Here is a 144,179-nt window from a genome sequence, read left to right on the forward strand (position 1 = left end):
CAACCAGTGAGTGGTTTGTCCTATATAAAGCCCTAGTTGGTTATTACTTTGAAATTACTTTGTGTTAATTAATTTGTATGCACATGCACATATGTATATATACATATACATTTGTGTACATGTACACATATACACACATGTATATGCATACATATATATGCTATATCTTTCTGCCCAAGCAGAATATAAATATTTATAAAAATATTTATAGTTCCAGGAATATAATAAAAGAAGTTTAATAAAAACTTGTTGATTGATTAATGATTATATGTTATAAAGAAGAAAAATACATTGCATCATATGCCCTATCAAACTGGCTCCTGGAGGCTTTGCTATCTCTGTTAAACCTTGTATACAGAGATAGAGTAAAATGTTCCTTTTTAGTCTGCCAATACACTGTATCTTCAGTGTCTTTTCCAGAAAGTATTTCTGGTGAGAAGCTTTTTGGAATCATAAGAGAGGTCTCCTGGGAGAGTCAATGAAAACTTCCAACATGGTTCTAAAACAGAATAAGCTTTAGTCATAATGTTTATATATAACAATAACTAAATCATTAATTCCATTGTCTAATTTGCAACAACTGTCCTTCCTATGGTCCCCAAAGCTGATTGAGGTTGTAGAATGTCAATTCTTCCATATCAGGAAACTCTCAGATATTTCCCCCCATCATCTGAAGTTCTAATTATTATTTTTTAAAAAGTTATTGGTATCTTTTTTCTTCTTTTTTTAGTATTCATTGAATCTTTGCCCAATATACTCTCTCTCAAATCCTACCTGACTTTCTAACAAAGAAAAACAATTAAGCAAAACCAGTACCAAAATGGCCAGTTCTGATAGGATATGCAACATTCTGCATTTCTAGTATTCCCACTCTTGTACTGAAAGAAGAGAGATATGTTTTATCCTCCGCTTTTTGAGTATGGTTGAAACTTTTCAAAATTCTAGGCTTGGCTCAGAATGGCCTCTTTAGAAGGTTACTAATAAAGTTATTTTAGTGTGGTTTTGGGGAGCAATTGGGAAAGAGGGAGTAACTAAATATTATTTATGAGAGAGACTAGAATATATGGGACTCAGTGTCTTCTCTTTTATGTGAGATTTTTCTATGGAGAAAGAAAAAACAGTTTTATTATAGGGGTTTTTGTGACAGTCATTCCTTAATAATTCAAATTTCTAATACTTTTCAATTCAATAAACATTTTATTAAGTACCTAATGCATATGTGTTATATACATTATGTGCTAAGCTTTGGGATTATGAATTGTATGCTCCTTGAGAGGAGCATACAATCTAATGGAAAAAAGACAAATGGTCGAGGTACCATTACTTTGATCATTTCACTGAATGACATACTCTGAGAAAATTGCCTATAATTAAAAGTAAGTGTTGAGGATAATTGCAGAGAACTGAATAAAGGAAAAAAAAAGTCAGGGTATGTTGAAGCTCCACCTGGGTCAAGGTAAATGTGAGAAGCAGCAGAACCTAAGTGAATAATGGGAGCTGGTTCTAATCTCAGGAGAATCTTTATCTCACTTGTGATGATTGCGGGAGCCTGAGCAAGTCACTTGAATAGTTAAGCAACCTTCTAAAAGTATAATTGACAGATTAAGTGCTTATCTATTTTAAAGTATAGCAAGGATTTCCCATCTCTTACCTAACAAAACTAATTTATTACAGTTATGTTCAATGGAAATTATTGTCATTTAAATCAAACATAATGCTTTTAAATAGTAATTTAGTACACTAAAGAACTCTGTACCCAGTAGTCTGACCCTTTTCAGAGATGAAAGTCCATGTTCTTGCAATTCTATGTTTACTTTGATAATTATGTATCTGATGGAACACCAAGAAATATTGGAAACAATCCTGAGCTATGGTTTCCTTACTGCATCCTTTTTGAAGTTGCTACCTCTACCAACAGCTTGTCCTTGGTGAATAATAGCTTCTAACTTTAGAGTCAAAGGGTGTATGGCTAATGTGGACTTAACCAATTAGAATCTGAATTTCAACCTGTCAAGGAAATGCTGCCTTCTTTTCTCATTCATTGTATTTCAGTGAATCTTTATCACATGAACATTGTTATTACAAGTCAACCATAAGTATGGTTTATTTGTACATAGTCTTAACTTAAGGATTTAAGTTACTCCTTAACTTAAGGAATGTAAAGGATTAAAATAAGATACTACAAAACAAATACCCAATGAACTATATGCCAGCTACTATCAGATCTTGTAACATACACCTAGTCTATATAGACATGCTGCCAAAGCAGATCTCAGATACAGTCTTTTAAGTCTAGTCTTAGCTGGTCCCATTGTGTTTTGCAAGCATTCCAAGCATTAGATTTACCAAATAATAGAAACTGTGGGAAATGTTTAAATCTGATAAACCAATAGATGGATGGAAGGCATATTCATGGTCTAAATTTTCTTCTGAAGAGTGACAGTAAAGATAGTGCCCAAACTTATTGATTCCCAGTTCTTTGTTTTCTGTTAATCATTACTTTTAGTTACATGATGTCATTTATATTTGTTTTGGGATTATATTCAGGGTGAGGAAATTGATGCTTGACATTAAGGGTCTGCCTACTCTCTTCTGTCTTTGTGATGGATGTTACGTGCTCCAAGTATGACTGTGATGGACCTGTTGGAGAAGCAAGAGAAGAGGGAGGTATTAGGGGTTCAAGATTTTTTGTGAAGGGAACATTTTGGAGAATGGGATTGAAGAACTCTTCTTGGATGCCAGTCTCTCCTCTCTATGTCTATGGCAGCTGGTGGGGCTCAGGGGTGGGATGTGGAACTCAAGCTATCAGGGCTTAAGTACTTTCAAGGGGTAGAGACAGCTCCCTAATTTCCTTTGGAAGGGTTGTCCAGATGTAGACAAGGTGACAAATGGATCTGCTTATACTGCCTCAGGCATCTCTTAATCTAGACTCTAGGGGACAAAAAGTCAAGGATGAAATTAAGAGGAACTTCACTGCCCCAATGTGTGCTTCCAGAGAATCCTGTAATAGAGCTAAGTTCTCCATAGAACTATAGTTGCTAGGACCTCTGGGAGCAACAAAGACAGGAAGATCATGGAGTGTCAAGGAAGAAGAAGTTGGCTGAGATAAGTAATCTTGGGTGGTAAGATCTGAAGTATGAGCTTCATCACTTAGGGCAAGACAATTACTAAAGGTGGATTGGACTTGAGGGGAAAGGGCAGATCTCAGTTAGGAACATAAATATTCTTGCTCACTCTTGCTTTTGCTCAACTAGGATTCTTTTCCTTTCAGGTAAGTAACCCTCAAGAGACAGGAGTGTGCCTATCAGATCTTGATTTAATGAATCTCTTACCTTGTGGGTATTAGGGAGGGGAAGGGGGATAGATACACTAACTCTCCTGCACAATGGCTGCTGTCATCATGAAGTCCCTGTGAATCAGGAGTCCACCACAGTTGTACCAGATATCATCCCTTTTGGTTTTCAGAAATGCCATGTTAGGAATGTGGCCTTGATTCTTCACCTCCAATGATCTCATCAGAAAGAGACCCCTCCCCCCCACATGTACTTATCCCAAATATATAGATACATACAATTAGAACAAAACATCAGGTTCCTGGAAGTAGACTTAAAACTAATAGCCATACAATCAATATGTAGCGGAAGCCCAACCCTCCCCCCCAGGCTTTCCCTCAATCATTATTGCTGGTCAGATCTTATTTTTTTCTGATTTGGAAATAATTCCTAGCTTGTGACCCTGAAATATCATCATCAGTACATTTCCTATATCCCCTTACAATCTCCATCTTAGTTTCATCATAGGGCAAGATCTACAAGCTTGAATCCCAACCTTTTATGGGTTTTACCTTTTCTTAACCTTATCCAAGGACTAGGGTCAGGGCATAACCTCTCTTTTGAGTGTGAGAACCTAAGACTTTGAATAAATTTGAAAAAGGAGAATCTCTCTGAAAAGAGATTGGCCCAGTAAGACATGTCTACTGCCACAGGTACTCCTGGGAGTGTATGTGGAACTCTGACTCAAGCCTGTTTCTTTGGGAAAAAGGAGACTCACTAATTCCAATCTTATGAAACTGAAGAAAAGTCAGCAGTAGTAGTAGGAGGAAGAGGAAGAGCTTCATCTTCTCAGAGAAGATGCACAGAGCAGATGCTCCAGCTCTCTCCTACCTTCTGAGATTTGTTGCTAAGGCAGGTAGAAGAGGGAGGAGCACACTGACCACAGGTACTTACAAGTCATGATTTTTTTCAATAGGATAGAGATAGTTGTCTGATTTATCATTATTTCTTCTGCCCTTGTTCTTGACTTCCCTCTGTGTTGAGCTGGGTTCCCAAGTTAATACTTGGACCAATCAACCCACAAACTAAAGCACTTTTTATGTGCCAGGTGCTAGGGCTACAAAATACCAAAAAGCCAATAAAAATAATAAACCTCCCCCTAACCAAACCAATTCTTGTTTTTAAGGTTTTTTTCATTGTCCTTGTTTTCAACTTTTTAATATTATCAACAATATTTACACTCTATCAGAATGAGTTATTCTGAGTAAATATGAGTCTGAAACCCCCAATAAGGTGCAGACTGTTGTAGACACTAAGAACCAGGCACTTTTGGCTATTCGATAGATTAGTTGAAGAAAGGATAGAATGATAGACTTGTAGTGGTAAGGGGGATAAATTAAGGTTGTGTGGGAGTGAGGAAGTAGTGTAAAATGACAGAAGAGAAAGGATAGGAAAAACTTGACATGGCAAGAGGAATGTGGTGGAATTGTGGGACAGAAGACAATAAAGTGAAAGTAAGAATATTTATATGGGGGAAATGAAGGCTAATTCCTTTCTCATTCTGTATCTCACTTGGCTTGTTGAGTCCTGACTCAGGAGCATGCCCATCCATGACTATTTAGGAGTATTACTCCTGTCCACTAAGAACCAAAAGAAATCCAGACAAATCACCAAATGGGCCAAGATCATAAGTGAAGGGATCTTTTGTTTCTATTGAGTCTGGGAACAGTAATGGGGAAACACAGGGGGAAAATATTTTCCATTAACTCATCCACCTGATTTTTGTCTTTGCCTCCATCTCACATCCACATACTCTTGGTTTGATCACTGATTGGACACTGCAGTCTCTTAAGCTCTGAGGGTCTCATGGTGCTAACTAAAGCCTTCCTTCATTGGAGACTATTCTTGTATTTCAATAAGGACATTCTAGAGAAAGAATGTAAGGGAAAAGGAGAATTTTAACATTAGAAACTGAGATCAGTTGAGATGTGGGGTGAGAGGAGAAATACATGTCTTATAATTGAAGGGGTCAGGCAATAAGCAGGAACCAACTACTATATCAGGAATTCTTTATTAAAGAATAAAATGGGTTGAAAGTAATAACTGTTTAATTGGGAGGATGGGTCAAAACCAGCATTACAACCAAGGCTTGGAAAATTATGCCTTGAGGAAATAGAATTTTGTTAAGCAACAAGTTGTGGTTCTTTCCCCATACCCTCCTGTCTGAATATATATGTTTCATCTTGTGCCTCTAGACATCATCTTTGTCAAGGAATAGGAAGCATATTCACCATCAGTCTTCTAAAGTGTTATGATTACTTATTATATTTGTGAGAGTTCTTAAGTTTTCCAAGTTCTTCCATTGAAGTCACTGCATACAATTGTTCTCTCATTTCTGCTTATCTCTCTCAAGTAATTCTTACTAGTTTTCCAAGATTTCTTTGAATTAGTTCCATACATAATTTTTTATGAAAGAATAATATCCCATCACATTCATATGACATAATTTATTCAGCCATTCCTCAGTTGATGGACATTCACCTTGTTACCAATTCTTTGCTACAACAAAAGTGTTGCTAAAACTATTTAAGAAACTAGGTTTTGATAGAAATAAGGACAGTTGCAATTTGCTACTATTGGTATAGGAATTTTTAAGCATTGTCTTTTGTGGTCTGACAAGCTCTCAGAGGATTTTCACACTTTGGTGGGGATAACACAGGATTCCATGTCTGGTCCTTGGCTTTTTTCCTACACTTTGGTGGGGATACCACAGGATTTCAAATCTGGTCCTTGGCTTTTTTCTAATTAAAAACTTGATTTTTATGAATTTTCTCAGAAGCAATCAACTTCTGAAAAGGTGACTTGTGCTAATGAAACTCACAAGTGATAGATCAACAGGCAGAATGAAATCATCATTAGGTTATTGCTTCCTCTAGCTATGGATAGCACTTTTGAATAGATCTAACTCAGGAAATCACAGAAAGAAACTCATTAGCCATCTGGTTCAACCTATATATAAAAGGAATGAATCTCTGCACCTGACATAGCAAATCTGATCATATAATCTTTCTTTGAAGATCTCCAAGAAGGGTAACCTACAAGTTCTTGATCTTTTTACTTTTGTTAGGCAGCTACTACTGATATTTAGCCTAAATTATAAGACGTCTAACTTATATGGAGCCAAAATCTTGAAAATAGCTGTCATGCCCTTAAATCTTTTCTTCCTGAGGTTAACTTTTAAATTTCTTCAAGTGGCCTTGGGTATGCATACTTTATAATGGGCACCTACTGATAGGAATCCAGAAGTTCTAAAAAAATTACTGTCATTGCTGATTTTATATATATATATATATATATATATATATATATATATATGTGTGTGTGTGTGTGTGTGTGTGTGTGTGTGTGTGTGTGTATATGTGTGTGTGTATAAACAATTCTTAAATTGAATTTTGAAACACTTACACATTCTAGGTTTGGCTTCACAAATTAGGTAATCATGCTGCAATTGAAAGAATAATACTTTTAGAGTCTGAACACAAATCTTTGGTTCTGGAAACCAATAGGTTTATATTTTTAACACTGCGATCCCAAATAAGCCATTTCAGTTCCAAGTCTCAGTTTCCTTCCTGTGGCTATCTTATCAGCTGATAAAACTTCACAATCCTAGAAACATTCATATTTTTCACTGTGTACTCTTAAGACCAAAAGACTGGACCTTTTTGATTCCATACAGGAACAAGTAGCCTTTCTCCCTAATCTTGCATACCCTCACCTTACTCACTTATAGGCATAGACTCTGAGACCAGTTTTGCCTAATACAACAAAAACTATATTACAATAAACATGAGGATATGTAAGATGTGACTGAAACATCAAGAGCATCACCAAACTGAAAGTTCCTTGAAGGTGTCATTGCAAACATCTAAGATAAACTTAGATTATAGGACCCAGCTTATTCCCTTGTGGATATATTTTCTCTGTAGTGAATCTTTCCAGTCATCCTAAACTCAGCCAACTATTTATTGTACATGAAATATTTTCCATAAGGAAGGTTCTCCTGACACTAAATAGGTTGACATATTATAAGTATGTGAAATATAGATTTGTAGAGAACTCCCAGAAAGCTAGATACTTTAATAATTGGGATGTTTCCCTCCTCCTTAGATAAATCAAGAGTACATTTAAGCTTGAAATCATGAGAAAACATAAAGTCCTGGCATATTTCCTGGGGCACTGTGAACTTTATATGAAATTGAGTTTCTAGAAAATCAGTATATGTTTTTGGAACTAAGACCTGAGAAAAACAGGGACTAGGGTTGGCTGCAGAACAATGTTTCAAATAATAACCTATGGTTTTTCATGTATTTTTTGGGTATGATCGCATTAATTTCTGTTTTAGCTTTCAGTGTCTTGCTTCCTATGTCTCTTACCACTGATCAAAATCAAGTGGTTCAAGCTAGCTGTTTGTATGAACTTATTCTGAACATTTCTAATGGATTTGCTATACATAATAAAATTAATAAGGAGTTTTATGAAGGTATAAATCAATTGAAGGAGGATGTCCTCGAAATAGGACAAGAAGAAGAAATATTGAGAATTAGACAAAGATTGGTATGCGATTATAGGTTCACTAGTTTCTGTTTGATTAACAAGGAATACAATGATTCAGAGTGGGAATGGGATAATATCAGAAATAACCTTAATGGATTATGGGCAAAGTCAAATGTTACATTGGATATTGAGGATCTTCAAAAAATTGTTGATATGTTAGATAAAGAATCATATGAAAATTTAGAACCTGACCAGATTGGCCAAATAATTGTTGATTGGATTAAGAGAGCACAAGGGACATTCAGTGCCATTGTGCATGAAATTATACTCATAGCACTTGCTGTAATTTTACTTAATTGTATCTGTATTTGTGAACCTACTTTGGTAGGTTGTTTTCTGACCATTATTAAAAGAATCGTGGAGAATGTCCACAGGCAGGACCTCAGATTTCAAAACTTGAGAGTATCTACATAAACAAAAAGGAGGGAAATGTAGAAATCTAAAATCTAAAATGTAAAAGTAATGTAAAATGTAAAATCTAGCTTCCCAGGAAGCCAGAGACTTCAATAACTGGGATGTTCTCCTCCTCCTAAGATAAATTAAGGGTGCATTTAAGCTTGAAATCATGAGAAAACTTAAGGTGCTGGCATATTATCCGGGGCACTTTGAACTTTGTGAAGATTTTATTTGCAGAAAATCACAAAATATTTCAGGAACTAAGACCTGAGGGAAAAAAGTGCTGTGTTGCTCACAGAACAATGTTTCAAATAACAAACTATGGTTTTAAGATATAGAGGCAGCATGAATTCTCTCAATAAACAGCTCTGTTGAAATATCAGCAACCCCGGCTCCTTATTTTCAACCACCACTAGCCCACTTGTATAGTGCTGGTCACAACATAGATTCTAGGTTTTTCCTGCCTAACACAAAAATATACCTTCTATATTAAATTCCTTGAAATAGGAATAGTTGTATTAAATAGCTTTAATTAGGCTAGGTGGGCTCTGGTCATTGAGGGGGACATGCCTGACTCCGAAGTCTATAAGCAAGATTGAATGATCTGATAATGAAGTCAAATGAATAATGAGTGGGAGAGGGAAGGCATTTATGTGATATATTTTCTCAAGCTCCCTATTATAGTGGTCTTCTAGAGAAAACAACTCACTTAAATTTCTTTACTGCCTTAATCCCATTCCTCCTAGATGGAAGTCAGTTTGGCCAGTATGTGCATTCACTAATCTCTTTTGCCTTTCTCATTTCATAATGGATTGTGCCAAACTTATTATTCTCTTTCTCAAGAGGACCTTGTTATTTGATCATTCACCTTATCAAATTTCATCACCAGGATGGGGAACAGTGATGGGGGAGACAAGCATCACCATCTCTGATCAAATACTGCAGCTGGAACTGGAAATAATGCTATTGGTGGGGAATCTGTGTTGGAAAAGTGCTTACAGAATGGCAAGGTAGTTGGGCTATGGAGGAGAAAGTTGAAGGGTAGGGGAGAGAAGCTTGCCTGGGATTTATTTGGCTAGGAGAGGCAGTCACCAGTTTGCATATCAGTATTCCAAGATGAATATATTCTGTCCTTGAGCTGTGCTGACTGCTAATGTGCACTGTAAGCATTTACACCTTGGAAATCCACAAGCAGTTCAAATCAGAGCTTGACTTATTATTTTGTTGAATATTATTATAGGGCAATGACATATAACTTAAATGGAAACAGGACAAATAAATTATGTGATAAGGATTCTTGTGGACCATATTTTGATTTAGAAAACCCAATATTTTATAGATTTTTTTTGATTAATATATTAACACATTAAAATCAGATAGGAACTCTTTTTATTTGGTCTGGTTTGGGCCATTGGAGTTTATTTACTGCGTGTGTGTGTGTGTGTGTGTGTGTGTGTGTGTGTGTGTGACATAGATCTATACTTTAGGAGGACCACTTTTGTAGTAGAAGGATGGACTAGAGTGGGGAGAGACTTGAGGCAGAAAGGCCAATTAGCAGGTTTCTTGCAATAGCCTAAACATGAGGTAATGAGTGACTGCAGGGATAGCAGGGTTAGTAACTCAGGAAGAGACTTAATCTCAATTTTGTGCTCACAAAAAGGGCAAAAGCAGTAATATTTTTTGAAGCAAAATCCTTTACCTATTACTTTAATAGTAAAAGAATTCTCTGAAATATTTGCTGTATATGATGAATTTTTCCCAGGCTAGGTTTAGAATTCTTACTTATACACCTAGAAAGAGGGGATGACCTTTTGCATTACTTGGTATCCGATTGGTTGGGATTGTGGCAATTTAGATTTTACTTCTTATCAGTATCTCTATCAAACCAGAAGAGAGTTACAGTTGATTCTGATTTAGAGATGATTTTTTCCTCTTTCCCATCACTTCCCCAAACGGTTGCTGCTTAAAGGTGATAAAAGGAAATCAGACATTTTACAAAGTAAATAAGAAATATTTTAGTGATAAAGATGATGTTCAAGACCTTCATGGTTCAGGAACTTCTTTACACTGCTGCCTGAATTCAGTTGTTCAACTGGAAAGTGGGGATCACAAATCTAATGGTAGAACTAATAGACTTTTGCACTTCTGGTTTCTATAGAGATTTACTAATCCCCATGAAATCCCTATGAGCAATGTTAGGAAAGTAGAGAGTCTAAATACTTCTGATCCTTCATCTCTTACTTAACTTTGTTTCTTTTCTATCTTCCCTCCTCCATCCCTCTTTTGATTCACTTTTAGTGTTTGACTTGGATTATAAGGATCTGGATTGAAGGGAATTATTAAAAATAATTCCACTTCTTCATATCTCCCTCTCTTTATCATTGATATTTTGACCTGTATTCCCAACCCCAAGAGGTCAGGTGAACAGGGAAAAAGAAGGTTGGAGCACTTTCATTAAGGGGGCCTCTTATTTTTTCCCATTCTTCAATCTGCTTTAAAAATTAAATCAATTGTAGACTAGCATAGAGTTAAAGGATCTGACCCTGGGAAGACCCTAGGCTGGGATTTGAGGACAGGATGTTTTTCAGGGTTATCTTCTGAAAGTCAGTGTAAACTCAAGAGAGATAAAATATGACAATGTGCATGAACCCATCCACATGCACACTGGAGACAAGTCATAGTATTAAAAAATTTTAAAGGTGTTCAGAAGCAGTCATTTAGACTACACTTCCTTGAGAATCATTCCTATGACAGCTCTAACAAATGATTGATTTGATTCTTCTTTAAGAACCCCATTAAGAAGAAACCCTCTACACTACCTTCATCTCAAAGAATGAGTTTCTATCACTTAAATATAAAAAATCAAAGACCTGAAAGATTTATGATAAAGTGGAGCACCCTTCCCAAGGATTATTGCCAGATTTTAAGACTGTCATTTGTACCATCACTTATTATTGACTATTATTGATTAATTTTATATTTCTACCATCCAAAGATAAATATGGGAGGAGGGTAGAGAGCAGGGTACTTCCCCTCTGAAGACAATATTCTTACAACCAAGTCTTCCTCATTTTTCCTCTTATACATAACCTCTTTTCCCTCTGACTCTGCACTATATATAGATGGTTCAAGTATACAGCTTCTTCAATGTGATGGAATTTTAGCACTCAAGCTAATTCAATACCCTTAAGATAACTCATCAGATAAGTTACTATTATGTAGATTGTTGCATGGATTTGGAACATTAAATAAACTCACTTGGTTTCTCTTGCCTTCCTCTGTACTGTCTATTCCAACCTCCATTTGTTGTCTTCTCCACAGTCCTTTCCTTTCCTGGATTATTTAGTTGTTTATATTCTCTTTACCTCCTTAGAATATCTTATATCACACTTATTTATGCACACACTTTGTACCCCAGTAAATAATGTCTCTAAAGGTATGGGCTTTCATTTTTATTCCTATGGTATAGTGAGCTCACATACTCTGCCATCCAATAGTATTGTCTTCTTTCTTGCTGTTCCTAGCACAGGGCACCCTATCTCTAGACTTGGGACACTTTTGCTGACTGCTCTCTATGCCTGGACTACTCTCTCCTCATTTTTGCCTTGCAGATTTCTTCAGTGTTCAGCTAAAATCCCATCTTCCTCAAGAAATCGTTTCCAATCACCCTTAATGCTAGTGCCTCCACTGCAATCTATCCTACACACACTTTATTTATTTATTTATTTTTCATTAGGCTGCAAGATTCTTGAGGGCAAGGACTTTTTTTTTTTTTTTTTTGCTTTTCTTTGTATCCTATGCCTGGCACATAGTAGGTGTTGCTTATGGACTGACTGCCCTGCATATGGTCAGTATTTAATAAATGTTGAATTGAGTGAATTGAGTGAAAAGCAACTGTTTCATGTTATCACCAGAATACAATTTTTTATCGTTAAGGTTAAAACAAAAAAGCTGTATTTATGTGATACATCCTGAAAAATATGTTATTTAAGAAATCTACTCCACCTCATCGTTAGAGCTGGGTTATAGAGGAGATAGTAACTGTTGTCTAAATTTAATGAGTTGCTTAGAATTGCTTAATAAATCCTTTAAAGGCTAGATCATGAGAGGAGAAAGTGACTTTATGGAAAGTCTCATAGTACAATATCTTTTCTTGCAGGTGATGTATGAAAAGAAATTCATGGTAGATAAAAAATAAATCAGCTTTAGGAAAAAGATTCCTGGTGAATCCCTTGGCTTTAACTTTACCTTTTCTCAGGGAAAAGAACCCACATGTGCAAAAATATTTGTACACTCATTTTTATAGTGGCAAGGATTGAATTGATTGTCCATCAATTGGAAAATGGCTATATAAGTTATGGTATATGAATCTTTTGAAATGTTGTTCTATTAGAAATGATCAGCAGGAGGATTTCAGAAAGTCTTGGAGAGACTTACATAAACTGATGCTAAGTGAAGTGAGTAGAGCCAAGAGAACTTTGTACATAGTAACAAGATCATATGATGATCAATTCTGATGGATATGGCTCTTTTCAAGAGCAAGGTGATTCAGACCAATTCCAAGCGTCTTGTGATGGAGAGAACCATCTGCATTCAGGGAGAGGAATGTGGGGACTGAATCTGGATCACAACATAGTATTTTAACTTTTTTGTAATTTGCTTGCATTTTGTTTTCTTTCTCATTTTTTTCCTGATTTTTCTTGTGCAGCATGACAATTGTGGAAATATGTATAGAAGAATTATGTATGTTTAACATGTATTGGTTGGGGAGAAGAGAGGGATGAAAAAAATTGGAACACAAGGTTTTGCAAGAGTGAATGTTGAAAACTATTTATGCATATGCTTTGAAAATAAAAAAAAGCTTTAGTAAAAATAAAATAAAATTAAAAAAAAAAACTGGCTCCAGAGTCAGGAGAACCTGCATCTCACATGTGATGACTTTGTGAACCTGAGTCACTTGACTACTTAAGCAACGCTCTAAGACTGCAATTTGCAGAGTAGGTGCTTATCTGCTTTGGTAGAAATCATAGATTGTATTTATAAAAAGGAAGGCTATGTGTTTTCTACATTATAAAATGATTACTTTAAAGTATAGCAAGACCTTCCCATCTTTTACTTAAAAAGGCTAATTTATTAATTGAAGTTATGTTCAATGGAAGTTATTGTCATTTATATCAAACAATGCTTTTAAAGAGTTACTTAATACACCAAAGAGCTCTGGACCCAGATGTGTGACCCTTTTAAGGAATGAAAACCCAAGTTTTTGTAATTACTTGTTTACTTTAATAGTTATGTGTCTGATCCAATACCAGGGAGCATTAGGGACAGGGACTCTAAGTTTAGAGTCAAATGATGTGTGGGTAATGAGGATTTAATCCAGTTAAAATCTGGGTTCCAACCTATCAAGGAAACTCTACCTTCTATTCTCATTCATTATATTTCAGTGAATCCTAATCACATGAACATAGTATTACAAGTCAATCACAATATGATTTACTTGTACATGGTCTTTTTTTTTTTTTTTTTTTTTTTTGAGGCTGGGGTTAAGTGACTTGCCCAGGGTCACACAGCTAGGAAGTGTTAAGTGTCTGAGATCAGATTTGAACTCCGGTCCTCCCAAATTCAAGGCTGGTGCTCTATCCACTGCGCCACCTAGCTGCCCCCTACATGGTCTTAATTTAAGGAGTTAAGGTACTCTTTAATTTAAGGATTGTAAAGGATTGCAGTAAAAAAGGATTAAAAAAATACTACAAAACAAATACCAAGTGGGCTACATGACAGCCACTTTCAGATCTTGTGGCCCACATCTAATCCATAATGACATGCTCCCAAAGTAAAAGCTCTCAGATACACTCTAGACTCAGTCTAGACTCAGTTGGTTTGCAAACATCCCAAGTGTTGGATTTAGCAAATATCCATAATTGCCAAAAAACAAAAACCAGAGACTGGTTCAAATATGATGAACCAGTAGATGAATGGGGAGGGATACTTAAGGGCTAACCTTTTTTTTTTTTTTTTTTCCTGGAGAGTTAAAGTAAAGATAGTTGGGAACCTGGAACAACTTGACTCCTCTCTGGCTCCTCCAGAATAGGTCCTGGCAATCTAGGTTAAGACCCTGTTCTTCCTCACACTTCTTTTCTTCAATGCCAGCTCTTTGTTAGCTTTTACTTCATTACTCAACTCCTGTGAGGAAGTGAAGCCTTCATGGGATAATCCTGTCCTGGGACAGAAGCAAGGGAGCCAGAGCTGGCCTTCTGTCTAATGACTATACAGAATTTTCCTTGCCCCTACTCCTCTGTTCTTGAAAAATGTGCATATCTCCTTGCCTTGTCTTACACACACAAACACATGCAAGCACACACATTTGTGTTTATCTCCAGCTCTCTCTGTAGCCTTTTTTGGCAGCCAAATCAGCTCCCATCTTCTTAGTCATGGCATGAGTAGAGTGAAGAAAGTGTGCTATAGTGTAAACTTTAAAATATAAATAGGAAAACGGAAAAGTTAATGGTTACAAAGTGAGTAGTTAAATTCTCTTCTTTTGGACCTGTAGAAGTATATCAGTATATCTTTCAGAGTTCTGACAGGAGGCTATATACACCATCTATTCCTTCTTCCTCTGAAAGTTTAGATTAACATCAGTAAACTCCTCAATGTACAGTTAAAACAAAATTTATTTCCATGGACACAAGCAAATAGATATTTAAAATAAATAGTCAATGACAGATTTAACCCATTGCAGAAGAGAGAGAGAAGTGGGTGGTGGGAGGAGAGAAAATCTTTGATTTTTTGCTCTTACCTTATAGTTTGGAGGCAGAGCTTTATTTTATTTTTATATTTTAAAAATATTATTTCTTTGATTAGCACTTTTGTAGGGACTTGAAATGTGAGAAACTAGTAAATGGACACTTCAATAGTCCTTCTTCCTTCTCCATTTCTCTTATTCTAGTGGTCTTTGGGGAATACTGGCTGTAAACTCATCAGGTTCATCTCTCAGGAACTGTTGGTGCTGTTTGGGGCTATAAAAGCAAAGGTGAATGGAAAAAGAAAGCTGGAGCTTTTAGGACTGGGGAGCTCCTGGTTATAGTGAAGGACAGGAAGAGAATAGCAGTGATGGGATGGATTGAGGAAATAATACCTTAGTTACACTTACTTTTTCTGCCTAGCCTTGGTGTGGAGAAGGGGCACTAAAAATCTTTTTAGATAGACATCTTTTGTATCACCTCAATTTTTGAATAGATTCTTCCTCTTCCTTCCCTCTTCCCCATTAATCCATCATTTATAATATTAATAACAATAATCATACAGTTTATTACTGTGCTTAAGTTTTGCAGGAGAAAATTTTGTTGTGTGCATGTGTTGTAGGTGGCTATGTGTTGGCTGAGGAATTGACAAGTTGCATTTACCAAATGCTTCAACAGGTAAGATAGATGCTATTGTTCAGTTGTTCCTTTTGCATCTGGCTCTTTGTGACTCATTATCAGATTTTCTTAGCAGACTAGAGTAGTTTTTTAGTTCTTTCTTCAGCTCATTTTGCTGATGAGAAAACTGAGGCAAAGAAAGTTAAGTAACTTGACCAGGATCACATAGCTACTAAGTATATGACGTTGAATTTGAATTTAGTGCTTCTTGCCTCCAAGCTCTGCTAGCATCCTATCCACTGTACCACTTAGCTGCCTTATACTTTTGATTATAATATAGCTTTAAATCAGGTACACTTAGACCACCTTCCTCTGACTTTTTTTTTCATTAGTTCCCTTGCAATTCTCGACCTTTTATTCTTCCATATGAATTTTGTTGTTATTTTTTCTAGGTCATTAAAATAGTTTCTTGGGAGTCTGATTGGTATAGCACTAAATAAATAGATTAGTTTGGGGAGTATTGTCATCTTTATTATATTCGCTCGGCCTATCCAAGAACACTGAATGTCTTTCCAATTATTTAAATCTGACTTTATTTTTGTGGCAAGTGTTTTGTAATTTTGTAGCATATGATTGTAATAAAAAATTATTTTGCTATAGGAAATAATGAGCAAGATAGATTCAGAAAAACCTGGAAAAACTTAGATGAACTGGTGCAAACTGAAATGAGCAGAATGAGAAGAATATTGTACAAAATAACAACAATATTGTATGATGTTCAACTGTGAGTAAATTAACAATTTTCAGCAATACAATGGTGTAAGAAAATTCCAAAGGACTTTTCATGAAAAATGCTATCCATTCTAGTAAAAGAACTAGTGGAGTTGAATGACAATTGTGGGAAGCACACATAAAGATATATAAGTGTGTGTGTGTGTGTGTGTGTGTGTGTATCTATATCTATATCTATATATCTGTGTGTACATCCACATAGATGTGCATATGCACATCCACATATATGTGTATATATACATATAGTATAAACTTTGTTATCCTTTTTTACATTTACATGGTTAATATGAAAATGTTTTGCATAGTTCTATGTGTATAATTAAATCAAGCTGCCTTTTTAAAGGGTGAAAAGGGGAAGGAGGAAGAAAAAGAATTTGAATTCAAAATTAAAAAATAAAATTTTTGTTTATGTATAATTGAAAAAATAAAAAAATAAACAAGAAAAATTTTAAAAGTATGAGTAGTGAAAAGTATGTGTAGTATTCTGACTACAGTATGAATGTCTGGTTTTTTACCTATTTCTGCTCTGATTATCCAGAGGAAAAAAGAAGTTGAAATGAGAGATGTATCACAGAGAAAAAAAAAAAAAAAACAAACAAAACTATTTGCTCAACTGTACCTTTATCATTAACATTTTTAGAGAACTACTGTGTTTGGTCATGTAAATGTTTGTTCTGGTTATACTCTAATAAACTGAGTTCTTGTGATATTTTCAATGTTTGATTTTCAATGCCTATTTTATGCATTTTTTATATGTACAGAATCGATCTTGGTGCCAAAGGAGATAAAAAAAAAAAAAAAAGAAGTAGTTGTGGTCCATGTTCTCAGCAAATTTAAAATATATTTGAGAAAATTTTGTTAAAAATTTGTTTCATTGATGCCTTTTGATTTTACATCAGAATAATTTTTGGAAATCTCATATCTCTCTGAAAACTAAACCCTCCTTTATAAGAAAGAAAACCAATTAAACTTAATTGTGGAGTCTTAATATAGTGTTGAATCTGATGACATATGTAACCTTTTCCCCTCTCTGCTACAAAGGGAGAGGTATGTCTTATGATCTGTTTTCTGGAACCCTTTGTTTTTTAAGTTATTCAGAGTTTGTATCCTTTCAATGATTTTGTTTACATTGTAGTCATTGTGTACATGGTCATTTTGGTTTGTTTATTCTACTCTATCTTAGTTCCTGCCAAATTTTTCTGAATTCTTCATCTTCATAGTTACTTAATGGATCATATTTTATTATGGCATTTCCTATATTACACTTATTAACATATTTCTTGATTGATGAACAGCCATTTTGTTTCTGGTCTTGCCTTCCAAAAAATAGTAATATTATAGATATTTTGGTATATATGGGGCTTCTATTTCTGCTTTTGATGTCCTTAGAGAGAGATACTCAGGAAGAGGATTAGTATCTCAAAATTGTAAGAAAAATTAATAATTTTCTGGACAATTTCAAGCTGATACACAGAATTACTTGTATTAATCCTTAGTCCTACTTACAGTGCATTTGTATGTTTTTTATTCCGAATATCATGCCCCTCCCAATATCAATGGTTTCCATTTTTGTCAAGTTAAAAAAATATAAGGTAAAACCTTCAAACTGGGGAAGATTTAAAATATAGATGAAGCAACACTTACTATTATTCAATCATTGGTTACTAATAATCCAGACTTGGAACCTTCTAGTCATATTGCACTCTTTTTTTCTTCATTGTATTCCTTCCCTCCCTCCCAATATCTAATTAGTTGTTCGGTCCTGCCAATTTTACCTTCTGGATATCTTCCCTTCCTTTCATTTCCTTTTTTCTTCCTTGACCTTCCTGAAGCACCATCATCACCTGGTACAAATTTCTAACAATTTCTAATTGTTTCCCCTGCCTCTATTTTCTCTCGTTTCTATCTTCTCTATTTTGGCAGGGTAAGTTGTCTAATATCAGATTGAAATTTTCTACTTCCTTACTCAAAAAACCTTTCACTAAATTTTTCCCATTGCTTATAGAATAGAAGGCAAGCAACTTAGCTTGTCATTCAGTGCTTGCTTAGGCCAGTTCCAAATTCTCATTTTAATCATAGACTTTCTATTCTCCTAAACTGCTTGTTGCTGTGTCCTGACTTTGTGCTCCCTTTCCCTGTCTTAATATTCCCTGTCTTAATATTATTAAATAACTTAATTTCCTGACAGGCTTTCCTCCATGGCTACAAAGCCACCTTTGCTGAAATCTTTGACTTCTTTCAGGGCCCAGCTCTGTTGCCTCTTTTAAGTAACTTTGAGCTTGCTAAGGGCTAGTTTAATATTAGAGAAACTATTAGCATAATTGACTATCTCAGTAACAAAACTAACAAAAATCATATGATTATCTCAATAGATGCAGAAAAGGCATTTGACAAAATCCATCAGCCATTCCAATTAAAAACACTAGAGAGTATATTCTTATATAGAGAGTATATTCTTAAAATGATCAGTAGCATTTATCTGAAACTATCAGCAAGTATCATATGTAATGGAGATAAACTAAACCATTCCCAATAAGATCAGTAGTGAAACAAGGTTGCCCACTATCACCATTACTATTCAATATTGTATTAGAAATGTTAACTTTGGCAATGAGAAGAAAAGGAGAATAAAGGAATTAGAGTAGGTAAGGAGGAAACCAAATTATCATTCTTTGCAGATGATATGATGGTGTACTTAGAGAAGCCTAGAAAATCAACTAAAAAATTCCTAGAAACAATTTACAACTTTAGCAAAGTTGCAGGATACAAAATAAATCCACACAAATCATCAGCATTTTTATATATTACTCACAAACTCCAGCAGCAAGGGATACAAAGAAAAATTCCATTTAAAATACCTGTAGAAAATGTAAAATATTTGAGAATCTATATGCCAAGAGAAAGTCAGAAACTATATGAAAACAACTACAAAACACTTCCATACAAAGTCAGATCTAATCAACTGAAGAAATATCAAGTGCTCATGTTCATGGATAGACTGAGTGAATATAATAAAAATGACAGTATTACCTAAATTAATCTACTTATTTAGTGCCATATCAATCAAACTCCCAAGAAGTTATTTTGCAGATCTAGGAAAAAATTAACAAAGTTCATCTGGAAGTACAAAAGATCAAGAATGTCAAGGGAATTAATGAAAAAATGTCAATGAAGGTGGCCTAGTTGTACCAAACCTAAAACTATATTATAAAGTAGTGGTCATCAAACCATTTGTTACTGGCTAAGAAATACAGTAGTCAATCAGTAGAATAGATTAGGTTCACAGGGCAAAATAATCAATGACTATGGTAATCTAATGATTGACAAACCCTAAGACTCCAGTGAGTCTTATTTAATAATATTAAGACAGGGAATATTAAGACAGGGAAAGGGAGCACAAAGTCAGGACACAGCAACAAGCAGTTTAGGAGAATAGAAAGTCTATGATTAAAATGAGAATTTGGAACTGGCCTAAGCAAGCACTGAATGACAAGCTAAGTTGCTTGCCTTCTATTCTATAAGCAATGGGAAAAATTTAGTGAAAGGTTTTTTGAGTAAGGAAGTAGAAAATTTCAATCTGATATTAGACAACTTACCCTGCCAAAATAGAGAAGATAGAAACGAGAGAAAATAGAGGCAGGGGAAACAATTAGAAATTGTTAGAAATTTGTACCAGGTGATGATGGTGCTTCAGGAAGGTCAAGGAAGAAAAAAGGAAATGAAAGGAAGGGAAGATATCCAGAAGGTAAAATTGGCAGGACCGAACAACTAATTAGATATTGGGAGGGAGGGAAGGAATACAATGAAGAAAAAAAGAGTGCAATATGACTAGAAGGTTCCAAGTCTGGATTATTAGTAACCAATGATTGAATAATAGTAAGTGGAGAACCCAGTGTTTGACAAAAACTTTTCCAAAAACAATTGGAAACTAGTATGACAGAAACTAGGCATTGACCCTCATTTAACACCATATGCCAAGATAAGATCAAAATGGGTTTATGATTTAGACATAAAGAGTGATATTATAAGCAAATTAGAACAACATAAGATAGTTTACCTCTTAGAACTATGGAGAAGGAAGGAAATTGTGACCAAAGAAGTGGAGTTCATTATTGAACACAAAAAAGATAATTTTGGTTATATTAAGTTAAAAAGTTTTTGTACAAACAAAACCAGTGCAAAGAAGAAGCAAAGCAATAAACTAGGAACACATTTTTACATTCAAAAGTTCTGATAAATGACTCATTTCTAAAATAAAGAATTGACTCAAATTTATAAAAATTCAAGCCATTCCCCAATTGATAAATGGTTAAAGAATATGAATAATTTTCAGATGAAGAAATTGAAACTCTTTATAGTCATATGAAAAGATGCTCCAAATCACTATTGATCAGAGAAATGCAAATTAAGACAACTTGGAGATACCACTAGACACCTGTCAGATTGGCTAAGATGACAGGAAAATATAATGATGAATGTTAGAGGGCATGTGAGAAAACTGGGACACAGATGCATTGTTGGTTGAATTGTGAATGGATCTAGTCATTTTGGAGAGCAATTTGGAATGATGCTTAAAAGGTTATGAAAAGGTTATTAAACTGACCCAGAAGTGTTTCTCCTGGGCTTATATCCCAAAGAGATCTTAAAAATGTTTGTGGCAGCCCTTTTTGTAGTAGCAAGAAACTGGAAACTGAGTGGATGCTCATCAGTTGGAGAACGGCTGAATAATTTATGTCATATGAATCTTATGGAATATTATTGTTCTATAAGAAAATTAGCAGGATGATTGCAGAAAGACCTGGAGGGACTTATATGAACTGATGCTGAGTGAAATGAGCAGAACCAGGAGATCATTATACATGGCAACAATTAGGTTATATGATGATCAATTCTGATGGACATGGCTCTTTTTCTTTTTTATATTTTATTATTTTTTAAATTTTTTATTAAAGCTTTTTATTTACAAAGCATATGCAGGGGTAATTTTTCCAACATTGACCCTTGTATAACCTTTTGTTGCAACTTTTCCCCTCCTTCCCCTAACACCCTCCCCTAGCTGGCAGGTAGTCCAATGCATGTTAAATGTGTTAAAATACATGTTGAATCCAATATATGTATACATATTTATACAGTTATTTTGCTGTACAAGAAAAATCTGATCAAGAAGGAAGAAAAATAAAAACTGAGAAAGAAAAATATACTTTTAATTCTTGGTGATTCATAAGAATAGGGTAGCTATGTGGCTCAGTAATGGAGTGTCAGGAAGACATCCTCCTGAGTTCAAATGTGGCCTCAGATGCTTACTAGCTATGTGACCCTGGGTAAACCATTTAACCCTATTTGCCCCAGTTTCCTAATCTGTAAAATGAGCTGGAGAAGGAAATGGCAAAGGAATCTAGGATCTCTGCCAGGAAAACTCCAAATGGGGTCTCAAAGAGTCAGACACACCTGAAAAAGATTGAATAAATTAACAGTCAGAAGGTTATTGCCCAGGAGTTGGATGATTTCTTAAAAGTAATTTAGTAAAAAAAAAAAAAAAAAAAAAGGTAATTTAGTATAACTTCTTTACTTTAAAGATTAAGAAATTAAGGGCCAGAGAGGTTAATAAGGTTGCTCAAGATTTCATTGTATTTTGGAAGTAACAAGAAGCTACTGAACTGAAGCATGCAGCTATGATTTCCAGATTTTGCCAAGCTGGGTAAGGTTAAGTAACCCTGCCTCTAAGGTTCTTATCATACTGAGATTTTGTGCTTCTGTCAGAACCTATAAAGAACAAATCTTCTTTTGTACTTTATAATCCTTTATAAGATTCAGGAACATATCAAGTAAGTAAAATTGTTGAAGTAGATTTTAATAATTATTAACATTCCCAAGAGTACACAACCACAGCTAATCCAGTTCTTGTAAATCTTGGATGCTTTCTGATCCTCTCCAGTCCATATAAGATATATCCCCCAGGTCAGTGTAATCAGTTACATATTAATGCATGGCATAAAATCTGTAGAAAGAGTGTAAGTGCTAATGTTGGTTGATCTTGATGAACCAACTTCTGCATTGTGATCTTCATTTAGCTAGATGATACCATAGAGCACAGGGAGCTGGGCTTAGAGTCAGGAAGACCATAGTTCAAAGCTGACCTCAGATACTTAATTGCTCAGTGACATTGGCAAGACCTTAATCTGCTTATCTATAAAATAGAAATAATAACAGCACATATCTTTTAGGTTGTTGTGAAGATTAAATGAGATAATCTGGCACATAGGTGCTTTATAAATTTAGTGTTTATTATTATTTATTATTATTATTATTACCATTATTTCTCTGCTTCAAGACCTATGTTTTGGAGCTTTGGGGCATTTTGACCTACAAAAAGGGGTTAGAAGGGAGCCAGCCCAGGCTGTTTTTAATCTTATGATTATTATATTCAGTACACATATGGAATTTGTGTTGCTGTAGGCTTCAAAAGTCTCTTTGTTTTATACCCTTAAATAGTTCTACAGGATGAGATCCTTGTATAATATAGTTTTGTATAAGATTCAGGGACATATCAAGCTAGCAAAATTGTCGAAATAAATTTTAATATTTATTAATACATTAATATATAAATTTTAAATTTATCAATATTTTAGATTTGAATAATATGTAAATGTTTCAATTTTATTTGATATCTTTGCAGATTTAGGCTCTTTATGGCTATATTACTCATGTGATAGAATGTAAGCTCCTTAAGTTCAGGAGCTAATTTAATTTTTCTCTTTGTATATGTTATGCCTAATTGATTAATCAAAATATGAAGCCAACTCAACCCTCATTCCTTTGGCCTATAATTCTATACTCATTATACCTTTTCCTTTCTTCAATCTCAATTTCTTATTGAGTAATTTCAGTTGTATCTTACTGTGACCCAAACTGGGGTTTTCTTGGCAAAGATACTGGAGTGGTCTGCCATTTCTTTTTGCAGATCATTTTTCATATGAGGAAACTGAGGCAAAAAGGGTTAAGTTACTTTTCACTCTAATTGGACATTTCTTCTTTTCAGCCTAGGGCAGGAACAAATGCTTTCTTCCCTTCTGAGACTTCTTCCCTTTACATCATGCTACCTATTAGGGACAAAGGCAATGAAAGAATTGGAAGAACAACACAGGCATAGATTGAGGAGCAAGGGTATGGTGGGCAGGGGTAGAGACATTGGACAGAAGGTTGGCATTTGTATTTTTTCATTAAACATTTGTAGGGAGGTCAGTAATGCAAAAATGGAAGTTTAAAGCAAGTAGAGCCAATAATGCAAGAGTAACAGCCAGATGGATAGGACTGGTTCAGTAACCTGGGAGGCAAAATGCAAAGGAAAGCTGAGTGAGCTATAAGATTTTCAATAAGCCTCCAAGGAATGATTTAATTTGGCACGGAGCGAACTTGGCCGGTTTGGGACAGTGGAATGGAGAGCACTTTAAGGATCTGCAGGATAGTGCCCTCTGGGAAACTGAATGGATATTGCAGCAGTTTTAAAAGTTTTTTACTTGTGCACTAGTTACTGTCTGAGGAAACTCTTTGGCTGGTGGCTTGAGGGTAGTGCCATCTGCTGACCACATTATACATTGCATTTTCTTGTTAAATAATCAATCCATGCTTTTCTGGGGGCAGTTAGCTGGTGCAATGATGAAAAAGACCAAGGTTTAAATGTGGTTTCAAATACTTAGTTGTGTAGCTCAGGGCAAGACATTTTTTTTTTAAAGATAAACTTTTTATTTTAAAAACAAATGCATGGATAATTTTTCAACATTGACCCTAGCAAAACCTTATGTTCCAAATTTCCCCCCTCTTATCCCTATTCTCTCTCTTAAATGGGATGTAAGCCAATATATGTTAAACATGTTAAAATATATGTTAAACCCAATATATCTATATATGCATACTTATACCGTTATCTTGCTACACAAGAAAAATCAAAACAAAAAGGAAAAAAAATGAGAAAGAAGAAAATGCAAACAAAAAAAAAGAGTGAAAATCTACGTTGTTAACCACCCTCAGTTCCCAAAATCCTCTCTCCAGATGTAGATGGCTCCGGATGTAGATCATTGGAAATGGCCTGGAGCATCTCATTATTGAAAAGAGTCACATCCATCAGAATTGATCACCATACAATCTTGTTGTTCCCATGTACAATGATCTCCTGTTGCTGCTCATTTCCTTCAGCATCAATTCATATAAGTCTCCCCCAACCTCTCTGAAATCATACCACTTATCATCGCTTATAGAGAAAAAATATTCCATAACATTCATATACCATAAGTTATTCAGCCATTCTCCAACTGATGGGCATCCACTCAGTTTCCAGTTTCTAGTTACTATAAAAAGAGTTGCCATAAACATTTTTGCACATTTGGGTTCCTTTAACTCCTTTATGATCTCTTTCGTATATAAGCCCAGTAGAAACACTGTTGGGTCAATGGGTATGCACAGTTTGATAGCTCTTTGGACATAATTCCAAATTACTCTCCAGAATGGTTGGTTCAGTTCATAACTCCACCAACAATACATTAGTGTCCCAGTTTTCGACATTCCCTCCAATATTCATCATTATTTTTTTCTGTCATCTTACCCAATCTGAGAGGTATGTAGTGGTACCTCAGAATTGTCTTAATTTGCATTTCTCTGATCAATAGTGATTTAGAGAATCTTTTTTCTATGGCTAGAAATGGTTTCAATTTCATCTGAAAATTGTTCATATCCTTTGATCATTTATCAGTTGGAGAATGGCTTGAATTCTTATAAATTTGAGTCAATTCTCTACATATTTTAGAAATGAGGTTTTTTTTTTAATCAGAACCCTTGAATGTAAAAATTGTTTACCAGTTTATTGCTTTGCTTCTTATCTTGTCTGCATTGATTTGTTTGTACAAAACCTTTTTAACTTAATATAACCAAAATTCTCTCTTTTGTGTTCAATAATGAATTCCAGGTCTTCCTTGGCCTCAAATTCCTTTCTTCTCCACAGATCTGAGAGGTAAACTATCCTTTGTTCTTCTAATTTGCTTATAATATCACTCTTTAAGTATAAATTATGAACTCATTTTGACCTTATCTTGGTATATGGTATTTGGTGAGGGTCAATGTCTGATATCTACCATATTAATTTCCAATTTTCCCAACAATCTGTGTCAAATAGTGAGTTTTTATCCCCAAAGCTGGGGCCTTTGGGTTTATCAAACAGTAGATTACTCTGGTCATTGACTGTTTTGTTCTGTGAACCTAATCTATTCCACTGATTGACTACTCTTTTTCTTAACTAGTACCAAATAGGTTTGATGACTGTTGCTTTATAATATAGTTTTTGGTCTGGTATAGCTAGGCCACCTTCACTGGCATTTTTTTTTTTTTTAATTAATTCTCTTGAATTTTTTTGACCTTTTGTACTTCCAGATGAACTTTGTTATTATTTTTTTTCTAGATCTTTAAAATAATTTTTCAGGAGTTTGATTGGTATGGCACTGAATAAGTACATTAATTTAGTAGTATTGTCATTTTTATTATATTCACTCTGCCTATCCATGAGCACTTGATATTATTCCAATTGATTAGATCTGACTTTATCTGTGTGGAAAGTTTTTTATAGCTGTATATGGTTCCTGACTTTGTCTTAGCAGGTAAATTTCCAAATATTTTATTTTATCTACAGGTATTTTAAATAGAATTTCTCTTTGTATCCCTTGCTGCTAGACTTTATGGGTAATATATAAAAATTCTGATGATCTGTGCGGATTTGTATTGTATCCTTCCACTTTGCTAAAGTTGTGAATTGTTTCTAATAGGTTTTTAGTTGATTCTCTAGGATTCTCTAAGTATACCATCATATATCTGCAAAGAGTGATAATTTGGTTTCTTCATTACCTACTCTAATTTCTTTAATCTCTTTTTCTTATTGCCAAAGTTAACATTTTCTACTACAATATTGAATTGTATGGTGATAGTGGCCAACCTTGCTTCACCCCTGATCTTATTGGGAAGGCTTCTAGTTTGTCCCCATTACATATGATGTTTGCCATATGGATACTACTGCTCATTTTAAAGAAAACTCCATTTATTCCTATACTCTCTAGTGTTTTTAATAAGAATAGGTGTTGGGTTTTGTGAAGTGTCTTTTCTGCATCTATTGAAATAATCATATGATTTTTGTTAGTTTAGTTATATAGTCAATTATGCTAATAGTTTTCCTAATATTAAACCAGCCCTGCATTCTTGGTACATATCCTACTTGGTCATGGTGTATTATCCTGGGAATGACTTGTTGTAATCTCTTTGCTAATATTTTATTTAAGATTTTTGTCTCAATATCCATTAATGAAATTGGTCTATAATTTTATTTCTCTGTTTTCACCCTACCTGATTTAGGTATCAGAACCATATCTGTGTCATAAAAGTAATTTGGTGTAGGACTCCTTCTTTCCCTATTTTTTCAAATATTTTGCATGATATTTGGAATTAATTGTTTAAATATTTGGTAGCATTTACATGTAAACCTGTCTGGCCCTGGGGATTTTTTCTTAGGGAACTGGTTAATAGCTTGTGAATTTCTTTTTCTAAAATCAGACTAAGTAATTTATTTCCTCTTCTTTTAATTTGGGCAATCTTCATTTCACTTAGATTATCAAATTTATTGACATATAGTGGGGCCAAATAACTCCTAATTATTGCTCTAATTTCCTCTTTATTGGTGCAAAATTCTCCCTTTTCATTTTTGATCATAATCATAAGAATTTGATTTTCTTCTTTCCTTTTTCTAAAAAAATTAAGTAAAGGTTTATCTGTTTCATTGGTTTTTTCATAAAACCAACTCTTACTTTTGTTTAATAATTCAATAGTTTTCTTACTTTCAACTTTATTAATTTCTCCTTTTATTTTCAGAATTTCAAATTTGATATTTAATTGAGGGTTTTAAATTTGTTCTTGTTCTAGGTTTTTTTATTTGCAAGCCCAATTGATCTTCTCTTTCTCTATTTTATGCAAGTAAGCCTCTAGTGATATTAAACTTCCCCTAAGAACTTCTTTGGCTGTATTCCATAAATTTTGGTATATTGTCTCATTATTGTCATTCTCTTGGATGAAAGTATTGAATGAGTCTATGATTTGTTGTTTTACCCACTCATCCCTTAGGATTAGATTATTTAGTTTTTTTGTTCTATTTTCTCCTGGCCTTCTATTGCATGTAATTTTTATTGCATGATGATCTGAAAAAAATGCATTTACTATTTTTGCCTTTCTGCATTTGATTTTGAAGTTTTTGTGCCCTAATGAATGGCTTTTTTTTTTTTTATAGGTTCCATGAATTGCCAAGGAAAAGTTTATTTCTTTCTAATTTCATTCAATTTTCTCCCAAGGTCTATCATACCTAACTTTTCTAGAATTCTATATTTATTTTGTTCTGAGAGAACAAGATTGAGATCCCCCACTAGTATAGTTTTGTTGTCTAATTATTCTTACAGCTCTCTTAACTTTGGAATTTGGATGCTATATCACTTAGTACATATATGTTTAGTATTGATATTACTTCATTATCTATGGTACTTTTTAGTAGGATATAGTTTCCTTCCTTATCTCTTTTAATTAGATCTATTTTTCTTTTGCTTGATCTGAGATCAGGATTCCTACCCCTGCTTTTTTTTTTTTTTTTTTTAACTTTGGTAGAAGCATAGTAGATTCTGCTCTAGCCTTTTGCCTTTACCCTGAATGTATCATTCTGCTTTAAATGTGTTTCTTGTAAACAAAAAATTGTAGGCTTCTGGCTTTTAATCCAGTTTGCTATCCACTTCTGTTTTATGGGAGTGTTCATCCCATTCACATTCACAGTAATTATGCTATATGGATAATATGTAGGGGAGGATTAGATGGAGAGGAGGGCTGGTAGTTCTGAAAACTTACATTGGGAATGAGTTAAATAGGGAATGACAGACACACACACACACACACACACACACACACACACCATGAAAGGTATAGCACTTTCCAATTTTATTATTGCAAAATGTGTATATTAATGGGAAAAGGATAAAGAGGGATGGAAAAGCTGGGGAGAGAAAATAAGGGAGGGATCTGTAGATGGGAGAAGGTTAAGGAGTTAAGTTAAGGAGTAGAATTAAAGTAATTAGCAGGGATAGGAAATGAGAAATATATACAACACTATAATAAGAACCAGGAGTAGAATTCATTAGAAAAATACATAGGGCTAGTAATCATTGATCTCAGACAAAATTAAACTTAAAGATTCATTCAGGAGAAAAATCTAAATTATATATCAGCCATATTGATATTGTATTATACACATCTCTACATATGTATAAATAGGTATGTACATATGTGTGTGAGTATATGTATACATTTGAACAGAAATTAATAATTTGGAACAAGAGGTATAAACCTTGGTAAGCCGCGAATTCTAAAAATTAGAATAGACAAAATAGAATCGAATAATCCCATGAGACATCAAGAAATATTTTTTAAAAATAAAAAGACTGAACAAGTGGAAGAAAATTTAAGGTATCAAATAGCAAAAAATAAAAAATAAAAAAATCTGGAAATCAGGTTGATTAGAAACAACAAGAGTCATTAGACTGCAAGGATGCTGTGACCAAAGCAAGAGCCTGGGCATCGTATTTCAAGGAATTTTCATAGAAAATTGCCCAGAGCTCTTGGAACCAGAAGATAAAGTGAAAATAGAAAAAAGTCACCATTAATCTTCTGAAAGAACCTCTCAAATGAAAATTCCCAGGAACATTATGATCAAAATACAGAATTTCCAAGTCAAAGAAAAATAGTTCAAGCATACAGAAAGAAAGAATTCAAGTAGGGAGGAATTACAGTCAGGTTCACAAACAATTTAGAAGTTAGTACTATTAAGGAGTGGATAGTATAGAATGTCATATTCAAAAAAGCAAAGGATATAGGCTTATAACAATAATCTATCCAGCAAAGGTGAATATAATATCAAAGAAGAAAAAAGATCTTTATTGAAAAAGAGGATATCTAAGCATTTCTAATTAAAAAAAAACCAGCTGTATAGAAGTTTTCACATTCTAGCACAGAAATTATGAAAAAGCAAAACATTAATGAAAAATAATAAAGAACTAAACAAAAACAAACTATATATTCTAATATGGGGAAATGATACATATAGCCCATATCCTCATCAGATGTCATAGAGGAAGTCTAATCAGACAGAAGAGAATAGTATATATCCTCATAAACAAAGTTTGGGAATATATGTATATATATACATATATATATATATATATATGTATATATATATATATATATATATATCATTCAGCATTCTGAGGAAGGCAGTTTAAAGGAAAGATTAATCTTAAGGAAAGCCAAAAAATGCAAATATATTTCTAGAACTTTTTGATATGAAAAAAAATTAGGAATCTAAGAGGATATCCATAAATTGGAGAATAGTAGGAAAAGTAAGGTATATAAATATGATGGAATGTTATTGTGCTATAAAAATGATGGTGTTACCTTCAGAGAAAACTAGGAAGACATCCAAATGATGCAAAGTGGAAAAGAGAGAACTATTTATAGAGTGCCCACATGGTAAAGACAAACAACTCTGAAAGAATTAGAAATTCTGATTGTACAATAACTAAACATAATTCTAGAGATGAAACATGCTACCTACCTACAGATAGAGAATCAAAGGACTCAAAATCAGAGACAGAGAAACAAAGCCAAAGAGAGAGAGAGAGAGAGAGAGAGAGAGAGAGAGAGAGAGAGAGAGAGAGAAAGAGAGAGAGAGACAGAGAGAGAGAGAATACATATTTTATTGTAAATGCCCAATGTCTTTGTATACACACATATATGTATGGAGGAAAAAAAGAAAGGAATGGAGGAAGAAAGAAAGGAAGAGCGGAAAGGAAGAAAGAAGGGGGAAATTAAGGGATGGATTTCTGTTCTTCCACCCTCATTCCCAGAGGCTCATCATATTAATATCAAACTTACTGTGATGTTATCCACTCCAGGTATAAATATGCCAGAATAAAAACTGAAGAATGTTTTTTTCTCTTTCTTTTTCTTGTTTTTAGTTGGGGGAGAAAGGAGATATGGCTGATAAGGATATTTGTTTTATGTGACTATTCATATTTTTAATAGATTTTATTTTTTCTAGCCTTCTCAATGGGTGGATGAAAAGACAAGGGAAGAGAGAGAATGTGGAACTAAAAATAAATTATGTGTTTAAAAAAAATGTGTGAAAAAATACCAACTTAATATGGCCACCTGATCAGCTTAGACTATCGGCTTAGGACTGAAGAGTTCTGATAAACAAGCCAATGCCACTGCAACTATCATATCTCTGTTTCAGTTTCCGTGAATATATCTCTTTATAACTCCTTCAATTTGTCTGTGTAACCTTAAACTCTACTTCAGTTTTCTCAATTAGAAAATAGTATGGTCAAAGCTTTCAACTTTCATAAACACTTAGTGCTATACATCATGCCATTTAATGATGGACTAGAAAATATCGACATAATAAGCACAAAGAAGAAAAATGTTAGAGATAGGATAGTAATAACTCTCTTCACTAATAGGCTATTATGTTGAATAAGGATTGAACCTCCTGGGCTTTTTTCTGCCCTCAGAAGGCCAAAATAGACATTTTACTGATTGCTCTCACTTCATAGAGTTGCTTTTAGGATTTGTTAGTGCCTTTCAGAAATAATATTCACATTTTGTTAATCAAAATGCTACTTTTAAAAAAGAAAAGTTAAGCTTAAATACAAAATAGCAAAAGAAAAATCATTGTCATGTGCAGAGAAGAACATATGAAAGGATTCAAAATATGAAAGAAAGCCTAGGTAATTACTACACATTGTGCTCAGAGCTGTCCCTCATTTTTTTTTCCTTCCTTGTAGGTTTTCTTTTGTTTTCTGCTGTGCACTTTTTTACTTTATTCTTTTCCCCCCTTCCATTCTTCCCACCTTCCCCAAGAAGGCTGCAACTAATGTGGATATGTTTATAGATACATACTTTATATTTCATATATATATACATACATAAACATAAATATCTATAATCATACATTTATAGACACATATACAGCAAATATATCTATGTGAGAAAGGCCATACTATGCTTGCTTGTCCTCTGTTTTTCTGATGGTGGATAACATCATTCTTCATAAGTCCAACTTTTTTCATATTTTTCTAAATCCACTAATTCATTTCTTATGCCATTCCAACCTTATACTATTTTAAAGCAATATTAATATGGTTAATTAATATATAGTGAAGATTCCTTATTTTTCTTTTCTCATTAAATATGCTTTGGCTTTAACCTTGTCTTGAGATGATTACTACCACTTTTCTAATAATTTCTATTCCTATCATTTTGTTTGTATTTCTTTTCCCTTATATTCTATCTTCTTTCCTATCCCTGCTAACTTACTCTATTTCACTTCTACCTGCTACCTTGACAGACTATTATTTAACCTACCCCTTTCTCTAAGGATCTCTCCCTTTTCTTCTCTCCTCATCTTTTCCCTTTCTCTTTATCCCATTCCTATTAATCTATACACCCTTCTGTAACTCTCCTTATCCTATTTCATCGCCTTCTTGTATCTTTATAAAGTTAGAAGACTTTTATACCCTTCTAGATAGATAGATAATATTGTTCACTTTTTAACCCATTCTCAATGACAATAGGGTTTCAGATCTACCAGTCTGCCTCCCTATCTAATTACTCTATGTCACATCTTGTTCTCACACTTATTCCCTTAACATTTTTTTTTTACCTTTTCCTACATGGTTTTGCTTTTTTAGAATCAAATTATAATCATTTCTATACCAATCTTTTGTTCAAACTATCAAATTACTAATGACAATTTTAGACATATTTTACATTAGCCTGTATAAGACAGTTTATCCCTTGATAAGGATATTAGTCTTTGATTTTACCTTATATTTCTCATGAGTCATTATGTCAAATTTTTTGTTAAGCTCAGGTTTTGTTGCAACAAAATCCTTAAAAGACTGGGAATTCATTTAATAATATATTTTTTTAAATTCAGGGTAATCCTTACACTCATTGGGTATTATATTTTCAGCTGCAGTGCCAGCTCTTTTGTTCTTCAGTATAATCTATTCTAAGACCTTCAGTCTTTTGTTGTAATTCTAACTGTGGCTCCACCATGTTTTAATTTATTTTTCTTATTGCTTGTAATATTTTCAAATTGAACTGGAGGTTTCAGAATTTGTCTATGCAGGATGATATTCTTAAACCTATTTCCATAACCTTGGGCTACATTTTCCATCATAAGTAATATCCCCAAGCAGCTGGTATCATTGAATAGTAGAATGGTTTTATTCGATCATATTCTAGTCATCATATCTCTTAGATTATTGGGGTTGGGTGACCTATCTTCCAGCTATTGTATCTTTATCTAAATCTTTTCCCTAAGAAAGGGAAAGAAATTTCCAGTCCAGAAGTTTCTTAAATCTGGCTGTAAAAAGCACTTACAATGGACTATTTTTGATATAGCTCTAGCTAACCTTCTCCGATCTTTTTTTTTTCCCCATTCTCCAAGCAGAATTGCCTGAGGCCTTGGATATTTTGCCACCACCAGAAAGTTCTATACAGCTGAGGGAAATACTTCAGGTCCCCTTTTCATTTATGTTGCCTTTTTCTTTAAAAACAAAACAAAACAAAAACAAAAACAAAACAGTATTTTTTCTAATTACATATAAAACAATTCTAAGCTTTAATTTTTACAAGAGTTTGAGTGCCAAGTTTTTCTCTCCCTCCTCCTTTTCCCTCTTAAAATGGTAAGCAATTTGAAACAAGTTAAATCTATGTATACAATCATGTAAAGCATCTTTTCATAGTAGCCACAGTTGTGAAAGAAGAAACAGGGGAAAAATATGAAAAAAGGTATGCTTAAATCTAAAATCAAAGTCTATAAGTTCTTTATCTGAATGTAGTTAGTATTTAAAAGCTAAGTCATTTATAGTGGATCACACAGTGCAGCTTTTACTGTGTACAATGTTTTCCTGATTCAGCTCATTTCACTTTGCTTCAATTTTTCTGAAATCTGCCTGCTTATTTTTTGCTGCACAATAGTATGCTATTATATTCATATGCCACCAATTGTTTAACCATTCCACAATTGATAGATATCTCTTCCATTTCCAATATTTTGCCACCTTAAAAAGAGCTGCTGCCAATATTTTTTTGCATTTGTAGGTCCTTTTCCCTTTCTTATGATAAAGACTTAGTAGAGGTATTTTTGGATCAAAGAGTATGCATACAATACATATATCTTTATATATACATATATATCATATCAATACCTGATTTTTCCCCTCTAGTAGTATCATTTCATGAACAAATGTATCTTTTAGTTCCTTTTTTTTTTTTACCAGATTTTTACTTAACATTCCAGAAATTTTAGTAGAATTATTGTTAATAGTTTTTCTTTTTTTTTTGTGAGCCATATTTAGTATTCTATTTTTCTTCAGTTACATGTAAAAACAGTTTTTAATGTTTATTTTTGAATTTTTGAGTTCCAAATTCTTTGTCTTCCTCCCTTCCTCCCCCCAACCCCCCACTGCACTGAAAAGGCAAACAATATGATACACATTATAATTGTATAGTCATTTAACATTTCCATTATAGTCATGTTGTAAATATATATATATATATATATATATATATATATATATATATATATATATATATATATATATATATATATAAAACTCAAGAAAAAATAATTAAAAATATGCTTCTATCAGTTGTCTCTATGGGCACAGATAGCATTCCTCATAATAAGTCCTTCAGAGTTGTCGTGGATTATTGCTTGTTGAGAAAATTATGTTGTGTTTTTCTTTAAGGCCTTATTTGCAGGTATTTTAGGAGTCATTTTCTGCTTTTGGGTTTGTTTCTTGAGCATCATTGTCACCGTTATAGCATTTTATAAGGGGACTCCTTTTTTTCTCCCTCATTCCTTCAGCCAACTTTTTGACTTTGGCCTTGATTGTTATGACCAGATTCTGTGAACTTCTGGAGGGAAGATCTAGGCTGGTTCCGTTGCCACTTTTTTGGGCCATTAAATGTTATTCCAAGTTCTTAGGAACAGTTGGAGCTGGGTGGGTATCTGTAAACTTTCAGAGCTCCCAGAGTAATTTCATTCAAAGTGAAGTCTGACTGTTGCCCTCTTGGTCTAATCTCAACAAGTTCCTGACCTGAGTTTGAGTCTTGTAACTATAGACTGTGGCTGGGCTCAGCTACTATGAGTCAGCTGGGAAGCTCTATCAGTTCAGAGACACGGAAATGTGCGTTTCCCTTTGATCTGACATTCTTGACCTGATTATTTTTCTGTCGGCTTCAGAGGCATATGTCTGCTTCTAGATTCTGGGTTTCCTTTTTTGGTTCATTAACTAAAACCTTTGTATCTGGGAATGCCATTCATCTTCCAACAGGTCCCTCAACCAGTCTACCCCAGTCAGTGGGTGATGAAGCTGCCAACTGTCACCTGTCCTTATCAATGTCTTGGTATCTCTGCTAATTCTAGTAAATAGAATTCTCTGTATTCTGGCTAGACCCTGTCCTTAATGTCTACAGACCTCTCTAGGTCTCTTCCTATGACTTCCTGGGTTTTAAAAATGAGTCACTGTGACAATGTCTTTCATTTTCCAATAAAGTTGCAATCTGGTGAATTTCCTAGATCTGTTTGGGGGCATTGTTTTTCTTTCTATCACATGATCTTGGCTCTTCCTTCTGTAAATCTTTTTCATGAAAACTATTGTTGAGGGAGGATTCTGGGATAGTGGTGGAGTAGGTCAGTAAATTTCAAGCTCTCCAGATTTCCCCAGAAATGGAACAAACGTTTGCCTCAGGATGAACACAGACTGGTGAAAAATCAAGAAGACTTGGGACAGGACAGGGGACCTCTGGGAAACTCAAATAGACCAGGAGAAAGATCTCCCCTCCCAAGCTGGGATTAACTGGTGTGAAGTACAAATACCTCTAGGCCACAGAAACACCTGCTGGGGACTCCTGTGAGCAGCTGGGATTGGCTGGAGCCTAAGAATGAACCATAGAAACTTTTACACCTAGAACTGAGCAAGGAGACAGAGGTCTGAGTCTGGGAAGAGTGGGAACCTTGGCTGATTGGGAATGCCAGGCCCAGCAGTGCTGCAGAGACACGGTTCTAGGAGAGAAGGAGCCAGCACAGTGGGAGTGCAGAGGCAGTGGGGCAGAGATGCTGCTGGCTACAGGCACTTGCAGAAGGGGGGAGCTCTTGGTTTGGGGTTCTAGGTCAAAAAGGAGAGCAGAAGTGAAGCTAGAGGCATCAGCCCCACACCCCACAATTAGAGGTGCTTACACTAATACTTCTCATTAAAAATGAATTGGCAAAGAAGAAAGAATTTTACTATGGGAATAGGAAAGACCAGGGTTCATCTTCAGATGAGGACACTGAAGTAAAAAAAAAAAAAAAAAAAAAAAAAAAAAAAAAAGCTGCTTCTAGCCAAAAGAGTAATGTTAAATGGCTCCTTGCCCAGAGAGGAAGTATAAAAGAACTCAGAAAAGAATTTTTTTTTAATTTTTTATTATTATTATATATATATATATATATATATATATTTTATAATATTATCCCTTGTATTCATTTTTCCAAATTATCCCCCCCTCCCTTTATTCCCTCCCCCCGATGACAGGCAATCCCATACATTTTACATGTGTTACAATATAGTCTAGGTACAATACATGTGTGTGAATATCATTTTCTTGTTGCACAATAAACATTAGAATCCGAAGGTACATGCAACCTGGGCAGACAGATGTTAGTGCTAACAATTTACATTCACTTCCCAGTGTTCCTTCTCTGGGTGTAGCTACCTCTGTCCATCATTGATCAACTGGAAGTGAGTTGGATCTTCTTTATGTTGAAGATTTCCACTTCCATCAGAATACATCCTCATACAGTATTGTTGTTGAAGTGTACAGTGATCTTCTGGTTCTGCTCATTTCACTCAGCATCAGTTGGTTTAAGTCTCTCCAGGCCTCTCTGTAATCCTCCTGCTGGTCATTTCTTACAGAGCAATAATATTCCATAACCTTCATATACCACAATTTACCCAACCATTCTCCAACTGATGGACATCCATTCATCTTCCAGTTTCTAGCTACAACAAAAAGAGCTGCCACAAACATTTTGGCACATATATGTCTCTTTCCGCTCTTTAGTATTTCTTTGGGATATAAGCCCAATAACAGCAATGCTGTGTCAAAGGGTATGCACAGTTTGATAACTTTTTGGGCATAGTTCCATATTGCTCTCCAGAATGGCTGGATTCTTTCACAACTCCACCAGCAATGTATTAGTGGCCCAGTTTCCCCACATCCCCTCCAACATTCATCATTATTTGTTCCTGTCATCTTAGCCAGTCTGACAGGTGTGTAGTGGTATCTCAGAGTGGTCTTAATTTGCATTTCTCTGATCAGTAGTGATTTGGAACACTCTTTCATGTGAGTGGATATAGTTTCAATTTCTTCCTCTGAGAATTGTCTGTTCATATCCTTTGACCATTTATCAATTGGAGAATGGTTCGGTTTCTTTTTTTTTTATTTTTTTTTTATTTTTTATTTTTTATTATATATATATATATATATATATATATATATATATATATATTTTATAATATTATCCCTTGTATTCATTTTTCCAATTTACCCCCCCTCCCTCTATTCCCTCCCCCCGACGACAGGCAATACCATACATTTTACATGTGTTACAATATAGTCTAGGTACAATACATGTGTGCGAATATCACTTTCTTGTTGCACAATAAACATTAGATTCCGAAGGTACATGCAACCTGGGCAGACAGATATTAGTGCTAACAATTTTCATTCCCCTCCCAGTGTTTCTTCTCTGGGTGCAGCTACCTCTGTCCATCATTGATCAACTGGAAGTGAGTTGGATCTTCTTAATTGTTGAAGATTTCCACTTCCATCAGAATACATCCTCATACAGCATTGTTGTTGAAGTGTACAGTGATCTTCTGGTTCTGCTCATTTCACTCAGCATCAGTTGATTTAAGTCTCTCCAGGCCTCTCTATATTCCTCCTGCTGTTCATTTCTTACCGAGCAATAATATTCCATAACCTTCATATACCACAATTTACCCAACCATTCTCCAACTGATGGACATCCATTCATCCTCCAGTTTCTAGCTACAACAAAAAGAGCTGCCACAAACATTTTGGCACATATATGTCTCTTTCCGCTCTTTAGTATTTCTTTGGGATATAATCCCAGTAGTAGCGCTGCTGGGTCAAAGGGTATGCACAGTTTGATAACTTTTTGGGCATAATTCCAGATTGCTCTCCAGAATGGCTGGATTCTTTCACAACTCCACCAGCAATGTATTAGTGTCCCAGTTTCCCCACATCCCCTCCAACATTTGTCATTATTTGTTCCTGTCATCTTAGCCAATCTGACAGGTGTGTAGTGGTATCTCAGAGTGGTCTTAATTTGCATTTCTCTGATCAGTAGTGATTTGGAACACTCTTTCATGTGAGTGGATATAGTTTCAATTTCTTCCTCTGAGAATTGTCTGTTCATATCCTTTGACCATTTATCAATTGGAGAATGGTTCGGTTTCTTATAAATTTGGGTCAGTTCTCTATATATTTTGGAAATGAGACCTTTGTCAGAACCTTTGTTTTTAAAAATATTTTCCCAATTTGTTATTTCCCTTCTAATCTTGTTTGCATTAGTATTATTTGTACAGAAACTTTTTAGTTTGATGTAATCAAAATCTTCTATTTTGTGATCAATAATGATCTCTAGTTCTCCTCTGGTCATAAATTCCTTCCTCCTCCACAAGTCTGAGAGGTAGATTATCCTCTGTTCCTCTAATCTATTTATTATCTCCCTCTTTATGCCTAAATCATGGACCCATTTTGATCTTATCTTGGTATATGGTGTTCAGTGTGGATCCATATCTAATTTCTGCCATACTAATTTCCAGTTTTCCCAACAGTTTTTTCCGAATAATGAATTTTTATCCCTAATGTTGGTATCTTTGGGTTTGTCAAAGATTAGGTTGCTATATATGTATCCTTTTTTGTCCTTTGTATCTAATCTGTTCCACTGATCTACCGGTCTATTTCTTAGCCAATACCAAATGGTTTTGGTGACTGCTGCTATATAATATAGCTTTAGATCAGGTACACTTAGACCACCTTCCTCTGAGTTTTTTTTCATTAGTTCCCTTGCAATTCTCGACCTTTTATTCTTCCATATGAATTTTGTTGTTATTTTTTCTAGGTCATTGAAATAGTTTCTTGGGAGTCTGATTGGTATAGCACTAAATAAATAGATTAGTTTGGGGAGTATCTTTATTATATTCGCTCGGCCTATCCAAGAGCACTGAATGTCTTTCCAATTATTTAAATCTGATTTTATTTTTGTGGCAAGTGTTTTGTAATTTTTCTCATATAATTCCTGACTTTTCTTTGGTAGATGGATTCCCAAATACTTTATACTCTCGACATTTGTTTGGAATGGAATTTCTCTTTGTATCTCTTGCTGTTGCATTTTGTTAGTGATATATAAAAATGCCGAGGATTTATGTGGATTTATTTTGTATCCTGCCACTTTGCTGAAATTTTGAATTATTTCTAGTAGCTTTTTAGCAGAGTCTTTGGGGTTCTCTAAGTATACCATCATGTCATCTGCAAAAAGTGATAGTTTAATTTCCTCATTTCCTACTCTAATTCCTTGAATCTCTTTCTCGGCTCTTATTGCCGAGGCTAGCGTTTCTAGTACTATATTGAATAGTAATGGTGATAGTGGGCAACCTTGTTTCACTCCTGATCTTACTGGGAAAGGTTGCAGTTTATTTCTATTGCATATTATGCTTACTGAAGGTCTTAAATATATGCTCCTGATTATTCTAAGGAATAGTCCATTTATTCCTATACTCTCAAGAGTTTTTAGTAGGAATGGATGTTGGATTTTGTCAAATGCTTTTTCTGCATCTATTGAGATGATTATATGGTTCTTATTAATTTGATTATTAATATGGTCAATTATATTAATAGTTTTCCTAATATTAAACCAGCCCTGCATTCCTGGAATAAATCCTACTTGATCATAGTGTATTATCCTGGAGATGATTTTCTGAAATCTTTTTGCTAATATCTTATTTAAGATTTTAGCATCAATATTCATTAAGGAGATTGGTCTATAATTTTCTTTCTCAGTTTTCGATCTACCTGGTTTAGGTATCAGTACCATGTCTGTGTCATAAAAGGAGTTTGGTAGGACTCCTTCATCCCCTATTTTTTCAAATAATTTATATAACATTGGGACTAATTGTTCTTTAAATGTTTGGTAGAATTCACATGTGAATCCATCTGGCCCTGGGGATTTTTTCCTGGGGAGTTGATTAATAGCTTGTTCTATTTCTTTTTCTGAAATGGGACTATTTAAGCAATTTATCTCCTCCTCTGTTAATCTAGGGAGCCTATATTTTTGGAGGAAGTCATCCATTTCACTTAAGTTATCAAATTTATTGGCATAAAGTTGGGCAAAGTAACTCCTTATTATTTCTCTAATTTCCTCTTCATTGGTGGAAAGATCCCCCTTTTCATTTGTAAGACTATCAATTTGATTTTCCTCTTTCTTTTTTTTTGATCAAATTTACCAAAGGTTTATCTATTTTATTGGCTTTTTCATAAAACCAACTCTTGGTTTTATTTATTAATTCAATAGTTTTTTTACTTTCAATATTATTGATTTCTCCTTTTAATTTTTGTATTTCAAGTTTAATTTTTGGTTGGGGGTTTATAATTTGGTCTTTTTCTAGCCTTTTAAGTTGTAAGCCCAATTCGTTAATCTTCTCTTTCTCTATTTTCTTCAAATAAGCCTCTAAAGATATAAAATTTCCCCTTATTACTGCTTTAGCTGCATCCCACAAATTTTGATATGATGTCTCATCATTGTCATTATCTTGGGTGAAATTGTTAATTGTTTCTATAATTTGCTCTTTCACCCAGTCATTCTTTAAGATGAGATTATTCAGTTTCCAATTACTTTTTGTTCCATTTACCCCTAACTTTTTACTGAATGTAGCTTTTATTGCATTGTGATCTGAGAAGAAAGCATTTATTATTTCTGCCTTCCTACATTTAATTTTGAGATCTTTATGTCCTAATATATGGTCTATTTTTGTATAGGATCCATGAACTGCTGAGAAGAAAGTATATTCCTTCAGAAAAGAATTTAAAAATAAAATGAGAGACATTAAGGAAAAACTAAAAAACTAAAAAATAATTCTAAGAAAAACAAAAAAGATTGAAAGAAGAGTTAACCAACTAGAAAAGAAGATATAGAGTCTTAAAGAGGAAAATTAGAATTGTGCAAGGGGAAAGCAGTGAAGTCATAAGAGACCAAGAAATAACAAAACAATATAAAGAATAAAATAATAGTACATAATCTGAAACATAAGGAAAATAACAGATAAAGAAGAGAAATATAAGAATAACAGTACTATCTAAAAGCTGTAATCAAATAAAAGGACTTTGATACAACATTGCAAGAAATAATCCAAGAAAATTGTCTTGGAGTGAGAGAACAAGAGAGGAAAATAGAAAGAGAAAAAAAAAAACCCTGCTAATCACCACCTCAGAGAGATCCTTTGTGAAAAATATATAGGAATATTATTGCCAAATTTTGAAACCTCTAGATCAAAGAGAAAATTTTGCAAGAAACAAACAAAAAAATTTAAATATGCTGGTGTTACAATTAGATTTGTACAGAACTTATCAAGTCACAATAAAAGACCACAGGTCTTGGAACCATATATACCAGCAACAAAAGGAACTAGGCCTGTGGCCAAAAATATCATATCCAGCAAAATTATCCATAATATTGAATAAAAAATGGACATTCAATGAATTTGCAGATTTTCAGGACTTTCAACCAAACCCAAACTCAATAGAAAATGAAATATCTAAGAGCCAATATCAAAGATTAATTTCAAGGAATTTAACATAAACAAATTGTTTTTGCTTTTTATATGGAAATTTATACCATATGTTTAAGATTGACATCAGCTGTTGGGCAGATCAAAAGAAAGAATGAGGCAGAGTTGAGTATGATCTAACTCTAAAAAGAAAAACCACCTAGGAAGAAGCAAAAATAGTTATTGTGTTATAGAAATGAGATGCAGAGGAAAAATAAACACAGAGGCATTACAGGGGGGAGGAAGACTTATGTTCTGAAAACTAGTCACATTAAGAATGGGTTAAATAGGCAACATTACAAATATACTATGAAGGATATAGCACCTTCCAAAATAAATAAATAAGAGGGGAGGGATGATCAGAGAGGAAAGCAAAAGATGAAGGAAGAAGACAATAGAGTGATCCTTGGGTGGGGGAATTAAGTAATAGCAAAGCAGGTTAAGGACTAGAATTATACCAAAAGATTTAGCAGGGATAGGAAAGAAGAGATATAAACAAACACTAAAACAAGGATCAGGAGTAGAATTTATTAGGAAAAAATTACGGTAGTAATTATTGATCTCAGACAATGTAAAACTTTTTTTAATTTTTTATTAATTTTTATAATTATAACATTTTCTTTGACAGTAGGTAATTTTTTTTTTTTTACAACATTATCCGTTGTACTCCCTTCTGTTCCAAATTTTACCCCTCCTTCCCTCCACCCTCTCCCCTAGATGGCAGGCATTCCCATACATATTAAATATTTTATAGTATATCCTAGGTACAATATATATGTGTAGAACCGAATTTTGTTGTTGTTGTTGCAAAGGAAGAATTGTATTCTGAAGCTAAAAATAATCTGGGAAAAAAACAAAACAAAACAAAACAGTGCTCACAGTTTATACTCATTTCCCAGTGTTCCTTTTCTGGGTGTAGCTGATTCTGTCCATCATTGATCAATTGGAATTGCATTAGCTCTTCTCTATGTTGAAGATATCCACTTCCATCAGAATACATCCTCATACAGTATCATTGTTGAAGTGTATAATGATCCCCTAGTTCTGCTCGTTTCACTCAGCATCAGCTGATGTAAGTCTCTCCAAGCCTCTCTGTATTCCTCCTGCTGGTCATTTCTTTTCTTTTTTTTTAATTTTTTATTTTATTTTATAATTATAACATTTTTGGACAGTACATATGCATGGGTAATTTTTTACAACATTATCCCTTGCACTTACTTCTATTCAGATTTTTTCCCTTCCTCCCCCAACCCCCTCCCCCAGATGGCAAGCAGTCTTATATATGTTAAATATATTACAGTATAATTTAGATACAATATATGTGTGTAGAACCGAATTTTTTGTTGCACAGGAAAAATTGGATTCAGAAGGTAAAAATAACAGTTTACATTCATTTCCCAGTGTTCCTTTTCTGGATGTAGCTGGTTCTGTCCATCATTAATCAATTGGAATTGGATTAGTTCTTCTCTATGTTGAAGAAATCCACTTCCATCAGCATACATCCTCGTACAGTATCATTGTTGAAGTGTATAATGATCTTCTGGTTCTGCTCGTTTCACTCAGCATCAGTTGATGTAAGTCTCTCCAAGCCTCTCTGTATTTCTCCTGTTGGTCATTTCTTATAGAACAATAATATTCCATAACATTCATATACCATAGTTTACCCAACCATTCTCCAATTGATGGACATCCATTCATCTTCCAGCTTCTAGCCACTATGAAAAGGGCTGCCACAAACATTTTGGCACATACAGGACCCTTTCCCTTCTCTAGTAGTTCCTTGGGGTATAAGCCCAGTAGTAGTATGGCTGGGTCAAAGGGTATGCACATTTTGATAACTTTTTGGGCATAATTCCAGATTGCTCTCCAGAATGGTTGGATTCTTTCACAACTCCACCAACAATGCATCAGTGTCCCAGTTTTCCCACAGCCCCTCCAACATTCATCGTTATTTGTTCCTGTCATCTTAGCCAATCTGACAGGTGTGTAATGATACCTCAGAGTTGTCTTAATTTGCATTTCTCTGATCAATAGTGATTTGGAACACTCTTTCATATGAGTGGAAATAGTTTTAATTTCATCATCTGAAAATTGTCTGTTCATATCCTTTGACCATTTATCAATTGGAGAATGGCTTGATTTCTTATAAATTAAAGTCAATTCTCTGTATATTTTGGAGATGAGGCCTTTATCAGAACCTTTAACTGTAAAAATTTTTTCCCAATTTGTTACTTCCCTTCTAATCTTGTTTGCATTAGTTTTGTTTGTGCAGAAACTTTTTAATTTGGTGTAATCAAAATGTTCTATTTTGTGATCAATAATGGTCTCTAGTTCTCCCTTGGACACAAACTCCTTCCTCCTCCACAAGTCTGAGAGGTAAACCATCCCATGTTCCTCCAATTTATTTATGATTTCGTTCTTTATGCCTAAATCTTGGACCCATTTTGATCTAATCTTAGTATGTGGTGTTAAATGTGGGTCCATGCCTAGTTTCTGCCATACTAATTTCCAGTTTTCCCAGCAGTTTTTGTCAAATAATGAATTCTTATCCCAAAATTTGGGATCTTTGGGTTTGTCAAAGATTAGATTGCTATTTTTATTCACTATCTTGTCCTGTTAACCTAACCTCTGCCACTGATCAACTAGTCTATTTCTTAGCCAATACCAAATGGTTTTGGTGACTGTTGCTTTATAATATAGCTTTAAATCAGGTACACTTAGACCACTTTCCTCTGACTTTTTTTTCATTAGTTCCCTTGCAATTCTCGACCTTTTATTCTTCCATATGAATTTTGTTGTTATTTTTTCTAGGTCATTAAAATAGTTTCTTGGGAGTCTGATTGGTATAGCACTAAATAAATAGATTAGTTTGGGGAGTATTGTCATCTTTATTATATTCGCTCGGCCTATCCAAGAACATTGAATGTCTTTCCAATTATTTAAATCTGACTTTATTTTTGTGGCAAATGTTTTGTAATTTTGCTCGTATAATTCCTGACTCTCCTTTGGTGGATATATTCCCAAATATTTGATACTATCGACTGTTATTTTGAATGGAATTTCTCTTTGTATCTCTTGCTGTTGGATTGTGTTGGTAATGTATAAAAATCCTGAGGATTTATGTGGATTTATTTTGTATCCTGCGACTTTGCTAAAATTCTGAATTATTTCTAATAGCTTTTTAGCAGAGTCTTTGGGGTTCTCTAAGTATACCATCATGTCATCTGCGAAAAGTGACAATTTGATTTCTTCATTTCCTACTCTAATTCCTTGGATCTCTTTCTCGGCTCTTATTGCCAAGGCTAGAGTTTCTAGTACTATATTGAATAGTAATGGTGATAGTGGGCAACCTTGTTTCACTCCTGATCTTACAGGGAAAGGTTCTAGTTTATCACCATTACATATGATGTTTATTGAAGGTTTTAAATATATGCTCCTTATTATTTTAAGGAATAGTCCGTTTATTCCTATACTCTCAAGTGTTTTTAGTAGGAATGGATGTTGGATTTTATCAAATGCCTTTTCTGCATCTATTGAGATGATCATATGGTTTTTATTAATTTGATTATTAATATGGTCAATTATACTAATAGTTTTCCTAATATTAAACCAGCCCTGCATTCCTGGTATAAATCCCACTTGGTCATAGTGTATTATCCTGGGGATGATTTTCTGAAGTCTATTTGCTAATATCTTATTTAAGATTTTAGCATCAATATTCATTAAGGAAATTGGTCTATAGTTTTCTTTCTCAGTTTTCGATCTACCTGGTTTAGGTATCAGTACCATGTCTGTGTCATAGAAGGAATTTGGTAGGACTCCTTCAATCCCTATTTTTTCAAATAGTTTACATAGCATTGGAGTTAGTTGTTCTTTAAATGTTTGGTAGAATTCACCTGTAAATCCATCTGGTCCTGGGGACTTTTTCTTAGGAAGTTGGTTAATAGCTTGGTCTATTTCTTTTTCTAAGATGGGACTATTTAGACTACTTACTTCTTCCTCTGTTAATCTGGGCAAGCTATATTTTTGAAGGTATTCTTCCATTTCATTTAAGTTATCGAATTTATCGGCATAAAGTTGAGCAAAGTAGCTCCTAACTATTGTTCTAATTTCCTCTTCATTAGTGGTGAGTTCACCCTTTTCATTTTCAAGACTATCAATTTGCTTTTTCTCTTTCCTTTTTTTAATCAGGTTTACTAAGGGTTTGTCTATTTTGTTGGTTTTTTCATAAAACCAACTCTTAGTTTTATTAATTAATTCAATAGTTTTTTTACTTTCAATTTTATTAATCTCACCTTTTATTTTTTGAATTTCAAGTTTTGTGTTTGTCTGGGGGTTTTTAATTTGTTCCTTTTCTAGCAATTTTAGTTGTAAACCCAATTCGTTGGCCCTCTCTTTCTCTATTTTATGCAGGTAGGCCTGTAGAGATATAAAACTTCCCCTAATTACTGCTTTGGCTGTATCCCACACATTTTGGTATGATGTCTCATTATTGTCATTTTCTTGGGTAAAGTTATTAATTATGTCTATGATTTGCTGTTTTACCCAATCATTCTTTAGTATAAGATTATTTAGTTTCCAATTATTTTTTGGTCTATTTTCCCCTGGCTTTTTATTAAATGTTATTTTGATTGCATTATGGTCTGAAAAGGATGCATTTACTATTTCTGCCTTACTGCATTTGATTTTGAGGTTTTTATGCCCTAGTATATGATCAATTTTTGTATAGGTTCCATGAACTGCTGAGAAGAAAGTATATTCCTTTCTGTCTCCATTTAGCTTTCGCCAAAGATCTATCATATCAAACTTTTCTAGTATTCTATTTACCTCTTTGACTTCTTTCTTATTTATTTTGTGGTTTGATTTATCTAATTCTGATAGTGCAAGGTTGAGATCTCCCGCTATTATAGTTTTGCTATCTATTTCCTCTTGCAGCTCTCTTAATTTCTCTTTTAAGAATTTAGATGCTGCACCACTTGGTGCATACATGTTTAATATTGATACTGCTTCACTATTGATGCTTCCCTTTAGCAGGATATAATGCCCTTCCTTATCTCTTTTAATTAGATCAATTTTTGTTTTTGCTTGATCTGAGATGAGGATGGCTACTCCTGCTTTTTTGGTTTTGCCTGAAGCATAATAGATTCTGCTCCACCCTTTTACTTTTAGTTTGAATGTCTCATCCTGTTTCAGGTGTGTTTCCTGTAAACAACATATAGTAGGATTCTGACTTTTAATCCAGTCTGCTAACTGCTTCCTCTTTATGAGGCAGTTTGCCCCATTCACATTTATGGTTAGAAGGACTAATTCTATATTGCTTGCCATCCTATTAACCCCTACTTATGCTTTTCCCCTTTCCTTCCCTTTTACCCACCTATCCAGTATTCAACTGGTAAACACCACTTGCTTTTCACAGACCTCCCTTTTTAGGATCCCTCCCCCACCTTAAAGATCCTCCCCTTATTTTACCCCTTTTCCTCGAAATTACTGTATTCCCTTCCCCTTAGCTTACTCCTTCCCTTTCACTTTTCAATGAAGTGGAAGAAGTTTCACCATAAATCGAATATGTCGATTGATACACGCTATGTTCATCTCCTTCCTTTCTTTCTCTCAGATATAATAGGTTACCTTTGCCTCTTCATGAGATGTAGTACCACCACTTTATACTTTTTTATGATATAATCTCCTTTCCACCACTAGTTTCTAAGACAAATTGTACATATGTTCTTTACATATTTTTTTGACAGAAGTATAGTTCTCAAGATTTCTTTTTACCTTTTTTAGAAGTCTCTTGAGTTCTGTATTTGAAGATCAAACCTCTTATGTAGGTCTGGTTTTTTCATCAAAAATAGATGGAATTCATTTATTTCGTTAAATGTCCATCTTCTTCCCTGGAAAACGATGCTCATTCTTGCTGGGTAAGTTATTCTTGGCTGCATACCAAGTTCCTTAGCCTTTCGGAATATCATGTTCCAGGCCCTGCGTTCTTTTAATGTGGATGCTGCTAGATCCTGTGTTATCCTTATTGTGGATCCTCCATATCTGAATTGTTTTTTTCTAGCAGCTTCCAATATCTTTTCCTTTGTCTGATGGTTCTTGAACTTGGCCACTATATTTCTTGGCGTTTTGATTTTAGGGTCCCTTTCAGTAGGTGATCGATGAATTTTCTCAATGTCTATTTTACCCTCTGTTTCCAAAACGTCTGGGCAGTTCTCTTTGATAATTTCCTCGAAAATGGTGTCCAAGCTCTTTTTTTCCTCCCATTTTTCAGGGAGTCCGATTATTCTCAAATTGTCTCTCCTGGATCTGTTTTCCAGGTCTGTTGTCTTTCTGGTAAGGTACTTGACAGTCTTTTCAATTGTTTCATTTCTCTGGTTTTGCTTGACTCCCTCTTGGTTTCTCCTTGAGTCATTCATTTCTACTTGTTCCAGTCTAATTTTCAATGATGTATTTTCTTCACTCACTTTTTTTATATCTCTTTGTAATTGTCCAATTGAGTTTTTATCTTCTATGGAATTTTTTTCCATTTTATCCATTTTATTTTTTAGAGAGCTGATTTCTTTTTCCAGCTCACTAATCCTGTTTTCCTTGGAGTTGTTTACCTTTTCCAGCTCACTAATCCTGTTTTCCTTGGAGTTGTTTACCTTTTCCAGCTCACTAATCTTGTTTCTCAATGATTTGATTTCTTTATCCATTCTGTCTTTGAATGCATGGGATGACTTCTCCAGACTCTCTTGCCAAGCTTCCCTTTCCTTTTCCCATTTCTCTTCCAGCTCTCTTGTGAGAGCCTTTTTGATTTCCTCTATGAGGTTCTTTTGTATTGAGGAGCAGCTTATATCCCTCCCAGGGGATACATCTGGGGACATTCTGTTCCTAGTCTCCTCAGCATTTGAAGTCTGCTCCCTCTCCACACAGAAGCTGTCAATGGTTAGAGCCCTTTTGAATTTTTTGTTCATTTTGTCAGAGTAGGAATCAAAGAAAACAAACTGACAAGAGAAACAATTGGTCTGTTTTGCGGGGGATAGGGCTGGATGTTATTAATGGGCTTCCTCTACAGACTGGGGGTAGGGCAGCAGAGAGCCACTAACAGAACAGCAATGACTGTACTGAGTCTGCGCTCTGAGGCTCTGAGAAAGCACCGAGTCAGTCCAGGTGGGGGTTGGGGGTGGCCGGGCTCTGAGAGATGCTGGCTTTCTGGGGTTTTAATCTTCACCTCCGGTGTTTACACCCTCTCTGCTGCTCCTGGCTTGCTGCCAAGATGGAGCATCCACACTGGGGCAAAAGCCCTTTCTCAGAAATGGCAGAGATCACACCCCTCCCCCTCCGGTCTGAGCTGTGTGAGCTGCCTGTCTTGCTCTGGCTGTCTGCCCTCAGTCTGCGCCCAGTCTGATTGACCCTACCCCGAACAAACACAGACCTTTTCTGGCGACTTTCAAGGATGTCTTCTCTTGGTGATAATTTGTGGATTTCTTTCTGGGTCAAGCATTAAGTCAGAGGTACTTGTCATGAAGTAAGTTCTGAGAGAAAACGAGGAGCTCAAGCAGCTGTCTGCCTCCACGCCGCCATCTTGGCCGGAAGTCTGCTGGTCATTTCTTACAGAACAATAATATTCCATAACATTCATATACCATAATTTACCCAACCATTCTCCAATTGATGGGCATCCATTCATTTTTCAGTTTCTAGCCACTATGAAAAGGGCTGCCACAAACATTTTGGCACATACAGGTCCCTTTCCCTTCTTTAGTATTTCCTTGGGATATAAGCCCAGTAGTAACACTGCTGGGTCAAAGGGTATGCACATTTTGATAACTTTTTTGGGCATAATTCCAGATTGCTCTCCAGAATGGTTGGATTCTTTCACAACTCCACCAACAATGTATCAGTGTCCCAGTTTTCCCACAGCCCCTCCAACATTCATCATTATTTGTTCCTGTCATCTTAGCCAATCTGACAGGTGTGTAGTGGTATCTCAGAGTTGTCTTAATTTGCTTTTCTTTGATCAATAGTGATTTGGAACACTCTTTCATATGAGTGGAAATAGTTTCAATTTCATCATCTGAAAATTGTCTGTTCATATCCTTTGACCATTTATCAATTGGAGAATGGCTTGATTTCTTATAAATTAAAGTCAATTCTCTGTATATTTTGGAGATGAGGGCTTTATCAGAACCTTTAACTGTAAAAATGTTTTTCCAATTTGTTACTTCCCTTCTAATCTTGTTTGCATTAGTTTTGTTTGTGCAGAAACTTTTTAATTTGGTGTAATCAAAATTTTCTATTTTGTGATCAATAATGGTCTCTAGTTCTCCCTTGGACACAAACTCCTTCCTCCTCCACAAGTCTGAGAGGTAAACCATCCCATGTTCCTCCAATTTATTTATGATTTCGTTCTTTATGCCTAAATCTTGGACCCATTTTGATCTAATCTTAGTATGTGGTGTTAAATGTGGGTCCGACAATATAAAACTTAAAGATTGAATCAAGAGAGCAATCTACATTATATATCAGCCATACTAATACTGTTTTGGATGCATGTTTACACAAGGGTAAATGCAGGTGTGTATGTATGTGTATGTGTGTATACACATATATGAGTGTGTATATATATGTGGGTTTGTGGATGGGTGTGACTGTATATGTATATGTTTGTGTGTGTATGTGTGAGTGTTTAATTATAGCTTGCTTAGGATGTGGAGGGGAATGAAAGGGGGGAAAAGAATTTTAAAAAATGTAGCAGAGAACAAAAGAACAACCTACAAGGAAGCAGAGAAAAGATGGACACTCATGAATATAATTTCATCTACTATCTTTTCTTGAACTGGAAATTTGTTGTTATATATTTTGAATCTTCCCTGATGTTCTGCTGGGCATATAATAATCAATGTTCTGTTTTGTTTTGATTTATTTTCTTTTTCTGCCTTTCTTTTTTTTCCATTCTGTTTTTTTTTTTAATAAACAGAAACTAAGAAAAAAAAAAAAGAAAATTATTGTGTAGACACAATTTGTACCTGAGCCAGGAAGTTGATTTTTTTGAACATGGAAGTAAGACTTTAGATTTGTTCCTATTTCTACACACAAAATCCTTATATAGATTAAATTACATGTCTGATCCCCTCAAATGCTCACTTTCTCCCTGTTTTATTAGAATAAACCTATCATTAAAGCTTATAAAGATAATAGAATCTGAGTGCTTTTGGATCCAAAGTCATTTATTTAATGTATTTACTATCCTTAACTTTATTCCATTCTGTGTATTTTGTAGAGATGCCATCTATATGCCCATAAATTGGAGAATAGCTGAATAAGTTATGGTATATGAAAATAATGGAATATTATTGTTCTATAAAAATCATGAAAAGCCTGATTTTAGAAAGGTCTGGAAAGATTTACACGAAACAAGCAGAATGAAATGAATGAATGCTCAATGAAACAAGCAGAACCGGATAAATATCGTACCCAGCAACAGCAAGACTGTGCTGTGGTCAACTATGACAAACTTGATTCTTCTCAGTGGTTCAACACCAATAAACTTTGGATGGAAAATGCCATAGAAATATAGAAAAAGAAATTTACTGAATGTAAATGAATATATGCTATGTTTACTTTTTTTCTTTCTGTTTCTTTTTCTCTTTCATGGTTTTCCCCCTTTTTTCTGATATTTCTCTCCCAACATGACACATAAGGAAATATGTAAAAAATGAATGTTCATGTATAACCAGAGTTGTTTCTACATGTAATGGGGAAAATAAAAATGAAAAAAAAAAAGAGAGAAGACATTTATACCCTTATCCAAGTCAATGATGAAAGTATTTAACAGAAGAATACAAATAATAGATTCCAAGGACAATTCTCTATAGAGCAATATAGACTGATAGTTGATAATAAGGACTACCCTTTGGATTTAATCACTCAAGCAAAACCAAGCACATATAACATAAAATTTCACTATATTATAGTTTGGATGATTAATGTCATCTTGACCATAAGACTACCAAAAGAGATACTAAGGTAATAGGGATTTAGAATCAGAGAAGCTGGGTTTGTTTTTTAATACCTGTGTTAAATTGAGCAAGTAACTTAACCTTAATTTATGCCTCATTCTTGTAGAGAATGAAAGAGATGAACTACATATTCCCTAAGATCCCTTTGAGTTGTAAATCCTATCTTATCACTGTCAACTATCTGGATAAAATCTAAGACTATGGCTTTCCTCCTATCTATCAGTCTAGTAACCCAATCCAAAAAGAAACTATTGAGAATCTAGGATGAGCTATTCTTGATGAACCACTATTAAATCTTATGGAGGACTACTTCTCTTTCATTTTTTTTTCTTAATTAAAAAATATATCTTTTGGATTTTTTTTTTGTTTTTAACATTTTTATTTCCAAATGTATCCTTTCCTCTTCTTCACCCCAGAAGACCATTTCTTATAGCAAAGAATAAAAAAGAAAGAATGACAAAAGCTTTGCATTCCTTTTAAAATGTTCCCAAATGATTTTTAAAATAATATATGCCAGCATTTTGCTAAATATTGTAGTGAAGGTCAATAATTTATCATGTGAAGACTGTATTCTCTTCCCTTTTTTATTTTCAAAATGCATCCAACTTTTTTAGTGGAGTCCAGTTAAAATCTAAGGCAATGAGAAGTCATTAGAAAAAAGCCAAACAAGAATAATGAGGAACATTTACTTCCACTCAAAAACTGTAAATACTGACTCCCTCTTCTCTCTGAGGTCCTTTGCTGCTATGCTGACTACCTTGGGCAGGGAGAGAGGGGACTATAGAGAGAAGAGTGTGGTAGAAAGTAATCACGCACACAAACCTGGATGCTTAGATTTATTGCAATTACAGTCAACCTTCCGTTCAATGTCCAGAGTAATATTCTTCAACCCCTCCTCTCCTTCATGCATCTTATACTCTGGGATGAAGCGGACAGACAGGGGGACAGTCCTAGTGTGAGGGAAAGTCCTTGAGAGGAGGCTGGGCCCTAGGATGGAGATTCCTTTTTTCTGAGCCAGAGCCACAGAGCTAATTTGCTTTTAGTATTTGATTGATCCAGGGGCGGTAATGTGAAATTCGTGTGAAGATGCAAGGTGGTGTTGCATCATTTCGTCCATAGGAGACAATTCCTTGGGCCACACCAGAACAAATGAGGGGTCCTCCAGAATCTCCCTATTAGACAAAGAGGAGTAAGCAAGAAAGTAGATCCTACCTTCCCCCACTTAAGCCCTGGTTCTTTCTGAGTTGGTTTCAGAAATCCTAAATCTTCCTGGGTTCATAAGTTCTAGCACAGACTCTTTTCTTGGCTCATATCCAGATGCACTTTCCAGACTATCTTCTCTTCTTCCTATCAACATTCCCCTGAAATTCTGAGTAGGATCTGGGAGTAGGAAGCAGAGAATGTGTCTTCTACCCTACTCTGGGAAAATGAGAATTGGACTGGGGATTTGGAATATTTTCTTTTCTCACAGCTCTCATTTCTTCCCTCCCAGTTCCATTTTCCAATACCCTGCCCAAGTCCTGGACCAGTTGAAAGTTTTGATCTCATCCTTTATTAGGAGAGTTCTGACTCTTAGAAAGAGAGTGATTTCCAAAAAAGAGAAATATGAAATGCAGACTTACTTTGAATGGTGATTTACGTGACTTGGGATTCCCTACACACAACTGGAATCTCTCATCAAAAGATGGAAAGTGTTTGCAGTTTATGGGATTCATTAGTCTCACTTTCACCTCCTGTAAAGTGTCTGATGCTGGGGCAATTACTCCTGTCCTTCCCCAGCCAGTTGCTCGACATACTTTCCCAGGTAAGACAGAATTGAATCTTGAGGGCAGGGGGAGAGTCCCCACTGCCATTGTTAGTTTGGCTTTCTCTTCCAGCTGAGAAGGAAAGAAAAAGGCTTGTCAGTGCCAGGGACAGGTTATATGAGGTAAGTCAAAGGCTCAGGGAGATGCAGAGGCCTCAGATTCTTGAGAAAAGGAAGGCAAAAGAAAAGGAGGTGGAGTTAGTACCATAAAATGGAGGAAGAAAAAAAGCATAATTTCTTGTATTTATATACTATTTCATAAGTAGCAAAATGATTTGAATGAATGAAAAAAAATTATTAGGCAATATATGTTTCCCAGCCAGCATCAGCATGATCAGCTTTTCTCATAACTTTCTTATGTTGTAGGTAATATATTATTATTCCCTTTTTACATATTAGAAAGCTGAAGATCATAGAGCTGAAATAACTTTTCAATTGTCACCCAGGTGGTAAGTGTTTAGAACTAGAACATGATTTTATATTTTCTGATTTTGAATTCAGTGCTTTTTAGACCACACAATTCTCATAGAATATTGATCCTAAAACATAACTACCACAGTGTCTCAGAGTTAGAAGGGACTCCCAGACATCACAGTATGATTTGTTCCCAAATAGAAAGGTCCTCTTTGAAATCCAACTTTTGAAGACCTTCAGTAATGGGGAACTTACTACTTCCTGAATTGTTGGCTTATTGGTCTAATGGAATATTTCATGGAAGAGCTCTTGGATTTGAACTCTGGGAAGGCCTGATCTTGAGAGGCAGAAATGTTAGTGGATAGAGGGTTGAAATAGGAGCCAAGAAGACCTGGTTTCAAATATTGCCTCTAATTTTTAGTAGCTATGTAATCCTGGGTAAGGTGCTCAAACCTCTCTGAGCCATGGTTTGTTTCCTCATCTATAAATTGAAAGGATTGGACTAAATAGTCTCTAACATCCCTTTTAGGTCTAAACCTATGATCCTATGAAAGATACTTTTCCTTATTCAGATAGAACAGAAATATGCTCCCCCTTCTAATTTTTCACCAGTTACTAATGGTTCTGTTTTTGGGCATAAGTCAAACTTCTCTCACCCCTCCCCCATTTCTGAAAATTGAACAAGGAATACTGAAGCAAGAATGAACTTCAGCATCTTTTTGTTCAACTTCTCATGGTATAGATAAGAAAATTGGAGACATGAAAATTCAAGTTACCTGTACAAAGTGACACAGCTAAGGCAGGGGCCGAGATCAGATTAGTGGCCCAAACTTATTGATTCCCATTTCTTTGTTTTCTGTTAATCATTACCTTTAGTAACATGATGTCATTGAGAACTTTTCTGGGATTATATTCAGGGTGAGGAAATTGATGCTTAACATTAATGGTCTGCCAAGTCTCTTCTGTCTTTGTGATGTTATGTGCTCCAAGAATGACTTTGATGGAGCTGTTGGAGGAGCAAGAGAAGATGGACATATTAGGGATTCTAGATCGTTTGTGAAGAGAACATTTTGAGGAATGGGATCCAAGGACTCTCCTAGGATGCCAGTCTCTCCTCCCTGCTTTTATGGCAACTGGTGGGTTCAGGGTTGGGATGTGGGATTCAAGTAATCAAGGCTGAAGTATTTGCAAGGGTAGAGACAGTTCCCTAATTTCCTTTGGAAGGATTGTCCAGATGAGGACAGGGTGACACGTGATCTGCTTGTCTTTCCTCAGGCTGCTCTTGATCCAGCCTCTAGGAGACCGAAGTCCAGAAGGTCAAGGATGACATTAAGAGGCCTTCACGGCACCAATGTGTGCTTCCAAAGAATCCTCTGATAGAGATAAATTCTCCATAAAAGCATGGTTATTAAGGTTTCTGGGAGCAACAAAAACAGAAAGGTCATGATGTGTCAGAGAAGAAGTTGGGTGAGAGATGGAATCTTGGGTGGTAAGATTTGAATTAGGAGCTCCATCACTTAGGGCAGGACAGTTACTAAAGGTGGAATGGCCTTGAGAGGGGAGGGCAGACCTCAACTAGGAACATAAATATTCTTGCTCACTCTTGCTTTTACTTAAACTAGGATTTTTTTCCTTTCAGGTGAGTATTCTCCAAGAGATAGGAGTGCTCCTATCAGATTCTGATTTAACAAATTCCTCACCTGATGAGTATCAGGAAGGGGGAAGAGCGATAGATAAACTTACTCTCCTGCACAATGGGCTGCTGTCATCACGAAATCCCTGCGAATCAGGAATCCACCACAGTTGTACAAGAAACCATGATTTTTGATTTTCAGAAAAGCCATGTAAGGACGGGAATGGGGCCTTGATTCTTCACCCCCAATGATGTCATCTGAAAGAGACCCCCCATGCACATATCCCAAATATATATATATACACAATTGAGACAAAATATCTGGTCCATAAAACTAGGATTAAAACTAACAATCACACCACTTTGTATCAAGCTCATGCTGAAGCCCTCTAAGTCTTCTCTCTACTATTATTGCTCCTTAGCTCTTATTTTTTCTCTTCTGAAAATAACTCCCAGTTTGTGACTCTGAAATAGTATCATCATTATATTTCGTATATCCTCTTACAATATCCATCTGTATTTCAGCATAGGGCAAGATCTACAAGCTTGAATCCCAACCTTTTACCCCTTTACTTTTTCCTAACCTTTACCTTTAGTACTTTTGCAAGGACTAGGGTCAAGTCATAAGCTTCCCTCTTGAGGAGGAAAAACTAAGATTTTGAAGAAATTTAAATAAGGAGTCTCTCTCTGGAAAGAGACTGGGCTCAGTAAGAAATATCTGTCCTGGAACAAATGCACTCAAATGTACTTCTGTAGTATATGGGGAATTCTGACTCAAGCCTGTTTTTCTGGACAATAGGAGACTCACCAGCCCCAGTCTCATGAGACAGAAGAAAAGTCAGCAGCAGGAGGAAGAGGAGCTTCATCTTCTCAGAGAGAATACACATAGCAGATGCTGCTTCTGTTCCAGCTATCTCCTACCTTCTGGGATTTGTAGCTAAGGCAGGGAGAAAAGGGAGGGGCTCACTGACCACAGGAAATTCCTGGTCACAGTTTCTTCCATTGGGGTAGAACCAGTTATCTGATTAAACATAATTTCTCCTGCCCTTGCTCTTGGCTCCCCTCTATGTTGTCCTGGGTCCCCAAGCTTAGACTTGGACCAATCAACCAATCAACAAATTAAAGCACTTTTAATGTTCCAAGTACAGTGCTACATATACCAAAATAAAACAAAAACAACAAAAATAACAACCACCAGCTCTCTCCCCCCCAAAAAACCCTAAACCTTGTTTTTATTATCAAGAATGTTTACATTCTATCAGAATGAGTGACTCTGAGTAAAGATGTGTCTGAAGCCCTCACGAAGGAGGATCATTCCTTCCAGACTGCTGTAGACACTAAGAACTGGGCCCTTTTGGCCATTCCATAGATTAATTGAAGAAAGGATAGAATGGCAGACTTGTAGTATTAAGGAAGATGAGTTAAGGTGAAGTATATGGGAGTGAGGAAATGCTACTAAATGACAGAAGATAAAGGTTAGGAAAAAAACGTGATGAGAGGAATGGGATGGAATTGTGGAAGAGGAGGTAATGAGCTGAAGGTAAGAATATCTATATGGGGGAAAGGAAGGTTGACCCCTTTCTCATTCTGCATCTCACTTGACTTTTTTGAGTCCTAATTTAGGAGCATGCCCATTCATGACCATTTAGGAGTATTATTCATGTCCACAGAGAACCAAAAATAATCCTGACAAATCACTAAATGGTCCAAGATCATAAGTGAAGAGATCTTTTGTTTATGGAGTCTAGGAATATTTTTGGGGAAACACAAGGGGAAAACATTTTCCATTAACTGATCCACCTGATTCTTGTCTTTGCCTCCATCTCATATCCACATACTTTTGGTTTGAACACTGATTGGGCACTGTAACCTCTTAATCTCTGAGAGTTTCATGGTGCTAACTGAAGCCTTTCTTTATTGGAAACTTTTTCTATATTTCAATGGTAATATTCTAGAAAAAAATGTGAGGGGAAATGAGAATTTTCATATTTGAAATAGAAATAATTTGGGAGGTGAGGTGAGAAGTGGAATATATGTCTTTAATTGAAAGGGCTAATTGAAAGGAGACAACTGCAATAGCAGGTATTCTTTATTAAAGAGTTAAATGGGTTGAAAGTAGTAACTGTGCCTAAATCACAGGGTGGATCAAAACAGCATTGCAATCGAGGCTTGGGAAAATAGGCCTTAAGAAGAGTTATTAAACTGTACATTCCCTTTGATCCAATTTATATCCCAAAGAGATCTTAAAGGAGGAAAAGGGACCCCCATGTGCAAAAATGTTTGCGGCAGCCCTCTTTGTAGTGGCAAGAAACTAGAAACTGAGTGGATGCCCATCAATTGGAGAATGGTTGGGTAAATTGTGGTATATGAATGTTATGGAATACTATTGTTCTGTAAGAAACGATAAGCAGGATGATTTCAGAAAGGCCTGGAGAGATTTGCATGAATTGATGTGTAAAACCAGGAGATAGAGCAACAGCAAGATTATATCATGATCAACTTTGATGGATGTGGTGCTCTTCAACAATGAGATAATTCAGACCAGTTCCAGTGGTCTTGTGATCAAAAGAGCCATTACATCCAGGAGAGGACTGTGGAAACTGAGTGTGGTTCACAACATAGCCTTTTTATTCTTTTTGTTTTTGTTTGTTTGCACTTTAATTTCTTCATCATGCTCTTTGCTGGTTTGGTTTGATTTTTCTTGTATAGCAAGATAATTATATAAATATGTATGCATATATCAGATTTAACATATATAACATATATCAAGTTTTACATATATTGGACTACTTGCCATCTAGGGAAGGGGATGGGAGAAAGGGGAGAACTGGAACACAAGGTTTTGCAAGGGCTAATGTTGCAGAATAATCTTATGCATATGCTTTGAAAAATAAAAAAAAAGATTTAATAAAAAAAGAAATTAGTCCTTAAGGAAATAAAGATTTGGTAAGCAACAGGTTATAGTTCTTTCCCCTTACCCCCCCCCCCCATCTGAAAATACATGTTCCATCTTGTGCCTCTAGACTATCATTTCTGTCAAAGAGTGGGAAGCATATTATCAGTCTTCTGAAGCGTTATGACTACTTATTATATTGTTAGAGTTCTTAAATCTTACCAAGTTCTTCCACTGAAATCACTGCATACATTTGTTTTCTCATTTCTGCTTATCTCTCTCAAGTAATTCTCACAGTTTCCTCAGGTTTCTCTGAATTGGTCCCATCTGTAATTTTTTTTTTTGTGAAAGAATAATATCTCATCACATTCATATGAAATAATTTATTCAGCCATTCACTAGTTCTTGGGCATTCGCCAATTCTTTGCTACAATAAAAAGTGCTGCTAAAATTACTTAAGAAACCAGATTTTGATAAATATAAGGACAGTTGCAATTTGTCATTATTGGTATAGGGATTTTTAAGCCTTGTCATTTGTGACCTGGCAAGCTGTCAAAAGATTTCTAAACTCTGGTGGGGATACCACAGGATTCCAAGTCTGTCCTTGCCTTTTTTAAAATTAAAAACTTGATTTTTATCAGTTTTCTCAGAAACAATCAAGTTCTGAAAAACTGAGTTATACTAAGGAAACGAGCTACATCAATGAACAGAATGAAATCATTTTTAGCATTATTACTGCCTCCAACAGTGGATTCCACTTTTGGAAAGTTCTAATTCAGAAAATCACAGAGGGGAACTCAATGGCCAATCTAGTTAACCTATACACAAAAGGAATCTTTGCACCTGATATAGAACATATGACAAGTAGTCATATAGCTTTTGCTTGAACACCCCCAAGAAGGGAAACCTCAAGTTCTTGAGGTGAGTTTTTTTTTTTTTAATTTCTGATGTTTAGCTTAAATATGCCTAAATTGTGATGAAGTCTTCCTTATACGGAGCCAAAATCTTGAAAATAGCTCATTCCATTAAATCTTTTCTTCTTGACGTTAAACATTCACATATCCTTCAAGGCCTTGGTCTATGCTTACTTTACAATGGGCACCCACTGATAGGGATTCAGAAGTTCTAAAAAGAATTGCTGTCATTGCTGCTTATTGATAACATTTTAAAAACATTTCTTAAACTGAACTTTGAAACATTTTCTATTTTTAGCTTGACTTAACAAATTAAGTAATCACAATACAATGGAAAGAAAACTGGTCTTAAGAGTCTGAACATAAATCTTTGGTTCTGACATTTATTGCTTTATATTTCCAACACTGTGATCCTAGAGAAGCCATTTCATCTCTGAGCCTTAGTTCCCTTCCTGTGGCTATCTTACAAGCTAATTAAACTTCATAATCCTAGAAACACTCCTAGTTTTCACTGGGAACTCTTAAGATTAAAAGACTGGGACTTTTTGATTTCATAGCATCAGGAACAGATAGCCCTTCTCCCTAATCTTGCATGTTCCCACTTTACTAATTACTCATTTACAGACAGATACTCCAGTTTTGCCTACTACAACAAAAACTATATTACAATAAACATGAGGATATAAGATATAACTGAAACATCAAGATCATCCCCAAACTGAAAGCTCCTTGAAGCTGTCATTACAAACATCCAAGGCAGGCTTAGATTATAGGACTCCAGTTCATCCCCTTGCTGACATATTGTTTCTGTAGTGAATCTTTCTAGTCATCCAAAATTCAGCCAACCTTCTAGTGTACAAGAGTTATTTTCCAAAAGGTAGGTTTTTTCACACTATAGAAGTTGATATATAGGCATATGATATATAGATTCTAGTTTTTTTCCTGCATAACACAGTGATATACCTTTTTTTTTTTTTTATAAATTAAATTCCTTAAACTAGGGATAGTTGTAACAAATAGCATGAATTAGACTGGGGGGGCCCTGGTCTTTGAAGGAGACAAAGCCTGACTCTGCAGTATCCAAATAAGACTGTATGATCTGACAGTGATGTCAAGTGAATGGTGGGTGGGAGAGGGAAGGCATTTATATGATGTATTTTCTCAACTTCCCTATTACAGAAACTTTTTAGAGAAGACAACTCACTTAAGTTTCATTACTGACTTTATCCCCTTAGTCCCAGAAGTAATTTGCCCCCCATTTGCATTCACCAATCTCTTTTCCCTTTCTCATTTCCTAATGGATTGTGTAGAGCTTATTATCTTTAGATTGTTTCTCAAGAGGGCCTTGTGATTTGGTCATTCCCCTTATCTAACTACATTATGGGCCATACTGGGGGACAGTGATGGGAGAGATAGCATCATCATCTCTGATCAAATCTTGCAGCTGTACAACAGATCATCAATCTTCTATCTAGGGATCTGGGTATGTTGGCAAATGTCCTCGTGAAATCAACAGCCTTTTCTCTACTGTGTCCTCACATGGAGATGATCTGATCTGGGTCCCTGTGATTGTCTCAGAGACTCCAGACTGAAGCTTTGTCTTCATTTCCTCATGTCTGTGTGCTTCTCTCCAGGCTGGTTCTCTCATTAGGATCCAGCTGATGGGGGCCTCTAATAAGTAATTTATACCACTATCACCTTTTAATGTTACAAAAATGTTTTTCTTTGAGTAGAAATATTGTTGTTCTTGCTGGATGGGATATTAGAATTGGTAGATAGATTATATTCTAGAGTTCACAGCTGTAGCAGGGCTATTGTTGATTGGTGAACTTTCAGGATAGAGGGCCACTGAACTGTTTAGGAAGAGTGAATCTGGACCATCTTGTAAAAATGGAACAGGTTTAAAGCTTCTGTGCCAACAGATATTGGGGGTTGAACCCATGACTGGCTCCTGTCTAACAAAATAGAGAAATTTAATCTCAAAAAATTGGTGGTCTCCATTTAAAATATAAAGAAACAGATTTAGGGTAGTTTAATGATTCACCTATATTTGTGCTGCTTGTAAGCATCAGAGCTAAGATTCAAACACAGAACTCTACATTCTGCCACTCTTTTCCCCAGTGCATCTTTCTTTCTCTCCTCAAACATTTTCCTACTTGGAGTTTGTTCCTTGGCACAGTCTTAGCTAGTTTTTGTTATCTTTTACATCCTGAACAGGGAAATTATATTCTATGCCTCTTGACTTCTTGCATCCCTTGCAAAGTTTGTTCTAAAGCATGCAGCTATGTATGCTCTTAAGATAGAACTGTTAATTACTCTCTTTATATTTTCCTCTATGCTTCCTCCTCCTTCCTTTGCTTTTCTCTTTCAGTTTGAGTTCTAGGTTTTAGAGAAGTCCCTGAGGTCCTTTTGTAATATACTGCAAAATTGGCTCCTCTTTCTCTTTCATGTCCTCCTATAGTCCAAGAGCCAATTTGATGATATTTCTCCTATGTGACTACTGGAACAACCACCTGGCTTTCCATTTGGTAGGAATTGGATTGGGCCAGAGCAGTCATATAGAGACCAACATTGAATCTTCAGGAGAATAATACAACTAATAACAAATAAAATACCTTAAAGGCAGGATATATAAGAAGAAAGAAGGCTAAGGAAGATTGGTTAAGATTTTGGAGGGATAAGTATTGTTGGCTCTAAGAGTTGTGTTTGGATTATTCACATGCATTTGAAGATGGGTAACCCCATAGGGGACTCTAGTTCTTTGTCCTTTTGTTCTCTTCTTCTATTTGCTTCTCTGTATTGTTCAGTTATGACAGTGACATTTGGCTCTTTGTGACACCATTTGGGTTTTTCTTGGAGTAGTTTGGATATTGGAGTAGTTTGGATATTGGAGTAGTTTGCCATTTCTTTCTCCAGCTTATTTACAGATGAGGAAATTGAGTTAAATGATTTCTCCAGGGTCATGCATCTAGTAAAGTTTCTCAGATTGGATGTGAATTTAGGAAAATGAGTCTTCCTGATTTTAGAGCTGGTGTTCTATCCATTCATTAAGTCATGGAAAGTAAGTAAATCTGTCAAAAAGTATTTATTAAATGCCTACTGTATGGCAGGCACTATATTTTTTTTTTTTTAAATTTTTTTTATTTTATATATATATATATATTTTATAATATTATCCCTTGTATTCATTTTTCCAAATTACCCCCCTTCCCTTATTCCCTCCCCCCGACGACAGGCAATACCATACATTTTACATGTGTTACAATATAGTCTAGGTACAATACATGTGTGTGAATATCATTTTCTTGTTGCACAATAAACATTAGAATCCGAAGGTACATGCAACCTGGGCAGACAGATATTAGTGCTAACAATTTACATTCCCCTCCCAGTGTTTCTTCTCTGGGTGTAGCTACCTCTGTCCATCATTGATCAACTGGAAGTGAGTTGGATCTTCTTTATGTTGAAGATTTCCACTTCCATCAGAATACATCCTCATACAGTATCGTTGTTGAAGTGTACAGTGATCTTCTGGTTCTGCTCATTTCACTCAGCATCAGTTGATTTAAGTCTCTCCAACCCTCTCTGTATTCCTCCTGCTGGTCATTTCTTACTGAGCAATAATATTCCATAACTTTCATATACCACAATTTACCCAACCATTCTCCAACTGATGGACATCCATTCATCTTCCAGTTTCTAGCTACAACAAAAAGAGCTGCCACAAACATTTTGGCACATATATGTCTCTTTCCGCTCTTTAGTATTTCTTTGGGATATAATCCCAGTAGTAGCGCTGCTGGGTCAAAGGGTATGCACAGTTTGATAACTTTTTGGGCATAATTCCAGATTGCTCTCCAGAATGGCTGGATTCTTTCACAACTCCACCAGCAATGTATTAGTGTCCCAATTTCCCCACATCCCCTCCAACATTTGTCATTATTTGTTCCTGTCATCTTAGCCAATCTGACAGGTGTGTAGTGGTATCTCAGAGTGGTCTTAATTTGCATTTCTCTGATCAGTAGTGATTTGGAACACTCTTTCATGTGAGTGGATATAGTTTCAATTTCTTCCTCTGAGAATTGTCTGTTCATATCCTTTGACCATTTATCAATTGGAGAATGGTTTGGTTTCTTATAAATTATGGTCAGTTCTCTATATATTTTGGAAATGAGACCTTTGTCAGAACCTTTGTTTTTAAAAATATTTTCCCAATTTGTTACTTCCCTTCTAATCTTGTTTGCATTAGTATTATTTGTACAGAAACTTTTTAGTTTGATGTAATCAAAATCTTCTATTTTGTGATCAATAATGATCTCTAGTTCTCCTCTGGTCATAAATTCCTTCCTCCTCCACAAGTCTGAGAGGTTTATCCTCTGTTCCTCTAATCTATTTATTATCTCCCTCTTTATGCCTAAATCATGGACCCATTTTGATCTTATCTTGGTATATGGTGTTAAGTGTGGATCCATATCTAATTTCTGGCAGGCACTATATTAAAAGCTGTAGGTAACAAAGAGGGGAAACCAGTTCTTGCCCTTGGGAAGCTAAAAATTTAATGAGTGAGAAAACAACTTAACAAATATGTACAAATAAGTTATAATCGAGAAAAAAATAGGAAATAAACAAGGGGCAAAATACAAGAATTAAGAGGCATAGAGAAAAACTTACTGAAAAAGGTGGGATTTTAATGAGGAGTGAAGAAAGACAAGGATGTTAGAGGCAGAAATAAGGAGGAAAAGCATTATAAGTGTGAGTGATAGTCAGAGAAAATATCCAGAACCAAAAGATGGAGTTTCTTGTTCCTGAAATGGCCAGGATGTCCTTAGACTGAAAAGTATATGAGTGATGGTAGTAGTGTACATTGAGGACTAGAAGGGTGCTTGCATGAGTTTGGCTATGTTATTAAGGGCATTGAAAACCAGAGGATTTTTATTTGATGCTGAAGGTGATAAGCCATTAGAGTTTGTTGATTATGAAGCATGACATAAAATTATGCTTTAGGAAAATCACTTTTCTGGTTAAAGGGATTAACAACAGAAAGCAAAGAGAAGATTTTGGGGTGAGGTCGATTGGGTAAATTTCAGAAGGACCCTCAAATCCCAAATTTAAATAATGTAATAAATTGCCTCAGAGGAGACAATTTGGGTAATAATTGGGAATTTCTTATTCCAGAATTCTTAAGGACTTAGATAAGTATAAGATCAAATAATTTTTAAACATTTACAATGTACCAACCATTATATTAAGCTATGGTGATATACACCCCCATATATATATATATATATATATATATATATATATGTGTGTGTGTGTGTGTGTGTGTGTGTACACACATATACACATATATGCATAGAAATATGTATATATATATATATAGATGTATGCACACATATATGTAAAAAAAAGAATTTACATTTTAATGGGGAGACAATATCAGAAACTTTGATTTTAATGATGGAGAAAACATGTATGTGAGGGTGTCCAAGGGAAGTCACTATTGTGAAAGTTACAAGGATGGTGAGGGCTAAGAAGGAGCAGATTGATATACCCTATTCAGGAACAATGGTGCTGATTTGATCATGGTTCCAGAACTAGAGATATGGCTATTGTCAGGGAATCTGTGTAGGAAAGGTGCTTACAAAAATGGCAAGTTAGTTGGACTATGAAGAAGACAGCTGGAGGAAAGGGGAATGAAGCTTGCCTGGGGTTGGCCTGAAATAGTTGACCAGGAGAGATAGTTACTAATCAGAACAGCAGTGTCCCAGGGTGAAAATTCTAAAAAAGGGAGGATTAGGACTAGAGCTGGACAGATTATAAAATGTACACTGTAATCATTTACATCTTGCAAATATAGAAGCCCTACAAATCAGAGCTTGATTTATTATTTACTTGAGTATTATTGTAGAGCAATGGTATGAAACTTAAATGAAACAGGACCAATAAATTATGTTATAAGGATCATTGTGGACCATATTTTGACTTAGAAAAAACAATATTTTATATATTTCTTTTTTGATTAATATATCAACATATTGAAATCAGATAAGAACTTTTTTTTTTCCTGGTTTGAGCCATTGGAGTTTAGTTAGTGAGAGTTTGTGTGACATGGTCAGATCCATACTTTAGGAGGACTACTTTGGTAGTAGAATGATGACTAGAGTGGGGAGAGACTTGAAGCAGGAGGGCCAATCAGCAGGCTTCTTGCAGTAGTCTAAACATGAGGTAATGAGAATCTGTAAGAATGGGGTAGAGGTGTTAGAAACTCAGTGAGACTTATGCTCAATTTTGTGCTAATAAATAGGATAACTAACAGTGGTAACATTTTCTGAAGCAAAATCTTATTTTACTTTTTTATTTTTACTTTAATACTTTATTATTACTTTTATTTTTTTATTTACTTTTTTATTTGCTTTAATTACTTTTATATTACTTTAATATTAAAGGTATTCCCTTGGAACATTTGTTGTAGGTGGTAATTTTTTTTTCCAGGCTAGGTTTAGAACTCTTGTATTTACCTAGGAAGAGTGGATGATTTTTTGCATGAGTTGGGGATAGGATTGGATGGGATTGTGGCAGTTTAGATTTTACCTCTTATCAATCTCTCTATCAAACCAGAAGAGAGTTACAGTTGATTCTGATTTAGAGATGGTTGTAATGTTTCCTCTATTTTCCATCACCTCCCCAAACGGCTGCTGCTTAGAGCTGATAAAAGGAAATAAGACACTTTACAAAGGAAACAAGAAATATTCTAGTGATAAGGATGTTGTTTAAGACACCATGGTTCAGGACCTCCATTATATTGCTGCCTGAGCTCAGTTTTTCAATTGAGAAATGGAGATCACAAATCTAATGGTAGAATTCATAGACTTTTGTACTTCTGGTTTCCATAGGAATTGGGAGCAATGTTGGGAAATCAGATAGTCTAAATGCCCCTGATCCTCCATTTCTTACTTCACTTTTTTTTTTTTTTTTTTTTTTTTAATCTTCCCTCCTCCTTCCCTCTTCTGATTCACTTTTAGTGTTTGACTTGGATTATAAGAATCTGGATTGGTGGGAATGATTAAAAATAATCCTACTTCTTCATATCTTCCTCTCTTTATCATTGATGTTTTGAATTGTATTCCCAACCCCAATAGGTCAGGCGACCAAGGGCAGGAAAGGTTGAAGCCCTTCTATCAAGGGGTCCTCTTATTTTCTTCTATTCTTCAATCTGCTTCCTAAATCAATGTTAGACAAGCATAGAGTTCAAGGTTCTGATCCTGGGAAAGTCCTTGGCTCGGATTTGAGAACAGCATATTTTTCAGGGTTATTTTCTAGAAGTCAGTGTAAAGTCCAGAGAGGGGAAGTATGACCATATGCATGAACCCATTCACATACACAGTGGAGAGAAGCTATAGTGTCAGAGACTTTTAAAGGTGTTCAGCAGTTCAGTTAGACCAGATTGCACTAAGAATCATTCTTATGACAGCCCTAACAAGTGATTGATCTGTCTCTGTTTTAAGAGCCCCATTAAGTAGAAATCCTCTATACTACCTTCATCTCAGACAATACGTTTTCATCATTGAAGTATAAAAGCTGGTAACTCACATGAGTTAATGAACAAAGACCTGAATTCAATGTTTATTGAATTAAATTAGATGCTTAGTGAATTGAATTAAGTTTAAATAAAGAGGATCAAATAATCAGTGCTATGTCCTACTTAAAGCTCTAATTAGTTAATACTTTGAAATTACTTGTGTCAATTCATTTGTACACACACATGTATGTATGTACACATGTATATGTATGTACATCTATACACACATACATGTATGGGTAAATATATATGTATGTTTATACATATATATGTATGTGTATATATATATATGTATATATATATATATATATATATATATATATATATATATATATATATATATATATATATATATATATATATATATATATATATGTATTATGGATTTGGAACATTAAATAGACCCACCTAGTTTCTCTTGGCTTCCTCTGTACCATCTATTCCAACATCCCATTTGTTATCTTCTCCATAGTCCTTCCCTTCCCTGAACTACCTGGTTGTTTATTTTCTCACCCCCTTCTTACATTACCTTGTATTATACTTATTTGTGCACATGCTTTGTACCCCAATAAATAAGGTTTCTATGAACTTTCATTTTTATTTTTTAAGTTCCCTTGGTATAGGACAATGAGCCCACATACTCTTCCATCCAATAATACTGACTTCTTTCTTGCTGTTCCTAGCACAGGGCACTCTATCTATGGGCAATTTCACTGGTTGTCCTCCATGCCTGGAATTCTCATTCTCTCCTCATTTCTGACTTGTGGCTTTCTTCAGTGTTTAGCTAAACTCCCATCATCCCCAAGAAGCCTTTTCCAGTTCCCCTTAATGCTAGTGCCTTCCCTCTATTGGTTATCTCCAATTTATTTTACTCACACAGTTGTCTTCATTTTTTTTTTTTTTCATTAGACTGTGAAGTTCTTGAGGGCAAGGATTTTTTTTTGCTTTTCTTTGTATCCTGTGCTTGACACATAGCTGACTGCCCTGCATATAGTCAGTACTTAATAAATGTTCATATAATTGAGTGAAAAAGCAACTCTTTATGTTATCCCAAAATAGAACCTATTTCTGATTCTATTTTTAAGGTTAACACAAAAAAGAGAAGCTGTACTTATGTGATACATCCTGAAAAAATGTTTTTTAAATAAATTCACCCATCCATCAATAGACCTGAAAGTAGCTCTTCTCGAAATTTAATGAATAATTTAATGAATAGCTTAGAATTGCTTAAGAAATCCTTTAAAGGCTGGACCATGAAAGGGAATTGTAGCTTTATGGAAAGTCTCAGAGCACAATCTCTTACCTTTAGGTGATGCATGAAAAGAAATTTGTGGTGATAAAGAAGAAAACAGCTTTAGGAAAAACATTCCTGGTGAATTTCTTTAACTTTTTCTTCAGTTTAGGCTGTCACAGGAACAAAAGAAAGGTGAGACAATCCTGATGCTTTACAATCTCCTCTTTCTTGGCTTTCTGGCCAAGTCACTCCTCAACCCTTCAAGAAAAATATTTTCCTTGAGAACCCAAAGATAGATCAGACATTTTGGACATGGATTTAGATAGTCCTGTCTCAGAGATAAGGATTATTCTACTAAGGGATGAGTTGATCTATGAGTAATGGTAATTAAAGATCAGACCTGCTAATTCATTTTTTCAGACTTAGGTAGATCAGTGGTGAAAAAAGTTTCAGGACCTAAACTATTTACCAACTCATGAGTTAATGAACAAAGACTTGAATTCAATGTTTATTGAATTAAATTAGATGCTCAGTGAATTGAATTAAGTTTAAATAAAGAGGATCAAATAATCAGTGCTATGTCCTATGTAAAGCCCTAATTAGTTAATACTTTGAAATTAGCTTGTGTCAATTCATTTGTACACACACAGATGTATGTATATACACAGGTATAGCGTGTACATGTATATACACATACATATATATATTTTTATATGTGTAAATATATCTATATATCTGCCTAAGTAGAATATAAACGAGGAAAGGGACTATTTTGTTTATTTCTTTGTATCTCTAGCATCTAACATAGTGGTACAAAGTAGGCATTCAACAAATATTCATTGAATTGAATATAAATGCAAGTTGTGAAAAATCTAATTTTGGATTAATTTAAAATAAACTATTTAATAATAGCTAACATTTTTACAATGCTGGCATTTTGCTAAACACTTTACCATTATTATCAAATTTTATCTTCACTATAATCTTGAAAGATAGTATTAATCCCATATTACAGATGATCCAATTGAGGCAAACAGATATCAATTGACTTGCAGAGGTTCACACAGCTAGTAAGCATCTGAGGCTGAATTTGAACTCAGGCCCACACTCCTGGCCTGGAGCTTTATCCACTGCACAAACACTTAGCTAGTCCTGTTTGAAATACTGTTCAATTTCTCCCAAATGGTTCATATTCCAACATCACAACACCATGTCTTACCCAGTACATTTGCTCTCCAATGGGATGATCTGTCTCTTCTGTGGGACAGTGGAAAGATCTGAGGCTCTGGAGTTGGAGAACTTGGGTTTAAATGCTTTCTCTTCCACTTAGTTCCTATGTGACATTGGGCCTCTCTGAGCCTCAGTTCCCTCAAGTGTAAAAAAGAGGCAGTTAGACGATATAATCTGTGAAATTCTTTTTAGCACTAGATCTGAAAGGCTTTCCTTTCTCTATATTGCTTTGGGAACAATTATCTAAATAAGTCACCTCATCTACCAGAGAGTGTGTGACAATCTATTGTCCTGTGGCTTCCCTCATAATCCTTGTGACTATCTAGACCAAAACTTCTTTTCCTGGTTACCACTCCTACCAATGTACTGTGTCCACTCCCTGAAGAATTTCTTGCTAGTTCATTTTTGTATTTATAGTTCCAGGCACATAATAAAAGGAGTTTAATAAAAACTTGTTGATTGACTGAAGATAATGTGTTATAGAAAAGAAAAGAGCATTACATCATATGCCCTATCAAACTGATTTCTGGAGACTTTGCTATCTTTCTCTGTTAAACCATGTATACAGAGATAGAGTAAATGTTCCTTTTCAGTCTACCACCACACTATATCTTCAGTATCTTTCCCATAAAGTGTCTAGTGAGAATTGAGAAACATCTCATAATCAAAAAGGGACAAGAGAGAGATCTTCTGAAAGAGTCAATGAAAACTTCCAATATAGTTCTAAAGCAGAATAAACTTAGTCATAATGTTTATATATAACAAAAACAGAATCATTAGTTCCATTGTTTATCTTGTAACAACTGTCCTTCCTATGGTTGTAAAATGACAATTTTTCATATCAGGAAAGTTTCAGATTCCACCCCCCATCATCTGAAGTTCCAATTATTATTTTTTAAAAGTTATTGATAACTTTTGTTTTTTCAGTCTTTATTGAGTTTTTGACCAGTGTATCCTAATATTGCTCACAAATGGTACCTGACTTTGTAACAAAGAAAAACAATTAAGCAAAACCAGTGTCAAAATGACCAGTTCTGTTAACATATACAGCATTCTGTATATGTCCACTCTTGTACTGAAAGAGGGGAGATATATTTCATCCTCTGCTTTTTGGATACAGCTGAAACTTTTCAAAACCCTTTTGACCCAAAATGACCTCTTTAGGAAGTTCCCTGGAGTTTATTTTAGTGTGGTTCTGGGGAGCAAGTTGAAAAGAAGGAACAACTAAATACTTTTTATGAAGGTAGATGAGTAAATTATGTGGGACTCATATCCTCTTCTATGTGAGATTTTTCTATAGAGGAGGGAAAGTTCTAGGGGCTTTTATGATAGACATTGCTCAAAAATTCAAATTTCCAATACTTTTTGATTCAATTCAATAAACATTTACTACTAAGCGTCTTCTGTATGTCAGTTACATAGCATGATGTACTAAATCTGTTTTCAAGGAACTTACAATCTAATGGAAAAAAGGCAAATAGTAAAGTACTATTACATTGACCAAATTATTTCATTGTATTATATACTCTGAGAAAACTGCCAACAGTTAAAAGTAAATGTTGAGGATAACTGTAGAACATCATAAGAGGAACTGATTAAAAAAAAAAAAAAGCCTGGGCATGGAGATGCTCAAACTGGATAAGGGTAAATATGAGAAGCAGCAGAGACTTAGTGAATAGGAGATGGCTCCAGGGTCAGAAGAACCTGCATTTCACATATGATGACTGTGTGAGCCAGAGCAAGTCACTTGACTAGGTAAGAAAACTTACCTAAGTAAGAGAACTTAGAAGGTTCTCTAAGACTATAATTTGCAGAATAGGCACTTATCTACATTGGTGGAAATCACAGATTTTATTAATAAAAAGATTATGTGCTTTCTTTGTTATAAAATAATTATTTTAAATTTAAATTTAAAATTTAAATAGCAAGGATTTCCCATCTTTTAACTAAAAAGGCCAATTTATTATTTGAAGTTAATGTTCAAAGGAAATTATTATAATTTAAGTCAAACATAATGCTTTTAAAGAGTTATTTAACACTATAAGGGGCTCTGTGTACAGTAATCTGACCTTTTTCAAGAATGAAAGCCCAAGTTCTTGTAATTGGAATTGGAATTGCAATTAGAAACAGAAATTGCAATTGGAAATTTTGATCCAACACCAAGAGGTGCTGGGAATACTCCTGAGCTATGGGTCTCTCACTTCATACTTTTTAAAGTTGCTACCTCCACTCACAACTTAGTTCATTGGTTAATGACTCTAGCTTTAGAGTTAAAGGAAGTGTGGCTAGTGTGGACTTATCACTCTGGGCTCCAACCAATCAAAGAAACTCTGCCTTATTTTCTCATTTGTTGTATTTCAGTGAATCCTAATCACATGAATATAGTATTACAAGTTAACCACAAGTTTGGCTTATTTGTACATGGTCTTAACTTAAGGAGGTAAGTTACCTTAACTTAAAGAATAAAAAAGGATTACAATAAGATACTAAAAAAAAAAACAAAAACAACAAAAAAAAACAAATACCAAGTAGGCTACATGCCAGCCACTCTCAGATCTTGTGACACACATCTAATTTATATAGATGTGCTCCCAAAGCTGAATATCTCAGATACAATCTGTAAGTCTAGACTCAATTGCTCACATCATGGTCTGCAAGCATCCCAAGTGTTGGATTTAGCAAATATCCACACATAATAAACAAACAAACAAACAAACAAAAAACCTCAGAGACTATGGGAAATGTTTAAATATAATAAACCAATAGATGGATGGAGAGTGAAAGTAAATATAGTTGGGGACCTGAAACAACTTGACTTCTTTCTGGCTCCTCCAGGGTAGCTCCTGGCAATCTGGGTTCAGACCCGATTTTTCCTCACATCTCTTTTCTTCAATGCCAGTCCTTCTTGTCAGGCTCAGCTTCTGCTTCTTCTATCTTGCTGTTTGTTTCATGACCCAGCTCCTGTGTAAAAGTGCAGCCTTCACAGGATAATTTTGTCCTGGGAACAGAAGCAAGAGAGCCAGAGCACACACATTTGTATTTATCTCTTTAGTTCTCCCTCTACCTTTTATGGCAGCCAAAGCAGCTCCCTCCTCCTTAGTCATGGCATGAGTAGAATGAATTGATGCTGCTACAATATAAACTCTAAAATGTAAATAGGAAAATGGAAAAGTTAATGGTTACAAAGTAAGCAGTTAAATTTTCCTCTTTTGGCCCAGCAGAAATATATTAGTATATCCTTCAGAGTTCTGAGGGGAGACTACATCCCCATCTATTTCCTTCTTCCTCTGAAAGTTTAGATTTAACATCAGTAAACTCCTCAATGTATAGTTAAAACATAAAATGTATTTCCATGGATGCAAATAAATCAATGTTTAAAAGAATAGTCAACAACAGATTTAACCACCACAGAGGAGAGAAATGGATGGTGGGAGGGGAGAAAACCTCTGATTCTTACCTCTTACCTTATAGTTAGTTGGAAGTCAGAGATTTATTTTATTTATTTTTATATTTCTTTTTTGGTGATCACTATTGGTACAGACTTGAAAAGTGAGAAACTGGTAGATGTGAATTTCATCAGTTCTTCTTTATTTCTCCTACTCTGGTGGTCTTTGGGGAATGCTAGTTTAAACTCATCAGGTTCATCTCTCAGGAACTATTAGTGCCACATGGTATTTGGAGGTACATTAGCAAAGATGAATGCAAGAAGAAAGTAGGAACTATTAGAATTCTGGGTTTGATGGATATTGTTAGGACAAGAAGAAAGCTAGTAGTGATGGGATGGATTGAGGAAATAATACCCTAGTTACACTGAGTTTTTCTGATTAAACTTGGTGTAGAAGAGAATGGACATTAAAAAATTTTTTAGATTGACATCTTTTGTATCATCTTCATTTTTAATAGATCCTTCCTCTTCCTTTCCTCATCACTATCAATCTATCACTTGTAATGATAATAATAATAATAATAATATCAATAATTTATTTCTATGCTTAACTTTTGTAAGAGAAATTTTGGTGTGTGTATGTGGTGGGTAGGCATGTATTAGCGAGGAATTGACAGGTTGGATTTACCAAATGCTTCCAACAGGTGAGGTAAGCACTATATAAGTAAGGAAACAGGCTGAGAGAGATTGTAATATTTTCCTAGGGCAACAATACTAATAGTATCTGAGAGAAGATTTGAACTTAGGTCTCCCTGACCCCGAGTCGGGACTGCCTCCACTATAATATATAGCTGTAAAGAACATACTTATATTTTATCTTGATGGACTCTAGAGAGACAGGGATGGGGAGAGATTTGTCAGATGACTGAATGGTCAGTTCTTCAGTGGAAGTGAAATTCTGAAAGGTGGTAATGTAGATACTCTTTTTTTTATTGTAATTTTTTACTGGCAAAACATATGCATGGGTGATTTTTCAACATTGTCCCTTGCAAAAACTTCTGTTGCAACTTTTCCCCTCCTTCCCTCCACTCCCTTCCCTAGATGGCAAGTCCCATACATGTTAAACATGCACTCCCATAAATGTTAAACATGTTAAAGTATATGTTAAATACAATATATATATACATATTTATAAAGTTATCTTGCTGCACAAGAAAAATTGGATTTAGAAAAAAGGTAAAAATAACCTGGGGAAAAACAACAACAACAACAACAACAAAAGCTGCAAGCAAACAACAACAGAAAGAGTGCAAAAGCTATGTTGTGTTCCACACTCATTTTCCAGTGTTCTTTCCCTGGGTGTAGCTGGTTCTGTTCATCACTGATCAATTGGAACTGATTTGGATCCTCTTATTGCTGAAGATAGCCACTTTCATCAGAATTGATCCTCATATAGTATTGTTGTGGAAGTGTATAATTATCTCCTGGTTCTGCTCATTTCACTTAGCAACAGTTCATGTAAGTCTCTCCAGCTTTCTCTGTATTGATCCTACTGGTCATTTCTTACAGAATAATAATATTCTATAACATTCATGTATCACAGTTTACTCAGCTATTCTCCAATTGATGGGCATCCATTCAATTTCCAGTTTCTAACCACTACGAAAAGGGCTGCCATTGTGGCATTTTTGTATAATGTGGATACTCTTGGCTTTTCCCTTTAAAATATGATTAAGGGTACATAAGTTAGATATAAATGGTGATATCATAAGCAAATTATGGGATCATGCAATATTTTCCCTGTCATATTTATGGATAAGGGGATATTTCATGACCAAACAAGTGGTAGAGAGCATTATGGGTTATAAAATGGATAACTTTGATTTTGTTGTTATTCACTTGTTCCATTTGAATCTAACTCTTTGTGATTCCATGTGGGATTTTCTTAGCAAAGAAACTAGAGTGGTTTGTTAGTTTTTTTTTTCTTTAGCTCATTTAATAGATGAGGAAATTGAGGCCAAGGATCATACATTAAATATATGAAGTTGAATATGAACTCAGGTTTTCTTCCCTCCCGGGTCAGTCATCAATTTATCCACTGTGCTACCTAGCTGCCTTATACTTTTGATTATAACCAATTAATTTTTTTGCACAAACAAAACCAATATAGCCAAGATTAGATGGAAAGAAGATATATATATATATATATATATATATATATATATATATATTTATATATTTATATATTTATATTTGCAGCAACTCTCTCTACTAAAGGTCTCATTTCTTAAATATATAGAAAACAATTAACAATATGAATCATTCTCCAATTAATAAATGCTGAGAGGATATGGACAGGCAGGTTTTAGAAAAAGAAATCAAAACTATCTATAATCATATGAAAAAAAATGTTCTTAACTATGATTGATTAGAGAAATGCAAATTTAAAGAGCCCTGAGGTACCACCTTCCATTTATCAGATTGCCTAATATGACAGAAAAGGAAAATGATAAATGTTAGAGATGATGTGGGAAAACTGGATCACCAACTACTAGTTGTGAACTGATCCAACCATCCTGGAGAGCAGTTTGGAATAATGCCCAAAGGGTTATATAATTCTGCATACTCTATGACCTAACAATTACCACTACTAGGTCTAAATTCCAAAGAGATTGATGAAAAGAGGGAAAAAGCCATTTGTACAAAAATATTCATTTCAGCTCTTTTAGTGATGGAAAGAATTAGAAAGTAAAGGTTTGCCCAACAATTGGAAAATAGTTGGAAAGTTGTGGTATATGATTGTGATGGAATACTATTTTGCAATAAAGAAATAATGAGCAAGATGGTTTCAGAAAAACCTGGAAAAATTTAAATGAACCGGTGCAAACTGAAATGAGCAGAATGAAAAGAAAATTGTATATAGTAACAGCAATATTGTATGATGATTAATTGTGAATGAATTAGCTATTCTCAACAATGCCATGATCTGAGACAGTTCCAAAGAACTTATGATGAAAAATGCTATCCATTCTAGAAAGAGAACTTGTAACGTCCTGTGGTCTCTCAATTATAATCCTTCTCTGGGAGGAGGATTCTTTTCTTTGTGAATCTTTTCCTCTGTGAGCAGGTTTCTTGGGAGGCTTCTGGAACCTTCCCCTCCAAAAGGGTAGGATTGCTGGACTTGCGAATCCACGGGATGTCTTCTCTTTGACTCAATCCAGACTGCCGTCCCAACTTAATGTCCCAGTCTAGACTGACTTCAGACTCAATGTTGCCTTCTTTTATCCTTGAAGAGAATGGGCTTGTAAGAACTCAGGGGCTTATGGGAAATACTTCAACCAATGAATTTGCTCCTTTTAAAGGTGTAAATTTTTTTAAATATGTAAACTCCTTTTCAGAAGTCAAAAGGTATAAACTCCTTTTAAAGGTTTGAACTAAAGGTGTGAATTCTGAGCTAGAGAATTGTTTAGACAACCTGAGTTATCACTTTGTAATCCTATCATCTCCCCCTTTCTTTTGATTTAGAACATAGGGTGGTCATGGCCTTGAAACATAAATCCGTCAATATGGGAGGTATTACACATAATTACATAAATGATATAAACACATAGTAACATAACACATGCTAGAAGTGATGTAACAAATAACATGATCAAATAATCATAAAGTGAGAATTTATACATGTCCATAAGTCCATTGTCCATTAGTCTCATCTTGTGTTAGGAAATCCAATGATTCCTGCTGGTTTTAAAGTTCTTTAACAGTCTTATCTTGTGTTAGGGAATCTTTAACAGTCTCCTTATCAGCCATGCTCTTTCAGTGTCAGATGTTTTTAGTTCTCCTTTGTTTTGAGGTTTTTCTCTTTTTCTCTCTCTCTCTGATGGACAAGGCGAATAAGACTCATTGGCACCCATCTGATTCCTTCTCCATCTGAAGAAATACAAGCAAATCCTCTCCCCCAGGCAGTTAACCTATCTGGTCCCTTCCATTCACCACTTTATGGGTCTCTCCACATCACCTGGCTATTATCTAAGGACAGTGGAGCTGCTCGCACTGGACACTGCCCTTATGGTGGGTTATAAAAAGTGTCTGCCGGAGCCAGTGCATCTTTGTCAAAAATTAGAAACTTAATGATATAGAGAACTAAATTTAGAAGTTCTCTTCGGTTACCTGTGGCCCCCTTTCTTTTGTTTTTAGAGGAGTGTCTTAATGTTTCTGTTTCTTCCCTCTACTGTTGCCTGACCTTGCGGATCAAAAGGTATGCCAGTGGTGTGTAAAATCTTATATTGCGCACAAAAGTGTGCAAAATGTTTAGAAGTATATGCAGCTCCATTATCTGTTTTTATTTCTTGTGGCACACCCATAATTAAAAATGCTTAGATAAGGAATTCCATGACCACTCGGGCTGTCTCTTTTGCTGTTGGCAAAAATGGAGTTGAATGCAGATTGAAGCACAAACACACACACACACACACACACACACACACACACACTCACACAGAAAGTATATGGAGACACATACTTTATTATCCTTTTTAAAATTTGTATTTTCTTTTGCAACATGATTAATATGGGAATATTTTGTATAGGGGTGAAAAGTACAATGAGGAAGGAAAAGAATCGGAATTCAAAATTTTAAAAATAATTTAAAATTTTTGTTTACATATAATAGAAAGAAATAAAAATTACACAACAGGAAAAATTTTTTAAAAATATGACTAGTGAAGATTTCTATTCTGATTATAATATGGATATCTTTTTTTCCCTATCTCTGCCTTGGTTATCCAGAGGAAAAAAAGAGGTACTTGAATTGAGGGACATGTCACAGAGAAAAAAGGAATTGCTTGACTGTACCTATATCATTATCACTTTCAGAGCACCAATGAGCTTGGTTGTGTTAATGCTTGTTCTGGTTGTACTCTAACAAACTGAGCTCTTGGGATATGTTCTGATGTCTGATAATATCTGTTTTGTGCATTTTTTAAAAAGTGTATAGAATTGAACTTGGTGCCAGGGGAGATAAAAAAAGAAAAGGATTAGAAGTTGTGGTCATGTGCACAGGGAGTTTACAGCTTTGGGGGGAAAATTATGTTAATAATTAATTCAATTGATACCTTTTGTTTTTACATGAGAATAATTTCTGCAAATCTCTGTCACATCTCTCTCAAAACTAAACCTTCTCTTCTAATAAAAAAAAAACAGTTAAACAAAAATACTTAATATATTGTCAAGTCTGACATATGTAACCTTTTCCCCTCTCTGCTACAAGGGGAGAGGTGTGTCTTATGATCTGTCCTCTGGAATTCTTTTTTAAAAAGTTAATTTGATAACCTTTCAACAATCTTCTTGTTTACTTTGTAGTTACTGTGTATGTGATCATTTTACTTTGTTTATTTCATTCTATCTTGGTTCATGACAAATTTTTTCTGAATTCTTTATTTTCATAATTCCTTAATGGATAATATTTTATTATGGTATATTCCTATATTACTCTTATTCAAATATTTCTTGATTGTTGGGCACCAATTTTGTTTATGGCCTTTGCCTTTTACAAATAATAGTAATTTTATAGATATTTTGGTATACATGAGTCTTCTGTTTCTGCCTTTGACCTCCCTGGAAGTACTTAGAATGAGGATTAGTATCACAAAAATGTAAGAACAGTTAATAATTTTCTGCACAACTTCAAGTTCATACACAGAATGCTTGTATTAATTCTTAAATCTACTTCTAGTGTATTAGTATGTCTTTCTTCCCACAGTCCCTCCCGATATCAGTGGTTCCATTTTAATAGGACTCATTTTTGTCAAATTGCAAGGTGTATCATGAAACCTCAGAACTGGGGAAGATTTAAAATATAGATGAAGCAACAATTACTATTATTTAATCATTAGTTACTAATAATCCATACTTGAAATCTTAAAGTCTTCTTGTATTCTCCCCCCCAAATTATATTCCCCCTTCGCAATATCTAATTAGTTATCATTTTACCTGCCCATTTTACCTTCTGGATATCCTTCCTTCCTTTTATTTCTACTTCCCTTCTTCGACCTTCCTGAACCATCTTAGTTTGGGGCATCATCACTTTTATCTGGGGTATTAGATTTCTAACAATTTCTAATTGTTTCTTTTGCCTCTAATTTCTCTTATTTCTTTAAAGCATCTTCCCCCCCTACTTTTCCAGGGTAAGCTGTCTAATATCATAATGAAACTTTCTTTTTCCTCTGTTCCCCTCCCATCTCCTTATGATCAGCACCTTCTTTCTCTTCTTTCTCATTATTCCCTTCCTATTTGCTTATAACCCTTAAAAATACACAAACCCTTTCTTTCACTCTCCTAGATCATCTACCTTCACTTATCCTCTATGTTTAGACCATTGAAAAAGTAACATGTATTTACAGTTTATCTCCACATCCTCCATACCCTCTTTATCCTACAATCTTGGTAATCTGGTTTTTCTCCTTTTTTTCTACTGAAACTTCATTTTCAGAGGCCATCTGGATCCTGTGACCATCATTTAGTCTTTCTCCTCATTGAACTCTCTCTAGGGAATTTGTGATAGAATCAATCATCCTCTCTACCTGGGTTTCTGTGATATTGCCCACTGCCCTGTTTCATGGTCTGATTGCTCAAGGGAATTCTGGTGCTCCCCCTCGCACTAGCCTTCCTTACAGTAATTGACTGTCAGTGCCACTCTTGGATAGGTCTCTTACTTCATGCCTCTCAGCTCCTGGCAGTATTTCTCCTGCTTGTCCTCTGATTTCACTGTTTCTTTCACAGATACTACCCTTTATCTATCCATCACTTCCTGTTGTCTTTGACACTGTCTTCTCCATCCATGCCTAGCCAGTTACCAAGTCATGCCTACTCTGCCTCTATCTTCCTCATCTTCCTTTCTGTCAACACTTTAGCCACCCATCTAGATTAGTGAAGTAGAGTCTAGTCCAGTTTCTGACTTCATTCCTCTCTCCTCCAGTTTCTCTCCTATACCACTCTGAGGTTCTAGAAAGATAAGTGTTCTCCTTGGCTAGAAATCCTTCTGGAAAAACTGGAGTTGCATCCAAGTGTATGTAGAGCAGATTATACTCTGGACTCCACTTGAGTGGGAGATCCCTCCAACTTCTGCGACCATAGTTTTAACACTGGTTCCTTATGCCTAGATGTGTCACTGTTGAAGGAACTGATGTAGTTTAGGGAGGGGTAAATGGGCATGCTTGGAGTCAAGAGAAACCTGGTTTGGAATAAAGCTACTCATTCTGTGTGCCCAGGAGCTAGTCATTGAGCCAGCCTTTCTGTGCCTCCATTTCCTCATTTGTAAAGCAGGGTCAGTGATCCCTATAGCATCAACCTCACAGAGTTGTTGGGAGATTCAAAAAGGCCATGGTAGCTAAAACACATTCCACTTTCCAGAGTCCAGAAATGTCATTCTTGTTGAACATTACCCCCTGTAAATCAAGGGAGATTAGCAAGTCTTCATTAAGCTCTATAGTGCTGTAAATGTCCTGCTGAGCATGAGGGAGAAGGGGAAAAGACAAAACAATGCCTTCTCTACAACCTAATCAGAGAGACAACATGCAATATTGCTATTACTGTGAACGTTGTTCTTTTGATTCTTCTCATTTCACTTTGTACGGAGTCTTCTCAAGTTTCTTTGAAACCATTCCCTCATGATTTCTTATAGCACAATAGTATTCCATTGCAATCATACACCAAAACTTGTCCAGTCATTCTTCAATTAATGGGCATCCTTTCGATTTTCATAAACAATCGATTTCTAATCACAAAATTCATGCTCTTGAGTTAAAGTTGTATTCCTTCAACCCATTTTCCCACATAATTTTCTCATAGAAACTCCATTCTTTTTTTTTTTAATTAATAATTTTTTATTATATATATATATATATATATATTTTTTTATAATATTATCCCTTGTATTCATTTTTCCAAATTATCCTCCCCTCCCTCTATTCCCTCCCCCCGATGACAGGCAATCCCATACATTTTACATGTGTTACAATATAGTCTAGGTACAATACATGTGTGCGAATATCATTTTCTTGTTGCACAATAAACATTAGAATCCGAAGGTACATGCAACCTGGGCAGACAGATATTAGTGCTAACAATTTACATTCACTTCCCAGTGTTTCTTCTCTGGGTGTAGCTACCTCTGTCCATCATTGATCAACTGGAAGTGAGTTGGCTTTTCTTTATGTTGAAGATTTCCACTTCCATCAGAATACATCCTCATACAGTATTGTTGTTGAAGTGTATAGTGATCTTCTGGTTCTGCTCATTTCACTCAGCATCAGTTGATTTAAGTCTCTCCAGGCCTCTCTGTATTCCTCCTGCTGGTCATTTCTTACAGAGCAATAATATTCCATAACCTTCATATACCATAATTTACCCAACCATTCTCCAACTGATGGACATCCATTCATCTTCCAGAGAAACTCCATTCTTTTGATTTCTCTTTTAACCCAGGGTCAGCTGGAGTTTTTAAAATTTAATGCTCCTTCCCCAGATATCATACTAGTTGGTTGTTCTGAGGATATTTATCTGAGATCAACAGAGGATTTCTAAACTGAAAACTAGGGAGCATGGAGAGTGGAAAAAATGAAAGAGAAAGTCCTATTGCCTGAGGCTTAGAGGCTTTGGGACCCTTTTCTACTTAAATCAATAAATATCCATTGAGTAGTTTCAAGGTTTGAGGCAGCATATTAATCACTTACTGGAAGGCTTATTTTGTAATTAATGGTTTTAAAGTGTCAAAAAGCAGATTTCCCTCTTTCAGTCTGTCTTTTGGGAATCCTTACTATCATTCAAAATAGGTTCCATTCAGTATTAATACACATATTAATAAAAAAGTAGCTAAATTGTGCTAGAAAGCTTGTAAATATTCCCTGAGGCTTTCTATTCACAGTTATATAAGGCTCAAGTGGGACTTTTGTTTGAAACACCCAGATAATTGCCCAGTTTCGCTTCTGTGCAGGAAGAGAACTTTAGACTTTTTGAATCACAATGAACTAGATACTGTTCTATATAAAACCTGTAAGTTACTTTTGAGTTCATTCTTTGAACCTTGTTTATAGCACAAAGTTATTTTTCTTGGATGTTTAATGTATCTCAGTTGTTTGTACCAACCTGGATTATTTTGAGATTGCTGGTCTCTTTCCAATAGATTGATATTGACCTAGAGTTTGCATTATAGTTAGAGCTTCCCAAAGAGTATCTGAGAGTGCCTGAAGGAATTTAGTGATTGTTCAGAAATAGAGCAAGGAAAGATTGTTTTGGATATGAGATATATATTAAAAAAAATAAACTCAATAAACTACCAACTTGATAACAATTTGGAAGTGGGGGATGATGGAGGAATCAGAGGTTTCTAGTGCTAGGGGATAGAAGAAAAGATTTTTGGAATGGCAGAAATTGAAAAAGAAACCCATTTTTGTTGTATGACAAAGAGTTAAGTTAGATCCTGTGCTCTTTTATTTGGTCAATTTTTCATGTCTCCAGTATATCCAACTCTTTTTTCTGATATCGTACTGTTCTTCTTACCTGGAATTTTTTTCCCTACATATAAATTTGTGTATTTTTCACCCACTCATTCTTTAGGATTAGATTACTTAGTTTCTAATTAATTGTTGATCTATTTTTTCCTGGTCCTTTATTACATATAATTTTTATTGCATCATGATCTGCAAAAGATTCATTTACTATTTCTGCCCTTTTGCATTTAATTTTGTAGTTTTTTTGTGTAGATTCCATGTACTGCTGAGAAAAAAAAATAGATCTTCCTTTCTCTTCCCATTTAATTTTCTCCAAAGATCTATCATACCTAACTTTTAAAAAATAATTTATCTCCTTAACTTCTTTCTTGTTTATTTTGTGGTTTTGTGGTTTGATTTATCTAGTTCTGAGAAAGCAATGTTGAGATCCTCCATTAGTATAGTCTTGCTGTCTATTACTTCTTATTTTCTTTAGGAATTTGAATGCTATATTTGGAAAATAAAAAGTGACAATAACTGATTAACTGACCATTTAAGTGGGAATATATTTGGCAAGAGTTTTTTTATTAATTTATAATCATAATTTTTTTTGACAGTACATATGCATGAGTAATTTTTTTATAACATTATCCCTTGTTCTCATTTTTCCAAATTTTCCCCTCCCTCTCTCTACTCCCTCCCCTAGATGACAGGCAATCCTATACATATTAAATATGTTACACTATAACCTAGATGCAATATATGTGTGTAAATCCAATTTTCTTGTTGCACATTGAGAATTGGATTCCGAAGGTATAAGTAATCTGGTTAGAAAGACAGTAGTGCTAACAATTTACATTTAATTCCCAGTGTTCTTTCTCTGGGTGTAGCTGTTTCTGTCCATCATTGATCAACTGGAAGTGAGTTGGATCTTCTTTATGTTGAAGATATCCACTTCCATCAGAATATATCTTCATACAGGATTGTTGAAGTGTATAGTGATTTCTGGTTCTGCTCATTATACTCAGCATCAGTTCATGTAAGTCTCTCCCCTCTCTGTATTCATCCTGCTGGTCATTTCTTACAGAGCAATAATATTCCATAGTCTTCATATGCCATAATTTACCCAACCATTCTCCAATTGATGGGCATCCATTCATTTTCCAGTTTCTAGCCACTACAAAAAGAGCTGCCACAAACATTTTGGCACATATGGGTCCCTTTCTCATCTTTAGTATTTCTTTGGAATATAAGCCCAGTAGTAGCACTGCTGGATCAAAGGGTATGCAGAGTTTGATAACTTTTTGGGCATAGTTCCAAATTGCTCTCCAGAATGGCAGGATTCTTTCACAACTCCACCAACAATGTATTAGTGTCCCAGTTTTCCCACATCACCTCCAACATTCATCATTATTTTTTCCTGTCATCTTAGCCAATCTGACAGGTGTGTAGTGGTATCTCAGAGTTGTCTTAATTTGCATTTCTCTGATCAGTAGAGATTTGGAACACTTTCATATGAGTGGATATAGTTTCAATTTCATCATCTGAAAATTGTCTGTTCATATCCTTTGACCATTTATCAATTGGAGAATGGTTTGATTTCTTATAAATTAGGGTCAGTTCTCTATATATTTTGGAAATGAGGCCTTTATCAGAACCTTTAACTGTAAAAATATTTTCCCAATTTGTTACTTCCCTTCTAATTTTGTTTGCATTAGTTTTGTTTGTTCAAAAGCTTTTTTCTATTTTGTGATCAGTAATGATCTCTAGTTCTCCTTTGGTCATAAATTCCTTCCTCCTCCACAGGTCTGAGAGGTAAACTGTCCTACGTTTCTCTAATTTATTTATGATCTCATTCTTTATGCCTAAATCATGGGCCCATTTTGATCTTATCTTGGTATATGGTGTTAAGTGTGGGTCCATATCTAATTTCTGCCATACTAATTTCCAGTTTTCCCAACAGTTTTTTTTTTCAAATAATGAATTCTTATCCCAAATGTTGGTATCTTTGGGTTTGTCAAGCACTAGATTGTTATAGTTGTACCCTATTTTGTCCTGTGTACCTAATCTGTTCCACTGATTGACTAGTCTATTTCTTAGCCAATACCAAATGGTTTTGGTGACTGCTGCTTTATAATATAGCTTTAGATCAGGTATAGCTAGACCACCTTCATCTGACTTTTTTTTCATTAAGTCCCTTGAAATTCTCAACCTTTTATTCTTCCATATGAATTTTGTTGTTATTTTTTCTAGGTCATTAAAATAGTTTCTTGGGAGTCTGATTGGTATAGCACTAAATAAATTGATTAGTTTGGGGAGTATTGTCATCTTTATTATATTTGCTCAGCCTATCCATGAGCACTGAATGTCTTTCCAATTATTTAAATCCAAATTAAATCCAAATAAATCCAATCCAAATCCAATTTATTGGATTATTTTTGTGTCAAGTGTTTTGTAATTTTGCTCATATAATTCCTGACTTTTTTTGGTAGATGGATTCTCAAATATTTTATACTCTCAACATTTGTTTTGAATGGAATTTCTCTTTGTACCTCTTGCTGTTGCATTTTGTTGGTGATGTATGAAAATGCTGAGGATTTATGTGGATTTATTTTGTATCCAGCAACTTTGCTAACATTGTGAATTATTTCTAATAACTTTTTATTAGAATCTCTGGGGTTTTCTAAGTATACCATCATATCATCTGCAAAGAGTGACAGTTTGATTTCCTCATTACTTACTCTTATTCCTTTAATCTCTTTCTCGACTCTTATTTCCGAGGCTAGCTTTCTAGTACAATACTGAATAGTAAGGATGATAGTGGGCAACCTTGTTTCACTCCTGATCTTACTGGGAAAGGTTCCAGTTTATCTCCATTACATAAGAGGTTTGTGTTTTTTTTTTTAAAGAGATTTGTTAATGATTCTTATATCAAAATAAAATAAATCAATACATAAAACAAACAAAAAAAAATGGAAAGAAGTGGGTGTATCTTCAGCACTACCTTAGGGGAAAAATGTTTTTCCTGGATTACCCACAAGCTCTCATTTGAGTAGCAAAGATTTTCCTATGGAGGAGAATGTCACATATTAGATCAAATTATTCTTCAAGCAGAGTGAGGACTATGGATAGCCAAGTAGTCATTCCCCTAAGACACAATATTATAGAAGGGCATAAGGTTACTTTTTAAAAAAGTTGTTGCTGTTGTTCAGTAATTTCAGTCAAGTCTAAATTCTACTACTTTACTACCTAGCTTACCACACTTTTTACAGATAAACACTTTTAATGACAGAAAATTCTCCTTTCTAGGTCATGGAGGTATTTATTTCTGAGATGTCAAATTCATGACAATGTGTAATAAACTTGTCTCAAGAGATAAAAATAATGGATATTATCATGAAGGAACAACACATTTCAAAACTTCCATAGGAAACACAAATTCTCTATCTAAGTTTGTCTACATGTATAGGGTCTAAGGGTATTCATACTCCAGCCTTTTTCTGTTACTATTAATTACTATTACCCCTCCTAGTCTGTTCATATCTTGACAGTGACTATGTCCCACACCAGCACACAGTGGTCAAAGATGGAATCTCACCATTTCAGTGGATCTTTCTATGGGACAGCATTTACACCAGACACTCAGACCCAACAGTTTCAAAAGAAGCTTATGAAGCCTATTGAAAACTTTGACCTTTATTTATCCTGATTTGCATGTACTCTCTCACCAAATTATAGAGTTCCCCTTTCCCTTAAGGCACTCTTTCCATCAATTATCTGTCATGAACAGAAATTAATCCTATGTACAAATAAAAAAAGACTGGTAGAAACAGTGTTGTGTAGGCTGGAGTAATACTTCCTAAATATGTGACCCTAGTCAAGTCACTTAACCCCAACTGCCTTGCCAAAGAAAGAAAGAAAGAAAGTTATTCCTATTCTTTAATCACTTTGCTATTGGAGAATAGCCTTTGATTTTATGTGTGTATGCATGTGAACATATAAATATATATATGTATATTCACACACATATACACTCTGGTCTACAGACTTTGGTTGCCAGATTTCTCCCCAATTTCAAGATATGTACTTAATTGATATTATTTTTGTAAAAAGCTTTTTATTGTTATGTAGTCTAGATCAGGACTTAAACTTCTTTTCACTTTTGACCCCTTTTTTATCTAAGAAAGTTTTACATGGCTCCAGGCATATAGGTATATAAAATAGACATATAAAGCAGACATTTAGTGGTAATAAATTATAATTTTGTGACTTCCACATTCACTTAAGAGACTCCATATGGAGTTGTGACTCACAGTTTAAGAAGCTGGTATGTAAATGAAATATTTTATCTTTTATGGTCTCTTCTATTTCATGGTTGCTTATTAATTTTTTTATTGACCACTTCTTTTTCATCAATTATCCTTTTCTAGACCATTAGGTGCCTATAATTTTCTTTTGGCTCCTTTAGTATCACATGCTATTAAAATTTGTTGGAGAATGATAATTTCAAAGACTATAGATTATTCTTATTGACCATATTTTGGATTAATTTATACATATATTAAAAATGAGACTGAAGGGCACACCTTATATGTAATCAAGTTATCATTGTCAGAAAAATTGCTTCTTTGGAAAGTTTTTTGTGGAAATTGAAATTCAGACATAGTTCACAAATTCTGGTTAATTGTGACATAGAATGGGGGGGTGGGATGGGGCAGATCCTTTATTTGGCTTGAATATTCTTTCTTCTTATTGACATTTAGCCTCAATCATCTCTTTTGCTCATCTTAGGGTCCATTTTACTTTTGGTACCTATTAATCTGTTCATTGATTGATTTAAAGATCTAGTAGTTTTGAAGCCCTACTTCAAGGCTTCTATTCTTGGCTAATGAGCTCTAAGTTAGTGCTAAATTTTGTAATTATTATTTTTGTAAAGTAATTTGCTTCATTTTTTGTTTCCCTGCATCTAGTATATTATTTTGCTTGTGATTAAGAATCATAGGCTACTCAGGCAGGAGCTCTGTTTCTCATCTACCATGCCCCATTCCTTAGTACCCATCCATGGCAGCCTCATCCCTTCATTATACCTATCCCATTTTCTTTCCATTTTGGTTTTGTCTCAAGGAATCCCATTTTTCTGTTAATATGGGAAGACAGTGAGGTTATTCTGATGTCCAAATATAATATCAAAACAATTTCACTTTGTTAATGATAGATGTGTATAACAGAGCAAAAATGGCTACTGTAGAATAACAATCTTGCTTCTTTATCTTGCCTTTTGTTCTCACTTGTATAGGACTGAAACTCCAAAAAGGTATTTTTGAATCAGACAACTGAGCCCTTAAGGCTAATTACCTATTCAACAATGACTCTATTAGCATATGTTTGAAAAAAATGGCTCTTCTCACCATTGGTGCTAGCTCAATGTTTGATGCTAAGATAATCTTAGGCAAGCATTAGAGGGTGGGGTGAGAGAGGTGAGATTTCACTTGGTGGCAGGAAGAGGAGGAGAAAGGTAGAGATTCTGGACTCCAGAATAAAGAAGAGATCTTTGGCAAAACTCCTGGCAGTTTGCCTGTTTCTTTAACTTCTCCCTTTAAAAACCAAGGACTTTTACTTATCCTGACTATGGCTGATCCTGAGACCTCCAGGGAGCTAGTTTGGACTTAACACTCATTTAAATTAAATTGCATGCAAAACTAGAGAGAGTTTGGAAATATTGAATTCTAAAGTATGTAGTTGTTCATAATGAAGAGCTTTGATATAATGCCAGGCATAGTTGTCAAAAAGAAAATACAATCTTAGATTGGGAGTTTCTCTGATTGGCTTTTGTAAACTGCATGGAATGGCTATGATTAAAGATCAGTGAGCTTCTCATTATCAGGGAGAAATTCTGCTATAAGTTGGCAGACAGAACCCCAGTGCAGGTGCCATACCCATATAGTGATTATAGTTATCAGAAGATATATTCTTTCTATTGCATCAGAAGGATTAGTTGCCTCCTTCTCCCCAAATCTATTTTCCCAAATCATATATATTTGTGGGAAAGGGTATCTTGTATTGGGAGGAGGAGATATTCTATTGTGATATTTCTTACTAGGCCTTTTCATTTAATGCCTTCATTTTGAAATAATTATATTCTTTGGCTGACTAGAGAAAAAAGAAAACATTGATGGGGGCTCAGGAACCATGTTTTTTAGTAGATACTGACACAAAATCAGTGACCTAAAATGTGTATTCTGGGAAGCCCACATGTGAGCAGAGAGCCCCTACATTAATAGCCTGACTTTCATATTAGATCTCTTCCCAGACTTGAAGTCTCCTTTTGGTCATAGAAACCTGGCTTTAACAGTTTTCTGGTTAATGTTTAATAATTTTCTCTCCAGGGAAAAATTTATTTGTTACATACTTTTAAGTTTGAGCTGCATTATTAACACTTTATCTATAAATTTCTTAAGTCTACAAAGTCAACAAATAAAGTGAACAAAACAATAAACCAGTCCTTATTTTCAGTCTTTGCTGATTTTTGAGATAGAAATGCTTAAATTCCTAATTAGCTCCTCATAGAATTCTTGACCACTGTCCCAAGTTGGGACTTTTATTCACTCCCTGGATGTACTTTAATAAAAAGAAAAGTGAACATAATTTTTGTTCCTCTATCATCACTTCCAGATTATCTTATGACTGTCCCTTAACAACTTCCCTCCTTTGAGGTTGAGTCCATCCTCATCTATCACCAGATATATCTTGCTTGCTGTTCTTCACCAGCATGTGTTATCTTCTCTCAAACAATTCAGATTCTGATCCTCAGAATAACAACCTACATTTGTTTGAGGTTTTAAGGTTGTTTTTTTTTGGGGAAAGGGCTATTGTTGTTATACCAAAAACAATACTTTTTATAAAAAGGAATTCTTAAAAATTCCTTCATTCCTAAATGAAGTAGAGGTGTTAAGTACTATTATTGACATTTTAAAAGTGAGGAAGCTAAGTAACTTTTAGAGTTGAAAACGATGCGGGCTGTGGCCCCTTTAACATTCCTTACTGATACCGAACCCCCTATGACTGACCTTTGATTCACAAGTCCTGGTCAAAAGCACTCTTTTGAATTTCAATGGGAGATATCCGGGGCTCTTCCAGCCCCCATCGGATCTGAGCTAACTTGGGCTGTCCCAGCTTCCATTCTAATGATCTGCTCAGGTTTTCCAAACCCTACTTAGCAAATTCTAGCCCTTGATGAAATCCATTGAGGAACCAACCTGGGACTCCCACCCATAAGCTCTTTTAACCAAATAAAAGAGCCAAGCTGGAATCATCTCTTGGCAGAGGGTCGAAACATGTGAGCATCATGCTTTGCATCACAGACTCTCTGTCCACCACCTTCTGGTTTATTTCTCTATCTAACTCCTTTTACCAATCAGACTTTAACCTTACTTCCAAACCCTACAATAAACCTTTTTTTAATCAATCTAGATTTTTGGGCCTGTAAATTCCTTTACAGGGGACTCTGGACCACCACTAAAACTCAGTTAACTTTGTATCCTTGCGCCAAATCTAGAAGGGTTGCAGGGGAGCTCCATTTGACTTCCTGTACTCCGAACCTGCCACTAGACCTCAATTAAACCCTAATTTCATTTAGGTAACCCTTATCTAGATCTCATCAAAGTGACTTGCTCATGGTTACAATGCTAATAAATTATGAGGCCATCATTCAGATCTAGATTTGTTATGTCAGATCCAGAGCCCTTTCCATCAGACTATTGTGTTTGAGTTGGAAAGTAGCTTCTATGTGACTCAACTTTCTTTCACAGAGGAGAAATGAGTTGCCTAAAGTCAAACAGTGATTATTTGATTAAGATTAGAAATTGGTTTTTGCATTCCTAGTATGTGGATTTTTTATGGCACCAAGCAGATCCCAACAAGTGGGAAGGGATGGGACAGTGTTAGAAATTCTTCCCTGGCATTATCACAAGTTATAAGTTCATTAGCCATAAGGATACTTTCCATAAGGGAAAATTGTTTTCTTAATAGCTGAATGAAAAAAAGGAATCAAGAAGATCCAGAGCATACACAACTTGCTTTAATTAATATTAATTTTTATTGCTACACGTGAGGTATTGTGCTAAGTCTTATGAACACAAATCTGTTATACAGCTTATAAATATATTATGTTAGGAGAAATGTCATTTATAAATGAATATAAGTGAAATTGGAGTTTCATAGTGAAAAGGAGAAATCTAGTTGAAATGTTTCAGGAATATTGAAGAAAGAGGAATTATTTTCAGCTGGAGACTTGAGTTTGTAGAGGCAGTAAAACCTTCAACTGATTCCTTAAGAAAGATGAAGACTATGGCAAGAGGAGATGAGAGATAGGGGATTTCTTGTTTAAATAGAGAGACAAGAATGGAAGAACTGAATCAGGTAACAGTTTTACTAGAAAATAGAATATATGGAAGAAAGTGATGTGAACAGGATGTAAGCAGGAAAGTAGTTTGTTTTTAGATGGTGGTAGTGGTGAGGGACTCAAATGTGAAAAATCTATATGTTATGCTAAGCTTAATAGGGAGTCACTAAAAAAACTTGAGCAGAGGAGTGATATAGTCAGATCTGAATATTATTAGGAAGATTATTTTGGCAGCTGAAAAAAAGGTGAGAGATGATGAGGGAGAGCTTAAATTAGGGTGTTGGCCATTTGAATGAAAACTGATTATGGATGCTAGAGATGGAGATAGAGTTGATAAACCTTAATAAATCCTTGGAACTAGAGAACAAAGGAAAAATGAATGAATGAATGAACGAATGAATGAATGAAAATTTTGAGGTTTGAAACCTTTGCTACTAGAGAGGATCCTGGTGCTGTCAAAAACAGGGAAGGTTAGGTTTTGAGGGAAAGAATATAAATTCAACTCTGGGCATTGGTTGATGTGGTGGGGCAACACCCCAAAATGACAGGATTGGAACTAAAGGGAACCAGTGCAGGATAGGTTTAGGTAGACCTTTTTATTTCTTTCCTAGACTTCTGGGCAGTCAGAGATTTGTTTTATCACTCTGGTCTTAGAGGTGAAGATAGTATTGGAGGGAAGCAGAAGAAAAAAGGGGTACAAAGGAAGAAGGCTTTGGGGAAGATAGATGATTTACTTCACATTATCAAATAAGAGTGGTATGATATTTAAAAAGTTCAAGACTTTTCAAGAGACAGTTTCTAGGTAATTAATCATTTATTAATAATGCTAGTATATTATTAATAAAAGGCTCAGTGATACACTCCAATGTCAAAGACCCTTCATGGGACCCACTCAATGTTTAAATGCCCTTGGAAAGGTGAATATTTCTGAGGGTGGCAAGTTATTGATTAACAAGTAATGAAAGAATGACTATTATAATGAAAGGTGGATGTATTCTGATGAGGGGCTAAGGACTGATTTTGATTCTGTTGCTTACTTTTTGACTGAGGTTTCACTTTAGATTAGATTCCTTTTAAGTTTGGGAGGATAGCAATACCTACATTGAGGAGAATGTTAATCCTATCTTCTATCATCAATCCTGTATTTCAGAGACTGAGCCTTGAGCCTTGATCTCTCCAAATCATTGATTGTTAGTAATCATTTCTCTCAGTGGACCTGAACAATGATGACATTAATATGTTGGCCCAAGCCCCAGTTGCTGTATTCCTCTACGAAATCATCAGACAGAAACAGGTTTCAGGCAAAAAATCTTGGAAATGAAGGAGAGAATCAAGTCAGAAGAAAGCCCTTTATGTAAACAAAAACTATCTAAAACACCAAATAGGTACCAAGTAGTTAAAAAGATGATTAGATGGCAAAGCCAAAAAGAAATAAGAAGAGCAATGTTATTTCAAAGTAAAAACATACATGAAGATGGTTGCAAAAATTTTGTAATCGAGACATTTTCCATTTCTGAAGAAGTAGTGGCATCTACTGGCTATAAAATAGATGACAGCAGCTGAACAAATCCACCTTCAACTAATAAGGTAAATATCAAGCAGTATTCTTTGAAAACAGAGAAGCTCTGGTTCAGAGGCTAGTCTGGAAAATACAATCCAGAAGAGTAAGAACAAAGCATAGCTGCAACCACTGCCCGAGCACCTCCATCTCCATCACTACTCCCTCCATCAACCAACCAACTACCTCCACCACTAAAAAAACAATGCAAATGCAGCAGATAGAATATTTTATCTCCCAATTCCAGAGCATATAAGGTTTTACCAAATACTTCCAAAATCAATCTTGCAAAACCCTGAATGCTACCCAGAATATCATAAACTATTTGTAAAAAACAATAAATTAATATATATTATATGTATACATATACATATATATGTATATAATATTCATGAAGCACCTCCCTATATCACTATTTCCTGGTGATATAATAGATATAAAAGTATTGTATTGTAGACCATAAGATGATGAAAAAGGAATTGGAAAACCTGTGATGGAAATCTTAAATTTAATTTGGAAGGGAGAGCAGGCATAATTCAACAGACAATAATTAAAACATTTTTTGAATCAGACATTGTGCTAAGCTCTGGGGATACAAATCAAAAAGAAATACAGCCCCTGCCCTTAAGGTGGTTTACAATCTAAACAAAGGAAGGACAATATACTAAAGGGAAAACTGGAAAGCTGGTTTGTGGAGTATGTGTGTGTGTGTGTGTGTGTGTGTGTGTGTGTGTGTGTGTGTGTGTGTGTGAGCCATCAAGATCATACCTCCCCTCTAATACATTCCAGGCTTTAAACTCTGAAGAATCATCATTTTTAATGCAATCTTTTTGTATGCAATATTTTCAATAGGGGACTGTTGAAACTATTCCCGTTTACTGATGTAATTGCATAGGGTAGGACATAGGGGGCAACAGAATAATACCACTGATTGCAGTAAGTCCCATACCGTAAAAAATTGCTTGCACCAAACTACCCTTGGAAAAACAGTTTATCCCAGAATAGATTGGCATTTGGCAGACATCAAAATACAAAGATGACAATATAGGGAAACTGAGGCACAACATTACACACTCTCTTTCTGAATACTTGAATTATTGAATTACCTCCCCCTGGATACCTGGGAGGTCTCAGCATTATAATTTTGACCAACCCAATGTGAAGCAAATAAATAAAAAATAAGACTAGAAAATGCAAGAACTTATGACAAGGGCAAGTCTCTTCCTGATAACCCCACAGTTATCAGTGGTACAAAGACCCCTCATCTCAGCCAGAGAATCTAGTTTGAGATGGATGGTTCACTGTGACAGGTGGTCTGCAGTCATTTGTGCATCTAATTCAACTTCTGCTTCTATAGGGAGTAGCAGTGTTCAAGACAGCCCCATGCTAGGAGGGGCACCCCAAGTCTGTCAGGGATGCCAAAGGAAGGAAAGAGTGGGGCCTGGAGCAGCTCCATGTGTCCCCTCTGATAGAACAGGAACTGCTTCCAGGATCCACAAACGATTTCTGAGCAGAATATGCACAGTTAGACCATAAAGGCAGGCAAACCCCAAACTTTAGAGGCTTGATCTCAAAACTGCAGTATCCTCTGAAAAAGCTGAGATACCAAGTAAGAAACTGGGGTTACAGGGCTGGAGATTGCCAGTCCCAAGACAGGTGTCTATATCTTGAAGATTTCCTAAAAAAAGGCAATCAGAGAACAGTCTGGCAGAGCAATTCCAACAGAATAAGGGATTTCTAAGCTAAAGCCTCAAATAATCATCCAACATTAAAAGTTCCCATACATCCATAAGAGCAATAATTGCACAATTTAACAATTTCCATCCCAATTCTTAAACATACACTTTATCTCTCTATTCCACATAAACCAAAGCAGGGAAGACTGATAGGAATAAAAAACCTTTCCTTTGTGATTCCACTCCAATGTGCTGGTTTCCTTTCCATCACTCTGTGACCTCAGGAAAGTTTCTAAATTTTTGGAGAGAAATTTTAATTCTGGTTCCAGGAGAAACAAGGTAGAATCTCATCCCTTAATTCAATCTCCTAACTGGAAGTGAATAATTTCAGAGACTAACTAACAAGAAAAACACATGTTTATTTGAAACTACTTAGGGTGTCCCTCACTAAGAAGTGACTTTCTGTTGGAATACACAGGAAACACTCGACAGGGGCTGTTGAAGATCCAACCCAGAATGGATCTCCTCTTGTGAAGGGATAAAACAAGGAGACTGAGACAGTTGCTGTTCTCTGACATCTGACTGAGAGGCCCTTGCATTGTCTCACTTCTCTCCCCTTCCTGCTGCCTCCCATTTATCTCATTCCCAGTCCCTAATACCTGTGTCAGCAAAGGTTGCCCTGCAACTCCTTCAGATGCTATGATCCACAGCTATGGAGGCTCTCAGAGAATTGACTTGTCCCTTAACAACTTTCCAATCCAAGAATATGTCTTTAAGTACAAATTGGGCCCCAGCTTATATTGAAAAGATATCTTAAAGAAGGGAAAGGGGCCTGTGTATGCAAGAATGTTTGTGGCAGCCCTTTTTGTGGTAGCCAGAAACTGGAAACTAAGTGCATGTCATCAACTGGAGATTGGTTGAATAAATTGTGGTATATGAATATTATGGAATATTATTGTTCTGTAAGAAATGACCAACAGGATGATTTCAGAAAAGCCTGGAGAGACTTACATGAACTGAAGTGAGTGAAATGAGCAGGACCAGGAGATCATTGTATACTTCAACAACAATACTATATGAAGATGGATGTGGCCCTCTTCAACAATGAGATGAACCAAATCAGTTCCAATAGAGCAGTAATGAACTGAACCAGCTACACCCAGTGAAAGAATTCTGGGAGATGATTATGAACCGCTACATAGAATTCCCAATCCCTCTATTTTTGTCCACCTGCATTTTTTATTTCCTTCACAGGCTAATTGTACACTATCTCAAAGTCCTATTCTTTTTGTACAGCAAAACAACTGTATTGGACATGTATACATACATATATTGTACTTAAAATTGGGCCCCAATAATCAGCCCTTTCAGAGAAGGATACATAGCCAATGAGCAGTATTATATAAAGATTCTATTCCAATACTATTATATTTCAAAATAGAGAAAACCAAAGCAGGGGAAAGGTTTTAGCCAGACATTTGGTGTTCAGAAAGCAAAATAATACCTCCAGGAAATACAATAATCTTTGTTTAAGGAGAGAAAAGGAAAATTGAACATTTAGAAAGTTTTATACTTGTTGCAGATGCTATCTACTCAAGAACTGCAAAGTAGAAAGGATTTTACATTTCATTTTGCTGAAATGATGGAGGCCACCTGTATTGGTTTTCTTTCCTCCTTCTGAGGATTCAGTCAGATGATTGCTCAGGTCACTTACAACTCTCATATCTATCAACAAGAATTATAAATACAAGAAACCCTATGGTCTATGAATTTATGAAACAAAAAGTTTGTGATGAAAATGGTGATTGGGATTTGAAAGATGTCTGACAAAAATGCATACAAAGGTTATGAGGATTACTTAAATCAAAAAGATTAAATCTGGGGACATTGCACTAGCCCATATGTGTAGCAAAGGGGACTTGGCCTAGTAGCAAATCAGAAAGATATTATCTAGCTAGAATTCTTATGGAAAATACCAGCCTGCCTTCCCTATTTGCAGCAAAAAGGATTTTCATCTTTCTGTGCTTCCCTTTTTACTTCCAGGAAGTGAGATGAAGCTCTACTTCTAAGGACCTGATTAAGAATCATAAGGAGGAAGACCCTCACCAGTCTAGACTCTGCCTCTGTGCTGTAAAGCTGGGATCTGCTACTGATTCAAGATTCTCTCTTCCCTTAGAGATGTGTTTATCATTTCAGTAATAAGACAAGTAGGATTAACTTCATAGAATCTCAAGAGTGTCATCAAAGACTTGAAATTTGTTCCACGTAGAGAATATCAGCCGCTATTTTTATTGACTGGTGATGATACACCTATCAAAAATACTAATTAATAATGATTATGAATTTAAAAAAAATTACAGTTGGGAGATACTTGAGAAACTTTTGCAGGTTACCAAGAATAGAGGGATGTGAAATTTAAACAATATTCTTGGAGGATGGAGATAAGGAAGAACAGCTGAGGACACCTTGAGTGTTGTTTTTGTTTTTGTTTTTTTGGTTTTTTTTTTTTTTTTAATCTGGCCTGGATTTTCAAGTTTTGTTCTGGATTTTAACTAAAAAGAATCTTTTCTCATATTCATTTCTTTAGTCACTGATTATGACTTCCTGCATAAAGACAACATTGTTAAAATATATTATATTCTCATCTGTTCATACAACTTATCAAATTTATAAGTTTTCAAAGCTTCCTCTTCCAATCTCTATCTCTCTTCTTTCTATTTCTCTCTCTCTTTTTTCTCTGTTTCTCACTGTGTCTCTGTGTCTGTCTGTCTGTCTCTCATACACACACACACATAAACTATTGAATACCTACAACAAATTAAGGGGATGGATTGTAGTTGCAGAAGAGAAGAATAGATCCAATCCAACAATAACAAATTTTTATGAAGAAATCTTCAATGCAAAAATTCTTGAAATTGGAAGCACTATGTACTAATTCCAACTCTGAAACTTCATGGTTTCATGAACCTGTCTGAGGCAACAAATATGAATATCATTTTTCTTTTTTATAAAATTATTAAAAGAAGGTTGTCTGAGATAGCTCATAATAAAAGCATGGTGAAAAGGTATAAAGTGTTGTTTATAATGAGAATCCCTAGGTTCAAATCCTTCTTCTGTTATTTGTGACCTGTGTGACCATTTCTATAGAAGTCAAGTTTCTTCATTAACAAACCTAACTCTCTAGATTTTTTTTCACTTTCTCCATAACTGTTTGGCTCACATTGGTCACCCTCTCCACTCCTTCTAGGGCCTTTTTTATGTTTTGTATTTCTTATAAGAATGTAGTTATCTGAGGCCAGAAATTGCCTCGATGAGATTTATATAAAACCTCAGACAAGGCTTTAGTCTATGATCCTCGGAAGTTACAAACATCTTCCCAATTTGGAAATAAAAGAAACTTAACAACAAATCAAATGAGAAAATATTTGTGAAATACTTAGAATAGTGCTTTCCATGTACTTACTGCTACATAAAATCTTATGATTACTACTGTTCTTATTCTTTTGTAGTTGTTAGATATGTACAGATGGGGATACTTTAGTCTTGCCTCTTTTTTTATAAGTCAGTTGATTTTTGAGGAACTCTCCAGAGAAAATAAAGAAAAAAAGAGACAGGTGGCAAGAGGTTAACTATCAGGCAGTGTCTGAAATATCTACAGTCTCCATCCTCAAGACCATGAGTTTCAACTCCTAAATGATGAATTCTAAATGTATATGCTTGCAGTAAAAACATGAAAGAAAAAAGACAAGAAGAATGGGCAGCCTTTGTTCTGGCCCTGACTTTTGTCTATTTAATTATGGGTGTTTTAATTCTGTTAAAATGTGTTTGTAAATTTCTTCATGAATACCTATGGATCATCATAACCTAAAGAAGATTGAACTGAGGAGATTGTGAATAAAGTACTGAAAAGGAAAACAAGCCTTCAGTGAATTACAAGTCAAGTGTGAGTCCCTGTAGTCTTTCAGTGAACAAGCACACACAGTGGGGTGGGCTTCTGCAGTAATGCAAACCCAGATTGAGAAACCCAAAGCTTAGTTTCTGTGCTTATATCTTAGGCTGGTGGATTCACAGGCACTATGAATGAGGGGAATCTTAAAAAGAATGGATGAACCAGGTGAACGTTCAACATGTTGATTGGTCCAGCAGCTCTCCCGTGTAGTCCAACATGTGGCATCTGAACGTGGGGCAAGAAGTATAAGAAGAACCTGAGCTGTTCCTGAGAAGGATCCTTCCATAATTAAGGAAGAAGAGCCCCAGTAAGAATTTTTTATTTGGGGTAATTAAATGAGTCAATACATCAAAGGCCAAGCCAGGAGACTGATGAGACACTTAAATGCTTGTTCTGACCACAATCTTCTTCTCCATTTGAAAGTTTGCCTCTATGACATTTCACAAGATCAACACCTACTACAACCATCCAGAAGTGATAGTGCTGCTTGTGTTCCTCAGTGTACAGACCATGCTGGGGAGTGGGAGGGGGTGTTAGGATTACAAGGTGATAGCTCAGGTTGTCTAAATAATTCTCTAGCTCAGAATTCACACCTTTGGTTCAGGCCTTTGAAAGGAGTTTGCACCTTTGGACTTCTGGGGGAGAGTTTACATGTTTAAAGGAGTTTGCAACTTTAAAAGGAGCAAGTTCTCACAAGCTCTGTTGAGTTATCACTAACCCAATCTCTGCTAGGATAAAAGAGGAGGGCACTCGGGCAAGGAGGTGTCTGGCTGGGAGATTGAGTTGAGATGGCAGTCTGGAAGGATAACTTAGAGACGACAGGACCTTCACAATTTGGCGCCCAACATGGGGCAAGGACTTATTCTGAGCCCTTCAGAGGAGCTAGCCTGGACCTTCACAAGGGGGGAAGGGGGAATAACAGCAAAAACCAACCAAACAAACAAACAAAACAAAATAAAACGGGTAATTGTTAAGGGACAGGTCAATTCCCCGAGAGCCTCCCCAGCTGTGGATCATAGCATCTGAAGGAGTTGCAGGGCAACCTTTGCTGACACAGGTGTTGGGGACTGGGAATGAAATAAATGGGAGGCAGAGGGAAGAGGAGGGAGGTGATAAAATGCAAAGGCCTCTCAGTCAGAGATGTCAGAGAACAGCAACTGTCTCAGTCTCCTTGTTTCATCCCTTCACAAGAGAAGATCCATTCTGGGTTGGATCTTCAGCAGCCACTGTCTGGTGGCTCCTGTGTATTCCAACAGAAAGTCACTTCTTAGTGAAGGACACCCTAAGTAGTTTCGAAATAAATGTGTGGTTTTCTTTTCAGTTAACCTCTGAAATTATTCACTTCTAGTTAGGAGATTGAATTAATGGATGAAATTTTACCTTGTTTCTCCTGGAACCATGATTAAAAGTTCTCCAAAAATTTAGAAATGAGATGACTACAACTTTCCTGAGGTCACAGAGTGATGGAAAGGAAATCAGCACATTGGAGTGAAATCACAAAGGTAAGGTTTTTTATTCCTATCAGTCTTCCCTGCTTTGGTTTCAGTGGAATAGAGAGATAAGGTGCGTGTTTAAGATTTGGGATGGAAATTGTTAAATTGTCCAATTATTGCTCTTTATGGATGTATGGGAACTTTAAATGTGAAATGATTATTTGAGGCTTTAGCTTAGAAATCCCTTATTCTGTCAGAATTGCTCTGGCAAACTGTTCAGTGCCTGTTTTCAGGAAATCTCCAACATATAAACACCTGTCTTGGGAGTGGCAATCTCCAGCCCTCTAAAGCCCAGTTTCTTAATTGGTATCTCAGCCTTTTCGATGACACTATAGTTTTGAGATCAAGCCTCTAAAGTTCATAATAAAAGCATGGTGAGAAGGTTTAAAGGGTTGGTTACAATGAGAATCCCTAGGTTCAAATCCTTCTTCTGTTATTTGTGACCTGTGTGACCATTTCTATAGAAGTCAAGTTTCTTCATCAACAAACCTAACTCTCTAGATTTTTTCACTTTCTCATAATGTTTGGCTCACATTGGTCACCCTCTCCACTCCTTCTAGGGCCTTTTTTATGTTTTGAATTCCTTACAAGAATGTAGTTATCTGAGGCCAGAAATTGCCTCGATGAGGTTTATATAAAAAGCTCAGAGTTTTGGTCATATGATCCTCGGAAGTTACAAACATCTTCCCAATTTGGAAATAAAAGAAACTAACACCAAATCAAATGAGAAAATATTTGCAAAGTACTTTGAATAGTGCTTGCCATGTACTTAATGCTACATAAAATCCAATTATTATTATTACTGTTCTTATTCTTTTCTGGTTGTTAGATAAGTACTCAGATGGAGAAACTGAAGTCTTGCCTCTTTTTTTATAAGTCAGTTGATTTTTGAGGTATTCTCTAGAGAAAATAAAGGGAAAAAAAGGGACAAGGGCAACATGTTAAATATCAGGCAGTATCTGAAACATCTATAATTTCTGTCTTTAAGACCATGAGTTTCGACTCCTAAGTGATGAATTCTAGATATATATACTTGTAGCAGAAACATGAAAAAAAAACCCAGAAGAATGGGCAGCCTTTGTTCTGGCCCTGACTTTTGTCTATTTAATTATGGGTGTTTTAATCCTGTTAAAATGTGTTTGTAAATTTCTTCATGAATACCCATGGATCATCATAACCTGAAGAAGACTGGGCTGAGGAGATTGTGAATAAAGTACTGAAAAGGAAAACAAGCCTTCAATGAATTACAAGTCCAGGCAGTTTATTACTAATGGATACTCAAGTGTGAGTCCCTGTAGTTTTCCAGTGAACAAGCACACAATGGGGTGGGCTTCTGCAGGAATGCAAACCCAGATTGAGAACCCAAAGCTCAGTTTCTGTCTTTATATCTGACACAAGAGGCTGGTGGATTCACAGGCATTATGAATGAGGGGAATCTTAAAAAGAATGGATGAACCAGGTGAACTTTCAACATGATGATTTTGGATCTAGGATGTGATGTTTTGGGAGTCTGAGGTAGCAAGAAGCTGGTTGGATCCTCAGTGAGCAATAATATGTAAGTCTGGAGATGCAATTTTCCTTCTTCACCTATTTTAACACATTTAAGCATGCTTTTCTCCATGAAAAATTCTGTTATAAATCTACAGAAAAGTAGTATTAGCAGCTAACAATAAAGAAAAGAAGACTGAAAGTATTTTGTTTTGTTTTACTTTGCTTGTATTCTTTTCTCATATTCAAAGATTAGCTTGCTCCAAACTTGATACAACCTAGGCTATAGTTTTTCAGCATTTCTTGGGAGTGTGAGCTAAAGGATCAGAATATAATATAAGTAGAGAAAAGTACGTACATTCAACTGTTGCAATAGTAAGAAGTATAAAAGTGATCTCACACATTTTGTCAATGTTTGCTTTTAATTGCGATCAAAGAGATTTCAGAAATGTGAGAATGGCAAAACAGGAAGAAAAGTATGTTAAGACTTTTGTGCACTTTTTGAAGGTCTGATGACTTTTACTTGCTAGCTAATTTGTTGCAATGATAGGAGAGAATTGATAATAACTATATCTAAGTCTATCCATGAAGAGTGAGACTTGCTATGTGACAAAATAAACTCAGAGGAATATAATCAAATTGCCTGAGTTTTGATTACAAATTATTTTTTTGTGTCCTTGAACTAATGTTTCATGAATTCAAGAAAAATGTCCAGCTTAATGGGATTGAGGCCAGTGGATCTCTGTCCACATGAAAAAGGTTGGAAAGGAGAACTGGAGAAGACCAAATTAATATCTCCTGACTTAGTTTTCCCTGCAATAATTTTTTCACCTGGTTATATTTGAGTCTGGATGAGGTATCCTGTCATATACTTGGCTGATTTTTCTAACCTTATTTTAAATCATTTGGATATGAAGTGCGTTATCTGTTTATACACATGCTAAATCATTTTAGGTCCTTGGACTTAGGACTGGTGGGCTGATATTGATGCTGTTATAATCATGTCTGTTCTTTATATTCATACAAATATCTTTTACTAAGGTAAAGTTGATATGACGTACTGTAACTTGTTGATATGATATGAAACACTGTATTTTATCAATGCTATATTTGGTCACTTCTACATTGCTTTAAGATAAAGAAAGTGAAGATTTTATGCTTTTCCATCTGAGATTATAATCATTGCCATACTGAGATTTGTCAAACTACTAAAATGTTTGTATTTCACATATGCCTTGTAAATAAAAACGCTATAATTTTTAAAAGGCATGGTTAAGGAAAATTAAAAAAAATAAATAAGGTAATGGTGCTGTTTAGAAGAAGTTTGACAAGTATGACTAGAGTTTGGAAGAGGGGTTAATACCAGAGATACACATAACATCAAAGCCAGATTACAGAAATGACAACTGAGACTAAATGGGGGGGGGGAAGCAAAAACTCAAGGAGAGAAATTTGGGCGACATCAAGAGTAAGTGGCTAGGTAGGCAGAGTGAATAAAAGCTTCCAAAGAAGGAAGAATAATTCAGGATTGGGGGTTGGGGTGAAATTAGAATAGTGTAAGCATAATAGGCACAGGAGAAAATGCCAAGATAGGGGGTGGTAAAAAGTGGAATGATGCAGGGATCCAAAGGGATAAAAACTGGGGATATGAAGGGGTTGGTGCAGATTTGTCAATTACATGGTTGCAACCCAAAGAAATCTTCAGCTATGAGGACATTATAGAATATGTGGGTGGTAAAGAACAGAGGTTGGGGATAAAGTTTAAGGACTTAAAATTTGAAATTGTATATTTTTATGGTACTTTAAGGGCTACAAAGACAAAAAGAGATTTCCTCCAAAACAATCTTTAAAATAGATAATTCAGGTTTAAAAACAAGAATAGCAACAACAAAACCTTTTAAGGCAAATGAAAGTCATCAAGATATGACATGACTTAACATTAAGAATTTACCCTTCAATTCATCTCTTTCCTCCAAGATCATAACCATTCTTGTCTGCTCTACAGAAAACTCCACATATACTGCCAAATCACTCCATAGTCTCTGAAATGAATGTATATAAAATAGTTCTCAGCCCTGCAGAACTTTAACTTCATCTGTGGCAGAATATTGAGAGGGGGTACAAGGCTCATCGAGCCTAAGACACACAAAACTTTTAAAGAAACTATGAAAATTTACTTAATTGGGTTCTATAGAAGAGAGCTTATAAAATAATAATAACACAGATACTTAGGAGAGGGCAAGTGTGGTAGTAAAAGTGTGTCTATGACAGCTTTTCTTTTCCCTTACTAATTTGCTCTACAGAAGCTGGGAGTCAGCAGTATTCTGTCATGAAACTAAGAATGTCATTTCAATCAATTAACAAGTGTTCAACTGTCTGCTATGTGCTAGACTAGGCCCTCTGTTTCTGACAATGTATTTATTAAAACAAAATTGCATTATATTAAAAGAATTTGGAAGGACCAAAGACTTTGCTATAAAGGGAATGTTGAATTTTATTAAACACTGCAATGTGTTTAACACTGTGCAAATACACAGGTGACATCTTTCCCCAAGAATTTTAAAACTAGGTATGCTTTCCATGCAGTTCTTTTACAGTTTGAAAGATCAAATTAGTTCTAGAACAGTTTTCCAACTACCTCAATGGTAAAATTTTACTTCCAAAGGGCCTCTCTCTTTAAAATCTATATGCTAAATCACCTCCTTTACAATTACTATTCCCTCTGGTTCTTAATTCTTATCAATCTGATATAAACATATTTTGCTGTTGCTTAATGTTATTTGGGTTGGAAAAGTAGAATTCTGAAGAATTTTTGGAATCAGCAAGTCTTGTGGATTAGCATCTAAGCCTGTCAAACCACTAAAATGTTTGTATTGCACAGCTCACGTGAAGAGCTGCATTTATGAATAGTTTTTCTTTTTTGTGCCATGCCACTTAGTATATACTTTAACAATCATAATTCAAACAAATATTTTCCATCAAAACTATCCTAGAAACTTTTACTCAATCAATAATTTTGAGAAACAAAAGAGATATCAAGCATGTGTTAAATTTTAAAGACATTTATTTTCCATGCAAAGCACAGTCTCATCATTATCTTTACATGTTTCATTCATGCAGATTGTCTCTTAACACAAATGCTGGACAAAATCAATAAAGAGTACTTTGTTTTAAAAGAGCATTTTCTATCTGGGACAAATTCAAATAATCAACTAATTTTTTTAAAATCAGTACTTTTGTTGGGTTTTGAGTGAGCAGATATAAAGTTGTGTTTATGCCTATAGTTTAGAAGAGAAAACTAACATTTTTACCTATGGGGAAAAGAAATCAATAAACCATCACACACTCCATCCTATCCCTTATAAGGTATTTGAATTTGAGAATAAAGGAACTGAACTTCATTTTAAAAATATGTTTCATTGATGGATATGGTTTTAAATATTCCAAAACATGAGAGATGTGATTTCCCTTAGCAATAATGATATATCTAACTAACCTAAATATATCTAGAAAAAAATTGATTAAAACGCAATTATGCTAAATACTAAAATGAACATAGAAATTCTGAAAATTAAAATTAATGATCCAAAAATATAACTTTACTTTTTAAATCTAAATCAAATAAATATGTAAATAAGAAACAGACCTATTAAACAAACTATTCTTTCTTCATTCATCTTACATTTAATTTATTTCTCCATGTTTATTTTTGGCTTTCCATCCAAGCAAACTTAAGTGCTAATCTTTTTTAATGAGGAATGAAATCACATAAGAGGTCCAAAGAAATCTTCCTCCACAGGATAAAAAAGTAAAGAAAGTTATAACCAATTGGCAACTAATTATATACACTCCATAAAAATAAGCCTGATCCAGAACTTAAAATTAGGCCAAAGCCTCTTCTTAAAATTAATGCACAGCATTAAGAGAAGGGAAAAAAGTATGTTAATAGCAATTAAAATAGGATGTCCCATTACTGAGAAGGGTGGAGAGATGAAAAGCCACAAAATGAAAACTTCAATTTCTTGGATGGCTGAAATTGTGTGAATGCCCTCTTTACTGTGTCTTTACTGTACGTTTGCCAAATAATAACATGTAAATATTCATAGTTGCATTAGAACAGAGAATTGCCCAAAGTGAAACATTTCAGAAGTGGGCATTATGGATGAAAGGAAAAAGGAGGAACTAGAAGTTATAAGACATGAATTGTAGCATGACCCTGCCACTAAATGGTTGTTTGACTTTGAGAAATCCCCTGACCTTTCTCTGTACCTTTCTTTTCATATTGAGAACATAAAATGTTAAAAGAAAGATTGACTTCTATTATCTAAAAGTTTCATTGATAGGTACAGGTAAAACAACCTAAAACCAACTCTGTAGACTTGAAGTAAAATACACATATAAATATGTTTGCAAACAGGCTAAAAATTCTAGTGGAATAATCTATGCTCATATACTTAGAGAAATGAATTCCTAAGATATTAAGAAAAAATGTACAATAATTTAACATTTATCTTCACTTTTATATATACGCAGGAACAATATGAGGTTAAAAAATTAAAATCTTTTACAGTTAGTAGACTCTCATGTACCAAAGAATTATTATGAAAAATAGAATTACATTTTCACAAATATTATTAATTTCACTCAATCAAAAATATGTGACGGTGCATTATACCAAAAAATAATACATTGGGAAGTATGGTTATGGCTCAAAAGTTTGGGAATCCTTTGAAAATGCTATCTACCTCCAGATAAAGAATTGATGGTCTCTGAATGCAGATAGAAGCATACTTTTTTTCTCTTAGATTATTTTTGTGTGTTATTTGTCCTTTTGATCTATTTCTTCTTTTACAACTATGATTAATATGGAAATATGTTTTACATGATAGCACATGCATAATCTATATCAAATTGCTTACCATTTTAGGAAGAATGGAGCAGAGAAAAGGACAAAAATTTGGAACTTAAAATCTTATAAAAGGGACATGCTAAAAATTGTCTTGATATTTAATTGGGAAAAAATACTATTTAAAAGAGAAAAAAGGTTGGAGCCCTTTGGCAAGTTTTGATGCCTAGTAGATATAATTACATGGTTATTCCCAATCACTGCTTAATGGTGCTTTGAGTTGTATAGATAATGCCTTCTGCTTTAATACGCTCCAGTATTGGTCCATAGATTTCCTTTGTAAAAGGCCCTATCAAGCCTTTTGCTTTAATTTCACCTGAAAGAAAAAAAAATAAATGTGTAATAATTAATAATAAAACAAGGGCAAGAAATTGTATAAACAAAGCACATTTCTACTAAAACTTAAGTTGAACTGTTGGATGTCTGATGATTAAAGAAAATTCCACAGTAGCAAATTAAATACTAAGACTTTCAGGAAACTTGTTTCAGGCAATAGAACTTTTGGCTGAACCTAATCATATGACCAGGTAGAGCAGTGACAAATTAAAAAGTTACCAATTGAAAGTATTACTCTTTAATCAATCACAAGTACTCTTTAGGATGATCCATGCAGAAAAAGGGGGAAAAAAAGAGAAAAGGAAACAAGCATTTAAGTACCTATGTCTTAGGCACTATCCTAATGATATAATCAGTCTGATTCTTTTGGTCCCTTTCAGAATAATTTTCAACGACTCCATATATCATTAAGCAATTCTCTAGTCAGCTTGGAGGAAAAAACAATCAATTTTATCTTATTTTAGCTAAGCTTAATAAATACTTCTTTGATGACTCTATTCCTGATTACATTTTTACCCAATTCAATTAGAAGTCATCTATACAACTGGCATGACCCTGTGATGCACTTGTTGATGTGTTCCTTTATAATTCTTTCTGGAGTCTGACTTAACCTGAAGGGGAGATAAAGAACATATACTCAATTTCTTAGGTCTCCACCTAGAGAATTTGCATGGTGTATGGTATAGTGATGAACACAGAACACAAAATCCGAAGGCTTGTGCTTGGTTCTGATATTACTTAGCTATATATAGTTCCATGAGCAAATAACTCAAACTTTTGAAGATTCAGTTTCCTTATCTACAAAAAAAATTAATTCACAACAAATCCAGATAAACAATATGATGTCTCATCTATAAGTAGGTCATGAAGAAAATTCTTTGTAAACCTTAAAGCATTATATAAATGAGTCATTTTTATTATACAATAGATATTCGATTCACGATTGCTTAGCTAGTTGAATGATCTTGTATGGGAGTGAGATAAAAAGGTAATTAGAATCTTGTGGTTATTGGCATCTTTTGCTTTTCTGTTACATACCATATTTTCTCTTCTCCCCTCTAAAATCAAAATAAATGAAAATATGTATTATAACAAGGAATAAAAAGGGAAGGAACTGTTCAGCAAAACTAACCAACATAATGAAAGAAAATGAAATGTTAATATCTGTGGCTGTAATTTTTCATTCATTAATCCCCAGAGTTGATAAAGCAGGCAACTATGACAAAAAATCATCTAATAGCATATAATTCTTGGTTGCCCTGAAACTTCTCAGTGATTTGAATGTGTAACTTTGGTGTTCTATCTGGTAAATAATGGATATGTGCCTAAGAAATGAGTAACAGAAAGTAGCTGTAAAAAGAAAAGAAAGAAAAAGAAAAGGAGAGAAAAAAGATGTCCCATCTGATTCAGTCATACAATGAATACTGCTCACCGTTCAGGATCATCTTGGCACACCAACACATAGCCATAGCTGAAAATCCATTGACCTCACCATATACCACAAGATCAACAGTTTTGTGTTCTAAATGACCAGAAGCATGGCATATTCTAAAGCTGTCTCTCATTACAATCATCTCTTTTTCTTCAGGACCTTAAAAATAACCACAAAAATCCCATTCAAATCTTCTATATCTTTCATTTCACAGCTTAACTTGGGCAGTTTTATAAGGGATTCAATGGGTGGGCAGTTTGTCTTTCCTCTTTTAGCTTCCCTTCTCTTTCAGACACTTTCTACCTCAACAAATACTTATGTTGCTGTTTTAGTCCAATAAGGAAGTAAAAACGAATCTTCCATTCATTTAATTTTATCCAAAGAAGACAATCAAATCAATATAAGAACAGCATGGCCACAAGTTCAAAAAGACTTTTGTTGATACCCTTTTGAGTGACTCTCTGATAGATATGTTGAATTAATGATGTTCTGTTTTAGGTCTTTATCCCCAATCACAAAATAACGTATATAGACTTTATACATGCTTCATGTTTATGTATCAGTGTACATATTGCATTTCTTTCTGCTTCATTAGTATTAAACTCAAGGATATGGAATGGTTCATATTTATTTTTTTTTATCCTAAGCACTTAACATAATGTCTAAATTTAACAGGGGCCTAATAAATACTTGTTATTGGTGAATAAATTGACATTTCAGAGGCAGTAAAAATCTTAAGAAAGTCATACCCAAGGCAAGAATTACAATACCTCCAATACTTCTGCTTGTGCACATCCCATCACAGGGAACATCCTACCCTATAAAGAAAACCATTCTATTTTCAAAAAAAGCTATAATTAGGAATTTCTTCCTTAATACCTTAATTAAATTTACCTCCTTATAGTTTTGACTTGTTGATACTGAATCTACCCTTTGGGAGTCACACAGAATAAATAAAATCTCTCTTTCCCAACACAAACTTCCATATGTTTAAAGGCAATTATTCTAGTGAGGTCTTCTCTTTTCCACACTAAACAAAACTAGTTTCTTCAACTTACATGAAATTATTCTGAGGATCATTTCCCTCCTGAGTTCTCTCTTGTTTTATTTTTATTTATTTTTAAAAAAATTTTTTTAAATAATTTTATTTACCAGGTATATGCATGTGTAATTTTAAAACATTGACAATTGCCAAACCTTTTGTTCTAATTTTTCCCCTCCTTCCCCCCCCCCAGATGGCAGGTTGACCAATACATATTAAATGTATAAATTAAAAACAATATATGTATACATGTCCAAATAGTTGTTTTGCTGTACAAAAAAATCAAACTTTGAAATACGGTACAATTAGCCTGGGAAGGAAATCAAAAATGCAGGTGGACAAAAACATAGGGATTGGGAATTCTATGTAGTGGTTCATAGTCATCTCCCAGAGTTCTTTTGCTGGGTGTAGCTGGTTCTATTCATTACTGCTCTATTGGAACTGATGTGGTTCATCTCATTGTTGAAGAAGGTCAGGTCCATCAGAACTGATCATCATATAGTATTGTTGTTGAAATATATAATGATCTCCTGGTCCTGCTCATTTCCTGAGTTCTCTCTTTTAGACATGCTCTAGTTCATCACTGACCTTTCTTAAAATGAAATGCAAATGAACAAAGTACTGTAGAAGTTGTCAGTCCAAGGCTGAATACAATGGGGTTATTAATGTCCTTATTCTTATCATATATTTCTTATCACAAGTTCAACTCTTTTATACTTTTGTTTTCTTTTTTCCCTTTTAAAAATTACCTGAAACCCTCCCTTATATGAATCCCTTAATTTCTCTTATCTCCGTCCAACCTTCTAATCCAGTCCCTGATTTTTGTAATCTTTATGGTCTAACATATTAAGTCCATGTTTGATACTTCAATTTCCACTATTGTCTTATATCTCCTCTTTTCTTTGTTGCTAAACTCTTTGAAAAATGCTGTCTACAAGAGACAGAGTTAGCTCTTGCACATTGTGACTTTGCCCATTGCGATTTCAATATAATGCAGGATGACATAAAAAATTAAAAGGGATTTTTTTTTATGAGACTGACGCGCTGCCTACTGCACTAAGAAGGCAAAAAGGGATTTTTTAAAAAAGGTTTGTGGAAGCTACAGTCAATATGTGAAGGCCAGCAGATTACAGAGAGCCTATGAACAAATACTTAACCCCAATTTTACAAGAAGATACTCTATATATATCTTATAAAAGAAAAAGAAAAAATTCAGATTTCTTCTCTGGTACAAAAGGATCAAAAATTTTTACTAAGATTTTTCACTTCACAGGGGCACCATGGTTCTAAACTTCATGATGTGGAAGGGATAAATGTATTTCTAATTTCTTTCCTCTTACTTATTTCTTAACCCTTACAATCCAACATGTAACCACCACACCAGTCCACAGAAGGCGAGTCCATGGGAGCACTAGGCACGGGAGCACGGAAGGCGAGACTTCTAGAACACCAAAACATGGCAAACCATCTAGGCCACGAGGCCACAGAATGTGTGACAAGTGTATCACCAGGCAACAGAAGGCAACACATCTGGGACTTTAAAACATGGCAAACAAGACAACTGGAACACCTGTCCACAGAAGGTGAGACATCTGCAACACCAAAACATGACAAACAATCTAGACCATGAGACAACTGGAATAGGAGGCTACAGAAGGCGAGACATCTGGAACACCAAAATGTGGCAATCTAAACCATGAGGCCATGGATGGCGAGACAAGTGTGTGTGTGTGTGCATGTGAGTGTGTGAGTATATGTGTGCATGTAAGTGTGTGTGCATGTGTGTGTGTGCACGTGAGTGTGTGAGTGTGTGTGCATGTAAGTGTGTGAGTGTGTGTGTGCATGTGAGTGTGTGAGTGTGTGTGCATGTAAGTGTGTGTGTGTGTGCATGTGAGTGTGTGTGTGCATGTAAGTGTGTGAGTGTGTGTGTGTGCATGTGAGTATGTGTGTGCATGTAAGTGTGTGTGCATGTGTGTGTGCATGTGAATGTGAGCCTGAGTGTGTGTGTGTGTGCATGTATGTGCGTGTGAGTGTATGTGTATATACCAAAGAGTTCCTGGCAAAGAGGCATCATTTTCTATAGAATTAAAACCAAGCAAAGTTGTAGATGGAAAGTGGAGAGATCATAAAGAAGAGGAAATCAAGGATCAGTTCAGTTAAATAATGTGACCAATTCATGCAGTTAGAATCTTCCTAAAACAATTCAAATGGAAGTGACTAAGTTTCCTGACCCGGCCTTAGTATATACGACCCAGGTTTCACAGGCATAAAACAGTGAGGTTATCCCTGCAAATATACTGCCAAAGTAAGTGCATTTATTCACAACATTCAAAACTACTCCATTTGTTGTAATTGATGGTTCCACATACAGATGATGCTGGTTGATAGAGTATCTGTGTTTTCTTGGTGTTAATTGTTAGGCCAAAATTAGCACAAGCAGCAGAGAATTGGCCCATATTTTGTTGTATCTCAGCTTCTGAACCTGCATTGATTTCACAGTCATCTGCAAACAAAACATTTTAGTTTTGGCTTGTTCCCTATTCAAATCGAAGAATTTACCATTAGTGTGGTAGCTGACCTTGATGCTATCTTCTTCCTTAATGAAGGCATTTGACAATATGACTAAAAACATAATGCTAAAAAGTATGGGAGCAAGCATACAGCCTTGTTTCACTCCATTGGTGATTGGGAAAGTATGGAAGCAGTGTCCATTGTTCAGAACTCAGGGAAGTATGCTATCATATGAAGTTAACGTACAATACTTATGAACTCGTCTGAGCAATCATATTTTGACATAATTTTCCAAAAGCTCTCATAACTGACTGCAACAAAGGCCTTAGATCTACTATAGTTGTGTACAAACCTCTATTCTGCCCCCGGCATTTCTTCTGGAATTGTTGGACATATCATGCCATGTACTTATATATAGTAAATATTGAGGAATGTTTATGGACTGAATAAAGAAATTAATTTAAAAGATTGGAAAGAGAAGTTAATGGTTAACCCAAAGAATAATTCACTGATGGTGAAATTTCAGATACTCCAATTGGAGATGTTGGAGATGGCTTTCCTTAAATCGCTCAAAATATACTACAGACAATTCTAACTAGGATCAAATCAATCCTGACAAGTGATGTTCTGTTTGATTTTTCTTGGTTCCCCCTCTGTCATCATTGCATGTTATCAAATCATTTGGTTGTTGATTTGAAAGCTGTGATGAAAGCAGGAAGAAAAACTGAATTCAGTTCCTTGAGTCCTGTGACTCTCCCTAATATTGTAATAAATGAGTCACAACTGTTGAGAAGCAGATCAGATTGTCTTCACCTACAAGAATTTGTCCAGAAAATTAATATAGCCCCTCTCTATCATAATCTCCAGGATAAATAATTTCTCTTTCCAATGTTGTATTAATAGAGAAATCATGACTCCAGGAGTCAGAAGACCTGACTCTTTCATGTGATCTTAGGAAAGTCAATTTATCTCTCTGAGCCTCATTTTTTTCATGTGTAAAATGGAATGGTTTAGACCAGTGATCCTCAAACTTTTTAAATAGGGGGCCAGTTCACTGTCCCTCAGACTGTGGGAGGGCCAGACTATAGTAAAAACAAAAGCTCACACTCTGTCTCTGCCCCTCGGCCCATTTGCCATAACCCAGTGGGCTGCATAAACGTGCTCAGTGCGCTGCATCTGGCCTGCGGGCTGTAGTTTGAGAACCCCTGGTTTAGACCAATTCACAAAATTGTCACTGAGGATAAAAAAAGTCAACATGTTTGAAAATGTTGTTTATACTACAACGTTCTATACAGATTGAGATTGTTCCTGAATCTGTAACTAGGAATCCTGACTTTTTGGGAACAAAGTCAGCCATGTGCATGGGTGGTGACAGTTGTAAATACATAGTTGAGATATGCTGGAAAAAAGTCACAGGAAATGGAGAGGATACCTGGGCATCTGAAGGGGAGCAGAGGTTAAGATGGAGGAGATGCTGAATTTGTTGGGGAAGATAAAGAATGACCTGGAAGTCCATAGGTAAGAGATAATAATAACAGAGATAATGATAACAAATAATGACAAGAGATCTGGTCAGGATGGAGCTGAGATCAGTGTTCTAACAGAATGACTTCGTTCCCAGGAGTAGTTAGGGGTTTCCTGATAATCCTTGCTTACTTCAGCTGGAATCAACGTACCATATTCCCCCAGTGCAGGTGCACCTGCCAACTGGGTACCTTGTTTATACTTAAAGGAAAGCCCATGGGCTAGCCAGAGAGATGCGGTGGGGTTTGTGGAGGAAATAACTCCTTAATGAGTTTGGATGATGAAAATAATATATAAAACAATAAACTGCATAGCTTTATCAACAAGAAATGGGAAAGAGGGGGAAGAGAAAAGAAAGACTCAATTATAGCTCAGAAACCCTAACAGAGACTAGTTCATATATGGATGGCATTGTCTTGGGGAACACAGATTCAGGAAGTGGTTAGAAATGTGTGCCCCAAAGTCACTCCCTGAGAGTGGGATAATTATACCCTGATTTTGGTGGTTGATTGAAGTTAGTTGATTTTCATCTCATATTTCAAGATGTATAGGAGATTTTGGGGTTACAAAACTGCAGGGGGGAAAAAGCAAGCTGACTGTTTGCAAAATATTATTTTTGAGTACATCCCACATTGACTTCAAAAATGTTATTGCAGTGTAGCTCTGTATCTAAAACACAAATATTCTCTTATGCCAGAAGAGATTCCTAAAAATAGAGGAAAGACAATCTCAGAGAGGTGGTTTTCGGTCACGAGGAAAGTCCTCTTGTCATTTGGGATTTATTCTGACTTTTGAATGGGACCAGAGAAGCCAGGAGGCAGAGATGAGGAAGGAGAGCAATCCAGATCTGAGAGATGGCCAGCTAGTCAGGAGATAGAGTGCCTCACATCAGGAATAGCAAGTAGAATAGAGCAAGTGAGTCAATGAAAGGGAGTAGATGCAGAAGCATGGAAATTGTGAAGAGCTTTAAATTCTAAAGTTTTATGTTTCATCCTGTGGAGATGAACCACTGGAGCTTAAGTAGAAGAATGATTTGGATAGACCTGTGCTTAAGGAATTTTGAATGTATTGGTGTGAGGAGAGACTTGAGGTAACAAGGCACATAAAAGCCTGTATGAGTAAAGGAAACTTATTACATAAAAGAGAGTGTGAAAGTAGAACTGATAATAGATTGGATATATGGGGTGTTTATTTGAGTACATAATTTCTGGTACAGTTTGTAAAACAGATAAATTTCATTTCCTTGTGAATGACATTTCATGGCACACTAGTGTCTTTTCCACAGTGTAGGACAGAAATTCAATTCAATCCAAATAGACTTTATCAAATATTCTATTGGTGTCATGCACCTGAGTTAAAATCTGGTCTTAGACATTTATTAATTATGTGTCTCTGGACAAGTCACCTAATTCTATTACCTTAATTTCTTCATCTGTAAAAATGAGCTGAAGAAGAAAATAGCCAATTACTATAGTATCTTTGCCAAGAAAACCCTAAATGGGGTCACAAAAGTTGGACATAACTGAAAAACCACTAAACAAAATAACACTATTAGAAATCGGATATATGAAGCTTCCCTCAAGAAACTTGCATCCTTCTGAGAGATGAGGTGATCGTAAATAATTAAATATATAAATTATATACAGAATTACGTTTCTTTGATAGGGAGAGTTCTAGCAACTTGGGGAATCAGAAAAGATGTAGAATTGGAGGAAACACCTGAGCTGAATCTTAAAGTAAATTGGTAATTCCAAAAGATAGAGAAAGGGAGAACATTCCAAGCCTAGGGGATAGCTTATGCAAAAGCATGGAAGAGGAAGATCAACTTTGTGCAAGTAATCTCCTTTCAGAAGATTATATGATGTATGAAAGAGAGTAATGTGAAATCAGTGGACAAACATAAATTGGCATCAGATTGTGGAGAACTTTAAATACATAAAATAAACAAAGGAGAATGCCTTTATATCACTATTGCCTACTTTTGAAAAGAATCATAACTATAGAATATTAAAGCTAGAAGAGCCATGAGAGATTATCCTGTTCAACTTCTCCATTTTGTAATTGCGGAAACTGAGGCCAAAAAAGTTATGTAAGTCCCAGGCAGAACTGAGACTCAAATTTAAATATTCTGCCTTCAAATCCAATGTTCTTTTTGTGGTATTTTTAATGTATTCAATTAATGTTTAAAAATACACAAAGCACTTCCAACATCATAATTCCAGTTATATATTCACAAATGTAAACTATATTCGCAGACACCACAATCCAAACTCAAGGCTTCAGTTTCACAGAAATGAATGAATATTTGCTACAGAATAAAAACCTCTAGAACTGGCAAACAAATTTACTTGCTTTTTCAGTGGATGTTTTCTTTTTCTAGTAAATCTAGATGACAGGTTCCATCACACTTTTTAAAGGGGGTTTTGTAATGGAATGTAGAGTCCATTTAAAAAGTTTGGTTTTTTGTTGTTGTTGTTGTTGTTTGTTTGTTTTGTTTTGTTTTTAAAGAAAACTAAACAAAACAAAAATATTACTAAGATCCAGTAGATGGCTCTAGAGCCCATCTTGGAAAGAGAAATTGGAAAAGAAATAGTGATTCTTGAAATTCTTCACAACATGATGCACCCAAACTCTTTCTTCCTTCACTGCTTCACCAAAGACAGTTTAATGTGTTTGAAATGTGCTAGGGGCCCCAGAACAAGAGTGGGTTGATATCAGTTTTCTTTTTGAATTTATTTTTATTTTTTTATTAATTTTTATAATTATAACATTTTCTTGGACAGTACATATGCATAGGTAATTTTTTTTTACAACATTATTCCTTGTACTCCCTTCTGTTCCAAGTTTTTCCCCTCCTTCCCTCCACCCCCTCCCCTAGATGGCGGGCATTCCCATACATATTAAATATCTTATAGTATATCCTAGGTACAATATTTATTGCAGAACTGAATTTTGTTGTTGTGGTATCTTTTAACATACAGCGAGAGCCAATAGTTAAGTTTTTGATATAAGTATTTACATCTCAGAAATAAGCTAATACAATAGGACAGGGCTTGATTTCTCACCAATCTGTATTTATCTGGATTTCTTCATCATGTTTCAAAAAGTATATCATCCTGTAAGATCATGTTACATGTTACATCTCATGAGTATTTCCAGCCCTTGGAGCTCAGTCCTTCCTCCAATTGGGGCTTTCTATCTAGAGAATCATCAGTCATCATTAACAAGAAGAGAGTCCCACATTACTGGCCCTTTGAGAGTTACATTTATGTTGGGAATAATGCAGAGATGCATTAGGAAAAATATTATGGTTGTGATGTGAAAGATGGATTAAAGAGGAACTATAGTAAAAAAAATCGTGATATTATAATTGTCTAGGCTAGAAGAGATGAAATCTTGGTCCAAATAGAAGAGAAAAGGAGACCTCAAATCCCTCTGTACTTAAATATATTCCATACAAATCTGTCAGTGATTATTTTAAAGTATACGTTTATATCACTATTCTACTCAATGCACTTCAATTTTTCCCTGTTGTTCTAAGATCAAATAAAAATGCTTTAGTTTGGCTTCTAACACCTCTCACAGTATTTCTAACCTTTTTATATGTGCTGTCCTGTACTCTGCAATCCAGCCAAACTGGCCTTCTTGCCTTTTATCTCAGTGTCTGGGACCTCTTTATCCTGCAACATTCTTGTCAGATGCTGGCTTCCTTTTCCTATTTGTGCATTCCTCTATTTTGGGGAGGCAAGCTTTATTCACCTCCTGACTTAGCTTCAAAACTTTCACACTTTGAACCCATATCATAAGCAAGTACTCCTTCCCTTCCCTAATTCTCCTTTACCTTTGTGTAATGTCTTCCCCAATTAAAATGAGGACAAAAACTTTCTTTGTGTTTGTGTTTGTATCTCTGATACTTTATACAAAGCCTGACAGATAGCAGTGCTTAATTAAATAATGATTGATTGATTAATTGAAAAACTAAAAAATAAATAAATAAATATTGCTATGGGGGAGGGGGGATAAGGCATCAGATAACAACAACAACAAATTATCCCCAGCACATAGCACAGTGCCTGGTATATAGTAGGTACTTAATAAGTGCTTGCTGATTGAGAGTTTGATGTCTGGTTCTATGCCAAATAGTTCTAGATGAAATATTGAGATTGCTGGTGTGGATTACTTCAATAAAAGTGAAGCCTCCAGGAATGTGAAAATGTTTTCAACCATTAAATCTTTAACTTAAAAAAAATTACGTGTCCAATTAGAAACAAGTCATCATCATTAAATGTCAGGGATGAGCTACTACTAAAGGAACATTAAGAGTTTTTGTTGTAATTACCCATGTAGTGATTGCTTATGGCTAAAATAGTAGATAATGTTTTTCAAGAATATAGAATCATCTAGTCACCATTTTCTAATAGTTGGATTGATAATTCAACCTCTACTCCTCAAAAATGTCTTTGAATGTTGAGACATTGAAAATTTGCTAGTAATCAACAGTTTTCAAATCCTATGATTTTACCATTTTTTATGCTATAAAAGTTTCTTGCTAAGTCAGGGAGTCTTAGGAGATCATATACTTGTGGCAATGACAAATGTCCTATCACATAGATTATCAGTCATCTTTTTAACAAGCAGTTTACAACCAATACAACAAAGAAGAAGAGTAAGAATATTAAAGAAAAGATTAAAAAAGGATAAGGGGTAGGGAAAGGATAGCAGAGAGAAAATAATATTATATTATTACATTAATAACTAATTGTTAGTTGTGATCTACCCTTCTTTCTTTTTTTCTATAAAAGCCCAATTCCTGTAAAAGTCAGTCTCTAAAATGTATGGCTAGAATAGATTGATATGGATTGGTGAGATTGCTACTAAACCTCAAGGAATGTGCTTAACAATTTTGGGTGAGAACCAAAATTCTATTAAGAGTGTAAACATAATGGGACCATCTTGATTTTTGTCTTGTAACTAGATTCTGGAGGAGTAAGACTAATGACTTTTCACTCTGCCTCACTTAAACCCAACACACAATCTGGAAGAAAAGGACAAGACTTTCAAGGGAACTAATGAAAAAAAATCAAATAAATGTGTCCTAGCTGTACCTGATCTAAAACTATATTATAAAGCAACAGTTACCAAAACCATTTGGTACTAAGAAATAGATTAGTTGATCAGTGGAATAGGACAAAATAGTCAATAACTTTAATGATCTAGTATTTGACAAACTCAAAGACCCAGCTTTTGGGATAAGAATTCACTGTTTGGAAAAAAAAACTGCTGGGAAAATTGGAAATTAGTATGGCAGAAACTAGGCACTGACTCACACTTAACACCGTATACCAAGATAAGGTCCAAAATGGGTCCATGATCTAGGTATAAAGAATGAAATTATAAATAAATTAGAAGAACATAGGATAGTTTACCTCTCAGAGCTGTGGAGGAGGAAGGAATTTGTGACCAAAGAAGAACTAGAGATTATTATTGCTCACAAAATAGAAAACTTATTTGTGGGATGGCGCTAAAGTGGTAATAAGGGGAAATTTTATATCTTTACAGGCTTACTTGAATAAAACAGAAAGAGAAGATTAATGAATTGGGCTTGCAACTTAAAAAGCTAGAAAAAGACCAAATTAAAAACCCCCAATCAAATACTAAACTTAAAATTCTAAAATTAAAAGGAGAAATTAATAATATTAAAAGTAAAAAAAAACAACTATTGAATTAATAAATAAAACTAAGAGTTGGGTTTATGAAAAAAAACCAATAAAATAGATAAACCTTTGGTAAATCTGATCAGAAAAAGAAAAGAGGAAAATCAAATTGTTAGGGGGAACTTTCCACCAATGAAGAGGAAATTAGAGCAATAATGAGTTACTTTGCCCAACTTTATGCCAATAAATTTGATAACCTAAGTGAAATGGATGACTACCTCCAAAAATATAGGCTTCCCAGATTAACAGAGGAAGAAGTAAATTGCTTAAATAGTCCCATTTTAGAAAAAGAAAGAGAACAAACTATTAATCAACTCCCTAAGAAAAAATCCCCAGGACCAGATGGATTTACATGTGAATTCTATCAAACATTTAAAGAACAATTAACCTCAATGTTAACAATTAACCCAAATATCTATTTTAAAAAATAGGGAATGAAGGAGTCCTATCAAATTCCTTTTATGACACAGACAAGGTATTGATACCTAAACCAGGTAGGTTGAAAACTGAGAAAGAAAAAAAAATCTACAGACCAATCTTCTTAATGAATATTGATGCTAAAATCTTAAATAAGATTTTAGCAAAAAGACTACAGAAAATCATTCCCAGGATAATACACTATGATCAAGTAGGATTTATACCAGGAATGCAGGGCTGGTTTAATATTAGGAAAACTATTAGTATAATTGTCCATATTAATAATCAAATTAACAAAAACCATATGATCATCACAAAATAGAAAACTTTGATTATATCAAATTGAAAAGTTTTGACACAAACAAAACTAATGTAGACAAGATTAGAAGGGAAACAATAAACTGTGAAAACATTTTTTACAGTCAAAGGTCTGATAAAGGCCTTATTTCCAAAATATATAGAAAATTGACTCTAATTTATAAAAAATCAAGCCATTGTCCAATTGATAAATGGTCAAAGGATATGAACAGACAATTCTCAGGTGAAGAAATTGAAACTATTTCTAGCCATATGAAAAGATACTCCAAGTCATTATTGATCAGAGAAATGCAAATTAAGACAACTCTGAGATATCACTACACATATGTAAGATTGGCTAGAATGATAGGGAAAGATAATGCGGAATGTTGGAGGGGATGTGGGAAAACTGAAACACTGATACATTGTTGGTGGAATTGTGAATACATCTAGCCATTCTGGAGAGTGATTTGGAACTATGCTCAAAAAGTTATCAAACTGTGCATACCCTTTCATCCAGCAGTGTTACTATTGGGCTTATATCCCAAAGAAATTTAAAAGAAGGGAAAGGGACCTGTATGTGCAAGAATGTGGCAGCTCTCTTTGTAATGGCCAGAAACTAGAAACTGGGTGGATGCCCATCATTTGGAGACTGGCTGAATAAATTGTGGTATATGAATATTATGGAATATTATTGTTCTGTAAGAAATGACCAGCAGGAGGATTTCAGAAAGGCCTGGAGAGAGTTACAAGAACTGATGTTGAGTGAAATGACCAGAACCAGGAGATCATTATATACTTCAACAACAATATTATATGATGATTAATTCTGAGGGACATGGCCCTCTTCAACAATGAGATGAACCAAATCAATTCCAATTGTGCAGTAATGAATAGAACCAGCTATACCCAGCAAAAGAACTCTGGGAAATGAGTGTGAACCAGTGCATAGCATTCCCAATTGCTCTATTTTTGTCTGTCTGCATTTTTTATTTCCTTCACAGATTAATTGTACATTATTTCAAAGTCTGATTCTTCTTATGCAGCAAAATAACTGTATGGATATGTATACATATATTGTATTTAACTTATACTTTAACATATTTAATATGTATTAGTCTACCTGCCATCTGGGGGAGGGGGTGCGGGGAAGGAGGGGAAAATTGGAACAAAAGATTTTGCAATTGTCAATGCTGAAAAATTACCTATGCATATATCTTATAAATAAAAAGCTATGATAATAATAATAATAAAACCCCAACACACAAGCAAGTTAAGACCTTATTGTCTTATGTTATTGATCCCTTTTGGAGATGAACAATAATAAATTGAATCTAGTCTGGGTAAACCTTTACCCTTGGTTTAAAAATTCCTGTCCTTGACCTTCTCTATTGCAGCTGAAGGTGACTTAGCTCTTGAAGAAGAAAACTAGTCAGAAGGAACCAGATGGAAATGGCTTCCACTGCCCATATTGCTGAAGGTTGCTAAGTCTTAAGACCTAGTTATGTTCTCCATAGGATGAATGGAAGACTTTTAGTCTATCTCCTCATTAAATGCCTTCTAATCAAAGCTGATTTTTCCTAGTCCCTTTCAAAAGGGATTTAAAACATTTTAGAATCTTACTTGGAGTCTTTGATTAGAAACCATTGACCATCATTTTAAATTTTTTACTTAATAGGATTTTGATAATCAATTTATTGATTGCCAGCTAGCCTAATTGGTACATTGGTTATTAATTATATAGAAACTTTGTCTTTTGGAATTTTTACTTGTCTCATATCCTAGTAATTATTAACACATTAGTCTGGCAGAGTGTAAAAACACTGCATTTGGTTTCAAAAGTCTGACAGTTTCCTTTTTTATTAACTATATGTTTTTGGCCTATGACAAAAGAATATAATGTAGGACTATCTACATAAGCAGACAGGAGTTGTTGTAAGGATGTGCTTTGTTAAATATGAGTGTGGATCATTACTTTTAGTAGTAAATGATGGGGTGTATGGATTGACCCTCAAAATATATTGAGGTTTGAGGCAGATGTCATGAGGTGTCTCAAAAGAATTTGTAGGTTTAGATCATCTCCATATCAAGAGGCAAAGATTTTATTATGTCGATGGCAATAGGCTAAATTTCAAAAGGGAATTAAGCAAAAAAGCAGGGAATTATGCTATTGATTGGCCAGCTAAGTTCCCCAAAAGGGAGAAAGATTTCATAAGGTGGAATGAGCTCCTAATAAACAAGTGATTAGCAAGGGGGAGGATAAGAGTTTGTAGAATCAAGGAACAACCTCAGGTGTTGCAATGTAAGGAATTCAATGAGGGCCCACTGTAACAAAGATCCACTTACGGACAAGATAATCCTGTCCTTTCTGCTTGTCTCAGATAGTAGGTTGGCCATTGAAGTCCCCTTTAGCAAAGGCTCACTTAACTTCTACTTAAATTCAGCAAACACCTTCTTTTCTTTGTGTCCTTCTCTATGACCCACTTTGCTACCAAGGACTAACAATCCCTTCAGTAGTATTAGTATTAGTAATATTTTTTTTTTGAGGATACATTATGCTGTAAATAGACAACTGATTTTAGAATCAGCAAGACCTGAAATCAAGTCCCTCCCCAGACATGTACTGGCTACATGATTGGATAGGTCAGCTAACTACTCTGCAGGCTACTCTAGGAGTGTAAATTGTAGAGGAAATATGTGTCTGTGTGGGTAGAAGGAGTCTCTCACCAGATTCTTCTTATACCAATGAAAATCAGGGATGGTCAAAAATGTTTTTGGAATTGCTTTCTTGATTTTGTCTCTCTCTTGATTTTGGTACCAGCACCATATCTGTATCATAAAGGGAATTTGGTAGCACTCTTTCTTCCCCTATTTTTCCAAATAGTTTATATAGTATTTGAATAGGATAAACTGGGTGAAAAACTCTCACAAGAATATGGTTTCCACCTATGTCCCTAATTGTGACTTGAGACTTTGCATAACAAGTTGAGCTATAGCTAAAAGCTGCAGATGTCTTATTTTCTAAACAAACATTTCACTTCTGTTCTCCTCTCTCCCCCTTTATTACCCTTTAGGTACTTACTAGGTAAAGTGTGTTCTGGGGTTAACATTTAGCCTCTGAGTAAATTAGAACTCTCCAGCTAATGGGAGAAAAGGTCAGAAGGGAAAGTGGGGGCTCCTGGTTAGGGTCTATATAATCTTGTGTTTTGCAGTTTGCAGTTTGCACTATTCTGCTGACACCTTGTCTGTTGGGAGTTGCCCTTTCTCACCAGATCATGAATCCTTTTTTTTTGTTGTTTTTTATCTTGAAAGGCTCTGATTTTAATTTGGGTAACAGTCACTGGACCACGTTATGTTAAAATTAATTGCTTCAAAGTGCTAATAAACTTACTTTATTTTATTTTAATAACACTTGTTAGTACTGTAAAATGAGAAGATTGAACTAGTTTGACTTGTGAGATCTCAGCTAGAAATGTGTTGTTTAATAATGATGAATGTTGGAGGGGATGTGGGAAAACTGGGACACTGATACATTGTTGGTGGAGTTGTGAAAGAATCCAGCCATTCTGGAGAGCAATTTGGAACTATGCCCAAAAAGTTATCAAACTGTGCATACCCTTTGACCCAGCATTGCTGTTATTGGATTATATCCCAAAGAAATACTAAAGAAGGGAAAGGGACCTGTATGTGCCAAAATGTTTGTGGCAGCTCTTTTTGTTGTAGCTAGAAACTGGAAGATGAATGGATGTCCATCAATTGGAGAATGGTTGGGTAAATTGTGGTATATGAAGGTTATGGAATATTATTGCTCTGTAAGAAATGACCAGCAGAGGAATACAGAGAGGCTTGGAGAGACTTACATCAACTGTTGCTGAGTGAAATGAGCAGAACCAGAAGATCACTATACACTTCAACAACAATACTGTATGAGGATGTATTCTGATGGAAGTGGAAATCCTCAACATAAAGAAGATCCAACTCACTTCCAGTTGATCAATGATGGACAGAAATAACTACACCCAGAGAAGGAACACTGGGAAGTGAATGTAAATTGTTAGCACTACTGTCTATCTACCCAGGTTACTTATACCTTCGGAAGCTAATAATTAATGTGCAACAAGAAAATGGTATTTACACACATATATTGTATCTAGGTTATATTGTAACACATGTAAAATGTACGGGATTACCTGCCATCAGGGGGAGGGAGTGGAGGGAGGAAGGGGATAATTTGGAAAAATGAATTAAAAAAAAAAGAAATGTGTTGTTTTATGATGTGGGTATTTTATATTTTCATTTTTTAATTTCTAAAGATTTCAGTGCTTTGAACATAGTAAGCACTTAATATGTCTTTGTTGAATGAATGAAGGAACAGTTGAAGGCAGCAGCATGTGTATAGCCATGATTTTACTGTGTGACCTTGAGTAAGCATTTCTCCTTCTCTGGAGCTTAGGTCTGTCTTCGATTTGGAAAATGAGAGGGTTAGACTGTGTGATCTCTAAAGTATTTTGAAATATAAACATTCCATTTTATTTAAAATTCAGTCTACATCATATAGCACATTGTGACACTGAGGGATTCACAAAGATACCACCTGCCTTCATGGACCTAACAATCTGATGGAACAGCATGGCCCATACATAAATTATTATAAAAAAAATACCTAAGTGAATTTTAGGAATTGCAAAACTAAGTACTTTGTAAAGTGCAAAAAGAGGTGAGGAAAGATTTTAATGCTGGAGAAACTGAGGCAAGATAGAGATTAGAGAGTTATTTTCTTTATTTTTTGGAGATCTTATTTATTTTTATTTTATTTTATTTTTTGGAGAGCTTATTGATTGGATATTTTATTTTATTTTATTTATTGGAGAGCTTAATTAATTGACTGGATTGGACTCTTGTCTCCCAGTATCCAGAATTGAATGTGAGATTCCGTAGATTCTTTATAGGATTTTAGTGATAAAGAAGAACAATGATGGAAGGGGGGAAAGCAGAGTGAACATGAAATGGACAAAAGACTGGCCCCCTCATCCCTGGGTCAAGAGGCCTCAGTCTTATAGGAAAATGTTGCTTAAACTAAATTAAGGGAAGTGTTCAGACTGGGACCCATCCCCCGGTTCATGAGACGCTAGACTTTCCGAGAAGTGTGTGTCTAACAAAGTCAGGATACCATTTCAAAACATGCTGACAGGTTCCGTTGTGTGCTCACTCTCGTCCAGACACTTCCCTATTGTAAATGAGAAGCTGTGTCAGTGATTCCCAAAATTTGTAACCACAAGTCTGTACCAGGATGTGGCAAATGGGCTTAAAAGTGTGCCTCACTAAAGGTTCGGGGGCTGACCTCTACTAACCTGTTTAGTGGGGTCAGTCAGGGGCCAGCTAATAAATGATGCTTTAAATTGAATAATCTGGTCAGAGCTGTCTATCTCATGTCAGTTCATTTCAAGCACTGGTTATTCTGATAAGTTGGGAAGGTCTGGAATCATGATGTCTAAGATAGAAGGTCTTTATCCTATCTGGATTAAATATTTACAGTTTATAACCTTAAGAGCAGCCAGCCCTAAGTTATATTAGTCCTAATGGTCAGGAAGGGGGGTGTTGCAATCAGAGGGACCTGAGGCAGAACAATTAAGGGAAATCCAGGTAGTGCTATTAGGGAAACTGAGGTAGAACCATCAAAGGAAACTGACATAACAAGATTATTATTGACTTGGGAGAGAGAAGAAAGTTTCATGGAAGAAGTGACTTGGTGGATAGGCTTTAAAGAATAAGTAGGAATTCATCTGAGAAGAGAAAAAAGGAAATTCTAAGGCAGGGGTGGAACTTTTCTGCCAAGGCCCACTTGGATATTTATAAAATCGTTTGTTAGCCTAAGCAAAATTATCAACTTTATAAAACTCAAGCAGTGGGAGATTGTTATACCTAGCTTTCAGCTTATCATCACTTGTGTTTGCCTTGGAAGAGCCAGATCAAATGGTTTCATGGGACTTATATGGCCAATGGGCTGGACGTTCCCCACACTTGTTCTATGGAAAGAGGAAAATGTAAACAAAAGTAGAAGTGGGAAAGAGCAAATGTGTTTAGGGACCTGCAAGTCATTTTTTTTTTTTTTTTTTTTTTTTTACTGGAAAAGCAAGTCTATGATGATAAGGAGTGTAAGATAAGACTGGGAAAGTAATAGTATCATAGTATGTGTATGTGTGTATGTATGTATTTGAATACTAAGCAAAAGGTTTTGAACTTTACTCAATGGACAATAAAAGAAATACAATAACCAAAACCAACCCTTTTCCCTATGAAAGATGGTTGAGCAGAAGACAGGACATCATTAAGTGTTTGTATAGGGAAGACTGGTCTGGCACCCATATGAAAGATAGATCAAAAGGGGAGACACTGGTACAGAAAAAACTTATTAGGAAATTCTTTTAAATATATAGTAATGAGGGTCTATACTAAGGTGATGGCAAAGGGAATAAAATAGAGGGGAAGAATGCAAAAACTATTTTGAAATTAAAACAAGACTTTAAGTTCTGCCTCTGTAAAATAGAGATGATAAATTCTCCTTTGTGAAATGGAAATATATCATAGGGTTGTTGTTGGAACAAATAAAATAATGTAATTAAAATAATAATAGGCAGTGTGTTTTAGAGCAAAAGATACTAGCCCAAGCAATAGGAAGAGTTGGAATCAAGTTAGGTTTGTGATATTTATTGGATGTATGACTCTGGACAAGTAATTTAATCTCTCAGTGCCCAAGACAATTTTCTAAGAATGAAAGTTGTATAGAAGGTACAAATCTACATTTGTAGAAGAAATTCTTCATTAGTAGCTTCTTTTTACCAGACAAATTAAACCATAGGTTCAGTTTAAAAAATTAATGTACTATTATTATTATTTTAAATAGTTTTATGGGTGTTTTTTAATTGCTAAGTGCTATTATTATTATTACTTTTGCATCAACATCAGTGGCAGACAAATGAGTAGAACAATTTAATCAATAACTCAATATTTCCAAGTTCCTCAAGACACATATTAATACTTGGTGATTTCAGTGTGAATGTAGGATGGAAAACTATGCCAGCACAAATAGAACTTTAAATTTAAAAAATGAAAGGAATTAGTCTTGCCAACTAATAAGAATCCTCCTGCCTACACATCATACTAGTTTATTTAGGAAGCCTGAATATGGTGATCACCAAACGACATTTTAAAAAAAGAAGAGAAAAGGAATTGACTATATCTTATAAAACAACAAAAGAAATGATTGATATATTCATTTCACAATCAGATATGTGCATGCCGTAAGGTCATTGACTGATTAGAACAAAGATAAAAATCATAAATTTTTTTAAGAGGTGATTCTATAGGTGCCCCAGTGATATATCCTTTGTAAAAACATGAGAAAGTAACAGATAAAATTTTGTAAGCAATTTTCAGTACTGTAAATTACATCTTCGTTGTCACACAGCCTACTGAAAAGCATAGATAGTACAAAATCCTACTTATGTTTATTGTTTGGGATAAAAATATGAAATGAAACAGAAAAAAAAAATTGGAGCAAAAAGTCTGCTGAAAACACACCTGGTACATGGAAAATGTTCTGTCTCTGCCTCTTTCTCCCCCTCTCCTTTTCCCTATCCCTCTTTCCCTTCCTTCTCTTCTTTCTGTCTCTCTTTTCATCCAATAAGGATTCTGGTTTCTTCAAGCTCTCCCTCAAAATCCTATTGGGAAGAAGGAGATATATCTGCTGATCTATTCCTCTTTCTCCATTGCCCCCCCTCCCAACTCCCATCAATGGCAGTGGCTTGGACATGGTAACATGAACTATATTATGCTCATTCTTCTAAGTGAACCTGAGACTGATTTTAAGGTTCTGGCTCCTTCTTATGCTTTATCTTCCCCTCCACCCACCTAAGCACAGATGACTGAACAATTTTGACATGGATATTTTCAGTCTTATCAGCAAGTTAGTGGATTAGAGAAGTTGAGAACAGTTTGGATGTTGGTTGCCCAATAGAAAATGACATCCACAATAACTTCTCAGAGGAGATGAGACCGAGTTATGTCTTGATTTGTTAGAAGAAAGTGAACTAGCCTAAATTGCTTGGGTGGAATAGAGCTGAGTATATTTATGAGTCTTTTATTTTTAAAGTATTTCTTTTGTAGTGGAGGAAATAAATCACTGGTCTGATCTACTTACATGCTAAATACGTTTTTAGAAGGGACTCTGTTAATACCTTTTTCAGAGACTCTGTACAAAAGTTAAATATACTTTTTTAGAAATGTCCCCCAGGGATTCAGGACAGAGGCAGGAGTCAGAGAATATAAGAAAATCATGTTCTCATTTGGAGTCAAGCTCTTTCAATAATGATCCTGATCCATTTGAACTCAGATTTAATATCTCTTAATGGGAAAGGGCACTTAGTTTTTGGGTCATGAATTTTTACATTAGAGATGGTAAGATCCTACAGAAGTTTTTGTTTACATGACATTGCCCTGATTTCAAGAAGCCCCAAAATACTACAGTCTCCTCAGTGCAATATATGACAATTCAAAATGAGTGACAACAATCCCCCCCCTTTTTTTTCTCAATCTGATGAACATACACAGAGAACATTTTGGTATACATTCATGGGTTTCTGGACAAACATGAAATATTTTGTATGAGAGGATTATAATATGATGGTTCATACTTACATGAGGGATAGAATTGGTGTAAGAATTTGAGAGAGAAGACACTGTTTTTATTTCTTCTTCTTCAAGAAGGACATATGGTTTCCCTTTCTCTTTGGGATCAACTTCAGGGAGGAAAAAGGAAAATATTTTCTTGCAGACATATAGGATGTGACATATAAGATTGATATTCATAATTTATGGGTGATTAATCATTTTGATAATTATTAAAATTAATATGTTTATAAATTAATACCATATAATTAATATAGGGAGTAAGTGACACATTGGAGTGCCAAAGACTCCTTATGGAATCCACTCAATGCTTTTATGCTCTTGAAAGACTGGGTGTTCCTGAGGGTAGAAATCAACTCTGGTGGGTTAACAATTTTGAATATTATAATGAGAGATGGACCTATTCCAGTGCGAGTCTGGGGTATGTGACTGATCACCCAATCTTGGTCAAAGAGCCTTATTTATATTTATATTCATCAATCTGTCTGATACAAGGGAGAATCCATATTTTCCTGAACCTAAAGCACAATGGGCCAGAATCCATCAATTCACCTAAGCTAAAATCTCTTTACTTTTTGAACTGATCTGAGTTTTCCCTTTCAGTATCAACCCTGTACTGTACTTCAAAGGCTGCCTGACTACTACAAGGACTGATTTCTGAATGAGGAAGTAGAAAAGAGGAAAAACCTTGGTACTGATTGAATAATTAGTTATTAATAAGAGAGAAATAAAAATTTCTGTTGTTGGCAAACTGGATCCTCAACATATCTCTATTTGCAGCTTGCATCACTAGGGACTCTAAGGACTTTCCCCTTGAGTGAGATGGAATCATTCTCTTGGTTGATCTAATTTTATTTCCAGCAACACATTCACTATTATCTACTTTCTTACATATTTTAGTCCATAAGACCTCTCTGATTTTAGTATGGTATTTGCTTGAATAAATGGGTTTAATTGCTATTTACTATTTGTTATAGTATTTTGTATAAGCATTGTTTGGTGGGAACTGGCTAAGCTTGCAATACCTTTCCCTATCTAAGAGACCAGGGAAGTTAGTAGCTTTTTTTGTTCTGAATCAATTATGTCTTTCCACCAGTAATATACAGGTACTCAGATAGATAGAATTCTAACATCATCCCTTCAATGGTCAATTTCAAGGTCCCTTCTCTTAGTCTCCTGAAAGCAGGAATCACAGTCTCATTTGGAGGGCTGAGGCAAGATTCTAAAGGTATCCACTGCTGCCTCTTCTTGATTTATCTCTGTATATGTTTAAATAGCCCATATAGATTATTACATCTTAATAAGTAGCACACACATTTTATATAAAGTAGAACAAAAATAAATGATTACATGGGAAAGAATAGTTTATAATTATTTTTTCAAACAGTATTTTGAATTATTATAAGTTGCTTCCCAACAAAAAATCCCAGGTATCATTCTTCTTCTGATATTATGTAGCTATAAGATATGTTATGTGGCTTTGGAACATGGAACACTGACTAGTTCAAAGAACAAAAATTTCAGATAATCCAAAGATTAATGAAGATTAGTATATAATGTAGAAGTAAGTTGCAACATATTGCCAGTGATAACTTGTATACAAAAATTGGTGTAAAATATATTATGCTAACAATATACAATCAGAATAAATCAAGTCCTAATTTGTATCATTTGCTGACATCCAAATTGAAAATGCTTAGAATGTCAGTTTAACAATTGGCTTTCTCAAGGCTTTATAAACTGGCTCCGGATATCCCTTCCATGGAGGAATGTATATTCCTCAATGTATATTCAAGATCATGGGATGAGAAGGAAATGAGAATGGAGATGAGAAGGCATGGAGAGCCTACAAGGTAAATAGAGGAATGATCCATTTCAATGAAATTGTACTATTGATGTCTTGAATGTTCATCTCACAAAACCACAAATGGCAGCTAAAAGGTAAATGAGTATCTAGAGAACATAGTACAAGCACCAGGTAATAACACTAGCAGTAATTTTTATGTATTTTTGTGGAATCTTTCTCCAAAGATATCAAATTGTCATTTGGACCTAATAACTCATCATAATTCCAGGGTCTCAATTCTGACTGAGAGGAGACCGAACCAAAGTACAGAATGAGACATATAAATTTGGAATGGCTAGTGCAATAATTTGTTTTGTTTGATGTTCTATATTTATTAGAAGATTTTTTTTCTTCCTTTTTTCCAGTGGAGGAAATGTGGGAAGAAAATAAAATAAATTTTTATTGAAAAAAATTTAAAATATAATTTGGATTTGTTAAGTATAAAATTCTTATTATGTGCAAAAGAAATATAAAATTTGAATGCTTTGGTCTTGGATTCAGAGATAATGCAGAACTAATAGAGGCCAATCCTACTAAAACCTTTGTGTCCTCTGGACAAGATTTTTTGAGCATAAAGATGTCAAGGAAAAGTTGAATTTATTAAGAGAATTATTACAACTGAAATAAAAGCTGTATGGAAAGAACAATTTACAAGCAATGAAAATGTATGGAAAACCATATGGTAAGAGACTTCTTACCATAGAAAAATCAAGTACATAGGAAAAAAGAGTCTTTAAAGTAGAACAACAATGAGTTTACACTAGCAGCACTAATTTGTTTTCTAGAGAATTTACCTTAGTTTAAAAGATGAACTTCTGAAGAGTGATCTCTAGCCAGACAAAAGTATTAAATCCTTAAAGGCTTTATTTATTTATTTATCTGTTTATTTATTTATTTATTTTTGAGGGAGCAGAGTAAGGATATTCCATCATTCATATTAATTAATGTTTCAACATGTGAGTCTAGGAAAGTTCCATATCTGCTTCTTATGAGGCAAATGTACTTTTCCAGTCCATTGTGGTTAGAGATCGAACTGACTGCTAGTAGACAGTTCCTCAAAGAGCCTATTGCTGGTAGAAACACTGATGTCTTTCTAAAGGACAAGTCAGTGCTAGTAGTGCTGTGGGTCTGTTTCAGATCCTGGCCAGGAGTCAGGAGGTATCCATTAAGTATCAGAGGCAGTCGGTAGCAGAGTTGAGGAAGATTGTCAAAAATTCTGAGATCTGCAGGCAGCTATTTTAATTCTCTTCCACAGGCTGAGCTCTGACCCACTTGACTGTCTGCTCTGTGTTATAGACCTGTGACTCTGATCCCTTGGCTTTATTGACTTTGCACACTATTTTGATTGAGGTCTCCCATTTGCTTTGCTCTTGCTGTCCACTTGTTCTCTGGCTCTGCTTTGCCAAAGTTACTCATAGAAAGGAACTGATTCATTCATTCTGGAAAGCAATTTGTAACCATGACCCCAGAGTCAATAAGCTGTGTGTATCCTTTGACTCATGATATCATGCCTAGGTATATACCCCAAAGAGAGCAAAGAAAGAAGATAATATACTAAAATATTATTAGCAATTATTTTTATGGCAGATTTTTTAAAAAAATCTTGAAACTGAAGGGATTCCCATCAATTGGGAAATGAACTAGTTATGATTTAAGTAAGTTGGGAATGAACAAATTATTATATTTACAGAAGATGTGAGAAATAATTAAGAGGATGGTTTTAGAGAAACTGAGAAAGACTTGTATGAACTGAATGAGTGGCGAAAGTGAACAGAAGCAGGAAAACAATTTATATGATGCCATCAAAAATATTGTAAAGACAAATAAGCTGGAAAGACAAAGACCTTTGAGCATTACAATTACTACCGCTATTTCTTTCCGATGCTTTTTTTTTTGCCTCTGCATTTCCACATCTTTGTTTTATTTTTTTATTGAAGTTTTTTCTTTTCAAAACATATGCAAAGATATTTTTTCAACATTGACCCTTGAAAAACCTTGTTTTCCAATTTCCCCTTCCTCCTCCTACTCCTCTAGATGGCATATAATCCAATATATGATAAACATAGTAAAATATATATGTCAAATCCAAAATTGACATACATATTTATACAATTATCTTGCTGCACAAGAAAAATCAGATAAAAAATGAGAAAGAAAAAAAATTCAAGCAAACCACAATAAAAAGAATGAAATTCTGTGTTATAATCCACTTTCAGTTCCTATAGTCCTCTCTCTGAATGTAGATGGTTCTCATCATCACAAGATCATTGGAACAGGCTTGAATCTTCTTATTATTGAAATGAGCCACATCCATCAGATTTGATCATCATATAATCTTGCTGTTGTTATGTACAATAATCTCCTGGCTCTGCTCACTTCACTTAGCATCAGTTCAGGTAAATCTCTCCAGGCCTGTCTGAATCATCATGCTGATTGTTTCTTATAGAAAAATAATATTCCATAACATTCATATACTATAATTTATTCAACCATTCTTCAACTAATGGGCATCCACTCAGTTTCCAGTTTCTAGCCACTACAAAAAGGGTCCTCAAACATTTTGAACATGTGGATTCCTTTCCCTTCTTTAAAATATTTTTGGACAATAAGACCAGTAAGAGACACTGCTGGATCAAAGGTATATATGCACAGTTTGATAACCCTTTAGACATAGTTCCAGATTGCTCTCCAGAATTGTTGGATCTATTCACAATTTCACCAACAATGTATTAGTGTTCTAATTTTACCACATCACCTCCAATGTTTGACATTATCTTTTCCTGTCATCTTAGCCAATCTGAGAGGTGACTACCTGACAAAGAGGTAACACAGGGAGTAGAATGAATTCTCTATATTTTGGACATGGTCAATGTAGTAATTTGCTTAGTGCAGCTATGTAGATTTATTACAAGGGTTTCATTTTCCCTTTTTATTTCTAAATGGGTCAGGAAATGGGAGGGAGAGAAAATAGATAAAGTAACAAAATATAATGTAAAAAATTTCAAATGATATACATCTCAGCCATTTTTATTCTATAAGGACAAGCTAGCATTGGGTAGTTCTATACTTCCTCCAGTTTTCCATCATAAGGAAGAGACAACAGCTCCTTCTAAATTATATCAATCTTGTAGCTAAGATGACAGGAAAAGATAATGATAAAGGTTGGAGATGTAGGAAAACTAGTACATTAATACATTGTTGGTGGAATTGTGAATTCACATAATCATTCTGAAGAGCAGTTTGGAACTAACCCCAAAGGGCTATCAAACTGTGTATACTCTTCGATCCAGCAGTGTCTCTACTAGGCCTGTAATCCAAAGAGATAATTAAAAAGGGAAAAGACTGACATACAAAAATGTTTGTGGCAGCCCTTTTTATAGTGGCAAGGAACTGGAAACTGAGTGGATGCCTGTCAGCTGAAAAATGACGGAATAAGTTATGGCATAGGAATGTTATGGAATATTATTATTCTATGAGAAGATCAGCAGAATGATTTCAGAATGGCTTGGGGATACTTGCATCAACTGATGCTAAGTAAAGTCAGTAGAACCAAGAGAACATTGTACAAAGCAACAACAAGAAGATTATGTGATGATTAACTGTGATGGACATAGCTGTTTTCAATAATAAGATGATTCAGTCCAATTCCAATAGATATATGATGGACAGTGCCATCTACATCCAGAAAGAAGACCATGGGGACTAAATGTGGATCACAATATAGTATTTTCACCTTTTTTATTGTTGTTTGCTTGCTTTTGCTTTCTCATTTTCTCCCATTTGATTTGATTTTTCTTGTGCAACATGATAACTGTGGAAACGTATTGTTTTGTTCATTGCATTTTTTTTTTCATTTCACAAATTCTGTTTTTCAATGAGTTGGTATCTTTTCTATATCTATTTTTCGAGGAGATATATACTTTTTTCATTTCATCAAATCTATTTTGTATGGAGTTATATGTTTTTTCCATTCAACAAATCTATTTTTAAGGAGTTTTCTTCTAATTTGTTTTTCCTTTTCTATACCCTTTTGTGAAGATCTAATTTCCTTTCCTCATTTTTCTTCTAATTCTCTTTTAAGATCACTTATGAAATCTTCCAATAAAGCCTTGTGAAATGGGGACCAGCTCATATCTCCTTTTGAGACTTCATCTGGAATTGATTGGACTTTAGCAAATTCAGGGATTGAGAGCTGTTCTCTTTCTCCATAGAAATTGCCTATGGCCAGAGTTCTTTTCCCTAGTTTGTTCTTTTTTTTTTTTTTTAAAGGGTTAAGATCTGCTCTTAAGGCAAAGGAGTGATAGCTGCTTTAATTTGCCCTGGGGCCAGTGTTTCTGACTGACATCTGATGGTGGATAATAGTGTCCTGTTGAAGAGGTGGCCTGTTGAGGAGTCTGGCTCAGTGGCTTACAATTTGCTTTTTGTATTCACTTTTGAGTGTTTTTACAGCAAATCTGCTAACACCTGCTTGAAACCAGATCAGAGTAGCCTAAGAGCCTCACAGAATATTTCCAGATGTGTGATAGCTGCAATGTTCTGACTCTGCCCTAGCTCCTTGCTCTGGGCTCCTTGTGCTGTGGTCTGGACTTGGCCGACTGAATCTCTGCCCATTTCAAACAGACCTGTTCTGAAGTTCTTCCAGGGTATCTTCTTTTGGGAATGTTTGGGGTTCTGTCATTCCAAAACTAGTTTAGAGGTTTAATCTACTGTTGGTTTGAGAGAGGAGGTCACAGAAAGTTATGTCTGCTCTACACCATCTAGGAAATTATCTTTTTCAATGCATGTAGGTTCCTTCTCTATAATTTGTGATCTTAGAGAATTGGATATAGCACTGAAAAATTACGTGACTTCTGAAAAGCCAAGTCTGGTTACACAATCAATATGTATCAGAAGTTGGATTGTAATCCAAATGTTTCTGGCTCTGAGTCAATCTACTATACCTACAACAACAACAACAAATATTTATATAGTACTTTAAATTTTGCAAAGCATTTTACACAAGCTTATTTTTGCCTCTCAATAAAGCTATGAAAGAGAATGCGGTATAATAAATGGAGAGAAAATTTCAACCAGGAAGAACTATGTTCAAGGATTGCCTCTGACTCAGAATGTCTCTGTGATGCTCACATATAATAATCTCTCAGTTTCTTCTGACAATTTTCAGAGACTGTAAGTTGAAGAATGATTACATTGGTAGAGGGAGTTTCTTCAGTGGGGGTTCACTGTATTCATGAAGTCAATCACAGGTCTTTCTGGATAACGATGATAACAACAAACACTCCCTTCTCCCACTCAATCTATCACAAATCCAAAACAACAATGCAGTGATAATACTGTAAGATGAATATGATAGATATCGATATCCCTATTTTACAGATGCAGAAACTGAGTTTCATAAAAGGTAGATGATTTAACCATGATCATATAGCTAGAAAGGTCTAGCTGAGGTCTTCCTGATTCCATGTCAATATGCCTATGAATAATTATTTCTCACTGATCCATGAGTACTTAAAGTCTCTGCAAATTGTTTTGACATGTCTCTAGTGTGGGTGTGAGGTATCTTTCAGAAAGTCCAAAAGAACTTGGAAGAAAACAACTTTTTATCATTATTACCAATGCTTCAGAGAATATTCATCTCACTGGCATAGATATTACCTAAAGTGGAGAACACCATAGCCCATTTATATGTTATGATTTTGTTTTTGTTTTTGCCCATAAATAAACCAAGAATCTAAGTCAAGATAATGAAGGACTTCCTCTAGATTTTTTTTACATTTTCTAGATACTAGTATAGCTTAATATATATATATATATATATATATATATATACATATATATATATATATATGTGTGTGTGTGTGTGTGTGTGTGTATGTGTGTGTGTGTGTGTGTGTGTGTGTGTGTATGAATATCTCTTTATATTATAAGATAGGCTATTCATTACTTACTCTTGCCCATGACTCCCAATTCCTTTTCTGATCATATGGAATGTGATCTTACATCAGAGTTTGGGCACAGGTTACTGATAGAAAGATGCTACAGTCAACTTATGCCTATTGCATATCTCTTTATTGACTTTTGGATAAACTGCAACTTGAATGTTGTGGAGATTGTGCTATTCCAAGATTTAGAGCCACATAACATCTCTAGGAAATAATTTGTGTTGAAAGATGGACTTGTGTTTGAGCAGGTTGGCATTGTAAAAAACACTCTGCTATTTTCTAAATTTCTAAATTCAATGCAGTCGGCTCCCTTTCTCCTGTTTAATCCTGGGCCTAATTCACTGTCCATCTGCCTGGCACAGATATGTGCATTGAAAGACTAACTCAATGAAATGGTCATTAAAGAAAGAAGGGCACTTCCAATGAGTCTTTCCTTTAAACCTCTATAAAAAGCTTTGTGGAGGATTTTTTTCCTTACATTTCAAAAATATCCTGGGGAGAGATTCTTGAAGAATGTTCTTCATGTCAGCAGTGCAATTGACTTCATTGTCTTGGTGATAAAAGGATTGATTGGTTGACCATTGAAACTTGGTTGGATACAGTTTTACCTTTTAAAAAGCATTTTTAATCAATGAGTATTGATCAAGTAACTATTTTGTGCTCAGTATTCTGTCCTCAGTTAGGACTGTAAACATTGGATTTGAAGTTCATAGACTTCAGATTCCAACATTTACTAGCTGTGTGACCTTATATAAGTTAATGATTTTTTTCAAATCCTTGGCTTTCTCATCAGTAAAATAGATTCGTTAATACTTGCCTTACCCAAGTTATATGCTTGTTATGAGCAAAATAAGTAGGAGATCTCAAAGTGCAATGGAAACATTAGTAATGTTATTTCAAGGTTTCTCTACACTAATGGTAATGTCTAACATTTATATAGTACTTACTATTTGCCAAGCACTGAACTAAGCTCTCTAAATTATTATCCTTATAACAGCCCTGGGAGGCAGGTTCTATTATTATTCCTATTTTAACAGCTAAGAAATTTGAGATAAATGAAGGTACATAGACTTATTTACTCAGGATCACTGAGCTACAGACTACATTTATACTCAGGTTTTCCTGATTCCAGGCCCCTTACTCTATCCACTGCATTACCCAAATGCAAAAAGATTAAGCTCAGAACTAAACCAAACACCATCACTTCCAATTGTATCATCCATTTTCTTTGTCTTCAATAGAGCAGCTCTCTCCAAAGTGGTTGATAGGATCTCCTGGGTGTGGGAGCAAGGGGGAGCCATAGATTGACTCTAGGGAATATGATCAATTAGTTGGAGATTGGGAAAATGGATAGCATCTAACCCAAAGTGTGTGACTCATCTCCAGTACAATCAAACCCACCATCATTTCACAATATTCTTTCACTCCTTCCCCTCCTTTCAGGAGTTTTAAGCTCCCAACTTTTCCCTCTTCTGAGGCGTGACACCAACTTCCCAGGGAAGTTAATACCAAACTGCTGTCCAGGCTTATTTTTGCAACTATGCAGGTGTCATTTGGAAGTACTATAGTCCCCTCATTACTCACCTTCTGTTCCCCTCTTGGTACTGCAGCCTTTCTTGGTGGGCAGATGTGAGGGTCAGCCCTCCCTTTTCTTTTTATGTAATAGTGAGACTTACAAGGTAATTAGATATGGAAAGGGAATAATCTTTGTCAAAAATTGCAATACAATGTCCAGTATTATGACAACTGCTTTCTCTTTCCCCCATATCCACTCATCTTCCAAATTTCCCTATTATTGTCAAGTGCATAACTATTCATTGTGGTACCAAGGTTTGTAACCTCACTGTCATCCCCAATTTCTCACTCAACTTCATTCCACATATTTACTCACCTGCCAAATCTTGTTGTTTCCATTTCTACATTTCTCATATGTATCCCCTTTCTCTTCTCACATAGCCATTACCTTAGTGCAGACCTCTCACTTTTGTTATTGTTCAGTTGTTTCAGTCATTTCTGAATCTTCAGTCTTTCTGAGTCCATATGGATTTTTCTTGACAATTAAAATTCAGTGGTTTGCCATTTCCTTTTGAAGTTCATTTTATAGCTGAGGAAACTGAGGCAAACAGGATTAAGTGACTTGTCTAGAATCAGTTAGCAAGTGTCTGAAAATTCAGTTGAACTCAAGAAATGGGTCTTTCTGATTCTAGGCCCTTTTCTCTATCCACTGTGCTACTTAGCTGCCCCCAATCTCTCATTTGGACTATTGTATTAGCTTCCTTATTGACTTTTTTGCCTGAAATATCTTTCATTTCCAACTCGCCTCCCATACAACTGTGAAAGTGATTTTTCTAAAGCACAGTTCTAAAAACATCACTCCTGTAGTGAATAACTCCAGTGGTTCCCTATTAATGGTCAAATCTAATATTATTTCATCTTTTCTCATTCTTTTACATATTCGTATAATTTATAATTAAGTAAATATACATACAGACACATGCTCAGAAATTTCTTACTAAAAGAGATGCATAATCAAAACTGAAAATATAGCTATGACCGATAAAAAGAATGATTTAGGTATTTCCAAAACAGACTATTTTCCAGAAATTTCCTGACAACTCTATCTGCCACAACTGATGTAATGGAGGAATCCTAGGGAGTGTGAAATAATCTTAGAGAAAAAATACCAATCACCACTTTAAAAAATTCTAAGTTCTCTTCTTGGACTGTATGGTGGTCTTTTCTAGAGTAAAAAAAGAGGAATGATTACACAGTCATAGCAACAACTCTGCTTCATCTTAAGGAATATCCAATTTTGATGACTCAGCAGAGTAGAGTGTTTTCTCTTCCCTGAACAGTACTGGTGCATTCAGAGCAATCAGCATTCATACAATCCAAGTATATTCAACTTGTGATTGTGAATCATTCTTTGGACAGCTCCAAAGAATTACATTTAGCACTCTGGGACCACGAAGACCAATAAGCCTCATCAGCTATAGTTCTGAGCAGTTTGGCTTTTGATAGAATAATATGTTTCAATTTGTCTCAGATTCTTATCAATAGATTTAGAAATGTTACACAGAACTAAGGCCATTGAGCTGACCTTTAAATACAACCCACTCATTCAGTAACCACACGAATAAGGATTCGATGGGGAATTGAAATCAGTGAGAATTAGCACAGAATTTAAGTTTTGGCAGTTAGCTTTAGGTAGAATTGGGAACTTCACCTTCATTGATCACACATTTATCATTTTTTGTCATTTTAGAATTGTTTAAACATTAAAAAAAGAAATTATACAAATTATACATTCCACATTATTTATAACGTCTCAAGTACATTTCTTGTTAATACCTAGTTGGGCAGATGGGTATCAGTACTGATATTGTATCATGCTACTTGCCATCTGAGATAACAATAATATTAAATATATTATATATATGTACATATATATTATATATATAATATTTTGTAATCCTTTAAAGTTAGCAAAACACTTTATACATATTATGTTTTCTTAGACTTAAAACAATCCTAGGAGATAGGTGCTATTATCATTTTTTTTTATAGAAGAGGAAACTGAGGCAGGGAGAAATTAAGTGATTTGCTCCTTTATAAAATGAGCTGGGGAAGGAAATAGCAACCCACTCCAGTATCTTTGCCAAGAAAACAACTTATGCTGTAAGTGTCTGAGTTTGCATTTGAACTCAACTCTTCCCAACTTCAGGTCAAGTGCTCCATCCACTAGGTCACTTAGCTGTCTCAGATGAGCTTTGCCTAGCACCCTGACATTTCTGGACCTGTTTCCTCATTTGTAAGATAATGTGTTTGGTATGTACAATGTATAAAATCCCTTCTACCTCTAAAATTCAATAGCACTGTAATACAACTCAAGAGATAGGTTTATACAAATTTTACCACCCCAATTTACAGGTGAGGAAATTGAGGTTTAGTAATCTAAATGATCTGTTCGTAATACTCCATAGGGTCAGCTGCAGGAATTTAAATGAAATTTCTTAGCTCTAGGTCTGATATATTTCCTACTCTGCCACATTGTGTCTTTATTCATTTATCCTTGTACAATGAAAAGGATTTGCTGTGTCCTTTTTGTATTTTTCCCAGAAACTAGAAAAAGCTATTTCTCCAATTTAAATATTTCTACATCACAGAATCAACTACCATAAAGGCCTAGAGTAATTGATGAGTAGCAAACAGCAAACCAGATCTGTTCATGATAACTACCTGGAGTAAAAAGGATCTTCAGAAGTCACATAGTTGCTTCTGTTCCTTGTGTGAATTCCCTTATTATACCTTCTACTCCACCCCCAACTATCTGCCAGCTTGCCGCTGCTTGAATATTTATAGTGATGAGAAACTCATAACTTCATGAGGTAATTAATTCCATTTTCTGAAAGTCTAATCGTTAATAATTTTTCTTTAGGCTCCAAATCCATTTTTTCCCCGTAATTTCTAACCCTTGATTTTAGTTTTCCCTGTAGTCAAAAATAATGAGTTTAATGTCTATAACCTGTGATATCACCCTTTGAAAACTTTTGACAGGCATCATTTACCATCTCCTTCTTCCCAATTTTTCTATTTTCCAGGCATTAGAAATTTTCTAATTCCTTCAAATGGTCCTCATGAGAGAGGAAATTTTGTTGAGGAAGCTATATGGAAGATGTAGAAAGAATACTGGAATCAGAGATAAATTATGAGGTTATTACAGTAGTCAATGAGAGAGGAGATAGATCCTGAAATAGAGTTGTGATTGTTTAAGTGGAAATAAAAGGATGAATTCAGATGACATTATAGAGGTAGAATTGGCAAGGTTTGGCAGCTGTTTGGTTATGATTATTGAGGGGGAGAAGAGTCAAACATGATTCCAGGTGATTAAAAGAATGGTAGTAGTCTCACCAAAAATAGGGAAGTTTGAAAAATGAGTAGAGTAAAGGGAAAGTTTTGGTTTGGATTTTTAGTTTGGGATACTTAGAAGATTGCCAAGCAAATATATCAAATAGACAATTGATGATGCTATATAGAAGGTGACAGAGATTAACGCAAGATATATAGAATTGGCATTCATCATTATAGAAACTGAACTCAAAGATGGTTAAGAGAAATAAGAGGGCTCAGGATTCATCCTTGGGAAGCATTTATAGTTAGAGGATGGGAGACAGATGATGCGGTAAAAAAAGAAGTCAAAAAGGATGAGGAGTTAGACTTGACAAAAAGAAGATACAACTTCCTTAGGGATGGAAGCCAAGAAAGAGAGGAGAGATAAAAAGATATAGAAAGATTCTGAGATGTGGAGCCAAGATGATAGTGAAGTTCATGATCTTAGTTTCTCAATAAGATGTGTTGGATGAGGGGTTTGTGGAAAAAATATATAAGCTTCTTGAGGATAGGGACTATCTTTACCTCATTTTGCACTCCTACTACCTAACAAATACCTGGTGTACAGGAGGCACTTAATTAATGCTTATGGATTGATGTGAAATGACTACAAAGTGGTAGAAACAATCAGATATTAAGGACCCAGGTAGGGACTGATATTGTCTTTTTTATTATAGATTTTTATTGATAGAACATATGCATTGGTAATTTTTCAACATTGACCCTTGCAAACACTTCTGTTCCAACTTTTCCCTTCCTTTCCTCTATCCCTTCTCCTAGATGGCAGGCAGTCTCATATATGTTAAACACGTTAAAGTACTGGTGGTATTGTCTTAAAGGAGATCCATTTGATATGGTTCTATTACTTCCTCCATTGGTGTTCAGCTGCCAGGGAGATTATGTGGAGAAGGCTGGTAGAGGTTGTGTCCCAGGGTTGAGAATTGACAAAGCATGAATAGCAAATGGACAGGGGGTAAACAGGTATTGTGAATTCCAAAAAAATAATGCTTGTAGAGAGATGATCATAATGTAGTTGTCTGAAACTAGAAGTAGATCAAAGAGCATGCTTTCTTATTTATTAATTCATCTATCTATCTCTCTATCATCTATCACTCCAGCTCAGTACATAGCATAAATTAGCTGCTTAATTAATGCTTGCTTGCTTGAGAGATCTTAGAAGAAAATGGTAGTAGGGGAAATTAGTTTTCAAATAGGGCAGCTAGGTGATACAGTGACGAGACTGCCAGATGTAGAGCCAGGAAGACTCATCTTCCTGAGTACAAATCTGATCTCAGATACTTACTGTGTGACTCTGAGCAAGGCATTTAACTCCATTTACCTCAGTTTCCTCATGTGTAAATTGAACTGGAGAAAGCAATGACAAACTACTCCAGTATCTTTGCCAACAAAACCTCAAATGGGATGGTAAAAAGTTGGACATGGTTGAAAAATGACTGAACAACAAAGGCTTCAGATAATTTGAAAGGATAAAAGGATATGAGAAAGAGTTTATTCCCATTTAGTTCAGTTTAACTCAATAAACCTGGCATGATGCCAGGTATTGGGGTTACAAAGACAATAAATAAAAAATCCCTCCCCTTAAGGAGTTTACATTTTTTATTAAAGCTTTTTAATTTTCAAAAGCTATGCATTGATAATTTTTCAACATTAACCCCTGCAAAACCCTGTGTTCCAAGTTTCCCTCTTTCCCTCACTCCTTCCCTAGATAGCAAGTAGTTCAATATATGTTAAACTTGGTAAAAATATATGTTAAGTCCAATATATACATACATATTTATGCAATTTTCTTGTTACACAAGAAAAATCAAATCAAAAAGGGAAAAAAAGATTAGAAAGAAAAGAAAATGCAAGCAAATAACAACAAAAAGAGTGAGAATGCTATGTTGCAATCCACACTCAGTTCCTGCAGTCCTCTATCTAGATGTAGATGGTTCTCTTCATCACAAGTTCACTGGAACTGGTCTGAATCATCTCATTGTTGAGAAGTGCCACATCCATCAGAAATGATCATCATATAATCTTATTGTTGTTGTGTACAATGATCTCCTGGTTCTGCACATTTCACTCAGCATCAGTTCATGTAAGTCTCTCCAGGCTTTTCTGAAATCCTCCTGGTGAGTATTTCTTATAGAACAATAATATTTCATAACATTCATATATCACAACTTATTCAGCCATTTTCAACTGATGGGAATCCACTCAGCTTCCAATTTCTTGCCACTGCAAAAAAGGCTGCCACAAACATTTTTGCACATGTATCCCTTTCCCAAGGAGTTTACATTCTATGGTAACTTAATCATTGTATAAAAAGGAACAATAGAAAGAAAAAGTAGAAAAGCTGCCAGGAGTGAAGGGAGAAATAGTGAATACTGTAGCGAGCTATCGTCTCCAGAAGCTGCTGGATCGCTCTCTGGGAAGAGATCTGCTGTGTCTACTCAAATCTCTCAGACAGATTCTTCTTCCTGTAACGAACCGTTGTCTCCAGGCAGTTGCTGTTAACTCTTGTCCAAAGAAGTGACTTCCCTTCCTGCAGATAGCCCCGTCAAGCCTGATGCAATTCAGAGTCTTCCTCTCTTCCTGGAGTGCTGTCCTCTTTATCCTCCCAGAGAATGGGCGTGGGATAATGCAAGGGCTTCTGGGAAGAACCACTTCAGCCAATGGGCTTGCTCCTTCTATCAAGTCAACCTGAGTTCTCACCTTGTAATTGTCCAGAAAACCTGAATTTTACAGATGAGAAAACTAAGGCTTACAGAGGTGAAGGGATTGAGGGGATCATAGAATTAGTAACTTTGTCTGCCCTACTCTACTTTTGTATACATCTCTGATTACTTCCTTACTTCACTCAATTTAGATTTGAACTTAAATGGGGCAAGAATGAGGTCCATGCCACCATTTTTATCTGATCTTTAGTCACAGGAGATATTGTAATAGAGCTCTGGTCTCAGGAGTCAGAGAATCTGGGATAAAATCCTTTCTCTGATGCTATCTGTCTGATTTTGGACAAATCACTTAAAATGAGAAAGTCTTAGTTTCCTCAATGGTGACATGAAGGGCTTGAATTAGGGATTGAAATTCCTTTCAGCTCCGTATCTGTGATTCTGCAAGCATTTTACTGAACATGGAGCTGAAGACTTTAGAGGGGTATGTGGGCAACATGTAAGGGAATTTAGAAAAGCATATAAAAGCTTAAAAAAAAGAAAAGGGAAAAAACCACTTAACTGATGAAGAAGAGTAGTAAGAAAGTGGGAAAACTATTTCCGGTTATCAAATGGAATATTATAAATAGGCTAGGAACAAATTATCCTTAAATAAGGAGGATAGAAGCAGAAATAATGGCTGCTGCAGGGAAAACTTGATGGACTACACATCCTGAGGATCCTTACAACCAGACAGACAGCTGAGCAATAGGATGGCCTCAGGACCTGCAGAATCATCATTTTCAGCAGAATCATTTAACAAGAGATTCAGTCCCAGAATTGCACTAGATATCTTGTCCTTCCCAATGTGAATCAATCAGTCTTTCCTAATGTGAATAATTGCAAGCAAAATGAAAGGGTAAGGAAAGAAATCAGAAGTGAGAGAAAAGGAAAGAGTGGAAAAGTAAAAAAGGAGGGGAATTTGAGAGACTGGAGAATGGACAAGACATTCTCCATCCCCTGTTTTTAAATGTTTAATGAGTAATTCTTCTGCCCTCATAAAAAAAAAAAAAAAAAAAAAAAAAAAAAAAACTTGCAAGCTTACCTATCCAGATTTTGGAAATACAAAATTTTGGTATTGAAATAATCAATTGGGTCTGTGAACTTAGGCTTTGTTGAAGGCAATACCCACAAATCCTTACCTGCCAATCCTACATAGCTGTTGCCCATACTCTTCCATAAATTCACCATTGAACTTTTCTATAGAAAGTCCTTGTTGGGATGGGGGAAAGAATCCTGGATTTCTCTTGACATCACAAGGATACTAGAGGGACATCAGATTATCTTTTGATTGTCTTTGTTCTTACTTCATGA

General features: G+C 35.1%; 1 protein-coding gene and 1 long non-coding RNA gene across 2 annotated transcripts; one reads left to right on the forward strand and one right to left on the reverse strand.

The window, feature by feature from the left end:
• Nucleotides 1-3,058: 3,058 nt before the first annotated feature.
• Nucleotides 3,059-96,251, forward strand: LOC141553683 (uncharacterized). Its single transcript, XR_012485578.1, has 2 exons — nucleotides 3,059-3,122; nucleotides 95,717-96,251. It is a non-coding gene; the product is annotated as an uncharacterized LOC141553683 (long non-coding RNA).
• LOC141553681 (chymase-like) lies at nucleotides 52,266-56,224 on the reverse strand. The gene is made up of 5 exons (XM_074285214.1): nucleotides 56,124-56,224; nucleotides 55,426-55,573; nucleotides 54,553-54,688; nucleotides 53,087-53,341; nucleotides 52,266-52,636 (listed from the first exon to the last, which is right to left on the reverse strand). The coding sequence occupies exons 1-5, from the start codon at nucleotides 56,200-56,202 to the stop codon at nucleotides 52,493-52,495; spliced, it is 762 nt and encodes a 253-aa protein (XP_074141315.1). The 5' UTR covers nucleotides 56,203-56,224; the 3' UTR covers nucleotides 52,266-52,492.
• Nucleotides 96,252-144,179: the final 47,928 nt, after the last annotated feature.

This window comes from Sminthopsis crassicaudata, chromosome 2, assembly GCF_048593235.1.
Source record: "Sminthopsis crassicaudata isolate SCR6 chromosome 2, ASM4859323v1, whole genome shotgun sequence".
NCBI lineage: Eukaryota > Metazoa > Chordata > Mammalia > Dasyuromorphia > Dasyuridae > Sminthopsis > Sminthopsis crassicaudata.

Bases quoted from the DNA above. Each gene is read 5' to 3' on its own strand.
- LOC141553681 (XM_074285214.1), bottom strand. From the start codon at position 56,202: ATGTGTATTCTCTCTGAGAAGATGAAGCTCCTCTTCCTCCTGCTGCTG. The intron at 55,574-56,123 runs GTGAGTCTCCTA...GGTCTCTTTCAG, and splicing joins GTCTCATGAGACTGGGGCTG to ATGACATCATTGGGGGTGAA. The intron at 52,637-53,086 runs GTAAGTCTGCAT...TTTGTCTAATAG, and splicing joins CACGTAAATCACCATTCAAA to GGAGATTCTGGAGGACCCCT.